General features: G+C 46.0%; 1 protein-coding gene, 4 non-coding genes and 1 pseudogene across 9 annotated transcripts; all 6 read left to right on the top strand.

The window, feature by feature from the left end:
- Positions 1-1,226: 1,226 nt before the first annotated feature.
- Positions 1,227-1,298, top strand: TRNAC-GCA (transfer RNA cysteine (anticodon GCA)). Its single transcript has one exon. It is a non-coding gene; the product is annotated as a tRNA-Cys (tRNA).
- A 1,742-nt stretch (positions 1,299-3,040) lies between these two features.
- On the top strand, positions 3,041-38,945 carry LOC141148421 (uncharacterized). Of its 5 annotated transcripts, none has more exons than XM_073635915.1 (4): positions 3,041-3,385; positions 33,320-33,601; positions 36,329-36,395; positions 38,425-38,945. In XM_073635915.1, exons 1-4 carry the CDS (start codon positions 3,370-3,372, stop codon positions 38,678-38,680), a joined length of 621 nt encoding a protein of 206 aa, XP_073492016.1. In that variant the 5' UTR covers positions 3,041-3,369; the 3' UTR covers positions 38,681-38,945. The 5 variants fall into 5 exon arrangements, with proteins under 5 accessions (XP_073492016.1, XP_073492018.1, XP_073492020.1 ...); XM_073635917.1 differs by having other exon boundaries at positions 3,047-3,304; positions 33,324-33,601; XM_073635919.1 differs by having other exon boundaries at positions 3,047-3,385; positions 33,324-33,601.
- On the top strand, positions 4,366-4,437 carry TRNAC-GCA (transfer RNA cysteine (anticodon GCA)). The gene has a single exon. It is a non-coding gene; the product is annotated as a tRNA-Cys (tRNA).
- Positions 6,118-6,189, top strand: TRNAC-GCA (transfer RNA cysteine (anticodon GCA)). The gene has a single exon. It is a non-coding gene; the product is annotated as a tRNA-Cys (tRNA).
- On the top strand, positions 15,928-15,999 carry TRNAC-GCA (transfer RNA cysteine (anticodon GCA)). Its single transcript has one exon. It is a non-coding gene; the product is annotated as a tRNA-Cys (tRNA).
- A 38,810-nt stretch (positions 38,946-77,755) lies between the features above and the next one.
- LOC141147957 (putative methyltransferase DDB_G0268948) lies at positions 77,756-119,519 on the top strand (annotated as a pseudogene).
- The last annotated feature ends 24,660 nt before the right edge of the window (positions 119,520-144,179 follow it).

The raw sequence follows: 144,179 nt of genomic DNA, 5'->3' as shown, positions 1-144,179 counted from the left end.
TACAGTGGTCGCAGCAGTCGCACTTGCGACTGGGCCCTGCCGTTCTGCCTCCTTGGGGGGGCCCCAAGATCCGGCATCTACCCTGCACCTCTGGCTGTCTGTTTTAGTATGCAGTGGGGGGAGGTGGTGATTGGCAGCTCTATGGTGCCGGCGAGCCGCGGGATCTCCCTGGAGCTTGTAGTTCTCTCTCCAAATGTATACAGTGGAGAGGGGAGGGGCCTCTGACCCGGCATGTATCGGCTTCACTCTTCGGTGAGTTGCTATGCTTCTACACTCTTGATGATACATGCCAGGGTAAGAGGCCCTTCCTCTCTCCACTGTATACACTGGGGAAGAGAACTACAAGCCCCAGGGAAATCCCGTGGCTTCTAGACACAATACAGCTGCCGATGGCCGCCTCCCACCTCCCGGGGGGGGGGGGCAGCTGTTTGGGGACCCTGATGTATACAGGGGCTCTCTGGGGACTCTGATGTAAGGGGGGGGGGCTCTCTGGGGACCCTGATGTAAGGGGGGGCTCTCTGGGGACCCTGATGTAGGGGCTCTCTGGAGACCCTTATGTAAGGGGGGCCCTCTGGGGACCCTGATGTAAGGGGGGGCTCTCTGGGGACCCTGATGTAGGGGCTCTTTGGGGACCCTGATGTAAGGGGGCCCTCTGGGGACCCTGATGTAAGGGGGGCCCTCAGAGGACCCTGATGTAGGGGCTCTCTGTGGACCCTGATGTAAGGGGGACCCTCTAGGGACCCTGATGTAAGAGGGGGCTCTCTGGGGACCCTGATATAAGGAAGGGGTCCCCCCTCTAGGGACCATGATGTAAGGAAGTGGCCCTCTGGGGATCCTGATGTCAGGAGGGGCTCTTTGGGGACCCTGATGTAAGGGGGAGGCTCTCTGGGGACCATGATGTAAGGGGGAGGCTCTCTGGGGACCATGATGTAAGGGGGAGGCTCTCTGGGGACCATGATGTAAGGGAGGGGCTCTCTGTGGACCCTGATGTAAGGGGGGGCACTCTAGGGACCCTGATGTAAAGGGGAGGCTTTTTGGGGACCCTGATGTAAGGAGGTTATGGGTATATGGGGTATCTCAGCCAATGGGCAGGGTTTTTCTTGAATCCCTTGGCCTGCTGGGAGAACCTATATATTTGGGTGAGGTCAGGTGATCTATGTCATATGCCCCGGGCATATGTCAGCAGACTGCAGGTCCACTTTACTGCAGGGACACTTTAAGCAAAAGGGGGTATAGCTCAGTGGTAGAGCATTCGACTGCAGATCGCGAGGTCCCTGGTTCAAATCCGGGTGCCCCCTTGAGTATTTTGTGTATCTGAATGTGAAGGTTTCTCTGCTGTAATTTTAAAAAGGAACTTAGGGGCATTGGGTCAGGAGGGCGTCTACCTGGGTGCCCCCACTGCAAGCTGCCTGCGCCGGGGGCACCCGACAGGAAGGAGGAGGGTGGGGAACCGAGAAGAGGAGGATCAGGGCTGCTCTGTGTAAATCCATTGCACAGAGCAGATAAGTAGATCATTTTTGTTATTTTTTTTTTAAATTCCTTTAGAGCAATGTTTCTCAACCGGGGTTCCGCGAAAAGTCCCCAGGGGTTCCGCCGCAATTCAACATTCAATGTTGTTACCATTGTTCCCAATGCGTGCTGACTGTGAGTACTGTCACTGCACATTGATACCCGATGCCTTCTCTGTAGTTCCGTTGATCTGTTGAGAAGTGCCCCCCCATCGAATAGTGCCCGGTATGTACTGCGCATACATCGTACGGAACAGCACAACAGCTGATTTGCCGATCAGCTGGCCTGATGTAACCAGGGCGCATGCGCACATCGTAGGAGGCGTCTCTCGATGGGAGATACCACTTCACGGACACAATTTAAACCTATACAAACAGTGGAGGGAGACTGTCGTTCTCAGATTGTGCATTGCTGCTGCTGGAGGATCGGCTTGTGGCTGTGCTGAAGAGCTGGTTTTGTCTGTGTTTCAACCAGTGGCGGCTGGTGAAGTTTTAGGATGGGGGGTGCCAGACCCCACCCTTCCTTTTTAACCCCTCCCACTTGGTGAAAATGGGCGTGGTTTCAGAGAAATAGTGGGCGTGGCTCTAAGGTGGTGTGGTTGGCGTCTGAGATGAACGAGGGATGGAGGGAGAGGGAGAGAGGGATGGAGGGACGGAAGCTACTCGGCGCTTCGGAAAGCGCCACAAAGCGGGATAAACGCGGGATAATCTGCCCGCAAATGAAGCGCCGCGTCTGCAATCTCCTGATTGCATAGACGTGGCGCTTCCCATAGTGCACTGTGTCCAGCGTCACACCATGTCCGGCGTACAAACACAGTGCACTTAAGGACATTTTTTTTGTATTTTTTTTTAAAGGGCCAGTTTAAAAATTTTTTTTTTTTTTTTTACAATTTTTTTTTTTACTGCCCCCTATGGACGGGCCACCACTGGTTGCAACCCGCCCTTTCACACAGGCAAAACCATCCGTTCAACACAGCAAACCCGCCCTGCAACTCAGACAAAACCGAACCATCAGCACACTGTAAAGCCGCCTGCAACAGCGAGACGCAATCTGAGAACTACGGTCTCCCCCCGCTGTTTGTATAGGTTTCAATTGTGGCCGTGAAATGGTATCTCCCATCAAAAGACGCCTCCTACGATGTGCCCTTGCGCCCTGGTTACGTCAGGCCAGCTGATTGTCAAATCAGCCGAAGTGCGGCTCCGTCCTGCGCATGCGCGGGCACCAGGGGCGGACTGATAACTCATGGGGCCCCCGGGCAATAGGAGATTATGGGGCCCCCAGGCAATCAGAGATTATGGGGCCACACAGTATACACACACACACACAGTATACAATCACACAGTATACACATACATGTACACACAGTATACACAGACAGATGTAAAAAAAAAACACAGATTTATACATACTGCCCCTGGTTTTACTGAGGCTGGCAAACCTGATGGGGCCCCCTAGTGGCCCAGGGCTCTCGGGCAGTGCCCGAGTGGCTCAATGGTCAGTCCGCCCCTGGCGGGCACTATTCGATGGGGGGGGGGGCACTTCTCGACAGAACACCGGCTCAGAGAACTCAGAAGGCGGGGGGGTCAAGAGGAATGCAGAAAGTCAGAGCAGGAGTTCTGAAATGTCAGAGCATGGAGCCAAGAATCAGACTGTGGAGGCAGGGAGCTGGGTAGGGAACTGAGATTGCGCTCCCTTCTCCATGGTTTGCAGAATGGGAACCGAGGTTAAAAGACGGAGGAGGCGGGGAGCACAGAGAGGGAGCCAAGAATGGAGGCAGGAAGAACCAGATCGGAAGGTGAGATCCTGTCTGTACGGTAGCAGTGTTGCACACTGTGGAGGGGGGGCAGAGAAAAGGAGCACATGGCTGGATTGGAATGTGAGTTCTTGTGTACAGAAAGGATAAATGTAGACTGTGGGGCGGGGGCAGAGAACAGAGAACAGGAGGTGACGTCCTATGTGTATATATAGCAGCACTGAATGTAGACTGCAGAGAACAGGAGCACACAGGTGGTTCAGCCCTATATGTAGCAGGAGGCATAGGCGTGCGCAGGGGGTGTGCCGGGTGTTCCCGGGCACACCCTGATCTACCGGTGCCACGCAGATTCCCCGGCTGCTATTTCACCAAAGTCCCCCAATGCCGCTCCTAAAACGATTGTAAGAAGTAATAAAAAAAACTACTGACACCAACTTCTGACCTACTAAAAAGTCCACTGCTCTACTGACGCCATCCACTGCCCTACTAACACCGTCCATGTTTTAATACATTTGGGGTGCACACCCTAATGCAATAGGCTGCGGCTGCACACACCTATGGCAGGAGGTGAGATTATAATAGCTTTATGTTATGCCATAATTGTACATAATGCTATTATAGCCTCCTGCTACATATAGGGCTGATCCAGCTGTGTGTCCCCCCCACTCTCTGCTCCCCCTTCTGCAGTGGCAGGGACCTTCTTGAAAAAAAAAAAAAGTGGTCTCCAACTCAAATCTGGGTGCCCCCTTGAAGATTTCGGATGCTCTTATATCGAAATGTAAAAATTGTAACCTTTCTCTGAAGTATGGTTTAAGCAGGAAAAAAAATAGCAGAGAGGAGACATTGCGGAGCTTGTGGAAACGTTGTGCTGATGTATTTGGACACAGATCCCCAGTTGAAAGGTGGTTGTCCCCTGGAAGACTTTGGAGGGCATTGTACCAAAATGAAAAATACTGCATCAGTTTGCTAAAGTATATTTTAAGGGGGAAAAAAAATGCATAAACATTAAAACCAATGGCTAAATGGTTTAATTTTGTTGTAGACTAGTGGACTGTGGAGTGAAATGATCCCCAAAAAAATGTCAGTCAGATGTTTCTAGCAGAGGGGGTATAGCTCAGTGGTAGAGTATTCGACTGCAGATCGGGAGGTCCCTGGTTCAAATCCGGGTGCCCACTGGTAGATTTTAGATTCCCTTGTATCTAAATGTAGACATTTCTCTGCATGCAATATGCTTTAAGCAAAAAAAAAAAAAAAAAAAAAAAAACAGAATTACAAAATTACAAAAACAAATACTTCAAAGGAGACAGAAGCCTCAGAACAGATTCAGAGAAGCCTCAGGACACAACACCCGATATATGCAGTCACTCTGATGTGAACACCTGATGTAAGGGGGAACCATTATAGGGACACCTTATATAAGGGGATACTGTGAGTGGGCACCTGATTAAAGGGGGGTACTCTGGTGGGGTCAATTGATCTATCTAAGAGCTCTCTGATGGGGACATCTGATGTAATGGGGTACTCTGATTGGGCAACTGACCTAAGTACTCTGATGGGGACACCTTATGTAAGGTAGCTTTATTTTCTTTTACTTTAAATGTGGATGGCCTATTGGCCTACTGTTAAATTTTATTAAAGAGAGATTTGGACCTCGGCTGGAAGAAATTTTTAGCGACTGGACCTCCTTGAATTTTAATTAATTACCCCTGCTCCAAAGTACATATATATATATATATATATATATATATATATATATATATATATATATATATATATATATATATACACAGGGCTTTTTTTTCTCAAACAATAGGTGCAGGAACTCCCCCTTTTTGAGTCACCCCTTTTCTCCATCCCTACCCACCTCTGAGCACCATCTCTTGGTTCCACCCCCTACCCACCTCCCAGTACCGCCCCTTTTAGAAAATACAGAACCAAGTATCATTTTGTGGTGCTAAGTAATTTGTATGAAATTTGGTAATGGTATCAAGAAAAGCAGTAAAATAGATCCCCTGCAGCCAGCAACAATAGATCCAATAGATATAGATATATATCCAATAGAACAATAGATCCAATAGAACAATAGATATATATATATATATATAAACAAATAACAGCACAGGGGTGACATGGCAGAGCCAATGTAATTGTGTCTGCTTTGAGTTGCAAACGTTTCTATACTGAAGCATTTGCATTAATGAGTCTGAGCAGGTTCAGGTTTGAATGCAGATTAAGAAGTCCCCGGTTTAAACCTTGTTGCCCCCCTGGAAGACTTTGGACTGCATTGTACTAAAATGAACATTCTGCATCATTTTGCCAAAGTACATTTAAAGGGGTTGTAAACTTTCGTGTTTTTTTCACCTTGATGCATCCTATGCATTAAGGTGAAAAAACACCTGGCAGTCACCGGCCCCCCCAGCCCACCCCCGTTTTACTTACCTGAGCCCCTTCATCTCCTCGGCGAGGGACGTGCTGTCCCTCTCTCCACGGGGTCCCGGCTCTTGATTGGATAGATTGATAGCAGCGCAGCCATTGGCTGCCGCTGCTGTTAATCAAATCCAATGTCGCGGGTTCCCCCCCCCCCCCCCGGGCCGAGTCCAGCGTTCGTGTATATTGACGTAAATGCTGGACTCGGGAGTGCGCCCACAAAGTAACCCCCTCAGGAGAGCGCTTCTCCTAGGGGGTTATCTGATGTGGGGAGGAGCCACTGGGGGGACCCCAGAAGAGGATGTTCGGGGCCACTCTGTGCAAAATGAGTGGAGGTAAGTATGATCTGTTTGTTATTTTAAAAAAATAAAAAGCGATCCTTTACAATCACCTTAAAGGGGGAAAAATGCACAAATATAATATATACTGGGGGTATAGCTCAGTGGTAGAGCATTCGATTGCAGATCGAGAGGTCCCTGGTTCAAATCCGGGTGCCCCCTTCAAGATTTTAGAAACCCTTGTATCTAAATGTAGAAGTTTGACAGTAGTAGATTTTAGAGTGGTGTTCCGCCCCCCCCTAAAAAAAAAATTAAAAGCCAGCAGTTACACATACTGCAGCCACTGACTTTTAACAATAGGACACTTACCTGTCCTGGAGTCCAGCGATGTCGGCACCGCAGCTCATGCTTCCATCAGCTGTCGGGTGTGGCCGCCGCCATTGCGTGTAAGGGAACCCAGCAGTGTAGCCTTATGGCTTCACGCCGGGAACCCTACTGCGCATGCGGGGGCTGCGCTCCTCTCTCCTACTGGCCCGGCGACAGGGAGAGGAGGGAGCCCCGCGGTGATGTCACGGGCCGCGGCTTGGACTCCCGGAAGTGGGAACAGGTCAGGATACCTGGGTATCCTGTCCCCCCCCCCGAAAGGTGCCAATTGTGGGGTGAGGAGACAAATGAGCGGAAGTTCCACTTTTTGGGTGGAGCTCTGCTTTAAGCAGAAAAAAAACACAAACAGAAATAGTTGAAGGGAGACATTGGGGGTTATTTATGAAAAGGCAAATCCACTTTGCACCACCAGTGCACTTTGAAGTGAAGTCACTGTAAATCTGAGGGGAAGCTCTGCTGATTTTATCATCCAATCAGGTGCAAGCTAAAATGCTGTTTTATATTTTCCTTGCATGTCTCCCTCAGATCTACAGCGACTGCACTTCCAAGTGCACTTGTAGTGCAAAGTGGATTTGTCTTTAGTAAATAACCCCCTTTGCCCAGCATTTAAATGCAAATACAGATCTGCTTTGAGTTGAAGAGTAGGAAGTAGGAAGCCTCTGGACAAAACGGAGAGATTGTGACTTGAAGAAAGTCCCTAAGCTGAATCCTCAGGACACAATTGAGAAGAGTCTGTAGCTCAAAAATATCTTTAACCCGTTTGCTGCCAGAGCTGTTTTTGCATTTTTTGCACACCTGTTAAAATGCACATTTTTGGATCTGGAGATAAGTTACCCCCCCCCCCCCCCAAACATTGTGGGTTTTCTGAAAGCAAAAAAAAATGCAGATCACGAGGTCCCCATTCCAAATCTTGGTGCCCCTGGAACACGTTGGATACCTTTGTATCTAAATGGAAGGGTTTCTCTGCAGAATCATTTCATTAACCACTTCAGCCCCGGAAGGATTTACCCCCTTCCTGACCAGAGCACTTTTTACAATTTGGCACTGTGTCCCTTTAACTGCTAATTGCGCGGTCATGCAATGCTGTACCCAAACGAAATTTGCGTCCTTTTCTTCCCACAAATAGAGCTTTCTTTTGATGGTATTTGATCACCTCTGCCGTTTTTATTTGTTGCGCTATACACGGAAAAAGACCGAAAATTTTGAAAAAAAATGATATTTTCTAATTTTTGTTCTAAAAAAAATCCAATAAACTCAATTTTAGTCATACATTTAGGCCAAAATGTATTCGGCCACATGTCTTTGGTAAAAAAAATGTCAATAAGTGTATATTTATTGGTTTGCGCAAAAGTTATAGCGCCTACAAACTAGGGTACATTTTCTGGAATTTACACAGCCTTTAGTTTATGACTGCCTATGTCGTTTCTTGAGGTGCTAAAATGGCAGGGCAGTACAAACCCCCCCCCCCCAAATGACCCCATTTTGGAAAGTAGACGCCCCAAGGAAATTGCTGAGAGGCATGTTGAGCCCATTGAATATTCATTTTTTTGTCCCAAGTGATTGAATAATGACAAAAAAAAATAAAAAATAAAAAGTTACAAAAAGTTGTCACTAAATGATATATTGCTCACAGAGGCCATGGGCCTATGTGGAATTGCACCCCAAAATACATTTAGCTGCTTCTCCTGAGTATGGGGATACCACATGTGTGGGATTTTTTGGGAGCCTAGCCGCGTACGGGGCCCCGAAACCAAGCACCGCCTTCAGGATTTCTAAGGGCGTACATTTTTGATTTTACTCCTCACTACCTATTACAGTTTTGAAGGCCATAAAATGCCCAGATGGCACAACCCCCCCCAAATGACCCCATTTTGGAAAGTAGACACCCCAAGCTATTTGCTTTGAGGCATGTTGAGTCCATGGAATATTTTATATTTTGACACAAGTTGCGGGAAAGTGACACATTTTTAAACATTTTTTTTTTGCACAAAGTTGTCACTAAATGATATATTGCTCACACAGGCCATGGGCATATGTGGAATTGCACTCCAAAATACATTCTGCTGCTTCTCCTGAGTATGGGGATACCACATGTGTGGGACTTTTTGGGAGCCTAGCCGCATACAGGACCCCGAAAACCAAGCACCGCCTTCAGGATTTCTAAGGGCGTAAATTTTTGATTTCACTCTTCACTGCCTATCACAGTTTCGGAGGCCATGGAATGCCCAGGTGGCACAAACCCCCCCCCCCCCAAATGACCCCATTTTGGAAAGTAGACACCCCAAGCTATTTGCTGAGAGGCATGGTGAGTATTTTGCAGCTCTCATTTGTTTTTGAAAATAAAGAAAGACAAGAAAAAATTTTTTTTTTTCTTTTTTCAATTTTCAAAACTTTGTGACAAAAAGTGAGGTCTGCAAAATACTCACTATACCTCTCATCAAATAGCTTGGGATGTCTACTTTCCAAAATGGGGTCATTTGGGGTTTTTTTTTGCCACCTGGGCATTCCATGGCCTCCGAAACTGTGATAGGCAGTGAAGAGTGAAATCAAAAATTTACGCCCTTAGAAAGCCTGAAGGCGGTGCTTGGTTTTCGGGGTCCCGTGCGCGGCTAGGCTCCCAAAAAGTCTCACACATGTGGTATCCCCGTACTCAGGAGAAGCAACAGAATGTATTTTGGGGTGTAATTTCACATATTCCCATGGCATGTTTGAGCAATAAATCATTTAGTGACAACTTTGTGCAAAAAAAAAAAAAAAAATTGTCCCTTTCCCGCAACTTGTGTCACAATATAAAATATTCCATGGACTCGACATGCCTCTCAGCAAATAGCTTGGGGTGTCTACTTTCCAAAATGGGGTCATTTGGGGGGGGTTTGAACTGTCCTGGCATTTTATGCACAACATTTAGAAGCTTATGTCACACATCACCCACTCTTCTAACCACTTGAAGACAAAGCCCTTTCTGACACTTTTTGATTACATGAAAAAATTATTTTTTTTTGCAAGAGAATTACTTTGAACCCCCACACATTATATATTTTTTTTAAGTCAAATGCTCTACAGATTAAAATGGGGGGTGTTTAATTTTTTTTCACACAGTATTTGCGCAGCGATTTTTCAAACGCATTTTTTGGGGAAAAAACACACTTTTTTAAATTTTAATGCACTAAAACACACTATATTGCCCAAATGTTTGATGAAATAAAAAAGATGATTTTAGGCCGAGTACATGGATACCAAACATGACATGCTTTACAATTGCACACAAACGTGCAGTGGCGACAAACTAAATACATTTTTAAAAGCCTTTAAAAGCCTTTACAGGTTACCACTTTAGATTTACAGAGGAGGTCTACTGCTAAAATTACTGCCCTCGATCTGACCTTCGTGGTGATACCTCACATGCATGGTGCAATTGCTGTTTACATTTGATGCCAGACTGACGCTTGCGTTCGCCTTAGCGCAAGAGCAGGGGGGACAGGGGTGCTTTTTTTTTTTTTTTTTTTTTTTTTTATTATTTTTTTGCTTTTTTATCTTATTTTTAAACTGTTCCTTTCATTTTTTTTTTTAAAATCATTTTTATTGTTATCTCAGGGAATGTAAATATTCCCTATGATAGCAATAGGTAGTGACAGGTACTCTTTTTTGAAAAAATTGGGGTCTATTAGACCCTAGATCTCTCCTCTGCCCTCAAAGCATCTGACCACACCAAGATCGGTGTGATAAAATGCTTTCCCAATTTCCCAATGGCGCTGTTTACATCCGGCGAAATCTAAGTCACAAAATGCTCTTAGCTTCTGGTTTCTTAGGTCATAGAGATGTTTGGAGCCACTCTGGTCTCTGATCAGCTCTATGGTCAGCTGGCTGAATCACCGGCTGCATTCTCAGATTCCCTGTTGAGAAAGGAGAGCCAGAGAAAAACACGGAAGATGGTGGGGGGGGGGGGCCATTCCCTCCCACTGCTTGTAAAAGCAGTCTAGAGGCTAATTAGCCGCTAGGATTGCTTTTACATAAAAGCCGACCGCTGGCTGAAAAGAATGATACCAAGATGATACCTAAACCTGCAGGCATCATTCTGGTATAACCACTCAAAGTCGTGAATGGCGTACCTGAAGACAAAAAATGGTTAACAATAAAGCACAGTAAATGGTAAATTATAAAAAATTGCATACCTGAAAAGCAAACATGATAAAACATAATAACAATAAAACATTGCAGAATAGAATACAGTAAAAAAGAGCAGAACAATAGAGAGAGAATAGAGAGAGAGAGAACAATAAAATGACAACTATTTTTTTTAATTTTATATTTTTGTATGTGTTTTTTTTTTTTACACTTTTTTTTGTAACTGTAACTTTTATAACTGTAACCGGTTCCAGGTTCGGGTCTCTCAAATTGCGATGGCATCTTGGGAGACCCTGTGAAAGTGTGCCTAGTCTGTGCAATGCTGTACCCTACGCTAATACTCAACTAGTGTATGGTAGCGTCCAAAACATTCACCAATGCAAAGACCAGGATTGTCAGGACAGGAGGGACAATAATAGAGGGTGTCACGCCTATATCTGCACTTGCTGCAGACACAACATCATTTTTGGGGGGTTTGTTGGGTAGGGGTACTCGGGAGGACATAAAGAAAATGCCTCTCATGCAGCCGACTGCATTTGGTTGGGGATGTGAATGGGGGAAGTACGGGCGCTGCAGAAGCGGTGGGTTCCCAATTATTAGGATTGGCGAATGCAGCAGGAAGGGCATTATGGGCACGACGGGCCTGTGTTTGTCTTTTTGGTGACAGCGGGACACTACTTGTGCTTGCCACCTCACCAGCTTGAACTGCACTTATGGGACTCGCCACGTCACCAAGTGTTACTGCAGTGCTGGTTTGACTACGACCGGAGTGTACTAGGCCGCTGGTGCTTGCCAGTTCACCAAAACGCTACCAAAAAAACTGTTAGCGATCGCAGGGATCAGGCCTGACTCTGCGAACGCTGCAGTTATGTGTTTAGTGTTTTGTAAGTGACAGTGATCGATCGATACTGCACTTGGGTGGGCTGGGCTGGGCCGGGCGGAGGGGCAAAATGCAGGTGCTAGCAGGTATCTGGGCTGATCCCGCTAACACTGTGTTTTTGGGAACCCTAAACTGCTGGGGACACTAGTATAGATCTGATCGGATCAGATATTGATCCGTTCAGATACTATACCACTAAGGGAGGCGTATGCTACATGCGTGAGTGTTAGCAGTACTGGCGCTAATCTGACGCTGCCTGGGGCAACGCATATCACCGCCGGGCGATCGGGGGGCTAAACCTTTATTCGGTAATAAACGGCGGGTGCCCTGACACTATAAAAAATAAACGAACTAACCAGCGTCACCCGTAACGGTTATACGGTGATCAGTGGTGAAAGGGTTAACTAGGGGGCAATCAAGGGGTTAAAACATTTATTCGGTAGTATATGGGGGTCCCTGTCACTATAAAACGCTGACGGCGAACCTAAATATTTACCTCCCTAACTAGCGTCACCAGTGACACTAATACAGCGATCAGAAAAATGATCGCTTAGTGACACTGGTGACAGGGGGTGATCAAGGGGTTAAATCTTTATTAGGGGGGGTTAGGGGGGTACCCTAGACCTAAAGGGGGCTAACAGTAACTGTCCTAACACTGTAACTGTCACAAACTGACACCAATGCAGTAATCAGAAAAAAAAAAATACTGCTTGGTGTCAGTGTGACAGGGAGGGGGGAGGGGTGATCGGGGGGGCGATCGGGGGGGGGGAGTCGGGGGTGTAATGTGTGCCTGGCACGTTCTACTGTATGTGTGTGTAGTGTTTTGTGCACTCACTCAGATGTCTTCTCTCCTCGGCGCTGGAACGGAAACTGCCGAGCCGAGGAGAGATGACATCACATCCTCTGCCTGTGTGTACTACACACAGGCAGGGGAGGATTCCCATTGGCTGGGAGCGATCGCGAGGGGGGGGCCACGATCGGATGGCCTCCCCCTCGCCTCTCAACACTCCCAGACAAATGCCGACCGCCGCTGGCACCGGGGGGGGGGTCCGATCGGACCCCCCGCCCGCGGGAGGCAGATCACGTATGGGTACGTGATTCTGCCTGCCCGTGCCATTCTGCTGACGTATATCGTCGTTAGGCGGTCGGCAAGTGGTTAACCACTTGCCACCCAGGCCAATTCTCTCCGACATGTAAAAATCATAATTTTTTTGCTAGAAAATTACCTAGAACCCCACAACATTATATATGTTTTTTTTAGCAAAGACCCTAGAGAATAAAATGGCGGTTGTTGCAACTTTTTCGAACGCGTTTTTTTTTTGGGAAAGAAACAGTTTTGTGCTTTAAAAAAAAACAAAACAGTAAAGTTAGCCCAATGTTTTTGCATGTTGTGAAAGATGAAGTTACGCCGAGTAAATAGATACCTAACATGTCACGCTTCAAAATTGCACATGCTCGTGGAATGGCGCCAAAGTTCGGTACTTAAAAATCCCCATAGGCGACGCTTGAAATTTTTTTACTGGTTACATGTTTTGAGTTACAGAGGAGGTCTAGGGACAAAATTATTGTTCTTGCTCCAATGTTCGCGTCAAAACCTCACATGTATGGTTTGAACACCATTTTCATATGTGGGCGGGACTTACGTATGCTTTCACTTCTGCGTGCGAGCACACGGGGACAGGGGCGCTTTAAAATTTTTTTTTTTTTTTATTGTTAATTATACTTTCTTTTTTTTTTTATTTTGACACTTTTTTGAAAAAAAATTTTTTTGATCACTTTTATTTCTATTACAAGGAATGTAAACATCCCCTGTAATAGGAATATGGCATGACAGGTCCTCTTTACAGTGAGATATGGGGTCAATAAGACCTCACATATCACCTCTAGGCTGGGAAGCCTGAAATAAAAAAAAAAAAAAAAACGATCACGGCTTCCCAGCTGAAGCGGTGCCGTTTTTTTTAATGCAGAGGCCGGGCGTGACATCATAACACCGGGCTAGGCCTCCGACGATCATAGAGACTCCGGCGACCATCTGGTCCACCAGAAATCTCTATGATCAACATCCGGGGCTGGCGGATCCGTTCTCCAACTCACCGATCATAGCGGTGAGTCGGTAGAAGCACTGGAGGGTGGCGGGAAGGGGGGGGGTGTCCCCTCTCGCCTCCTGTAAGAGCGATCAAGCGGTGGAACAGCCGCTATGATCATTCTTATGGTGTAGGGAATCGTCGGCTGAAAACGGCAATATCTGAATGATGTCTGTAGCTACAGGCATCATTCAGATATCCCCGAACAAAGTCCATCACGTCATATGACGGCAGGCGGGAGTGAGGCGGTAAAAAAAAAACTGAAAATTGTATCAAATTTGTCAAGTTTGTCACATATTCAAGGTAGGCAGTGGCGGCTGGTGCTAAACTTTTTTTGGGGGGGCGGCAAACAAACCCCCCCCCCCCAGGTGCGCACTCAACCCTCCATGGCACAGTCCCTCCTGCACACAACCTCTCTGCAGCTTCCTCAGCTTCTCCTCCTGGCCAACCCGATCCCCCTCCTGTCCTGATTGGCCAAGAGGAGAAGCTGGAAGACGATAGCAAATATTGATTCGCCAGAAGTGCGCCCCGAGCCCAACCTGTTTGAAGCCAATTAGAGCCTCCGGCTTTAATCACGTGGCTTGAAAAAAAGAATGAGGAGTCCGGCGCCCTCGCATGCAAACTAGGGGGGCGGCTCCCCTGCGCCCCTAATGGACTGGCCGCTCCTGGTGGTAGGGGTTGGAATCAGACGCCACTGTTGTCACAGAGCCATGTTTTGGGCCTGAAGATTAGGTAAACCCCCAACCGTGGAGGATATAATAGTAGTCATTGCCATTTTCTTATGCCATACAATGGAGGCACAACTGTTTATTAAACTCAAATTTTTAATATACACTAAATTGTATGTGTATTGGTGCATACACATGCAATATATTATCTAATTTTTTTTGGTAAAAGAGACAAGAATGCAATAATAAATACCAAACATGTCAAGCCGTAACCACCTGCGGACCACCCAATTGTAAAAATACTGCCAGCAGGGCAGCCGCTCTGCATCGGATCATGTACATGAACATGATCTGGCATTTCCGGGTAGGGGGCGCGCGCATGCCCCTGCCGCCCGATCTGTGCTGTCATTCGGTACAGCACAAGTCGGTAAGCAGGTCCCAGCCAATGATTTATGGCTGGGACCTGCTGATCGGCTTAGCGAATCACAGCACAGAGCCCTGTGTTTACTAACAATAAACAAACAACACAGGGCTTTCTGTACACGGAGCAGAGATGTGGCTGTTTTTCCTGCCTGCAAAGCAGGCATATCCAATCTACCACCTCCCGTCCGCGCTATAGGCGAAAGACGGCTGCAGTGCGGATCTAATTTGTCGGGAGGGCGTCCATAGACGTCCTCCTGTGCTCGAGCGGCCTGCGCGCCCCCTGCAGGGCATGCGCAGCGCGCTCTGTGATCCTCGAGTCTATGAGACTCGGCTGATCACAGATCGGAGTAAGGGGTCGATCCCGACCCCTTACCACGTGATCAGCTGTCAGCCAATGACAGCTGATCATGTGATGTAAACAGAGCCGGTAATCAGCTATTTTTTCTCCTCACGCTGATCACTGGCGGCTGTGAGAGGGACATCAGTCCTGATCGTGGAGAGCCTCTGCAGAGGCTTCTGTGCCACCTACCAGTGCCCACCAGCTCCACCTACTAGTGCCCACAGTACCACCCATCAGTGCCCACAGTGCCACCTATAAATGTCACCAATCAGTGCCTCATCACCAGTGCTGCCTATCAATACAACCTATCAGTGCCCATCAGTGACATCTATCAGTGCCACCCATCAGTTCCACTTATCAGGGCCCATCAGTGACGTCTTATCTATGCCTATCAGTGTCGCCTTATCTGTGCCCATCAGTGCAGCCCATTAGTGCCCATCAGTGCAAAATTATACGTTTGCAAAATTTTATAACAAACTATGAAACATGTTTTTGTTTTTTGTTTTCAAAAATTTCTGCCCTTTTTTGTTTGTTTAGCAAAAAATAAAAACCCAAGTGGTGATTAAATACCACCAAAAGAAAGCTCTATTTGTGTGAAAAAAAATGATAACAATTTCATTTGGGTACAGTGCTGCATGACCGCGTGATTGTCATTCAAAGTGTGACAGCGCTGAAAGCTAAAATTTGGTCTGGGCAGGAGGGGGGTTTAGGTGCCCGGTAAGCAAGAGGTTAAAAGATGTAAAAAAATCAAATTTCTTCATCAATTTAGGCCAATATGTATTCTGCTACATATTTTTGGCCCAAAAAAATAGCAATAAGTGTCTATTGATTGATTTGCGCAAACAATATAGCGTTTACAAACTATGCGATATTTTTTATTTATTTTTTTATCTTTACTAGTAATGGCGGCGATCAGTGACTTATAGCGGGACTGCGATATTTCGGTGGACAATTCAGACAGCTAACTGACACTTTTTTGGGGGACCAGTGCCACTAATACAGTGATCAGCACTAAAAAATATGCACTGTCACTGTACCAATGACACTGGCAGGTAAGGGGGTATAGCTCAGTGGTAGAGCATTCGACTGCAGATCGAGAGGTCCCTGGTTCAAATCCGGGTGCCCCCTTCAAGATTTTAGACTTTTTTTTTCTAATATAAATGTACAGAATGGAGACCCCCTTCCATCTAAGGTTAAAATCCGGGTGCCCCCTTGTGACGTTTGGATGCTTTTGTCTCTAAATGTATAATAAATGATAACATTTCCTCTCACTACATACTCCCAGCATAGTAACAGAGCTGCCAAAGGCAGCTCTTGGTCCTTACTAATGATTGGGAGTGGGCAGGACCAGCTTTCAAACATGTGACCACTGTGACAGCCAATCACAGCAGTCATGTGATCGGCTAAACCTTCCTGTTCCCCTGCCTGCAGACCTTGTTAAAGAGGAAGTAAACTTGTTTTCCTGGCTGTTACCTATAAGTAGTGTAAATATCGCCTAAACTTGCACCGTTTAAGAGATATTTACATTACATGCAGCTAGGGTCGCCACTTTTTCTTCAAGCCAAACCCGAACACTTTAGCGGCGCACAGAAATTTTTTTTTTCCTATACATTGTAGGATTGTAACAGACCTAGGAGTTCTCAGGGCACTCCAAAGAGAATAGTAATGTGGCACGCATAGTGCCCCCTCACCTTTCTATCAGCCCCTGTTCTGAGCCACATTCCTGTCTGAATTTTGTGTCTGGGTTTCAGGTGGACTGAAACCTGGACACATAATTCAAAATCCGGACTGTCCGGGTGGACAGGTGGCAACCCTACATGCAGCCAGTGACATGACTGGCACATGCACTCTGAAGGAACGGCCACCTGTGCCATTCTTGTCACCTATCAGTGCCACCTACCAGTGCCCATCAGTGCCGCCTCATCAGTGCCTATGAATACCCATCTGTGCTGCCTCATCAGTGCCCATCAGTGCTGCCTATCAGTGCCACCTACCAGTGCCCATCACTGCCATCTATCAGTGCCCATCAGTGCTGCTTATCAATGCAGCCTCATCAGTGCCCACCAGCGTCGCCTCATCAATGCCTATCAATGCCCATCTGTGCCACCTCATCAGTGCCGCCTATCGGTGCCCATCAGTGCCGCCTATCGGTGCCCATCAGTGCCGCCTCATCAGTGCCTATGAATACCCATCTGTGCTGCCTCATCAGTGCCCATCAGTGCTGCCTTTCAGTGCCACCTACCAGTGCCCATCACTGCCATCTATCAGTGCCCATTAGTGCTGCTTATCAGTGCCCACCAGTGTCGCCTCATCAATGCCTATCAATTCCCATCTGTGCCGCCTCATCAGTGCCCATCAGTGCTGCCTATCAGTGCCGCCTACCAGTACCCATCACTGCCATCTATCAGTGCCCATCAGTGCTGCTTATCAATGCAGCCTCATTCAGTGCCCACCAGTGTCGCCTCATCAATGCCTATCAATGCCCATCTGTGCCGCCTCATCAGTGCCACCTATCGGCGCCCATCAGTGAAGGAGAAAACAGACCTGTTTGCAACATTTTATAACAAACTATGAAAACGTTTTTTTGTCTTTTTAATTCTCGGTCTTTATTCATTTATTTAGCAAAAAATAAAAAACCCAGCGGTGATCAAATACCACCAAAAGAAAGCTCTATTTGTGTGAAAAGAGATAATAAAAATGTCATTTGGGTACAGTGTCGTATGACCGCGTGATTGTCATGCAAAGTGCGACAGCGCTGAATGCTGAACATTGGCCTGGGCAGGAGGGGGGGGGTATAAGTGCCCGGTAGACAAGGGGTTAAGGATACAAACTAGAACAGAGTATATTCTTTTAAACCAGAGTTCAGTGTCACTTCAACTTGTAGAGAACATCATGTATAGAATTTTCTGATGATTTGTGATCCTAAAGATCCTCCTCCAGTCCTCCAGACCAGTGTTTCTCAACTCCAGTCCTCAAGGCGCCCCAACAGGTCATGTTTTCAGGATTTCCCTTAGATGAAACAGCTGTGGTAATTACTAAGGTAGTGAAATTGATCAAATCACCTGTGCAAAATAATGGAAAGCCTGAAAACATGACCTGTTGGGGCGCCTTGAGGACTGGAGTTGAGAAACACTGCTCCAGACTATTGTTGGTTGTCAGGCAGTGAAATAGTTAACCTTCCCTTCTCTCCGCCCCCTTCCCATGACTCCATGGTTTTCAGTTTGGAAACAACTTCCTGTTCTTGCACAATATCTGTCCTTATGTGACCCATGGCTGGTAGATATACAATGACTATTACTGAATGATTGTGCATTTTATAGGCTGAATTATTCTGGGAGAGATCAGACAATTCTGCTCTGTAATGTCATGCGGGAAAAAAAAAAAAAGGTATAGCGCAAATCGCCGTCATTGTACGTCGGTACTTTGGCGCTAAATACCGGGGTTATGGCAGCAGCTAGCTGGTATTTTCAACAAGCGAGCGGCTGCCTTTCAGATAAAAGTGGTCTCCGTGGCTCCATAACATTGAATAGCGGAAGCGACATCAAACGTCACTTCCGCCCAATGGTTTTAAAGGGGACATTTTTTCATTTATTTTTTTCAAATGACATTTATTTATTGCAATTAAGTGTAAAAAAAAAAGACATTTCATTATATTTTATTGCATTTTAGTGTAAAAAAAAGACATTTCATTATATTTTATTGCATTTTAGTGTAAAAAAAAGACATTTCATTATATTTTATTGCATTTTAGTGTAAAAAAAAGAAATTTCATTATATTTTATTGCATTTTAGTGTAAAAAAATACTTTTCCTGTCGCATCATGGCAGCATACACGTTGGGTTGTGACTCCGCCCCCACAACCTGATAGGACCACATAGCTATAAATTAGTGAGTAGACACCCGTCCCAGTATTCTCTTATTTTTCCTCACCTGTCAGGACCACACGGATCAGCACCCCCTTACTGCTTCGCCCCAGCCAGGTTCTAGCCTCTCCTGGGTGGAAGTCCTTCTTGTACAGCCTCTAAACGAGCTAAATGGAAGGAGCCCCACTCTGGTGAACTCAGGGGCACTCTCTCTTCTCACTCAGCTGTCTGACCACGATATAAGCCTTAAACAGGCTTCATGTGCAGCAGCCCACATAAAGCCTTAAACAGGCTTGCTGGAGGAATGGCCAGGGAATCTTCGGTTTGGCCTCATGAAATAAGCCTTAAACAGGCTTAGTTGTGTGCAGCGGTCTCCCCCCCCCACCTCCTCCCCCTCCTTTTTCCCGTCATACCAGTGGTTTCTGCCTGTCTGCTGGACTCTGTTGTCCTCCAGTGGGTGCCGAGCGTCCTCGGCGTTCTCGCACATGCGCGGTGCGTCTTTCGGTGCTACTGCGCATGCGCGAGCGTCCGATGGCGGCGATTTTAAAAGCCCAGCATCAGCTGTGATTGCTGCTGATGGATGACTGCACTGAGACAGTTTGTTTTTCCCTGTAAAACGCTCTACTAAGGTATGTGGCTGCCCTTTATTCAGCTATTAGCCTAGGAACCTTGCTCCCTCTGCATAGCTCTTCTTGTTTTTACCTGCAGGTTTCCAGTCCACTCCCTCTCTATGGAGACCGCTGCCCCAGTAGATCACCGCCAGCCTAATAGGTAAGGGGGGGGGGAAGACAAGGGTAAGTAGTGAAGATTGAAAAAGAGAGCACTACTAATGCTGCCTAAATTGGTCAGCCCTACCAGGTCCTCAAGAACGTCTGCTTCAAGACAAAGAGAGTCCTCGCACAGGAGAAGTCGCTCCAGACACAGACGGAGCCATTCCTACCATAGGAGAAGCCGCTCGAGAGGAAGCCGCAGAAGAAGCCACTCTAGGTCGCATTCTAGACATGGTCGATCCCGCCATAGAAGGTCGTCTTCACGCAGACATCGTTCCCCTGCACGCCATTCCCGTCCTGCGGGGAACGCATGCTGGATTTGCGGCGCGACGGCTCTCCTGGATAAAATGGCCTGCCAAAAATGCCTGGAGGAGGCCACAAGAGAAAGAGCCTCGGAGACCGGAGATTCCGCTGGGGCCTTAGCCCCCCAGGCCTCGATACCAGACGTGGATTTCTCCACCACTACCTCTCCAGCCCGGGCCAGCACATCAAGGGAGCAAGACTCTCTGTCTGATAATGAGGGTCTGGAGGTATCGGCCGGATTCGATTTCTGTCTGATAGAGCCGTTTGTCAAATCGGTTAAAGAGGGGATAGGATGGGAGGAACCCCAGGAAGCTCAACCGAAGCAAAGGAACTATTTTCCTCAACTTAAAAAGGATCCAGAAGCTTTACCGTTCATAGACGAACTGGAGGACCTAATTAAAGAAGAATGGCAAAGGCCAGAAAAAAAGTCTAGTCTGAATAACTTCTAAAACTATACCCACTCAAGGAGCCTAAAGTGAACCCTCTGGTGTCTCCTCCGGTAGTAGACGCATCTTTGATGCGCCTAGCCAGGCATGTTACCCTCCCGTTAGAAGACGCGGTAACATTTAGGGATGTGCTCGACAGGAAGATCGACACGGCACTCAAGCGGGCTTACCTGTCGGCAGGAGGCACCTGCAAGCCTGCGATAGCACTCGCAGCAGTAGGAAGAGCCATCTCGAGTTGGTCTACAAGCACAGAGAAGCTTGTATTGGAGGGTGCAGACCAAGAAAAAATAGTGAAAGCGTTGCAAGAGCTAAGCTTGGCAGGTGACTTCGTGGCAGAGGCTTCGGTCGACACCATCAGGTCTGCGTCAAAATCTATGCTGGCCTCAGTAACGGCCAGAAGAGCATTATGGCTGAAACCCTGGACGGCAGACCCAGCCTCCAAGTCTAATTGGTGCCGTATCCCGTTCGACGGAGAACATCTCTTCGGAACAAAATTGGACACAACCATCTCCAAGGTAACTGGTGGCAAGTCTGGGCTCATCCCATCGGACAGGAGGCCCAAGCAGCAGAGACCTCCTCCCTTTAAGCGAAACCTCCCAGAGAGGTATAGGGACGCGAAAGCGTACAGACCGGGGAAGGAGTACCGAAGGAGCTGGAAGAACCCTCAACCCTCCTTTATGAAATTCCAGAAGCCTAAGACTCCTGCTTCCAGTGACCAGTAGCCTTTTTGAAGGTGCGCCCGTCCGGCCAGCGGTAGTGGGAGCAAGACTCTCCAGTTTCAAGCTGGTCTGGGCGGAGACCATAAGGGATACCTGGACCCTGGCCACTGTCAGTTTCGGCCACAGGTGGTCCTTCAAAAACCGACCCCCAAGGGATCAATTCTGTCCAACCCATATCCTCCATCCTCTGTCCCCATATTCCTCCATCTCGGGAAAAAAGGTTGTCTCTACTGAACTACATTCAAGATCTTCTCCAAAAACGAGCAATAATAGAGGTCCCACCAGCACAACGAGGCAGGGCATTCTATTCTCCACTATTCCTCGTCAAGAAGAAGTCAGGGGACTTTCGACCGGTTCTAGACCTAAAGAACCTCAACAAGTCCATCAGTGTGGAGTCATTCAGGATGGAGAGCTTGCAGTCTATCCTCCAGGCCATAAATCTGGGAGACTGGATGCTCTCCATAGATCTCCAGGACGCCTACCTGCACATTCCAATCCACGTGGCATTCCAGAAATTCCTGCGATTCTCGGTGGGTCAGGGGCACTTCCAGTTTCAAAGCCTTCCTTTCGGGATCTCAACAGCCCCCAGAACGTTCACAAAGGTCCTACTACCAGCAATAGCTTATTTGAGGGAGAAAGGTCTAAGGGTCCACCATTACCTGGACGATATCCTCCTCCTCTCAAGCAGCCAGGAATCACTCGTGCAGCATCGCAAGATCCTAGTTTCCACCCTAATGAATCTGGGATGGATAATAAACTGGCAAAAGAGCAACATCCAACCTACCCAAAGGATGGTCTTCCTGGGGGCTGAACTAGACACCCGAGCAAATACAGTGGAACTGCCAGGGGAGAAGTTGTCCCTACTAATTCAGAAGGTAAAGGATGCTATCCCGGCACCATGCCTGCCAGCCAGAGCATACCTCAGCCTCCTGGGTTCCCTATCAGCAACCATTCCAATGGTCAGATGTGCGCAATGGAACACCAGATCCCTGCAAGCCTCCTTCTTGCGCCAGTGGGACGGCTGGTCCATGTCCCAATTGATTCACATCTCGGAGGAAGCCAGTCTATCTCTACAGTGGTGGACACACCCTTACAACCTCAGGAGATGCAAGCAGATAGTCATTCCCCACCAGGAGGTGGTAACTTCGGATGCCAGTCTGGAGGGATGGGGGGCACATTACCTACACTATGCTGCTCAGGGCCGCTGGCACTTCAAAACCAAGGATGTGGTCTCAAACGTTCTAGAGATGAAGGCAGCCTTCCAAGCCCTCTTGGCATTCAGCTCACTTCTGAGAGGGAAACAAGTTCTCATTCAGATGGACAACTGGGTGGCTGTAGCCTACATCAACAGTCAGGGGGGTACCAGAAGCATCTCCATGATGCAGGAGGTTGGTCCGGTGATGCATTGGGCCCAACTGAATCTGCGGGATCTGAGGGCGGCCTATATTCCGGGTGTTCAGAATCTTCTGGCAGATTCTCTCAGCAGAACATTTGTTTCCAACAACGAGTGGTGTCTAAACCCCCAAGCATTTGCCCTCATATGCCAGACATGGGGTCAACCGGACATAGACCTCGCAGCAATGCCAGCGAACACGAAATGTCAGAGGTTTCTGTCAAGGAACTCCTTCCCCTCAGCGGAGGGAACGGATTGTCTCCAGCACTCCTGGAACTTTCGCCTGGGCTACATTTCCCCTCTGACTCCTCTTATAGCCAAGTTCCTTCTGAGACTCAAATATTCAACGGCTCTAGTACTGGCTGTGATTCCCTTCTGGCCATGGAGGCCTTGGTTCACCACCCTCCTGCAGCTGAGAACAGCGGATCCCCTTCCACTCCCGGTGACAACGGATCTACTAACCCAAGGCCAGTTGCTCCATCCGAATCCGGAGAAATTACACCTAACGGCCTGGAGATTGAAAGGTCTAGGTTCCTAGACCAAGGCTGCTCTCAAAAGGTAGTCGATACCCTGCTTCAGGCTAGAAAATTCTCCACAAATAACACCTACGGAAGAATATGGGGAAAGTTCTCTTCCTTTGCCCAGGAACAAGGTTGGGACCCTTCTTCCCCATCAGCAGTGCAAGTGCTCGAGTTCCTCCAGTCAGGTCTGGACAAAGGCCTTAGGTCCAGCACCCTAAAGGTCCAAGTTTCTGCCATTTCCGCTTTGACGGGAGTTAAATGGGCACTTAATCCTTTGGTGGTTCAATTTCAAAGAGCCTGTCTGAAGCTAAGGCCCCCTAGAAAGCCTTCATTCCCGACATGGGATCTATCAACCGTCCTAGAGGTCTTACCCGGAGAGCCATTCTTCCCACTTGAAGACATCTCCCTTTGGGACCTGACACTAAAGGTATAATTTCTAACTGCCATCACATCGGCGAAGAGGGTCTCAGAAATGCAAGCCTTGGTAATCAAGGAACCGTATCTGATGGTTTACCCAGACAGGCTAACCCTGAAGCCTTCAGATAGATTCATCCCCAAAGTCTCCTCTTCATTTCACTTTAACCAGGAGATTGACCTTCCGGCTTTAGTCACGGATCAGGGCGTTCCCCATCCTCTGGATGTTAAGGGAAACATTCTGCAATACCTCTCTATAACCAAGCCATTCAGGAAATGCGGCAGCAGTTGAATTTGGGAGGGCCGTTATACAGGCCAACTCTTCTGTTTCTTGTCAATAAATTTATTTTGCATTCCCACCCAGTTTGGCGAGTTACTCCCCAACGTGTATGCTGCCATGATGCGCCAGGAAAACGGAAAATTGTATACTCACCTTTCCGTAATTTTCCTTTCCTGTCGCATCTTCATGGCAGCATACAATCACCCACCCTTCTAAGGTGACATGTGTGTATATATATATATATATATATATATATACAGAGAATACTGGGACGGGTGTCTACTCACTAATTTATAGCTATGTGGTCCTATCAGGTTGTGGGGGTGGAGTCACAACCCAACGTGTATGCTGCCATGAAGATGCGACAGGAAAGGAAAATTACGGAAAGGTGAGTATACAATTTTCCGTTTTCATTATATTTTATTGCATTTTAGTGTAAAAAAAGACATTTCATTATGTTTTTTGGAAATTTAGTGTAAAAAAAAAAGACATTTCATTACATTTTATTGCATTTTAGTGTAAAAAAAAAGACATTTCCGTATATTTTATTGCATTTTAGTGTAAAAAAAAGACATTATATTTTATTGCATTTAAGTGTAACAAAAAGACATTTCATTATATTTTAGTGCATTTTAGTGTAAATACGAGATCTGAGGTCTTTTTGACCCCAGACCTCATATTTAAGAGGTCCTGTCATGCTTTTTTTCTATTACAAGGGATGTTTACATTCCATGTAATAGGAATAAAAGTGACCCACATTTTTTTTTTTAAAGCAGTGTACAAATAAAAAGTCAAATAAATAGAGGCTCGGTCCTAAAGTGGTTAAACCTTTCAGCCTCAATAATGAATTGCATGAACACCTGACATGCAGTTCCTTTTTTTTTTTGGTATGTAATCTGCCGGTGTTTCATCATATTTGGCGACCCGTCAGATTTTGTAACGGAATCGACGTTCCGACTACGCCATCTTGGTACACCCCGCACTCGTCCACAGTAAATATACAGTGAGAAGGCGGCAAGCGGACATCTTGTTACACCCACCAGAGTTTTGCATTTCACACTTATTTTTAACAATAAACTCAGCTTATATAGTGAAATACAGTATTTAAAAATCCGTCTGACTGTTTTTATGTTGAATTTTAAAAGCAGCGTCAAGCCTGCTGATCTCACAGGGTTTGCTAATCTGACAGAACATCGCTGCTTTGAAAAATCAACATAAAAACAGTCTTACAGAGTTAAAAAATAATGAATATCACTATATAAGCTCAGTTTACTGTAAAAAATACGTGTGAAATGCCAGACTCCGGTGGGTGTAATAAGATGTCCGCTTGCCGCCTTCTCACTGTATCCATACTGTGGACGAGTGCGAGGTGTAGCAAGATGGTGGCATCAAAACGTCACTTCCGTTACAAAATCTGACAGGTCGCCTAATCTGACGAAACACCAGCATCCTGGTGGATCAAACTGCAACAAATGTAATCAATGCTAATTCTCAGACGTTGTATTAACCTGAAGAAGCTAAAAGATATAAAAGAGAAGTATGGCTGGACCTCGCTCCAGCCAGAGTGGCCGAATATGTTCTCTCCTACTCAGAACTTTGCTTTCCAGGCTGCGGGGAAATGGGCACCCACTTTCATACATGGTGGTCTTCAGGGCCGTCTTTAACGCAGGGCAAATGGGGCTTGTGCCCTGGGCCCTGTTTTTGCTGTGGGACCCAATGCAGCTGCCCCCCTTGAGCCCGCGCTACCCGCGGCCGCGATGATGGTACTGCAGAGTGCATGGGGGACACTGGATTCAGCGCTGTAATCCCAAACCAGCAGAGAAGGGCCGGGGCCGGGAGATCCACTGACACTCTGACCCCGCCCCATGCAGCCTGTATGCCCGGGAGGGAATGGCTGTAGTAGGAGCTGAAATCTGAGTGGGTGCCCCACCCCCGGACTTCTGAAAGTGCATGGTGAGCTCGGCTGGCCAGGTATGTCCTTCCCCCCAGTCAGTCAGTTAGCAGTAATGATGTGCAGTAACCTCTAGCAACCAATCAGTGAGCGGTAATGATGTGATATAACTTCTACCAACCAATCAACGAGTGGTAATGATGTGCTGTAACCTCTAGCAACCATTCAGAAAGTGGTAATGATGTGCTGCAATCTATAGCAACCAATCAGTGAGCAGTAATAATGTGCAGTAACCTCTAGCAACCAATCAGCAAGCAGAAATAATGTGTTGTAACCTCTAGCAACTAGTCAGTGAGTGATTAGGATAGGCTGTAACCTCAGGCAACCAATTGCAATCGCTGCTTGATCTGATGCAGCAAACTGATTTTGAGTCTACTCGCTTTTTTTTTGAATGTCTTAGAATGGGGTTGGGGGGGCCAAGAAAATATTTGCCCAGGGTCCAATCAATATTAAAGAGGGCCCTGGTGGTCTTGCCCCATGGTAAGCCAATTTTGGACTGATATTCCAGGTCCTTTCAACCCCGATCCACTTGTAGCATTGCTAAATCACCAAACATTACAAAATCTCAATTCAAACTACAGGCGGTCCCCGAGTTACATACAGTGCCTTGAAAAAGTATTCCTACCCTGTGAAATTTTCTACATTTTGTCATGTTACAACAAAAATCGTAAATGTATTTTATTGGGATTTTATGTGATAGACCAACACAAAGTGGCACATAATTGTGAAGTGTGAAGGAAAATGATAAATGGTTTTCAACATTTTTTACAAATAAATATGGGAGTGTGGCGTGCATTTGTAATCAGCCCCCCTGAGTCAATACTTTGTAGAACCCCCTTTCTCTGTAATTACAGCTGAAAGTCTTTTTGGGGATGTCTCTACCAGCTTTGCACATCTAGAGAGGGACATTTTTGCCCATTCTTCTCTGCAAAATATCTCAAGCTCTGTCAGATTGGATGGAGAGCGTCTGTGAACAGCAATTTTCAAGTCTTGCCACAGATTCTAAATTAGATTTAGGTCTGGACTTTGACTGGGCCATTCTAACACATGAATATGCTTTGATCTAAACCATTCCATTGTAGCTCTGGCTGTATGTTTAGGGTCGTTGTCCTGCTGGAAGGTGAACCTCCGCCCCAGTCTCAAGTCTGTTAAAGACTCTAATGCACTGTACACACAACTGGTTTTGCTGTCGGAATAAACTCTGAAGGTTCTTCCGACGGAGTTCCGACGGAATTCCGCTCAAGCTGCCTTGCATACAATCGGTCACACCAAGTTCCGACCGTCCAATACGCGGTGACGTACAACACGTACGATGGGACTAGAAAAAGGAAGTTCAATAGCCAGTAGCCAATAGCTTCTGTCTCGTACTTGCTTCAGAGCATGCGTCGTTTTTGGTGCGTCGGAACAGCATACAGACGAGCGGTTTTCCCGATAGGAATTTGTTCCGTTGGAAAAAAAATTATAGAACATGTTCTCTATCTAAGTCCGTCTGAATTTTCGACAGAAAAAGTCAGATGGGGCATACACACGGTCGGAATATACAATGGAAAGCTCCCATTGAGCTCTTTCTGTCGGAAATTCCTCTAGTGTGTACGCGGCATAACAGGTTTTCTTCTATGACTGCCCTGTATTTGGCTCCATCCATCTTCCCATCAACTCTGACCAGCTTTCCTGTCCCTGCTGAAGAAAAGCATCCCCACAACATGATGCTGCCACCACCATGTTTCACGGTGGGGATGGTGTGTTCAGGGTGATGTGCAGTGTTAGTTTTCTGCCACACATAGCATTTTGCTTTTAGAAAAAAAAGTTCAGTTTTGGTCTCATCTGACCAGAGCACCTTCTTCTACATGTTTGCTGTGTCCCCCACATGGCTTCTCGCAAACTGCAAACAGGACTTCTTATGTCTTTCTTCTTGTCACTCTTCTATAAAGGGCAGATTTGTGGAGAGCACGACTAATAGTTGTCCTGTGGACAGATTCTCCCACCTGAGCTGTGGATCTCTGCAGCTCCTCCAGAGTTACCATTGGCCTCTTGGCTGCTGCTCTGATGAATGCTCTCCTTGCCCCGCCTGTCACTTTAGGTGGACGGCCAAGTCTTGGTAGGTTTGCATTCCTGATGATGCAAACCTTTCCATTTTCGAATGATGGATTGAACAGTGCTCCATGAGATGTTCAAAGCTTTGGATATGTTTTATAACCTAACCCAGGTTTAAACTTCTCCACAGCTTTATCCCTGACCTGTCTGGTGTATTCCTTGGCCTTCATGATGCTGTTTGTTTACTAAGGTTCTCTAACAAACCTCCGAGGGCTTCGCAGAACAGCTGTATTTATACTGAGATTAAATTACACACAGGTGGACTCTATTTACTAATTAGGTGATTTCTGAAGGCAATTGGTTCCACTAGATTTTAGTTAGAGGTATCAGAGTAAAGGGGGCCTAATACAAAAGTATGCCACACTTTTTACATATTTATTTGTAAAAAATGTTGAAAACCATTTATCATTTTCCTTCTACGTCACAATTACAATAATTCCCAATAAAATACATTTCATTGGGTATGAATACTTTTTTAAGGCACTGTACATCCAACTCCTATTTACAAACGGAAGGAAGCAACAGGAAGTGAGAGGATATCTACCTTTAGGAAGGGAAATTCACTCTTGTAAGACTCACTCCCTAGGACACACTTAACCCCTTTACCGCCCCCTAGTGGTTAACCCCTTCGCTGCCAGTGTCATTTACACAGGAATCAATGCATATTTATAGCACTGATCACTGTATAAATGACATTGGTCCCAAAATAGTGTCCGATGTGTCTGCCATAACGTCGCAGTACCGATAAAAATCGCAGATCGCCGCTATTACTAAAAAAAAACATTTATAATAAAAATGCCATAAAACTATCCTCTATTTTTTGCACACTATAAATTTTGTGCAAACCAATCAATAAACGCTTATTGCGATATTTTTTTCCCCAAAATATGTAGAAGAATACGTATCGGCCTAAACTGAGGAAAAAAAATGTTTTTTTTAATTTTTTTGAGGGATATTTATTATAGCAAAAAGTAATATATTGCTTTTTTTTCAAAATTGTTGCTCTTTTCCTGTTTATAGCGCAAAAAATAAAAATCGCAGAGGTGATCAAATACCACCAAAAGAAAGCTCTTTTTGTGGGGAAAAAAGGACGTCAATTTTGTGTGGGTACAGCGTCGCGTGACCGCGCAATTGTCAGTTAAAGCGACGCAGTGCTGAATCGCGACAAGTGTTCTGGTTAGGAAGGGGGTAAAATCTTCCGGGGCTGAAGTGGTTAACTTTGCTATATAATTTTCTTTTTAGGCCCTCCAGGTGGGTTAAGTCATAATGTGCTAGTATGCACAGCATATTAGTACATCATGACAGACTTACCTGTCAAACGGGGCCCTCCAGTACTGCGATCTTCCTTCCGGGTTTTTTGCCTTCGGCTGTTTGATAGGCTGGGTCACGATGACATCACACCTGCACATGCGCACGATTCTAACCGTGATTCCAAAACACGGGATGCATTTGTGATGCCATTACTTCTTAATTGCACCCCAATTGCGCTGCAATCGCGGCGAATTGCAATGCTTGTCGCTCAAAAAGGAGCAGGAGCTTCTTTTGGGCGACAGCGTCGCACGTTGTGATTTTCCACGACTGCAGAGCGTTTTTATCGTGGTACAATTGGGGTGCCATTAAGAAGTAATAGCATCGCAAATGCGTCCCACTTTTTGCCGCGAATTGCAGCACTTCTGCTCATGATTCAAATCGCCTAGGTGTGAATGGATTCTGAGTTATCATGGGGACAAAGGTGTCTCCACTGAAGCTTTATCACCGATCCTTGTTTCCAAAACATTTCAAAATCCAAAGGTCACGGGGAAAGAAAGTGAGGTAAAAATCTTCTGACCAGGGACACAGACAGCGAAAACAAACATTACAGGGGTGCTAAACCTTCCCTATGCTATCCAAAAAAATTAAAAAAAAACTTTTTTTTTGGGCTGGAGTTACACTTAAAAAAATGTACCTGTTCCGACTTACATACAAATTCAACTTAAGAACAAACCTACAGAATCGATCTTGTGTGTAACCCAGGGACCGCCTGTACTACAACAGAAAACTACAGTGGGCAAACAAACCATAGCCAAAGCATAACATAACAAACCATAGCCAAAGCATAACATAACAAACCATAGCCAAAGCATAACATAACAAACCATAGCCAAAGCATAACATAACAAACCATAGCCAAAGCATGACATAACAAACCATAGCCAAAGCATGACATAACAAACCATAGCCAAAGCATAACGTAACAAACCGTAGCCAAAGCATAACATAACAAACCATAGCCGAAGCATAACATAAGCCTCGGTTCACACCAGAGGCGGCACGACTTGCAGGTCGCCTCACCGAGGCGACCTGCACACGACTGCCGGGGCGACTTGCAAGACGACTTCTGTATAGAAGTCTATGCAAGTCGCCACCAAAGTAGTACAGGAACCTTTCTTCTAAGTCGGAGCGACTTGCGTCGCTCCGATTAGAACGGTTCCATTGTACAGAACGGGAGGCGACTTGTCAGGCGGCTAGGTCGCCTGACAAGTCGCCCCCGTGTGAACCGAGCCTAACAAGCCATAGCCGAAGCATAACATAACAAACCATAGCCGAAGCATAACATAACAAACCATAGCCGAAGCATAACATAACAAACCATAGCCAAAGCGTAACCCCCCCTCGCTTAATCTGGTAGTGACTAAAAACGGAGCAATGGTTGATGTTAGACTTGGAACCCTACTACGTGATAGGATCATTAAATATACTAAGACCTGACAACCACGGGTGGACCATTACCTCCCTCCATATCACACTGTTGCTACCAAGCTGCCTCCAACACACTTACCGCCACTACACCGGTTATATGCACCATGCCCGGCTGACCCTTGGGATCCCTTACCCCATTCTTGAACCCCTCCCTCCCCTATCCCCTCTTTCTCTCCCACTCGCCTTTATCATTTTTCCTCTGCTTAACTGTAGGCACTATGGGTTGCCATCCTAGCCATTTAACCACTTGAGCTCCAGAAGGTTTTATCCCCCTTCATGACCCGGGGCATTTTTTGTTATTCAGCACTGCGCTACTTTAACCAGTAATTGCGCGGTCATGCAAAGCTGTACCCAAACTAAATTTGTATATATTTTTTTCACACATGTTAATGGGGACAAGGGCCTTTTCCCCACAACCCTGCGTGGTTTTTGCCGGGGTCTGTGGACGGGGGGCTTATCAGAATCTGGAAACTCCCTTTAAAAGGAGGCCCCCAAATTCCGCCCCCCATTTCCGATGTGAATGAGTATGGGATACATAGTACCCCTACCTATTCTTCAAAAAAAAAGTGAGTGAAGACACTACACAAGTTTTTGACTATTCCTCTATTAAAAAATAAAAAACAATGTCCCCCGATGTAGATTTATAATCAATCGTGACGCCCGCCACAACTCCGGACCGGAAAAAAACCCCAAAAACCTAAAGTCTCGTCAAAGCTAAGGGGCAGGAGCCTTTGACGAGACTGGAGTTTTTTTTTTTTCGGGTCCGGCGGTGCGTGATTGACGTTGGATCTACATTGGAGGACATTTTTTTTAATTTTTAATAAAAGAATTGTCAAAAACTTGTGTTGTGTCTTTATTCACTTTTTACACTTTTTGGGTGATTGGATAGGGGTACTGTATACCCATTCACATGGGGGGGGGGGCAGAATTTGGGGGCCCCCTTGTTAAAGGGGGCTTCCAGATTCCAATAAGCCCCCACCGCCCGCAGATCCCCACAACCACCGCCTAGGGTTGTGGGGAAGAGGCCCTTGTACCCATCAACATGGGAACATGGTGCTTTGGGGCGGGGGGGGCATGTAGTCTGGTATGCTTCAGGAGGAGGGCGGGGGGCGTTAGCTTGTCCCCCCCCCCCTTTCCTGGCCTGTAGGCTGCATGCTCAGATAAGGGTCTGGTATGGATTGTGAGGGGGACCCACACTGTTTTTTTTTTTTTTGGCGTGAGGTATCCATACCAGACCCGAAGGACCTGGTATGGATTGGGGGGGACCCCATGCTGTTTTTTTTCAGAATTTTCTATGGCTGGTATTCTTTTGTTTACAGTCATCTGTCAGCTTGGAAATGAATCATCGATTGATAAGGATGCAGGGGCCAGCTTCCCGGCCTGCTCCTTAACAACCAACTATTCTTCACACAGAATTTGAATCATTCAGAAAATTTGAAATTCGTTAGGAAGCGAATGTACAAAATGAAATTTAACAAATTTCAACTAAATTCGTTACTACTTCATTCAAAAATTAATCCAAACTTATATTCGGACTGAAACAAATTGCACATGTCTAGAGGCACTTCACTGGGTACATGTGAGGGTTACAACCACTTTAACCCCCTCAAGTGCCCTTTTTCTCCCCTGATGCAGTAACTCTGAGATCAAAATCCAATCGCTTACTCCTGTGATGGTGGAGGTGAACAATAACCGCTGGGAGTGTCATAGCAACGTCCTAGTAACAAGGCAGGACAGAATGATATAATCACTTAGGCCTGATTCACACCTATGCAGGTTGCAGCTTGCATATTCCAGGTGCATTTTGCCGTTTTCAATACATATTTTAGATCCATTTAAGTCTATGGAACCAAAAACCAGAAAAATGTCCCTAGCCCTTTCCATAAAATGCATAGATGTGAACGTGACCCATAGGAAACCATGTTAAATGGACTGTAGTGTGTTTCTGCAAAACTGAAAACGCACTAAAAAAAATGCATTGGTGTGAACCAGGCCTTATGCCGCGTACACGCGGTCGGATTTTCCGACGGGAAATGCTCGATGGGAGCTTGTTGTTGGAAATTCCGACTGTGTGTAGGCTCCATCGGACGTTTCCGACAAACAAAATTTGACATCTGGATCTCAAATTTTCCGACAACAAAATCCGTTGTCGGAAATCCCGATCGCGTGTACACAATTCTGACGCACAAAATTCCACGCATGCTCGGAGTCAAGCAGAAGAGCCTCACTGGCTATTGAACTTCATTTTTCTCGGCTCGTTGTACGTATTGTCCGTCATCACCAAGTTTGAGCCAACATCCGTCAGAAAAAAAACATGGATTTTGTTGCCGGAATGTGCGATCATGTGTACGGGGCATTAGAGTGGAATGATTTTCTGTTGTGTCTGTGAAGGGTTTTAAAGTCATTGCCGTGTTCTGGAGAAGCTTTGGTCATCTATGGTTGCCTCTATAGATGAGCTCAGGCCTCCTCCAAACTCTTCTCTACCTGAACTCCGGACTTGTTCCCTTTTTTCACTCCAATGAGCTGTGGACCGGGCCATCCCCAGCTCGCAGGCTGTTTTATTTATTTAAGCTGCCAGTGGGAATGACCCAACACACCGCTTACTGGAGTAAGAAAGAACGTGAGTTTGGGATTCGGGTAGATATGAGTTTGGAGGACCCACAAACTCATCTCTAGTTACCTCTTTCTGGGGGATGGGTGTGTGTGGACTTTGGAAAAGATATATGTTTTTAAATTGCTTTTTTTTTTTTTTTTTTATTGTATACATTTTCATTTGTATCTTGTTTCTACAATCTACCCTCAAATAAAAAGGAATTCATCCTCAAGAGTGATTCGGCAATCTGTTAACTGCACTCGGCAAAGTAACCTACCCATTGGGCAAGCTATGGAAGAGAAGTATTTTTTACCCCAAATGTAAAAGAAATGTTCATATAATTATGTTTGTTCTTTCGACAGGCAGAATACATTTTGTTGATCGCCACATGGCAGATCTGATAAGCAAGATTTACTTGGTGGATCCCATTCTGGACGGTCTTCTCCATCACCAGTTAATAACATACGAAGAGTACGACATTGTGCGCAGCAAACCAATATCCCAGGAGAAGATGAGGCAGATCTTCCGATATACCAGAGGCTGGAGCATGGGCTCCAAGGACATATTATATAATATATTAAAGAAAGAAAATGGACCGCTTATCAAAACCCTGGAAAGCTCAGAGGGATTACCACAAAGTCACAGTAAGTTGCTTTAGTAGTTAGGTAGTTTTTTTTTTTTTTTTTTTTTTTTAATATTATGACTAGAAACAAAACTGCTTTCTAATGCCTCGTAAACACGATCGGACTTTCCGCCAACAAAACCGTGGAATTTTGTCCGAAGGGCGTTGGCTCCAACTTGTCTTGCACACACACACGGCCACACAAATGTTGGCCAACAATTACGAACGTAGTGACCTACTAGACGTACTACGTGCTTTTTCTGCTCTTTGGCGCCACCCTTTGGGCTCCTTCTGCTAATTTCTTGTTAGTAGAAGTTTAGTGAGTGTTGATTCGCGCTTTTCTTTTTGCGTTTTTCATTTAGCGCTTTTCAGTTCGCGCTTTTCATTCCGTGCTTTTCAGTTCGTTTCTGAACGGGCGTTCGTCAAACAACCAGACATGTTGAGGAATCGGAGGAGATAACGTGTTATTTATTATTGGCCTTGGAGTTATTGCTTTGACCTTTTTTTTTTTTTTGGTTGAATAATAATGATTTGATTTGGTATATTTTCTATATTTTTAGATGCATAGAATGCACTTTTTGGTTAAGTTCTATTGGCAGATAGCATGTTTTAATTTTTTTTTTTAGCGCATAATAAAAAAATTGTGGAGAATAATACTTGGCTTTGTGTTTTACTTCAAATGACAGTTTGGGAGTAGGCAGTTACATTTAAAAAAACACAATGTAAAATTAACAAGGCACACCAACATAGTTATATCTTTGATCTTATAGTAAACTTCGACTACGCTTTTTTTTTTTTTTCCCCCTACACCTGTAAGGGAAAAGGCATAATGAGCTAGTATGCACCGCATACTAGCTCATTATGAGATACTTACCTTAGAAGGAGGCGCCGGCATCTCACCCGGTCCACGCTGAGGGAGCTGACATTTCCCCTCGGCGTGCCTTCCAGGTACCGCGGCTCCGGCGCTGTGAGTGGCCGCAGCCGCAATGTCGTCATTACCGTGCTTGCGCACAGGAGACTTTTTTTCCGGCAAAGTCCGGCGGCTGCCGGGCTTTCAGCTGAGAATCCCCTGTGGGCATGCGCCGCTGCAGTCAGCGGCTCATTGCGAGGGGAATATCTCCTAAACCGTACAGGTTTAGGAGATATTTTTTTTACCTACAGGTCAGCCTTATTATTGGCTGACCTGTAGGTAAAAGTTTAAAAAATGGGTATACAACCGCTTTGAAAACTACCGGATAATGGTGCTGTGGTAACTTGCCCAACAAAAAAAACAAAATAAAACCATAATAATATTATTATTGATATCACTAGAAAAAAAAAAAAGCCGCGTCACGAATGTTAATTCTCCATTACGGACGCTAGTTTACAAGGCCGACCGCTTCTGCTTCTGAGCATGCATGTTTGTACTTGACTTGTGTACACACGCTCGGAAAATCTGACAACACACATTTGTCCGTGGAAAATTTGAGAACCTGCTAGCCAACATTTGTAGGCGGAGAGTCCGACAACAATTGTCTGATGGAGCGTACACACGGTCGGATTTACCGACAACAGCCTCTCATCGAACATTTCCCATCGAAAAGTCCGATCGTGTGTACGGGCCTTTAGGGTTGTCCTCGAATAACGGTGGTGTGTGTGTGTGTGTGTGTGTGTATATATATATATATTTATATATATATATATATATATATATATATATTATACACACACACACACACACACACACATATATATATATATATATATATATATATATATAGTGACTCGTGGTGGGTGGAGGTATGATATACACACTCACCAGCCGCTTTATTAGCTACACCTGTTCAATTGCTTGGTAACACAAATTGCTAATCAGCCAATCACATAGCAGCAACTCAATGCATTTAGGCATCTAGGCGTGGTGAATATGACTTCCTGAGGTTTAAACTGAGCATCAGAATGGGGAAGAAAGGGGATTTAAGTGACTTTGAACGTAGCATGGTTGTTGGTGCCAGATGGGCTGCTCTGAGTATTTCCAAAACACTGCTCGATTACTTCTGCCTTACTTCCTGGTCAGACTAGAGGTCATGACACAGGAAGGAGTTGACCAGCTGACCTCATTAGCACACACACCCTGCATCATCCACCCTCAGCTGGTCAACTCCTTCCTGTGTCATGACCTAAAGTCTGACCAGGAAGTAAGGCAGAAGTAATGGATAAGTGTTTTGAAACATCTAAGACAGTGTGGTAAGCATGTGTAGAATAAATGGAAAACTGTTTAATTTTTCCAAAAGAAGTACATTAATGCTGTATTGGTACATAGGGGGGCTGGAATTTAGAGAAAAAAAAAGGTGAATAAAGGTGAACTTAGCCTTTAAGGACTGCCTACTATCAATCCTAGAAGCACCCCTTGCATCTACAGACTGCCCAGAAGGCACCTAAAATTTATGCATTACCGAAATCTTTTAAAAATTAGGTGCATAGGAAGGAGGAATTGGGGGGGGGGGGGATTTAAACGCAGTTGACCTTTCACGCTATAAGGGGCCATATTAGGTGTGCTGAGAGCTGTAACTGGTGAAATAAAATGGTCACCTTAACATTTTTAGTTGTCAGGAGTGGAAATAATCCTCTGGAGACACTTGTTTCATTGACCATTGTATAATCCCCCACTTTGTTGTCTTCATTATAAATATAAATGTATCTTCTGCCCCAGAGAAGAAGCGTGTGGGACGCTATGTAAAGAAGATCTTTTTTTTTTTTTCTCTCTCAGGAGTTGTTCCAAATGTTCCGGAAACAAGACCACCGAGGAGGCCGGTGCAGCGTGCCGAAGATGAAGGGTAACTATGTCCCTCTTTGACTCATAACCAGCAAAGTCCATTGAAAGCAGAAGTTTAACCACTTCAGCCCTGGAAGGTTTACCCCCCCTTCCTGTAAAATCCTATCTGCAGCGTCCCGCTGAATAGTACGAGGAGCCGCGCATGCGCCCAGACCAGCCGGCGCTGCGTGACGTCAATTCTGACCGCCATAGGCGGTGGTGACAATTGGATCGTCTCCCCGGGCGGTTGCTATGACAACATGTTTTGGAGGCGCGGCCTCCTTTTTCAGGTCCTATTGCGGCCAGGATTGACGTCACGCAGCGCCGGCTGGTCCGGGCGCATGTGCGGCTCCTCGCAGTCCTTACGCGGTTAAAGAAGAATTTCACTCTCTTCATGAAGAGTGACTGTTTTAGTCCTTATGCTGCTAACATTAGTAAATACATAGGAAGGTGTATTATATTTACTTGTTTTAAACTTTTTTTTTTTTCTCTTTACATTCCTTCCGTTACTTCCTGGTTTCTGGCCTAGGCCAAAATGATGTCATACATCCCAGAAGCCTTTAGGAGGGGAGGAGGGGTGTTCTCTGAAAAGCAGACCCTCTTGCCTGCATGCCAGGAAGTAAATGCTACACAAATCATCTGCCCTTACTCAAGATGGCCACAGCCAAAAATGCTAGGGAGGGGGTGTTTTTCAAAATGATTTCTCAGCAAAATAAAGCATGGAGACGTGGATGGATGGGGGAGTTTTCTTTGAATATTAAAAAGGAATTAAATAGTGTGTTTTGGTTTGTGGTGCTCAGTGTAGTTCCGCTTTAAGACCCCTTTCACACTGGAGACGTTTTTCAGGTGCTTTAGCACTAAAAATAGCGCCTGTAAAGCGCCTGAAAAATGCCTTATCTGCAGTTCCAGTGTGAACGCCCGAGTGCTCTCACACTGGGACGGTGTGCTTGCAGGACGTTAGAAAGTCCAGCATCTTTGGGGCGGTTTGCGACCGCTGTATACACCGCTCCTGCCCATTGGAATGCATGGGCAGTGCTGCCGAAGCACCTGCAAAGCGATTCGGCAGCGGCGGTACACAGACGCTTTTAACCCCTTCCAGGGGGTTAAACGCTCCCCGCTCCCTATCGAATAGCGGCGCTATAACAACGGCAAAGCGCCGCTAAAACTAGCGGCGCTTTACCGCTACCGCCCCAGTGTGAAAGGGCTCTAAAAGAGGAAGGGTAGAGCTGGTGTTTGTTTACTATTACATTTTTTACACCTGTAGTCACACCTCCCAACATTTTGAGATGGGAATGAAGGACACCTACCAGAAAACGTATGTAGTCATAGGACACACCCCTTGCCACGCCCCTTAAAGGAGAATTGTACAAAAAAATAAATGATTGGTCCAACCCACAAGTGCTTTTTTTTTTACCACTACTGTTCCTTTATATTGGCTTTTAGAATTTACAAATGCAGCAAATCAGAAATTAGAAATCAGATGAAAGGTTTAGCGCTGGAAAACACTTTTTGATTGATAAATAGTGTATTTTATATACAGCTATAAAGATCAGACCAAAATGAGGGACAAATGAGGAGGAATGAGGGATAGAGGGACATTGCTCCAAATCAGGGACAGTCCCTTGAAATGAGGGACAGGTGGGAGCTATTCCTTTAGTTGTGCTTATGACTAAGGACTTATAGGCTGAAACGCGTCAACTGTTCTTATTTGCATTTGGTCACTGTGGCTTGTCAATAAATATTATACTTCTTAAGAGCAATCACCGGAGTGCGGATCGTCTTTTCCTCAGTTGCTGTTGTTGGTCCACAGTGATCACAAGGTACAGAGCCACTCTCATTGGCTCTGTGATCTGTGTTGTCTAATGACAGTGTGATCACAGGCATTCTGAGCACCGTGCATGCACACTGTACACAAGGATGTTTTAAAAGGGAAGCTCCCAACTGGCCATTCATTAGAATTTCAGACCATGGTGGTGGGGTAGAATGCATTAGTTGTAAATACAGAAAAATAATGTGAAATTCACCTTTTTGTTTCTGTTGTCATTCCCCAGGGCGGCCGCCAGTAACATGACCGATGCCCTGACCTGCTGCGTGTGCATGGAACTCTATACGGATCCGGTGTCTCTGCCATGTGGTCATAGCTACTGTATGGGTTGTATCACCAGGACGTGGCAGAACCAGCATCCAGGGGTGGCCTCCTGTCCTCTGTGCGCAAGGACCTACCCCAACAGGCCGGAGCTGAACAAGAACTGGGGTCTGTGTCAGTTAGTGGAGGCCTATAGAGCTCAGCCCGGCCAGCACTCCTAATACATGAAGTCCGGGGGGGGGTTCTATAGGTGAACAGACCCCCCTGTAGGCCGAAATAGACATCAGATACAGTAAAGCCCATCTCCGGGGGGGACAACAATACTCCCCCACTTTTCAGGCTTGAAGTGCTTCTACTGATTAAGTGCCCTTTTACCTTAATGCATTCTAACACTATGTGTCTAACTATTTAAGGTCTCCTTAGATATTATCAGACGATATAAATGAATGCAAAGTGTTGAAAAGTAAAAGTGAGAATAATGTGCGAGGTTTTAGTGTTTTCTTCATTATTCTCTGTAAATGCAGAAGGCGGATAGGTTCTGGATTTCAGTGAACATATACTATATTACCAAAAGTATTGGGACACCTGCCTTTACATGAACTTTAATGACATCCCAGTCTTAGTCTGTAGGGTTCAATATTGAGTTGGCCCACCCTTTGCAGCTATAACAGCTTCAACTCTTCTGGGAAGGCTGTCCACAAGGTTTAGGAGTGTGTCTATGGGAATGTTTGACCATTCTTCCAGAGGCACATTTGTGAGGTCAGGCACTTATGTTGGACAAGAAGGCCTGGCTCTCAGTCTCCGCTCTAATTCATCCCAAAGGTGTTCTATCGGGTTGAGGTCAGGACTCTGTGCAGGCCAGATAAGTTCCTCCACCCCAAACACGCTCATCCATGTCTTTATGGACCTTGCTTTGTGCACTGGTCCAAATAATTTGGTGGAGAGGTGATTATGATGTGGGGTTGTTTTTCAGGGGTCGGGTTTGGCCCCTTAGTTCCAGTGAAGGGAACTCTTAAGGCGTCAGCATACCAAGACATTCTGGACAATTTCATGCTCCCAACTTTGTGGGAACAGTTTGGGGATGGCCCCTCCCTGTTCCAACATGACTGCACACCAGTACACAAAGCTAGGTCCATAAAGACATGGATGAGCGAGTTTGGGGTGGAGGGTTTTGAGATGGGAATGAGAGACACCTACTAGCAAACGGATGTAGGCATAGGACACGCCCTCTGTCACGCCCCCTTAAAGGGGAAATAACAAAAAAAAAGGTTAATTAAATCCACAAGGACTTTTTTTTACCACTACTATTCCTTTATATTGGCTTTTAAAATTGAAAAATGCAGCAATTTCGAATTTGGATCAAAGGTTTAGCACTGGGAAACACGTTTTGAAAGATAAAAAGTGCATTTTATTTACAACTATATAGATCAGACCAAAATGAGGGACAAATGAGGATGAAAGAGGGACAGAGGGACATTGCTCCAAATCAGAAACAGTTGGGAGCTATGGAGGAACTTGACTGGCCTGCACAGAGTCCTGTCCTCAACCTGATAGAACACCTTTGAGATGAATTAGAGCGGAGACTGTGAGCCAGGCCTTCTCGTCCAACATCAGTGCCTGACCTCACAAATGCTCTTCTGGAAAAATGGTCAAACATTCCCATAGACACACTCCTAAACATTGTGGACAGCCTTCCCAGAAGAGTTGAAGCTGTTATAGCTGCAAAGGGTGGGCCAACTCAATATTGAACCCTACGGACTAAGACTGGGATACCATTAAAGTTGATGTGTGTGTAAAGGCAGTCGTCCCAATACTTTTGGTAATATAGTGTATCAGACACATTGAATAAAGTGAGAATTTTGTGCTCTCTATAAATATATGTCACATATCATAAAAAAATATATCATCCGTCATCAACAATAAACCAAAGAAGAAATTGATCTCAATCCACAGTGTATAAAATCAAACCATCAGGTAAACATGTACATCCAAGAATTGAAGCCTATCTCCGTGTCTAATGTCCATTTAAGGCTCGGAATATATGCAAATTTTATGTGTTTTGAACCACATCCGATTCGCATGACCCGTGAACTATATAAACTTTCAATGGAGGCGATTCACATATGTGCGGCCCATTTTTAAAAAGAGTCCTGTACGTTTTTCAGTCCAGTTCAGGTGCGATTTTAAGTAAAAATTCACAAACTATTTCACTGCTTCCCGTCCGCCGTATTGAATGACAGTTGGGCGGGACTGCTCTTGTTCTGGGGGGGACATCATATATCCTCCCACTCTTGCCACGCATGCGGCACCCCCGTGCATGGTGAAGACGACTTGCCGAAGTTCAAACTGATCATCAGAATGGGGAAGAAAGGGGATTTAGGTGACTGTGAACGTGGCGTGGTTGTTGGTGCCAGACGGGCTGGTCTGAGTATTTCAAAAACTGCTGATCTCCTGGGATTCTTGCACACAATCATCTCTCGGGTTTACAGAGAATGGTCCGAAAAAAAGGAAGATATCCAGTGAGCGGCAGTTCTGTGGAGGAAAATGCCTTGTTGATGTCAGAGGAGAATGGGCAGACTGGTTCTAGATGATAGAAAGACAACAGAAACTCAAATAACCACTCGTTACACCCAAGGTATGCAGAATACCATCTCTGAATGAACAACACATCGAACCTTGAAGCTGATGGGCAACAGCAGTAGAAGACCACATCGGGTGCCACTCCTGTCAGCTAAGAGCAGGTAACTGAGGCTACGATTTGCACAGGATCACCAGAATTGTACAATAGAAGATTGGAAAAACGTTGTCTGGTCTGATGAGTCTCGATTTCAGCTCCGACATTCAGATGGTCGGGTCAGAATTTGGTGTAAACAACATGAAAGCATGGATCCATCCCGCCTTGTATCACCAGTTCAGGCTGGTGGTGGGGGGTGTAATGGTGTGGGGGATATTTTCTTGGCACACTTTGGGCCCCTTAGTACCAATTGAGCATCATTTAAACACCACAACCTACCTGAGTATTGTTGCTGCCCATGTCCATCCCTTTATGACTACAGTGTACTCATCTTCTGATGGCTCCTTCCAGCAGGATAATGTCAACATGTCACAAAGCTCCAATCATCTCACCACTGGGCAATGAGGTCCCTGTACTCCAATGGTCTAAACACTCACCATATCTCATCCAATAAAGCCTTTGGGATGTGGTGGAATGGGAGATTCCCATCATGGATGTGCAGCCGACAAATCTGCAGAAACTGTGATGCTATCATGTCACTATGGAGCAAAATCTCCGAGAAATGTTTCCAACACCTTGTTGGATCTAAAGAAGAAAGAGACCTCCATCACGTCAAATGTAGAGTGTGGTGGTCCCATCCCTGGTGTGATAGAACAAGGAAAAATATCCCCCCTCAATGGGACTTTGACAGGCCACCAACTCTTATGATAAAAATAGTATGTTTTTAGTGGTATACAATAAAAAGACATAAAAGCGTCTACACAATACACAAGTACATTCCATGAAGAAACAAAACAAAAGATATACAAATATGAATCATCATATCATATGTACTTTCCTAAGGGAGGTGTACCCTAATTCCCGACGCGTTTCCAGTATTCTGATACCTTCATCAGGGGGTTTGAGAGTTGACAATGTTGAGAATGTGTTACAAATGTATGAATTCCAATGGGATGATTCTATGTTCAAACAGCACTAAAGATGATTAAATCAAGTAAAGTATTCCATGGAGGCCAGACTATAGTGGTGGAAGAGATGTAAGTGTACTGTATTTCCAGCATCGATGTGTGTTAGGCAAAGCTGCTATGGACAGGTGAACATTAGAGCTTTCAGTATTGACTACATAACGGGCGATGTTCACCTGTCCATAGCAGCTTTGCCTAACACACATCGATACTGGAAGTACAGTACACTTACATCTCTTCCATCACTATGGTCTGGTGTCCATGGAATACTTTACTTGATTTAATCATCTTTAGTGCTGTTTGAACATAGAATCATCCCATTGGAATTCATACATTTGTAAAATATTCTCAACATTGTCAACTCTCAAAGCCCTGATGAAGGTATCAGAATATTGGAAACGCGTCGGGAATTAGGGTACACAACCCTTAGGAAAGTACATATGATATGATGATTCATATTTGTATATCTTTTGTTTTGTTTCTTCATGGAATGTACTTTTGTATTGTGTAGACGCTTTTACGTCTTTTTATTGTATACTATTAAAAACATACTATTTTTATCATAAGAGTTGGTGGTCTGTAAAAGTCCCATTGAGGGGGGATATTTTTTCTTGTCCTTGTTGGATCTATGCCACGAAGAATGAAGGCCAAAGGGGGTCCAACCCGATACTAGCAAGGTGTGGCCGGTGAGTGTATATGTCTAAGGGTGTTGTAAAGAGATTAATCAAGCACTGTAGACCTTAATTCATAATAAGGTCAATACCCTCTGGTGAGTTCTTAGTGAACACTGGTGTATGGGACTGAGATATTAGGAGGAATTCATACACAGTGGTAGTTAAAGATAGATTATCACAGAAGATACAAAGTTACACATTTAGAGATTTTTCTCTTTATTTGGACTTTGTGCTACATTGTCACAGTTGATAATGTGTTTTTTTTGGGTGTATACATGGGCCGAATATTGGACGTTATCAGTTGGTTCAATAGAAACCAGCGGACATTCAGCCTGTGTACGGCAGCTGGTCCAACAGAAGCCGGCCGAACGTCTGGCTTCTGTCAAAGGGACATGACCAAAAAAGATCTGCATCCAATCAGCGCTCTACGTCCCCCTGTCAGAACACAAAAGCTCAGTGGGGAGATTGCTGTACTAACATCGGATTGTTAGTACATGATCTCCTCCCGAGCGCTTCAGTTTTCTTTTTGTTAAGCCCGCTGAGTTGGATGAGAAAAAAAAATACACAGTGTGCACCAGGCTTTACTTCATGCTTTGATTTTATACAGATCGGATTGTTGCCTGATTGTACATCTGACATGTTAAAAAAAGAATTCTGATATGATAAAATACTGATCGGTGGAGTCTCTGAATTCAGATATGAAAAAATACTGATCGGCGGGGTCTCCAGCCATGTCTTGCAGGGTTCAGTGCTGGTTTTCCAAATCCTTTCTTCATCGCGGTTTAGAAGCCAATATCAGAACATTTTTTAGCCAAAGTTCAACCTCCGGTTCACTGGAGGACATCCCCATGATCTGAAGGAATCTGAAACAGAAGTCTGAGACTATTCACAAAGTTAATACTCTGAACTTATCCAAACTTAACACTTGTTCTACTCGAAACAGGTAGTTTTTTGGGGGTGGGTTCCAGTGGGGTTAAAGGCTTAGTCCATCTTTTGAACCATGATTATATTCCATTCATATTTAGGGTGTAACATGAAGTATTGATGCATACCCTGTCCCCACAACCCACATCACAAGGTGTATCCTGGGAAGTCCTGTTTTTTAATTTAATTTTATTTAGGGGGTTGGCATGGCTCTGCTCACACAGCTGCATCATTAGTGTCCAGGAATGATGGCGGAAAGTCACTACGTCCCTCTGCCACCATGGTAGAGCATCCCGGCAGCAAGGCTGTGGCATCACCGCAATTCAATTCTACTCTAGCTGCACTTCCTCCAGTCCCATAACACAAGGTCTGGACCTTACAAGACCCTGTGCATTGACCAGCCTCAAGTCTGTACAGAGGTATGGAGCTTGGAAGACCCTGCGCATTGACCAACCCCAAGTCTGTACAGAGGTATGGACCCTTTTTCCCAAAATAATGATAAAAAAGTTGCTTTAAAAGTGTTAGCTGGATTTGGGCTTTAATTTGTTGTTTATTTAAAGACTATTTAAAGCTTCACGTCCTTCTAAGATCACTCTGTCCTCAGGGCGTTGATGCTACTGCACAATTTTTACCTTTATTGTCCTGGGTTCCCTGCTTCTATTTCCTGTCCTGTTCCCCCTAATTTCTCACCTTTCCTCTTCTGTTCTTATCATTTCCTTTGCTTTCTCAGGCTCAGTCCTAAGATAGATCTGGAACGTGGACAAGGTCTGAATAAAACCCAGGAACCCATGCTAATGGCATTTAGATAATGGTCACCAAGGTTTCTATCCTGTAAAGGCAAATAGTACTGTGATTTACGAAGAGGTTAAAGAAAAAAAGCAATCTTTACATTCCTATTCCCCATACCACACATATAAGGTATCGCTGTAAATGTCGGAGTGAGAGCAATAATTGTGGACCATAATCCACGTTTAAAGTGTTACTAAACCAGTAAAATCTGCTGTATATGCAGAATAGCATGCTTGTTATACTCACTGTGAAACTTAAGGGGTTAATCCTCTGTGTTGTGTAAAAAGGCTGTTTAATCCTGTATGCACAGATCCTCCCGCTCCTGCAGGGCCTCCTGCAAGTCACGGTACTGCTGCACATGCTCAGTTTGATCTCTAATGCTGGAGAGAACATTTCCTTGTTGATTAGAGCTAGACAGGTCACATGGTATTGACATCACACATGTGGGCGTGTATACAGATCCTAAATGACAGCCCAGTCCCTCCCTCCTCTTCCATGCCCAGTAACTAAAAAAGAACACAGTAGGTGGGATGTCACATCTTCCCATAACAGCATGAGGACACAGGCTATGGTGGAAATCCCCTCCTACCTGAACACTCAGCACTCGGGCAGACTCTGCAGTTTATCATGTGACCGTGGTATACAGATCAACCAAAAAGGTATATAGTGCCAGTAATTTTATGTAAAAAGAAGATTTATAAGCTGTGGTAGCTGTGTGCACTGTGGGGAGGGCAGAAGAACTATTTTCATATTGCTAGGTTTAGTAACACTTTGTGAAACGTTATAATAAACCGCGCTCCCTACTAATTAGTGAAAACATAGCAACATACAATTTTGTGCAATATCATAATCGACCACTAGATGTCACTAATAGCTTGCGATGTGTTAATTAACATAAATAAACGTGCAATCTAGTGCGATCTCATCAAGATTGTGTACTCTAAAGTGCATACAAATACATGTAACTGACCTTGGATACCTCCAGTGGGTTTTAAGATTTAAAAGTGCAATGTCCAAACAATCCTATAACTCCTATAAAAGTGCAATGTCCAAAGGACTTCCATCATTAGTGTATAAAGTAGTGTTGATCCAGCAATTAGATGACTCTAGATCAGAGATATGCAATTAGTGGACCTCCAGCTGCTGCAAAACTACAAGTCCCATCATGCCTCTGCCTCTGGATGTCATGCTTGTGGCTGTCAGAGTCTTGCTATGCCTCATGGGACTTGTAGTTCTGCAACAGCTGGAGGTCGGCTAATTGCATATCCCTGGTCTAGATGTTCCTCCACCAACACCTGTCACACACCCTACTCACCAGATCTCCATGACTCCCATTACAGGAGTCACATACAGCAGATATTCTCCCAATGGTCGTTTGTAACGATTCAGCAAAGGAGGCTCCAACATCAAACTGGATCAAGTCACCAGATCTCCGGTCTCAGGTGCGGCATTGGAAGAAAGAAACAGCCTCCCATAGTGAAATCTGTAGAGTTTATTGTAAAATGTAGCGCTAAAAGTAGCACTTTGCGTCCCCGCATCCACCTTCATTGTTTTAACTTGTATTCGTCCAAGTGCTACATTTTACAATAAACTCTACAGATTTCACTATGGGAGGCTGTTTCTTTCTTCCAATGCCGCACCTGCCACCAGAGATCTGGTGACTTGATCCAGTTTGATGTTGGAGCTTCCTTTGCTGAATCGTTACAAACAACTATTGGGAGAGTATCTGCTGTATGTGACTCCTGTAATGGGAGTCATGTAGATCTGGTGAGTAGGCCGTGTGACAGGTGTTGGTGGAGGAACATCTAGAGCAGTAGTTCTCAACTCCTGTCCTCGGGACCCACTAACAGGCCAGATTTTAAGGGGATGATTTACTAAAGGCAAATAGACTGCACACTTTGCAAAGTTCAGTTGCTCCAGAGCTTAGTAAATGAGGTAAAGCTTCAGTTTGCAAAGAATACCCAATCACGTGCAAAGAAAAAAAAAACCAGCATTTTCGCTTGCACGTGATTGGATGATGGAAGTCAGCAGAGCTTCTGCTTATTTAGTAAGCTGTGGAGCAACTGCACTTGCAGAGTGCGACTTGTGATAGACTCACCCAGGACAGAGGCTTTTGGAGGGGCCTTAACCACTTCAATACTGAGCACTTTTTCACCTTCCTGCCCAGGCCGATTTTCAGCTTTCAGCGCTGTCACTTTTTAAATGACAATTGCGCGGTCATGCTACACTGCACCCAAACTAAATTTTTATCATTTTGTTTCCACAAATAGAGCTTTCTTTTGGTGGTATTTGATCACCTCTGCGTTTTATAATTTTTGCTAAACGAATAAAAAAAGACTGAAAATTTTGAAAAGAAAAAAATTTTTTCTTTGTTTTTGTTATAAAATGTTGTAAATAAGTAAGTTTTCTCCTTCACTGATGGGCACTGATAAGCTGCACTGATGGGCACTGATACGGCAGCACCAATGAGGTGGCACCAATGAGATGGCACTGATGAGGTGGCACTGATGGGCACTGACAATGGGCACTGATAGGTGGCACTGATATGAGGCACTGATTGACATTGATAGGCGGCACTAATGGGCACTCATAGGTGGCACTGGTTGGCACTGATAGGTGACACTGATGGACACTGAAAGGCTGCACTGATGGGTACTTATGGGTGGCACTGATAGATGGCACTGATGGGCACTGAAAGGCGGCATTGATGGGCACTAATGGCTGGCACTGATAGATTTCACTGATAGGCATCACTGGTGGCACTGGCAGGCATTTTTCATTGGCACTGATTAACATTTCCCTGGTGGACTAGGGTGGCATACCTGGTGGTCCAGTGTGGTGGCCATCCCTGGTGGTCCTGGTGGTCCTGGGCTTGTGATGTATTCCAGTTATCTTGCCAACCTGGCCTGTTAGTGGGTCCTGAGGACAGGAGTTGGGAACCACTGATCTAGAGTCATCTTATTTCTGGATCAACACTACTTTATACACTACGGAAATCACTTGATGGAAGTCCTTTGGACATTGCACTTTTATATCATTTCTAGGATTGTTTGGACATTGCACTTTTATATCATTTCTAGGATTGTTTGGACATTGCACTTTTAAATCTTGAAACCCACTGGAGGTATCCAGGGTCAGTTACATGTATTTGTATGCACTTTAGAGTACACAATCTTAATGAGATCGCACTAGATTGCATGTTTATTTATGTTAATTAACACATCGCAAGCTACTAGTGACATCTAGTGGTCGATTATGATATTGCACAAAATTGTATGTTGCTATATGTTTTCACTTATTAGTAGGGAGCGCGGTTTATTATAATTTTCACATTCAAAGGTATCACCCTTACAACAAGCAGCCCCTAAAACCAAATTAATATCATAACATTCTTTGCGCAGGTAAGGGAACTATATATATATATTTTCACCTTCAACTTCATTTACTAACACTTTTAACTCCAAACTGATAACCTGTAAAGGCTTTTAAAGCATCACCTATGGACAATTTTAGGTACTGCAGCTTGTCCCCATTACAGAGGTGTGTACAATTTTAAATTTAGACATGTTTGGTATCTATTTACTTGACACAAGTTCATCTTTAATATTTTACAAAACAATTGGGTATTGTATTGTGTTTGTGTGCACTAAAATGCATTTATTTATCCTTCAAATTTGCATTTGCTGCACAAAAAATGCAACAGCTAGGCCTTCTCCAGGACCTCTGCTTTTAGAAAAGATATAATGTTTGGGGGTTTTAAGTAATTTTCTAGCAAAAAAAAATGCAGAATTGCCCTAGATAGCAAGCATTTAAAGGGCAAGAGGTCACAACATGTCAGATGATTGATATATAAATGTAGTCAGACCTTCTCTTGTCATACACACTACTAGATTTTCGTCAGATTTTTATCTTCAGATTTACCAAAACCATGTAGTGCGAGGGCCTGCCTGATTGCATACAAATTGAAACTCAAAGGTTTGACCTCATATTATATGGTTTTGGTAAATCTGAAGACACAGAAAATCTAATAGTGTGTATGGGGCTTAAGGGATGGCTTCATATATTTCCTTGTATCCAGTGTTGACATGATGATACTTCTCATGCTGGTATGGGGCCAGGTTATTTTCCACCTGGAAAAAAAATGAAATCTTTGTCTTTACACATGGAGACAAATGGAGGTATTTTTTTTTCAGTAAATAATTATTTCATGATTGACCTGCATTAAAAGGACGGTCCACATTAAAACCCAATTGAATTTTCAGTTTAAACCAGCTGAATAAATTCTGGGTGAATAAACACAAATCCAAAGAATTACACAAATACAGTTCTACTTCTAACCAATTCCCCATACTGAAATTTATTAGTGGCTTTTTATTTAAAAAAATAATAATAGGGGGGCCCCATGGCAATAGTGTGAACCCAGCCTTAAAGTAGTGCAGTGCTAAATAGCAAACACTGGCCTGGTCATAGAGGGGGTAAAACCTTCGGGAAGTCAAGTGGTTAAACATGGACTGTTTCCATTAAAAAGAAAATGCATGGAGTTGTTAGGATTTAGGCATTACTGTGTCTATATATTCACAATTATTAGATTAAATAATCCACGCTGTGTAGAGTAGTCTACAGTATTTGGGGTCAACACTGGACTCATAGCTAGTGAATAAAAAGTAATCATTTACGAGTACCATCTGATTAAAAGAGAAGTATGGGCAAATCTTTTTTTGGCCACACTTATCTTGAGAATGACAAAAGTGCACTTACTTTTGTCCTTCTGTGACCCAGAGTCAGCTGACTGTGGGCTATTGCAGAGCCACTCCAGGTATTGGAACATCGCCGCCACCAGTCCCTACTCATGCCTTAGGAATTGGCGCCACCTCCTATTCATGCTCTAGGAATCACCGCTGCCACCCCTAATTCATGCTCTAGGAATCGCCGCTGCCACACCCTATTCATGATCTAACCGTCGCCGCTGCTACCCCCTATTCATGCCTTAGGAATTGCCGCCACCACCCCCTATTCATGCACTAGGAATCGCTGCCGCCACCCCCTATTCATGTTCTAGCCATCGCCGCTGCCACCCCCTATTCATGCTCTAGCCATCGCCGCCGCCACCTTCTATTCATGCTCTAGCCATCGCCGCCACCACCCCCTATTCATGCTCTAGCCATCGCCGCCGCCATCGCCGCTGCCATCCCCTATTCATGCTATAGTCATCGCCGCTGCCACCCCTTATTCATGCTCTAGTCATCGCTGCTGCCAGCCCCTATTCATGCTCTAGTCATTGCCGCTGCCACCCCCTATTCATGCTCTAGCCATCGCTGCTGCCACCCCCATTCATGCTCTAGCCATCGCCGCCGCCACCCCCTATTCATGCTCTAGCCATCGCTGCCGCCGCCACCTCCTATTCATGCTCTAGCCAACGCCGCCGCCACCCCCTATTTATGCTCTAGCCACCGCCGCCGCTACGACCTATTCATGCTCTTGCCATCTCAGCCACCACCCCCTATTCATGCTCTAGCCATCGCCGCCGCCACCCCCTATTCATGCTCTTGCCATCACCGCCGCCACCCCCTATTCATGCTCTAGCCATCGTCGCCGCCACCCTCTATTCATGCTCTAGCCATCGCCGCCGCTACGACCTATTCATGCTCTTGCCATCTCCGCCACCACCCCCTATTCATGCTCTAGCCATCGCCGCCGCCACCACCCCCTATTTATGCTCTAGCCATCGCCGCCGCTATGACCTATTCATGCTCTTGCCATCTCCGCCACCACCCCCTATTCATGCTCTAGCCATCGCTGCCGCCACCCCCTATTCATGCTCTAGCCATCACCGCCGCCACCCCCTATTCATGCTCTAGCCATCGCCGCAGCTGCCACCCCCTATTCATACTCTAGCCATCGCCGCCACCACCCCCTATTCATGCTCTAACCATCGCCGCTGCCCCCCCTATTCATGCTCTAGCCATCGCCGCCGCCACCCCCTATTTATGCTCTAGCCATCGCCGCTGCCACCCCCTATTCATGATCTAACTGTCGCCGCTGCCACCCCCTTTTCATGCCTTAGGGATCGCCGCCACCACCCCCTATTCATGCTTTAGGAATCGCTGCCGCCACCCCCTATTCATGTTCTAGCCATCGCCGCTGCCACCCCCTATTCATGCTCTAGCCATCGCCGCTGCCATCTTCTATTCATGCTCTAGCCATCGCCACTGCCACCTTCTATTCATGCTCTAGCCATCGCCGCTGCCACCCCCTATTCATGCTCTAGCCATCGCCGCCGCCTCCCCCTATTCATGCTCTAGCCATCGCCGCCGCCTCCCCCTATTTATGCTCTAGCCATCGCTGCTGCCACCCCCTATTCCTGCTCTAGCCATCGCTGCTGCCACCCCCATTCATGCTCTAGCCATCGCCGCCGCCACCCCCTATTCATGCTCTAGCCATCGCCGCCGCCGCCACCTCCTATTCATGCTCTAGCCAACGCCGCCGCCACCCCCTATTTATGCTCTAGCCACCGCCGCCACTACGACCTATTCATGCTCTAGCCATCGCCGCCGCCACCCCCTATTTATGCTCTAGGAATCGCCGCCACCACCCCCTATTCATGATCTAACCATCGCCACTGCCACCCCCTATTCATGCTCTAGGAATCGCTGCCGCCACCCCCTATTCATGTTCTAGCCATCGCCGCTGCCACCCCCTATTCATGCTCTAGCCATCGCCGCTGCCACCTTCTATTCATGCTCTAGCCATCGCCGCTGCCACTTTTTATTCATGCTCTAGCCATCGCCGCCACCACCCCCTATTCATGCTCTAGCCATCGCCGCCGCCATCGCCGCTGCCAACCCCTATTCATGCTCTAGTCATCGCCGCTGCCACCCCTTATTCATGCTCTAGTCATCGCTGCTTCCACCCCCTATTCATGCTCTAGTCATTGCCGCTGCCACCCCCTATTCATGCTCTAGCCATCGCTGCTGCCACCCCCATTCATGCTCTAGCCATCACCGCCGCCACCCCCTATTCATGCTCTAGCCATCGCCGCCACCTCCTATTCATGCTCTAGCCAACGCCGCCGCCACCCCCTATTTATGCTCTAGCCACCGCCGTCGCTACGACCTATTCATGCTCTTGCCATCTCCGCCACCACCCCCTATTCATGCTCTAGCCATCGCCGCCGCCACCCCCTATTCATGCTCTAGCCATCGCCGCCGCCACCCCCTATTCATGCTCTAGCCATCGTCGCCGCCACCCTCTATTCATGCTCTAGCCATCGCCGCCGCTACGACCTATTCATGCTCTTGCCATCTCCGCCACCACCCCCTATTCATGCTCTAGCCATCACTGCCGCCACCCCCTATTCATGCTCTAGCCATCACCGCCGCCACCCCTTATTCATGCTCTAGCCATCGCCGCCGCTGCCCCCCCTATTCATGCTCTAGTCATCGCCGCCGCCACCCCCTATTCATGCTCTAGCCATCGCCGCCGCCACCCCCTATTCATGATCTAACCGTCGCCTCTGCCACCCCCTATTCATGCCTTAGGAATCGCCGCCACCACCCCCTATTCATGCTTTAGGAATCGCTGCCGCCACCCCCTATTCATGTTCTATCCATTGCCGCTGCCACCCCCTATTCATGCTCTAGCCATCGCCGCTGCCACCTTCTATTCATGCTCTAGCCATCGCCGCTGCCACCTTCTATTCATGCTCTAGCCATCGCCGCTGCCACCTTCTATTCATGCTCTAGCCATCGCTGCTGCCACCCCCTATTCATGTTCTAGCCATCGCCGCCGCCACCCCCTATTCATGCCTTAGGAATCGCCGCCACCACCCCCTATTCATGCTCTAGGAATCGCTGCTGCCACCCCCTATTCATGTTCTAGCCATCGCTGCTGCCACCCCCTATTCATGCTCTAGCCATCGCCGCTGCCACCTTCTATTCATGCTCTAGCCATCGCCGCTGCCACCTTTTATTCATGCTCTAGCCATCGCCGCCACCACCCCCTATTCATGCTCTAGCCATCGCCGCCGCCATCGCCGCTGACATCCCCTATTCATGCTCTAGTCATCGCCGCTGCCACCCCTTATTCATGCTCTAGTCATCGCTGCTTCCACCCCCTATTCATGCTCTAGTCATTGCCGCTGCCACCCCCTATTCATGCTCTAGCCATCGCTGCTGCCACCCCCATTCATGCTCTAGCCATCGCCGCCGCCACCCCCTATTCATGCTCTAGCCATCGCCGCCGCCGCCACCTCCTATTCATGCTCTAGCCAACGCCGCCGCCACCCCCTATTTATGCTCTAGCCACCACCGCCGCTACGACCTATTCATGCTCTTGCCATCTCCGCCACCACCCCCTATTCATGCTCTAGCCATCGCCGCCGCCACCCCCTATTCATGCTCTAGCCATCACCGCCGCCACCCCCTATTCATGCTCTAGCCATCGTCGCCGCCACCCTCTATTCATGCTCTAGCCATCGTCGCCGCCACCCTCTATTCATGCTCTAGCCATCGCCGCCGCTACGACCTATTCATGCTCTTGCCATCTCCGCCACCACCCCCTATTCATGCTCTAGCCATCGCCGCCGCCACCCCCTATTTATGCTCTAGCCATCGCCGCCGCTATGACCTATTCATGCTCTTGCCATCTCCGCCACCACCCCCTATTCATGCTCTAGCCATCACTGCCGCAACCCCCTATTCATGCTCTAGCCATCACCGCCGCCACCCCCTATTCATGCTCTAGCCATCGCCGCCGCTGCCACCCCCTATTCATACTCTAGCCATCGCCGCCACCACCCCCTATTCATGCTCTAACCATCGCCGCTGCCCCCCCTATTCATGCTCTAGTCATCGCCGCCGCCACCCCCTATTCATGCTCTAGCCATCGCCGCCGCCACCCCCTATTCATGATCTAACCGTCGCCGCTGCCACCCCCTATTCATGCCTTAGGAATCGCCGCCACCACCCCCTATTCATGCTTTAGGAATCGCTGCCGCCACCCCCTATTCATGTTCTATCCATTGCCGCTGCCACCCCCTATTCATGCTCTAGCCATCGCCGCTGCCACCTTCTATTCATGCTCTAGCCATCGCCGCTGCCACCTTCTATTCATGCTCTAGCCATCGCCGCTGCCACCTTCTATTCATGCTCTAGCCATCGCCGCTGCCACCCCCTATTCATGTTCTAGCCATCGCCGCCGCCACTCCCTATTCATGCTCTAGCCATCGCCGCCACCTCCCCCTATTCATGCTCTAGCCATCGCTGCCGCCTCCCCCTATTTATGCTCTAGCCATCGCTGCTGCCACCCCCTATTCATGCTCTAGCCATCGCTGCTGCCACCCCCTATTCATGCTCTAGCCATCGCTGCTGCCACCCCCTATTCATGCTCTAGCCATCGCCGCCGCCACCCCCTATTCATGCTCTAGCCATCGCCGCCACCACCCCCTATTCATGCTCTAGCCATCGCCGCCACCACCCCCTATTCATGCTCTAGCCATCGCCGCTGCCCCCCCTATTCATGCTCTAGCCATCGCCACCGCCACCCCCTATTCATGCTCTAGCCATCGCCGCTGCTCCCCCTATTCATGCTCTAGCCAATCGGCGCTGCCACCCCCTATTCATGCTCTGGCCATCGTCGCTGCCACCCCCTATTCCTGCTCTAGCCATCGCCGCCGCCGCCACCTCCTATTCATGCTCTAGCCAACGCCGCCACCACCCCCTATTCATGCTCTAGCCATCACTGCCGCCACCCCCTATTCATGCTCTAGCCATCACCGCCGCCACCCCCTATTCATGCTCTAGCCATCCCCGCCGCTGCCACCCCCTATTCATACTCTAGCCATCGCCGCCACCACCCCCTATTCATGCTCTAACCATCGCCGCTGCCCCCCCATTCATGCTCTAGCCATCGCCGCCGCCACCCCCTATTCATGCTCTAGCCATCGTCGCCGCCACCCCCTATTCATGATCCAACCGTCGCCGCTGCCTCCCTCTATTCATGCCTTAGGAATCGCCGCCACCACCCCCTATTCATGCTTTAGGAATCGCTGCCGCCACCCCCTATTCATGTTCTATCCATCACCGCTGACACCCCCCATTCATGCTCTAGCCATCGCCGCTGCCACCTTCTATTCATGCTCTAGCCATCGCCGCTGCCACCTTCTATTCATGCTCTAGCCATCGCCGCTGCAACCTTCTATTCATGCTCTAGCCATCGCCGCTGCCACCCCCTATTCATGCTCTAGCCATCGCCGCCGCCACCCCCTATTCATGCTCTAGCCATCGCCGCCGCCTCCCCCTATTCATGCTCTAGCCATCGCCGCCGCCTCCCCCTATTTATGCTCTAGCCATCGCTGCTGCCACCCCCTATTCATGCTCTAGCCATCGCTGCTGCCACCCCCTATTCATGCTCTAGCCATCGCTGCTGCCTCCCCCTATTCATGCTCTAGCCATTGCCGCCACCACCCCCTATTCATGCTCTAGCCATCGCCGCTGCCCCCCCTATTCATGCTCTAGCCATCGCCGCTGCCACCCCCTATTCATGCTCTAGCCATCGTCACTGCCACCCCCTATTCATGCTCTAGCCATCGCCGCTGCCCCCCCTATTCATGCTCTAGCCATCGCCGCTGCCACCCCCTATTCATGCTCTAGCCATCGTCACTGCCACCCCCTATTCATGCTCTAGCCATCGCCGCCGCCACCCCCTATTCATGCTCTAGCCATCGCCGCCGCCACCCCCTATTCATGCTCTAGCCATCGCCGCCGCCACCCCCTATTCATGCTCTAGCCATCGCCGCCGCCACCCCCTATTCATGCTCTAGCCATCCCCGCCGCCACCCCCTATTCATGCTCTAGCTATCGCCGCCGCCACCCCCTATTCATGCTCTAGCTATTGCCGCCGCCACTCCCTATTCATGCTCTAGCCATCGCCGCCGCTGCCACCCCCTATTCATGCTCTAGCCATCACCGCCGCCACCCCCTATTCATGCTCTAGCCATCGCCGCCACCACCCCTATTCATGCATCTGGCCCCTTTCAGGATGCTGAGCGCCTGAATTACAGCGGCGGGGGTGTTTTTTTGAAGCACCTGATTAGAGCCAGAGGCTCTAATAGGCTTCAATATATGGTGGGCTTGTGGCGGAGAGCATTGCGCTATGAGCCCACCTAGATGTTACAACAGCGCATGAATAATCACTGTTGCAACACTGATCCTTCTCCCAGCCAATCGGGAAACGGATCTTATACCCATCACCCGATTGGCTGAAAGGACAGGCAATCCTATTGGATGCCTAGGAGTAGGGGAGGAGACGTACGGCGAAAGCGAGAAGGAGGGAGGAGGAGAAGACACAGGAGCCGCTACCCAATGCCCCTATCCCCGCCGCTCCTTGCTTGATGTCCGCCGCTGCCCGATGACTAGATGGGGTAAGTGGACTGACCAGCAGACAGTGAGTGGGGGGTGAAGGGATTTTGTTTGCCGCCCCCCTAAACAAAAAACCACGAGCTGCCACTGCATGGAAGGATCCAGATAATATTGTCGGGATCCACCCATTTGCCTGATTGGTAGCTGGCTCCACCTCTCAGCCCACAGCTGAGATTCAGAGCCAGCAGCTCCCGCCCCCTCTCCAGTGAGCACTGGAAGAGATCAGGAGTGCATTACACTCAGAATTCAGGGTTCAAGAGTGTGTTATACTCAGATTGCAGGGATCAGGAATGGCAATGCTTAGAATGCAGGGTTCGGGAATGCGTTACGCTCGGAATGCAGGGATCAGAAGGCAGTACGCTCAGAATGCAAAGATCAGGAGTGCGTTACACTGAGAATGCAGGGTTCAGGAGTGTATTATGCTCAGACTGCAGGGTTCAGGAGTGTATTATGCTCAGACTGCAGGGATCAGGAGTGTATTATGCTCAGACTGCAGGGTTCAGGAGTGTATTATGCTCAGACTGCAGGGATCAGGAGTGTGTTGCACTGAGAATGCAGGGATTGGGGGCGGGGGGGTAATGTGAAGTGTGGTACAAGACACTGCCATGGAGGTGCCCCTGCCCATAACAGTGTCCACTGCCCCTTCACATCACCCCCCACACACACAAAGTAGTGTCCCCCCTCTCCCCTCCCCTCCCCCTCCCATAGCATTCTATCTGTGAACACATGAGATCCAGAGGCAGCACAGTTCTGGACAGGGGTGGGAGCAGGAGCTGACCAAGTGACTTTTTATATTAACAAGCTGGTGATTGGTTGCTTAGGACCTAGCAAGCAATCATGCTAGAAAGCACCTTTCCAGCGAGACAAACGCACATGAATATTAACCACTTTCCACCCAGCCAATGTAGATAAACAGCCAGTTGAATGCTCTCTCGTTCCAGTAGTACATAACCATACATCCTCCTAGAAGCGTGTGCAGCAGTGCAATCTGTGATCACTGTATTCAGTCGAACACGGCGGATCACCCGTCACAGTACTGGACCACTGTGAGCCCAGTACAGTACTAAACAAGGCTGTCATTTATAATGCCTTGCTTACTACTGCGTATCTGTGATACGGTACCAGGGCCGATTACAGAGACATGTACTAGGTAATAGCTGTGTCCAATCGCAGCATCACAGTAGTAAACAAAGGTTTAATGAATAAAACTTTGAACAGTGTTACTGATTTCTAATACAGTAATCCTCCACAGTAATAAGCAGAGTGTAAAAATAAAAAATCCCTGATCACCCCACAAAGAAGTACAGTGTCACTGTGATGACACTGTACTGCTCTGGTGACAATATCTTAAAAAAAAAAAAAAAAAAAATGTAAATTATATATTTATTTGTACACATTGTCTTCAGAGCAAGTGCAGTGTCACTAAGGTGACATTGTACCACTGTCGCTGTGATCACGTACAATGGCTGGCTGCTCTGACATCGCTGTTATCTCTGATCACCACCACAGTAGTAAGTTATCAGATCAGTGCTGCCAGTCAGTTTCTCTAATCACCGTTGCACCAGTCAGTGCCCCTAATCACCGTCACCCACTCAGTGTCCCTAATGACCACCACCCACTCACAGTGTCCCTAATCACCGCACCACCAGTCAGTGTCCCTAAGCAATGGAGCCCACTCACAGCATCCCTAATCACTGTTACACCAGTCATATTGTCCCTGATCACCGCCACACCAGTTACCATGTCCCTGATCACCGTCACACCAGTGATATTATCCCTGGTCACTGCTACACCAGTCATATTTGTCCCTAAACATAGCTAAATGGAGTATAGGAGCTAATAAGTTGGACTTTGGAGGCACACGAGTAGTTAGACTTTAAAGGATAAAAATAATTTTTTTTATTAAGTTTAAATTACAAAATTGAAGATAAATACTATGACTATTACATTGTCCATATGAGAGTATTGTATATTTAATATATCCTACCCTGCATGCAATTTAAACCCTACTTATTGTACATGTAATCCAACATTCAAACAATGAGAAATAGAAAACTTCCCAAATTAAAGTTGCATTTTTATGAATGTAGGAAGGAGAGTTGAGGGTTAGATTGCAGATCCAGGTAGGTTTTCTCTTATTCGCTCGACATGTTGCGCGTCTGAGTAACGCTTCTTCAGGAGCTAAGAATAGCTCTGCTGAATACATGTAAAATATATAACAATAAGTACATATACAATATAGACAAAAACATATTTTAGAATATGGTACCATACATTTAATAGGAAATAAAATATGTTCCGACCAACTATAATGATCACATGGGAGAGCCCACAGCTAAACCAGTTACAGTGTCTCTGATTACTGCCAAACCAGTCAGTGTTGCCAACCTACCAGATTGAAATTTACTGACACGACACCCAAAATTTACTGGCACAGCCAAGTTTTTACTGGAATTTTCAAAAATTAGTTTTAAGTGCAAATTTCAGTATTTAGGCTACAAACAAATACAATATGCAGTTAGCAATGTGGTTTAAGGCAAAAACATATTTCCTATTTTATTTTCGAAATAGTAAGTAAGTAAGTAGCTCAGGGACAGGACTCAGGAGGGCATGAAATTTGAATTGGCGGCACATGCGCATAAAATCGACTCTCACGGTGACACAGACAGCAGTGTGCGGCAGCACAGAAGATGACGTCCCTCGAACATGACATATCCCCTCCTCAGTCACAGTGACAATCTCCCTCCACGCCAGGTGGTCCCTTCAGTCCAACTCAAGTCCAAACAGCACCGACAGTCCCACTCCTGGCTTACTTTCCTCCCATTCTGTAGGCCCGCACCCAAGGCTCCGGTTGTTCCGCTCAGTTCTCTTGCACCATGACATCACTCGACACTGTCAGGCACTGCCTTCACCACATCCGCCCACCTGCCAGTGCCACCCGAACGCACTGCAGCAATCGATGAATGGTCTCCAACAGCTCCGGATCGAAAACGCTGCATGCGCATTTTCGAGCCGAGCTTTATAGCCATATTTTTACTGACAACCTTTTCCTGTCACTGACATTTACTGGCAGGAGAAAAAGTGCCCATTTTTTACTGACTGCCAGTAAAAATACTGACACATCCCACTGACTATGTTCCTGCGAGACACAAGGTCTGTGAAGATGACATTTCCAGGGGTAGCCACATACCAGTAGGCTAGGCTTGCTTGGCTTATAGGAACTGGGACTGCTATAGGTGATGTTACACTAAGCTATATTCCCTGACCACTCGTGTTGAGGTGGTCATTACAGTACAATGATTTTCACACAATTGGTTGATTTGTATGATATGCAACATACAATCTCCAGTACATAATCAGCCCAGACAGTGAAAGTCTCACACATGTAGTATCCCATACTCAGGAGGAGTAGTAGCATGTGTCTTGGGGTGGAATTTCCATGCTGCATGTGAGAAATATCTTAATAAATTGCCAAATTTCTGTAAAAAATAAATTTACATTTTCTTTCCACACTTTCCCATAAATTGTGGCAATAAAATGAAGTCTTCAAAGGACTCAGTATGCCTCTCAAAAAATACCTTGGGGTGTTTACTCTCTAAATTGTGCTCATTTTATGGGCGTTTCCATTGTCTTTGAGTTCCAGGGCATCAAAAAATGTGATAGGGAGTCAGGAAATTATCATTACCTGAAGGTGCTTCTTGGAATTTGGGCCTCTCTATGTGGTCAGGCTGTGAAAAAGTCTCACACATGTGGAATCTCCATACTCAGGAGGAGTAGCAAAATGTGTTTTGGGTGTAATTCTAAGTACACCTATGATGTGTGTTGGGAATATCTTATTGAGTGAGAACTTTGTATAAAAAAAAAAAAAAAAAAACATTTTCTTTCCTACATTTCCCAAAAACTTGTGGCAAAAAATGATATTTTTAAAAGACTCACTATGCCTTTCAGAAAATACCTTGGAGTGTTCACTTTCCAAAATAGTCATTTGTGGGTGTTTTCACTGTCTTGGTGGTCCAGGGCCTCCAAAAATGTGATAGGTAGTCAGGAAATTAGATGTGAAATGTAAGCCTACCGAGGGCGTGTTTTTGGGGGTCACATGACTTTTTAAAAAAAAAAAGATGCTGGTTGTTAAGGAGCTGGCACCCACTGGTGTCCTTAACAACCAGCCAATCACTCGTTTGAAGGTGGAACCAGCCAATCACTGGTTGTTAAAGATGACGGCGGGTCCACTAATCACTGGTTGTTAAGGACGTTGGTGGGTGCCGGCTACTTAGCAACCAGTGAATAGCAGAGCCAGCACCCGCTGGCATCCTTAATAATCAGCTATTCACTGCATATTCTTTGCATTAAATTTAAAAGCAATGCATTTAAAATGCACTATGCAGTGTGAACTTAATAAAGTGATGAGTACAGAGCCAGAAAACAGAAATAGATTTTTTTTTTGTTTATAGCCAGGACACAGCTGTGTCTGCCCACTGGTGGATACAAGCAGCTGAAACTCACAAAGGAAGAAAACACAATAGTGCTCTCCGTACTAAAGTATTTATTGCTAGAAATTAAATACACTCACTTGTATACAGATCACAGAAACATAGAAGAGCGATGGTGGAAAAAAGACAAAGTGGTCCATTGAGTCTGCCTCATTTTTTAAACATATATATATATAGATATATATGTTTTGGAGGTTTTTTTATTTGGCTGATTATAGATTCATGTTTGTCCCAAACATGTTTGAATCAAACAAGATTACAGTCACGGGGTTGCCTCCTAAGGGCAGCGTGGCATATCATCAAATAACTTCTGCAGGAGCTCCGCTATGCAACGATCTCCTCCAGGCAGTAAGCTTGTTAGCCAGAGGAGATCGATGTACAGGAGTTATTTGATGACATGTAGCACTGTCCTCATGAGGCCACCCCATGACTGAAAGCTTGTTTGATCTACTTAGTGAGTGTATTTACATTTTAGCAATAAAAACGTTACTTTAGAGAGCCCTGTGTTGTTTCTTCCATAGGTTATGATCCTGGAGTCGGAGAAGCTTGCATCCACCAGTGGGAAGACAGCCGTATCCTTTTCACCTAAAGGTCATATTATAAAGGTGAGGGAATGCCCATAAGAGTTTGCTTTGGCTTTAGCATGATGACTTTCATTTATGTTTAACTGGACAATGTACAGTGGGGACGGAAAGTATTCAGACCCCCTTAAATTTTTCACTCTTTGTTTTATTGCAGCCATTTGCTAAAATCATTTAAGTTCATTTTTTTCCTCATTAATGTACACACAGCACCCCATATTGACAGAAAAACACAGAATTGTTGACATTTTTGCAGATTTATTAGATTTATTAAAAAAGGAAAACTGAAATATCACATGGTCCTAAGTATTCAGACCCTGTGCTCAGTATTTAGTAGAAGCACCTTTTTGATCTAATACAGCCATGAGTCTTTTTGGGAAAGATGCAACAAGTTTTTCACACCTGGATTTGGGGATCCTCTGCCATTCCTCCTTGCAGATCCTCTCCAGTTCTGTCAGGTTGGAGGGTAAACGTTGGTGGACAGCCATTTTTAGGTCTCTCCAGAGATGCTCAATTGGGTTTAAGTTCGGGCTTTGGCTGGGCCATTCAAGAACAGTCACGGATTTGTTGTGAAGCCACTCCTTCGTTATTTTAGCTGTGTGCTTAGGGTCATTGTCTTGTTGGAAGGTAAACCTTCGGCCCAGTCTGAGGTCCTGAGCACTCTGGAGAAGGTTTTTGTCCAGGATATCCCTGTACTTGGCCGCATTCATCTTTCCCTTGATTGCAACCAGTTGTCCTGTCCCAGCAGATGAAAAACACCCCCACAACATGATGCTGCCACCACCATGCTTCACTGTTGGGATTGCATGAGCAGTGCCTGGTTTTCTCCACACATACCGCTTAGAATTAAGGCCAAAAAGTTCTATCTTGGTCCCATCAGACCAGAGAATCTTATTTCTCACCATCTTGGAGTCCTTCGGGTGTTTTTTTAGCAAACTCCATGCGGGCTGTCATGTGTCTTGCACTGAGGAGAGGCTTCCGTTGGGCCACTCTGCCATAAAGCCCCGACTGGTGGAGGGCTGCAGTGATGGTTGACTTTCTACAACTTTCTCCCATCTCCCGACTGCATCTCTGGAGCTCAGCCACAGTGATCTTTGGGTTCTTCTTTACCTCTCTCACCAAGGCTTTTCCCCCCTGATAGTTCAGTTTGGCCAGACGGCCATCTCTAGGAAGGGTTCTGGTCGACCCAAACATCTCCCATATAAGGATTATGGAGGCCACTGTGCTCTTAGGAACCTTAAGTGCAGCAGAAATTTTTTTGTAACCTTGGCCAGATCTGCGCCTTGCCACAATTCTGTCTCTGAGCTCTTCAGGCAGTTCCTTTGACCTCATGATTCTCATTTGCTCTGACATGCACTGTGAGCTGTAAGGTCTTATATAGACAGGTGTGTGGCTTTCCTAATCAAGTCCAATCAGTATAATCAAACACAGCTGGACTCAAATTAAGGTGTAGAACCATCTCAAGGATGATCAGAAGAAATGGACAGCACCTGAGTTTTATATATGAGTGTCATAGCAAAGTGTCTGAATACTTAGGACCATGGTATATTTCAGTTTTTCTTTTTTAATAAATCTGCAAAAATGTCAACAATTGGGGTGCTGTGTGTACATTAATGAGGAAAAAAATGAACTTATATGATTTTAGCAAATGGCTGCAATATAACAAAGAGTGAAAAATTTAAGGGGGTCTGAATACTTTCCGTCCCCACTGTACATCGTTTTGTTGAACTTTTTTTTAATGGTGCAGCATTCCTCTTACATGTCCCAATGATAATTGTACATTAATGGGTTCAGACCACCGATCTGTGGTAAATGATAATGGTATTTGGCAAAGGCAATGCCGGGTCTCTCATAGTCTCATCAATGTTCACCAAAGATATATAAGCGGAAGAAGGACAGAGGTCTGCCAAAGTCAAGATTAATAATAATAAAACATTTAATAAGTATTTGTTGTACCTCCGACTGATACAGTGAGTGAGCTCTGAATACAGCCATCGCCAAGTAAGTTCACATTTGTTTGTCTGATTCTAATTTCCATTTCCTATAGAAATGTATGTAAGCCATAAGCATGTACTTCTAATTTTGGATGGAGTTGGAGAGAATTTAAACTAGTGTCTGGTGATGGGTTGTCCCTGGGTCAGGAAGTATGGGGAAATCTTTCTAATAGAGCCCTAGGAAGTAGTAAAAGCATAACAGGGGTTCTCATCTGCACTTCCCAGATACACCTGCTGTGCCCCTTATGAGGGGTTCCCACCATCCCTGTGCTGAGTTCTGGGTCTGTACACCTACTGTGCCCATTATAAGGGGTTAATTTTGTTTATTGAAAAATCTTTCAAATAACAACTTATATACAATAAAACCATAATAAATAAATAAAACAGATTTACAAAATAATTGAATATGATTATACAAAACAAGAACATAATAAATGGTACAAACCAAATTGCGCACAACACAATCCCTACGGGAGAGTCAGACTAAGGAACATCACCGTCACCATGCATGAAGCCTTTTATCAAAAATATATTTCATCTTGAAAATCTAGGGGAGTGAATCAAGAATACAAAGAAAAGCCGTACACCCCGAGATCAACAGGCAGCAGCTACAGAGTCCTGATATTCCTCCACGCCCTTATCCAGGCCTCCTGCCACCACCTGTCTTTCTCAAGACCCCGAATCTTCCCAACCTCACCCAGAATGTCCTGCACCACCACTTCCACAGGGAGGATTTTACTCCGTAAGGATACCTGACACCGTGCACTCCACGTGAAATAATGGACTACTAGACTAACTAAAAAAAGTGTTTCCAAATCATAATCCCAATGAGTCTGGAATGCCCCATACACCTACTCTGCATAACTCATATGGGGGAGGAAGGGTATACTCAGAGCCCTCCCCACCCTCTTGTACACCTCTATATTAAAAGGGCATTGAAGTAGAAAGTGATCCATGGACTCCACCACTCCTCCACACTCCACTCTCGGGCAGCCCCGATCACTTATGGAAAGAAACTTCAAGTTGCCCTTCACATATAGTTTTCCATGAAAGGCAAGCCAAGCCTGATCCCTAAACTTCATTGGGATTCTCCCCAAATTAATCAATCGCAAACCCACACCCAAAACCAGGCTTGGGCAATCCCTCAAGGCCAGTGGCTCGCAAAAAGCAGAGCTCATGATCCGCTTCTCAAGAAGTTTCCTTGGAAGAGATCTGACTTCTCCTGCTGTTACTTGCCACTGCCGAAGCATTTTCAAACACGGGGCAACATAAGCCGGGAGCTGTTCATGCTTGACCCTCAGGCTTTCACTGGCCCACCATTTTCCCAGTCTCGCAGAAAGGGCCTAAACCAGGACTGGAAAATACCAACCCACCCAGGCGGTCTCTCTGCCAACATGTTACCAAGATTATACTTCACAAACAAAAAGACTACAGGGTTGACCATCCCTAGACCACCCTCCCACCTAGGAAGGTAAGTCACATTCCTTTTGACAAGGTTTATTTTGTTCCCCCATAACAGCTGGAAGAAACAACTATAGATCCTGGTATAGAGAGAAACTGGCAAAATGCAAACAAAACTGACATACAGAAAAATCGGAATCAGGTAAGTCTTGATCAGATCAACCTTTTCCCTCAAGGAAAGCTGCCAACCTTTCCAGCTTGCCACCTTGGCATCGGCATTCTCCAGCCTGTTCACCCAATTTGCATGACGATAGTCACCTGGGCCAAATTCAATGCCTAGAACTCGAATTTTTTGTTGGGGATCCGGGAGAACAAAGCTCTCACCTTCCATGCCCATTCAGAAAGCTTCACACTTGTCCTGGTTGACCTTTGAACCTGATGCCTCTGCATACTGCCCTATCACTGAGACCACCTCCTGCGCCTCCCCAGTCCCAGAGATAAAAACAGAAACATCATCAGCATAGGCCACAACCTCCAAAGGAGGCTCACCAGCGATGCCCAAAGGTACCCCACACAAAAGTCCACTCTCTAGCCTTCTAATGAAGGGGTCGATTGCAAACACATATAGCAGAGGACTAAATGGACACCCCTGATGCACACCCGAGCCGACCGCAAAGGGCTGCCCGACCCAACCATTAACCAGAGGAAAGCTTTCAGCCCCTTTGTACAAAATCTTGAGCCAATCAATGAAACCCCCCTCCAGGCTATATTTGTCAAGAAGGAGCCACAAGTACTCATGATTAACCCGATCAAAGGCCTTAGCCTGATCCAATGTCAGCAAAAATTTACCCCAACCAGCAGCCCTACAATGCTCCAAGGCCTCCCGGACAACTAACACCGCTGAGAAAGTGCTTCTACCTTGGACCGAACAGTGCTGGTGGCGGGATAACAAATTGCCTGCAACTGGTGATAATCGCCAGAAGAAAATCTTTGCCAGTATCTTTCTATCGACATTAAGAAGGCTAATGGGGGGCCAATTCCCAATCATCGAAGGATCTTTACCCTTTGACAGAAGGATCACTGCAGACTGCCTCATGGAGGGAGGGAGAGAACCCTCATTCAAACAGCCATTAAAAACCTCCGCAAGGTAGGGAGCCAGCATTGTCTTAAAACATTTATAGAACGCGGCTGTCAAACCATCTGGCCCTGGCGTTTTCTTGATGACTAGTTTATCAATAGCCTGGATTACCTCATCTGCAGTGATTTCATCTGTCAAATTCATCAAAGGAACATTACTTTCTAGTCCTGGTGTAGAGTCCAAAAAACCCAATATCCTTGTCCAATCAAAGTTCCTTCCTCCCAGGAGATCGGCATAGTATGACCTGACAACCTCCAGGATCCCTGACCTAGACTTCGTCAGAGAGCCTGTACTGTCCCTCAGGCCAGTGACCGTCTTAACTGCTACGCTCTGTTTACGGTTCTGGTAAGGGTCAGGGGGTTCCCACCATCCCAGTCATCTCATGGAGTCCAACACAAAACATCTGTTTCCTCTGAAGTCTTCCAGCTTCCAGCACACACGTTGCTCCTTTTTCTCCCCCCCAAAAAAACTGTCCTTTTTGTCTGACCACATGCTTGTTTAAAAGTCCTAATCCCTTCCTTCATAGTCCCTGCACATCATATCCTGTAAAGAGCATCCTCTGCTGAGCTCATAAACTAGTCTGACTGGATCATATCAATAGGGGAGGCTTAGCTGCTAAAACAGCACATGGCCTTAAAATCCAACAATGAAATATCTATGCTAATAAATCACCCAAAAATATCCATAGACTTGCTGACCAATAGGGACATTCTGGAGCATTTGCTTAGAACTCAGAAATAAAAAGATTACATGGGACTTTATATGTACCTCCTTTGGTATAATGTAAACAAAAACAAACTCTTTATATATAAAAATATAACTTTTTATTTAGAAATATCACAAACATTAAAAGAGAAGATAAATAAAAACATCAACATAAGTTAGCTATCCAGAATAGTGCGTTTGACACTGTTGATAATATATTGTATTATCATATGATATGATGTGATATGATAATACAATATATTATGATATAATAATACAATAACAAAACCAACAAAAGAGGGCGCTTCCCTGGATGTTATTAAACAAAAATGAATAGCGGTAATACCAGCCAACCAGCTGTCCCTTTAAGGGTTAACAACACCACTAAAATAGCAAAAAACAGAAAAGCAGGCGCTTTGATTGCTAACTATGCGTATACGGTACTTAAATCAATGTACAAACAAGTAGTAAAGAAAAAGAAAAAGGAGTGACCCCATTGAACCAAACCGGATTATATCATGTATATGCCTTCATCCCCATATATATATATTTGGGACTTTAAATGAGGCATGTATAAATGCATAATGAAATGAAAAATAACTAGTTGTAAATGGGCTACATGTCCTGGTTCCTATTGGGAACACCATGTAACCATAGAATTACAAGTATAAATTAATTAATAACTCCAATCAATTAAATACAATTAATAAATGTAATATACAGTATGATGTATGTTGTATCATATAATTAATATTTAATACATGATTTCCTCGAAAAAGGAACATAATAAATAGTAGTAATAATAATAATCATAATCATATTGACATATTTAACATTAATAATTAATAAACATGATTGGTACAGACAAATGCAGATAATACATTTAAATAAATACAAATCCAATAATTATAATTGTCATAATAGATGTAGACATGCGATAAAATTAACAGAATTCATAACTTTAATTTTAAAACAAGCTTGGCTTGGCATCCTTGAGTCAAAACTTGACGCGTTTCATGGCGTTAACAGCCAATCATCAGGAGTAGGATGCATAGACTTTGGCTAAAGGGTGAGATGGAAAGATAAATAAATACATCAAATCTAAAAGGGTGTGCCATATACTCAACAAGAGGGAACTGAGACTTTATTTGTTACCTATAGTGAAACCCATATATGTACAAATGGCCCAGCAATTGCCCAAGATGAAAGGGGACAGTGGCTCTGAGAGAGCCATCTCGCCCGGGGTTGAGGTGGGGGCGAGCCCCCCCTCCCCCTAGGAACCCATAGGGAACCACAGAAGATGCCATGGACCAGAGCAGCCGAGAGACGGGCCAGGCAACCACGACACACCGCCAGAGAAGAGGCAGGCCCATGGGACACATCAGGTTCTGGGAGAAAAGGTAAAAAGAGGGGGGGGGAAAGGTAAGAATAAAGTGTAAAAAATAGGAGGGATGTGAAGTGGAATGTGTAAAAATACTGAAAAATAAATGATGGGGAGTGTTGCAACTGAAACAAATAATTAAGTAAATGAACAGTGATGTGCATACAATAAAAAGGTATAAGTGCATCTGCATATGATAGTTGCACTTAAATTTCTGATAGATGTTGATAGAGGTTCCATACACGGTTTATCTACATCTCAGGTGACCCAAGGATTTTCACCTACTCATACTCACTAGCACCTGTTTATCCCACTCATACATTTATATCCACACAGACATTTTCCTTTAGCCATACCTTTATTATTGCAATGCATTGGTTTTCACCTTCGACAAACATGTTCATTCTTATTTATTCTTTTTTGTCAACATCTATCAGAAATTTAAGTGCAACTATCATATGCAGATGCACTTATAACTTTTTATTGTATACACATCACTGTTCATTTACTTAATTATTTGTTTCAGTTGCCACACTCCCCATCATTTATTTTTCATTCAGTATTTTTACACATTCCACTTCACATCCCTCCTATTTTTTCCCTCCTATTTTTTACACTTTATTCTTACCCCCCCCCTCTTTTTACCTTTTCTCCCAGAACCTGATGTGTCCCATGGGCCTGCCTCTTCTCTGGCGGTGTGTCATGGTTGCCTGGCCCATCTCTCGGCTGCTCTGGTCTATGGCTCCTTCTGTGGTTCCCTATGGGTTCCTGGGGGGGGGGGGGGGGCTTGCCCCCGCCTCAACCCTGGGCGAGATGGCTCTCTCAGGGCCACCGTCCCCTTTCATCTTGGGCAATTGCTGGGCCATTTGTACATATATGGGTTTCACTATAGGTAACGTATAAAGTCTCAGTTCCCTCTTGTTGAGTATACGGCACACCCTTTTAGATTTGATTTATTTATTTATCTTTCCATCTCACCCTTTATCCAAAGTCTATGCATCCTACTCCTGATGATTGGCTGTTAACGGCATGAAACGCGTCGAGTTTTGACTCAAGGGTGCCAAGCCAAGCTTGTTTTAAAATGAAAGTTATGAAATCTGTTAATTTTATTGAATGTCTACATCTATTATGACAATTATATATTATTGGATTTGTATTTAATTAATTTATTATCTGCATTTGTCTGTACCAATCATGTTTATTAATTATTAATATTAAATATGTCAATATGATTATGATTATTATTACTACTATTTATATTAGTACAAAAATAAAATAAGTGATAATAAAAATAATCCCACAAAAGAAAACTAAAGCAGTTACCAAAAATAAAAAAAAATCAAATTAATGATATTTTTTACATAAATAAAATAATTTGTGCTAAAATAGTGATGATAAAGAAAACATCATATCATAAATAAGTGCAACACAAAGATAATTGATCCACCAAAGAAGGCAAAAATTTGTGATAAATAGTGAAAACAACTAAAATAAAACACTAAATGACATCCAAGCACTATTTACCACCATAAATAATGAAAGAATGAGTGTATATAAAGTCCCATCATAAGCGGTGCAAAAATTGAATTTGAAAGAATAAATAGTCCATGAACATGGTAGAGATGCTAATCCAGAAAATGTGGTAAAGATAGGTCCAATCTCCCAAATGCTTAGCACACCTGAGTGAGTAATGAGGCTCCTTACCGACTCAGATGACCACCCAGGTGGTCTCACCAGGCACAGGGAATATAAAGGTCTCCCAAGAACCTATAGCGGCATCGGTAGTAATAGTAATGGCTAGATCTGTGATAAAAAAGATCCAGTCAGTAGAGCATATACCAGATTTGGATAAAAGATTTAAAATGTCCCAGCATCTCCACAGGCTTCCCGCTGTTCATTTGCTTCCTATCGGTCTCGGAAAGTAAAACGTAGTGACGTCAGTGTCACAGGCCCTGCCCTACGCGTTTCGTCAGGATAGGACGTTGTCTGGGGGTTGGCCAAAGTGATGCTGCCACTACGCTTAGGGTATAAATAGTACGGCAGCGCCATCTTAGATACTGGCCGCAACATGTAAAAGATAGGAAGCAAGAATGGGCGCCGCCATATTAGCAACTAGCTGCCCAAACAAATAGGTATGACTTAACATAGGAAGCCAGATGTATAAAGAAGAAAGTGGGAAGGAAAATTACCGCCATCTAGTGGCAAAAAGTTATACTGAACCAATGGATGGCAAATGTAACACACAGGAAGACAAATGGAACGTCACATGATATACATAACATTCTCATAATTATAAATAAATAGAACGGGGACAATAAAAACTATCTAAATAATAAAATAACAAAAGACAATAACCTTGAATCAAATCAAATGAAATTATAACTACTGAAAATTTAATAAAAAATATTTTATTATATTAAAAGATAAATAATAATTGTTAAGAGTTATTAATAAAAGAATTAATGTCCCAATCAACGTTGAGGCCAAAGGGCACATAACTTTTCATATCGAAGATCCATCTTGTTTCAAGCCTGGAAATAGCTCTAACTTTATTAATGCCTCTCCAATGAGATTGAAGTTTGGCCAGAGCTACAAAGAGGGTTCCTTTGATTTTTTTTTCATGATATTTAGCATAATGTCTGGATAAATTGTGTTGGCTAAAACCACGTCTAATATTGCCCACATGCTCAGACAGACGCACATCAAGGGCCCGTTTAGTGCGTCCTATGTATTGTTTGGAGCATGGGCACTGTATCATATACACTACGTACTCAGTAGAGCACGTAATGAATGACTCAATACTGTAAACTTTATTAGTTTGAGTTGATTGGAAGTTTTCACATCTACGTCCTCTAAACGCATTAATCTGACAGATGTCATACCTTCTACAAGGATGAAAACCATTCATGGGTGGAAAAAAGGATATAGTTTTAGGAGGATCTACAACATTTGGAGCGATCCAAGAAATTACCCCCCAAACCAAAAATAATTATGGCTTGTGGCAAAAGCCAAAAGTTTCAGGATAAAGTCCCCCTGTATTGGTGGCAGGGGATAATCCTGCTCAAGATAGAACTTAGCTGCCTCAAAACCATGCAACGTTAGCCCTTTGGGGGTTTTTTTATACATTATTACTACTATTTATTATGTTTCATGGAAATCATGTATTATATATTAATTATATGATACAACATACATCATACTGTATATTACATTTATTAATTGTATTTAATTGATTGGAGTTATTCATTAATTTATACTTATAATTCTACGGTTACATGGTGTTCCCAATAGGAACCAGGACATGTAGCCCATTTACAACTAGTTAGTTTTCATTTCATTATGCATTTATACATGCCCAATGTACAAACAAGTGAATGCCTAGTTGCTCAATATACGTATACAATACTTCACTCACTATACGTATGTCATAATGCCATTACTCATAAACTATAAAACCATAGGCTAAAACAGTCCATATGTGATAAAATATGTAAACATGGCAAGTTGCTAGGAGAAAGTCCCAATCACCACTTCATTCATTCATTCGTGTGTAACTTACACCCCTTTAACACTGGGGCGTTTTTCAGGCGCTTTTTGGCTAAAAATAGCGCTAGTAAAGCACCTAAAATAACACCTCCCCTGCAGTCCCAGTGTGAGAGCCGAGTACTTTCACACTGGGGCGCTGCGCTGGCAGGATGTTGAAGTCCTGCAAGCAGCATCTTTGGGGCGGTGAAGAAGCGGTGTATACACCGCTCCTCCACAGCTCCTGCCCATTGAAATGAATGGGCACTGCTGCCGAAGCGCCTGCAAATCGCCTCGGCAGCAGTGCTACACGGGCAAATTTAACCCTTTATGCGGCCGCTAGCGGGAGTTAAAAGTGCCCCACTAACTGCTGAATTGCGCCGCTAAAATGACAGTAAAGCGCCGCTAAAACTAGCAGCGTTTTACTGTCAACGCCTGCCCGCTCCAGTGTGGAAGCAGTCTAATTGTAATAACCAGGGCTGCTGTTAGAAATCACGGGGCCCATACAGCCTACCGGACAGGGCCCCCTTCCCCTGGCCGAAAGTGACTGAGGACATGAATGAATAGGAAGCCCTCCGAGGCTTCCTGCTCATTCACAAACTAAAGCATAGTAACGAATGGATACAGGAATGATTGGTACCAATCGCTCACTGTGTTCATTCAGGAATGGAAGGAGCCAGTAAATGAAATATTTACCGGCCCCTTCCCCCGCTCTCCATCCTGAAACATCCCCCTGTGTGCCAGCAGGAGAGGAGGGAAGTGGGGAGGAAGGGGAACACAGGGGGGCCATGTGCTAGAACCAGTCGCCCTGCAGTGCAGCTGGAGGGAGAAAGAAGAGGAGAAGCTGGCAGCTCTGCAAGGGGAGGCAGAAGAGGTTTGGTGTCTGCAATAAGACAGTATGGGAGAAAGAAAAATCACCGCTCCACGGAGGTCAATCAGGAACCTCTCCTCCAAACCGGAAGCCTCACGTGCCGGTGTCTTGTCAAATAGAGTCCCCTATCATATAGTGTCCTCCCTGTACTGCGCAGGCGCAGTACGGAGGACAAACGAGACGCCGAAAGTCTCCGAAGTTTAACAGCTGATCATCAGCTGTACACGGCGCCTGCGCTGTTATTCTCACCCTATGTCCAGGATCATTCCCTACTATCCAAGTGGACATAGAGTGAGAATATATAGTTGCCGAGCGCAGCGAGGCCGTGCCCGAAGCGTGGCGAGCGAAGCGAGCCCGCGAGGGGCCCTCTTACACAGCCATCGCTAAGAACTGCCGAAGCGCCGTGTACAGCTGATGGTCAGCTGATCAACTTCGGACATTTTCGGCATCTCCTTCTGCTCCGTACTGCGCAAGCGCTGCGCCTGCGCAGTACGGAGCGGACACTATCCAATAGGAGGACACTATATGGCAGAACACCGGCAATGCTAGTAACGATAAATGTGAGAAAAGTCCTGGACAGCCGCACTCAAAATGATAATCGCCTTTATTGATAAAAACAACAAAAGTACATGCCACAGCAAGAAGTACAGGAAAGCAGACGCGTTTCACACTATAGTTAGTGCTTAATCATAGCTATGATTAAGCACTAACTATAGTATGAAACACGCCAGATTTCCTGTACTTCTTGCTGTGGCATGCACTTTTGTTGCTTTTATCAATAAAGGCGATTATCATTTTGGGTGCGGCTGTCCAGGACTTTTCTCACATTTATTATTAATAAGACAGTACGGCCGGACCACCTGCTCAGCAGGTCCCTGGGCCCCCCTTTTAAACTGATGGGGGTCTGGGCCCAGTATAGGAGAGCTGAGTGTACTGCCTTATCAGGTAATGACTACCTCTTAGTGCAATGATAAGTGTTCTCTCCACACCCCAGGTGAAATGTGCGCTTATCAGATATAAATGGCGGACAAAGCAGCCTAATCTGTGATATTCATCTCCTCTCCACTGAAGTCCTCTGGTCTGCCCCACTGGAGACCTTTATGGAATAGCTTCTCATATCATTGTACATGAAGTAAAACAATCCAAGGAGTAGATCATTGTGGAGTATATTTATTAAAAAACAGTCATGATATACAGTGAAATAATGTAAAATAATATCTGTGAGACACCAACACATACAGCTCTACTCAATCGGTTGCAATAGCATGTTGCTTGTGGCCACCGATCTGCTGTGCATTCCAGATGGGCTGAAGCTGAGCGATTGTCTAACCAGGTATGGCGATGTGGCTCAGTTTACTTTAAATGCATTTCACGTGTAAAGCGTCCTCAGGATGCTCAGCCGGTGCCATTTTGTTGGAGCCTTTTATAGCTTCTCTTGGGCTCTTTTCACATCTAGGCAATTTTTGGACAATTTTCTGCTCTAAGCCTCAGCTCTTAAAACGCCCAACAAGAAAGATCCTGTTCATTTCAATGGCCCCTGTTCACATCTGAGCGTTCTGTCACCTAAAGCAAAATGCCCATCGCTCAAAAAAGTACAGGAGATTACAGGTGTTTTTGGCAGATTACAGGTGTTTTTCATTCTTTTACATTGGTGACCTTTTGACCTGTACAAAATCGCAGTAAAAATTTGTGACTTTCTACCTGAAAAAAATACGCTCAGGTGTGAACGGAGCATAAGAAGTCAATTGGATCAATTTAAATTTACTTCTCAATGAAAAGCTAGAACCAAATATTTTATGTAAGCCGGCTGTATATGTTGCTGTAAAATTGCCACATACATGTTCAATATATAAACAAATCATTATATAAAAACACATCATTAAATATCCCAAATACAACAGGTAAAGACGCTTGTAAAAAAACTTTTTATACAGTATCTCACAAAAGTGAGTACACCCCTCACATTTTTGTATATATTTTATTATATCTTTTCATGTGACAACACTGAAGAAATGACACTTTGCTACAATGTAAAGTAGTGAGTGTACAGCTTGTATAACAGTGTAAATTTGCTGTCCCCTCAAAATAACTCAACACACAGCCATTAATGTCTAAGCCGCTGGTAACAAAAGTCAGTACACCCCTAAGTGAAAATGTCCAAATTGGGCCCAAAGTGTCAATATTTTGTGTGGCCACCATTATATTCCAGCACTGCCTTAACTCTCCTGGGCATGGAGTTCACCAGAGCTTCACAGGTTACCACTGGAGTCCTCTTCCGCTCCTCCATGACGACATCACGGAGCTGGTGGATGTTAGAGACCTTGCGCTCCTCCACCTTCCGTTTGAGGATGCCCCACAGATGCTCAATAGGGTTTAGGTCTGGAGACATGCTTGGCCAGTCCATCACCTTTACCCTCAGCTTCTTTAGCAAGGCAGTGATCGTCTTGGAGGTGTTTGGGGTCGGTATCATGTTGGAATACTGCCCTGCGGCCCAGTCTCCGAAGGGAGGGGATCATGCTCTGCTTCAGTATGTCACAGTACATGTTGGCATTCATGGTTCCCTCAATGAACTGTAGCTCCCAAGTGCTGGCAGGACCCATGCAGCCCCAGACCATGACACTCCCACCACCATGCTTGTCTTTGTACTCCTCACCTGGTTTCCGCCACACACACCTGACACCATCTGAACCAAATAAGTTTATCTTGGTCTCATCAGAGCACAGGACATGGTTCCAATAATCCATGTCCTTAGTCTGCTTGTCTTCAGAAAACTGTTTGCGGGCTTTCGTGTGCATCATCTTTAGAAGAGGCTTCCTTCTGGGACGACAGCCATGCAGACCAATTTGATGCAGTGTGCGGCGTATGGTCTGAGCACTGACAGGCTGACCCCCCCCCACCCCTTCAACCTCTGCAGCAATGCTGGCAGCATTCATATGTCTATTTCCCAAAGACAACTTTTGGATATGACGCTGAGCACGTGCGCTCAACTTCTTTGGTCGACCATGGCGAGACCTGTTCTGAGTGGAACCTGCTCTGGTAAACCGCTGTATGGTCTTGGCCACCGTGCTGCAGCTCAGTTTCAGGGTCTTGGCAATCGTCTTATAGCCTAGGCCATCTTTATGTAGAGCAACAATTCTTTTTTTTAGATCCTCAGAGAGTTCTTTGCCATGAGGTGCCATGTTGAGCTTCCAGTGACCAGTATGAGAGAGTGAGAGCGATAACACCAAATTTAACACACCTGCTCCTCATTCACACCTGAGACCTTGTAACACTAATGAGTCACATGACACCGGGGAGAGAAAATGGCTAATTGGGCTCAATTTGGACATTTTCACTTAGGGGTGTACTCATTATTGTTGCCAGCGGTTTAGACATTAATGGCTGTGTGTTGAGTTATTTTGAGGGGACAGCAAGTTTACACTGTTATACAAGCTGTACACTCACTACTTTACATTGTAGCAAAGTGTCATTTCTTCAGTGTTGTCACATGAAAAGATAGAAGAAAATATTTACAAAAAATGTGAGGGGTGTACTTACTTTTGTGAGATACTGTATATTAAATACTACCTCATAATGTAATGATTTTAGTTTAAAATGATTGTAATGTGTCATTTTTTTCTATTAAATAACAAACATGTTATACTTACCTGCTCTGGGCAGTGGGTTTGCACAGAGCAGCCCCGATCCTCCTCTTCTCAAGTCCCTGCCCCCCTCAACCTGTTGAGTGCCCCCCACAGCAAGCAGCTTGCTATAGGGGCACCGAGCTGCAGCTCCTTGTATCCATTCAGACACAGAGCTGCGGTTCGGCCCGTCCTCTCTCTCACTGTCCTGATTGGCTGAGTTTAATTGACAGCAGCGGGAGCCAATGGCGCCACTGCTGTGTCTTAGCCAATCAGGAGGGAGAGTCCCGGATGGCCGAGGCACTCAGGGACATTGCTGAATAGAGATGAGGCTCAGGTAAGTATGAGGGGGGCTGAGGGGGAGGGGCTGCTGAACACAAAAGGTTTTTTATCTTAAAGCGGGGGGTCCACCTAGCTATCGTTTTTTTTTTTTTGAGTTCATTCACAAACTTTTCTTCTCAGCATTACATACTCACATATTGTGTGTAATATGTCCGCCTGTGTCAGATTTCGTCGGAAAGAATAACTTATATTATTCACTGCAGGCGGTTTCCATCTTCATTGTGGGCATTTGAAGCCCACAAGCATTTATTTCCTGGATGTGGTGAATGCTGTGCTCCCAGCATTCACCACTCGTTCCCGCACATGCTCAGTGGCATCCTGGGAAGCCTGAGACTAGCTCCCAGGAGTCTGGGAGAGGCTAGAAACACGCCTACTCCCACGGGAGGAGAACCAGGAAGTGCAAAGAAGAATAGAAAAATAAAAGGTAATTACGGCGATTTAAATTTTTTTAAACGGCATGTCAGCATCTAGGCAAGGAAGAGAATACATACAGATATTGTTCAAAATTTGGGTGGAACCCCGCTTTAATGCATAGAATACATTAATATATATATTAAAAAAAAAAAAAAACCTTCTGCCTTTACAATCCCTTTTAATATAGCCTCCCTATTTTCATTATTATTAATTATGTTATGTGCCCCTACTTTGTTTGAAAAATATGAATTTATATATTATTTAGTAAATAGTGGCTATCAGTGGAACTTGGTGCCATCTAGTGTATACTGTGAAATCATACAACTGATTAAAAACAATACAATTAATACAATGTACTGTTTAATAACCATTGGCTCATGTTTTTTCATGTATATTGCATGAATATGTCTATTGTTACATTCTTCCATAATAGGATCTAAGACCCTGATGAAGAGGGATCTGCCCGCAAAACGTGTTGGCCTGAATAAACAGATCTTGACACCAGAAAGCGCACTATTCTAGATGGCTAACTTATGTGGATCATTTTAATAATCTTCTCTTTTAATGTTTGTAATATTTTTAAATAAAATGATATATTTGTATATATAGTTTGTTTTTATACCCAAGGAGGTACATATAAAGTCCCATGTAATCCCTTTATTTCTGCATCCAATGCTTTAGGGATGGAATCTCCTAAGGGCTAAGATTATAGAACACCTTACCCCCATATACAAAAATCTGTTTAGAACTTCAGCTTTCTACGACTCGCAGTCTAATGCCCCGTACACACGGTCGGACATTCCGACAACAAAATCCATGGATTTTTTTCCGACAGATGTTGGCTCAAACTTGTCTTGCATACACACGGTCACACAAAGTTGTCGGAAAATCCGATCGTTCTGAACGCGGTGACGTAAAACACGTACGTCGGGACTATAAACGGGGCAGTAGCCAATAGCTTTCATCTCTTTATTTATTCCGAGCATGCGTGGCACTTTGTCCGTCGGATTTGTGTACACACAATCGGAATTTCCGACAACGGATTTTGTTGTCAGAAAATTTTCTATCCTGCTCTCAAACTTTGTGTGTCGGAAAATCCGATGGAAAATGTGTGATGGAGCCTACACACGGTCGGAATTTCCGACAACAAGGTCCTAAAATTGTTGAAGTTTGGTACAGGTCCACTTTGAAGAGAGACAGTTTTATCTTTCCCATACAGGATAAAGTGACAGTGTATCTGCAAAGGAACCCCCCCTCCCCCCCAGGTCTCTATTATATATGTATGTATTTTTTTATAAAATAAATATTTTTTTCTTCTGTTTTATCATTATAGGTGGTAATCTGAGTCCAAAATGGCGACACAGCTGTTTGAAGGAAAGGAGCATGCCTCGTATTATCAGAAATTCAGGTTTGAGCCAACGCAAGAAATAATAGACCTTATCTTCAGTAATGTGGATGAAAAGGTGAGTGACACCTTCTGTCCGGTATAGGCCACTTGTAAAATTTAAGAGAATGACTTTGCTTAGGTGAGCAGAGCCACTCGAGTTATTTATTTAGTTTTTTCTTTTAAATTGTGGGTCTTTTTATGTTTGTAGCGCAAAAAATAAAATACCACCGAAAGAAAGCTCTATTTGTGGGGGGAACAAAAAGGACATCAATTTTATTTATGTACAGCGCTGCACGACTGCGCAATTGTCAGTTGAAGTAACGCAGTGTCATATCACAAAAAATGGCCTGGTCATGAAGGGGGGTAAAGCTGCTGATGCTGAAGTGGTTAACACCGATCAAAGCAGGAAAAAAGGTGGTTTGTTTTTAGCTTTGTTACTTCTTTGTGTGGATTGCACACAAAAAATTATGTGTGCAAGACAGCAGCACCAAAAGAAAGCCTTTGTTTATATGTATTAGTTTATTGTCGTAACCACTTCCCCTCCCCCACACCCGTTCACCCTCCCTATGGAGCAGAGCAATTTCGACATTTCTGCTATGGACCTGATTATTTGGCAATAAATTTGTCATTACTTAAAGACGAACTGTAGTCTGCTCACATAATTTGTCATAAAATCATCTTTGCCATTCTGAAGCTTCCCTCCAACCACTTTGCATATTTTATATATACTGTGATTCTGTACTTGCCAAATATGCAGCAGAAATCTCCCTCCACTGAGTGGCTGCATCCATTTCAACTGTGGGCAGCTGAAGCTGCTGCCTGTTCACTTCCTGGATTTACACAGACACGCACCTCCAGCTGCAGCTCTCATTGGCCCTCTTATGACTCATCTCCCCTCCTTCCCGAGAATGAGAGAGAGAGCTGTACATGATGTCATAAGCCTAGGCTAATGACCAGACAAGAAACAGGAAATGGGCTGTATAAGATATTTACTGGCAGAAACAAAAAACGGAAAATTGTACCATACCGTAATTTTACTTTCCTGGTGCCTATCAATGGCAGCATACCTGTGATAGAGCTCTGCCTCGACTCCTCCCTCAGGACTAGTGAATAGCATAAATTAAAGCCATAATCCCCCAACATTCTCTATAATATAGAATACCGAGGGTGGGAGCGTATGCTGCCATGGATAGGCACCAGGAAAGGAAAATTACGGTAAGTATGATACAATTTTCCGTTTTCCTGGTGCCTCCATGGCAGCATACCTGTGATAAATAACTAGCTGACATGGGTGGGATAATGCTTAATAAGTATTTAATCGGTGTAGCAATCACTCTCGGTGGAGCTGCTGGTTTAAGCGGGTTTGTTACCTTCACTCTCCTTCCCTCTGTTTCACCGTCACCGGGTCTAGGGTTCCGTTGAGTTTACCTCTGGACGAGACACGCACCAACACCTGAGTACGTTTTCAATGCTTTATTAAACCATCAACGAAGTAAGTAGCAGGAAAGAGGCAGAAGGAAAACTGCAGAGAACAACTCAAATACCTTTTTTAGTAAGATTCTTGACAAATGTCTTTCGGGGTTGGATATTTCAATAGAATGCACTCCCTTGGTGGGACACACTCCTTGCACACCTGGATAGGCCTCTCTCACTTGCCTAGCAGCCAGTACGCAGCACGAACAAAAGTCTCTGCCACAGACTTGCTTGAAATAAACCCATACGATCCTCTGCCACAGGATGTATTTTTTTTTGCGGTGAATTGTCAGACACAGTACTTGGACCACTATGCTGTAGAACTACTTTAGGATACGTCCTCCAACCGAGTCACCAGGCCCCTCTCCAGACCAGCACTCTGCATGATCCTTCCATGACGAGTCCTCCCCTGGGATCTCCTCGGTTGTCCAGCTTCTTCACTCTGGATAGACAGCTCAGGACCATTCCTCGGCCGCTGTGGTAGGACTCAGACAAGCTTCTGAGCCCACCCCTGTGCCGCAGCAACGTGGGCCTCTGGAACGGAGGACCACGAGATAGCTCTCTAATGCATACCTGTCGACCAGGAGGTCCAGCAGGTGGCTGTAAAACGAACCCCAAAATATGGCGTCTGTCCCATAAATACCCTCGCCCAGAATGCAACTCGGAGGACCACCTCCACCGAGTTGTCTCTGGGACAGAAGAGCATCCATACGCTTAGACACATTGCCTTTCCAACACTAGCCAGCGGTAACAACGACACCCACGGCTCAGTATGGAAACACACGCAACGTCAGCCAAGCTGGAACAGAGGCAAATCTAACCTTCCTAACGAACAAGTTAAATATTTACCTATTAGATGGTAGATCGCAAATCTACCAGCGCTACATCAGAAAAGGACATTGCAGCCTGAACTGCTCTCCTTCCGAACTCAATGGTTGTGAGAGCTCCTGGATCAATATGGTAGTGTCTGAGAAAAGTATGGCGAGAAGACCAGGTGGCGGCCCTGCAAACCATCTCCAACGAAGCATTAACCCTTGCTGCCCAGGAAGCTGAGACTGCCCTTGTAGAATGAGCATTTATTCGGGATGGAGGTTCCATATTCTTCACCCTGTAGGCCTTCTGGATCAGTTTTACAACCCTAGATGCCAAAGTTCTGATGGAAGCTTCTTTGCCTCTGTATTTACTGAACGGTACAATGAAAAGTCTCTCAGAGTTTCTGAAGGGTCTTCTAGGTGGCTTCTAGGTAAGCTCTGAGCACTCTGGAGATGTCCAGCTTGTGACAAGACTCTGAATATGCGTCTGTAAAAACTGGCAGCGCCCAGGGTTTCAACAGGTGGCTTGTAGTAGTGACCTTAGGTGTGAACCCCCGAAGGGGACTAAGTTCCACTCTGTCGCGGAAGAAGGAGATATGGTCGTCACCTATCCCTAAAGAGTGAAGTTCTGAAATTCTTCTGCCAGATGTAATGGCTAGCAGGAAAGCCGTTTTCATTGTTAGGTTCCATATTGATACTTGCTCCACTGGAGCAAAGGGATGGTCAGATAGAACTTCAAGGACTAGGGACAAATCCCACTTAGGAAATGATTGTCTGACAGGTGGGCGAATCTTTAATACTCCCCTGAGGAAAGTGACCACCAAAGGATCCTCCACCTATCTCCTATTTGTTGCTGCAGAAATTGCTGCTACCTGCACTTTGAGGGAGCTTGGGCCAAGCCCCAGATCAAGACCTGTCTGAAGAAAACCCAAAATATTGGACGTAGAGGGAAGGATTGGATCAAGGCCATTCCCAGCAGCAAATGACAAGAACTTGTCCCAGATTCTTGAATATATAACATTGGTCGCAGGTTTTCTGGCTTTTAGAAGGGTTGATATGACCCCTGGGGAACACCCTAAACACTCAAACCTTCGCCTCTCAACTTCCAAATTCGAAAATCCAACTTCTGAGGGTTTGGATCCTGATTGGGGCGCTCACACTGAGGCGCATGGCTAGAGGAAACCAGGGTCTCTTTGGCCAATATGGAAGTACTGCCACCATCTAGACTGACTCTCTGAGGAGCCTCAGAAGGGATTTGAATAATAATGGTCGGGGAGGAAAGGCATACGCCGTGGTGAACCTCCAAAGGCATGACAGGGCATCCACTGCCTCGGCTTTGGGTGTGCGGCAGGCGAGAGAAGAATCTGGCAAGTTTGGCATTCTCCGGCGTGGCAAACAGGTCTACTTGAGGGGGATCCCACAGGCTGGCGATCTGATGGAAGTCATGGAGATGAAGGACCCAGTCGTTGTTCAGGAAGTTTCTTGACAGTGAGTCTGCTTCCATGTTCAACTTGCCTGGAAGATACATTGCCCTGAGGTCCAGGAAGTTCTTCTCTGCCCAGAGCATAATCGGTTCTACCTCTCTGAGGAGTGATCTCCTGCGGGTGCCTCTCTGCTTCTGCAGATATGCGTCAGCTGCACTGTTGGCCAGGTGTAGTATTCTCTGACCTCTGATTTGAGATGTCAATGAAGTCAATGCCAAGAATGCTGCCTTCATCTCCAAGATGTTGGATAACCACTCCCTGGGTGGAACATGACCATCTTCCCTGTATCTTGGTTTCTAGGCTCCCCAGCCTTGCCACTTGCGTCAGATGTAATCGTGATCCAGGAGAGGGAGCCCAGATGACGAGGCTTGGAGAGGTTCTCTGGAACTGTCCACCAGTGAAGACTCCTGCGCATTACTCCCGTCAGCAGGATCCTTTGAAAGAGTAGTGGTTTCTTCCACTGTGCTAAGAAACCCTTCTGAAAATACCTCAAGTGCCAATGAGCCCAAGGAATCAGGGGTATGCAGGAGGACATCGTGCCAATGAGGCTCAGGCATTGTGAAGCCGTCAGAAATGGGCTCCGGATAACCTTGAACATTCTCTGGATGATGGTCTTCGCCTTCAGAGGAGGTAATGACACTGTCCCCTCGTGAGTGTCGAACATTGCACCCAGATAGATCATCTGCTGAGTCAGTGTTAGTTGACTATTTCAGAGTTTATCAGCCATCCTAGTTCTTTTGGGGACTGTAGAAGGATCTCCCAGTGATGTACCAACTGATCTGGACTGCTTGCTAGCAGGAGGATGTCATCTAAATAGTGGTATATCCTCAAGCCCTTCTCCCGCAAGGGGGCCTGAGCGGATATTATTATCTTGGTGAATACCCTGGGAGAGGTGCATAAACCAAAAGGCAGGGCTTGAAACTGTAGGCGGGTCTGTCCCACTGCAAATCTTAGGTACTTTTGGAATGCAGATAGAATTGGAACATGTAGGTAAGCATCCTGCAGATTGACTGAGATCATCCAATCCATTGCTGGACTGCTTGAATAATTGTTTGCAAGGAATCCATTTTGAAGCTTTCGGGGCGGATGTATCGGTTGAGCCTCTTCAGATCTATCACAGGCCTCCACCCCCACCTGTCCTCTTTGGTACCAGAAATAGGGTGTAGTAGAAGCCTGCAAAGTGTTGTCAGAGCACTTCGCAGGCTTCTTCGCAGGGAACCAGCACAGCCACCCCCTGAAGCTGGAGTGATGTTATGAAATGATTTAGAGCTTGAACCTTCAACGAAGAGGATGGAATTTCTGTTCTTTTAAAAGATGTGAAAGGTGGAGGATGAGAAAAATTCCAAAAGTGTCCCCACTGGATTGTTGACAGAACCCAGGGGTCCAGGAAATGGGCGGCCCAAACTGGAACAAATTACCTTAGCCTGGCTCCTACCGGGAGTGTCTGGGTTTAATTGGCATCAAAAGGGCTGCTTCTGCTCCTGTGAAGCCATAATGGCCATATTCTTCCTGTTTAAAAAGGATGCCTGAGTGCCCTTCCAAGGCCTTCTGTATCTCTAAAGTGCCTTGACTGTCTGAAATCCCTTGGGTTTGATTGGCGGAACCTAGAAGAACTGCCTCTGGGCCTTCGCATCCTTCTGTCTTGGGGAAGCATGCTGGATTTCTGTCCTGTCACCCTGGAGATTTATCTAGCTTGTCTCCGAATAGTGCTTTCCCATCTAATGGAATCTTGCACCAGTTCTGCTTGGAAGCAAGATCTGCCGTCCAGGGCTTCAGCCACAAGGCTCTCTTCGCCATCACTGAATGCAGCATAGATCTAGATGAGCACCTAATGGTGTCAATGGCCACTTCTCCGACAAAGTCTGCTGATAATCTAAGCTCTTCTAAGCCCTTAACATCCTGACGTAAGGCCGTCTCGATATTGTCTGTCCAGGCCCTGATGGGGTTAGACACGGAAGTGAGGGCAATGGCTGGTTTACAAACTGCTCCTGCGGCTAAGTAGCTCCTCTTAAGATCTAGATCGATCCGCCTATCTAGAGGGTCTTTGAAAGAAGCGGAATCTTCCATTGGAAGGGTGATATTCTTCGCAAAGCGTACAACTGCTGTGTCTACTACATAGAGCTTAGTGACTGCGTTTTGGACTCCAGTAAAGGGTAAAGCTTATTGAACCGGCTCAAAGAAAGTTTTCTATCAGTCTTTGATCACTCATTCTGAATAACTTCACTAATCTCGCCCATAAGAGGGAAGAGAATCTGCTTCCTTTTGAGGAATGGGAAGTAACTCTTGGATTTCTGAGGTGGTTCTTCTGCATTCTCCCAGGCGATTGCAGTCTTGACTGCTTGGATGAACGGTTGGACCAAGGAATAACTGAACTGAGAAGGTTTTGACTCTTCTGAAGAGTCCCCTGAGAGGTCTTCAGGTGGTTAATTGCCAACTGGTCGGCCTGACGGAGGCAGAGGGGTACTGACTGCTGAGGGACCGGGAACATCAGGCTCCGTCTCCTGTACCTGGGATGTCTGTGGGACTGACTGAGCGGGGACCAAAGCCGCTAGCTCAGAGAATGAGTCTTTCATCCATTTTAGGAGATCCACAACCTGCTGACTTTCCAGCTCGCGGTTGGCTGAATAGTCTCTAAAGCAGTCTTTACAAACCAGCTTGTCTGGTAGTGGCGTAGCCCCACATGTCCAGAACTTCTTCCTTGCATAAGCTCTAGGAGAGGGTGACCGAGATAGTCCTCTGGATATTGACCTTTCTGACCTATGGTGTGAAGAATAGGGCCTATGATGTGAAGAATGAGACCTGCGGTCTGGGCTGTCATCATCACGCTGTCTTGAAGATTTTCTGGTGCTCTTGGAGTGGGCAGGGCTACGATGCAAGAAATCCATGTTAGATTTAGGTAGCATACTTTTTTTTTTTAAATACTTACGTACAGTTGGTCTCATACCTGATGGTAGTAGGAGGATCTTTGTTACGAAATAAATTACTTATTACACAGTTGGGCAGAAGGATCAGCTGCGGAAATATAGCCCCCTCTCCTCATTGGCTCACTGACATTGATTGACAGCAGCAGGAGCCAATGGTGCCAATCAGGAGGGAGAGTCCCAGCCAGCTGAGTCTCTTGTGCAGCGGTGGATTTGCACAGAGCAGCCTGCTCTGTGCAAAGTCCCTGGCTGGAGCTCCTGGCCCCTCCCACCTGTTGAGTGCCCCCCACAGCAAGCAGCTTGCTATGGGGGCACCGAGCTGCAGCACCTTGTATCCATTCAGACAAGGAGCTGCGGTTCAGCCCGTCCCCTCTCTCTCTCTCCTGATTGGCTAACTGAGTTTGCTAGACAGCTGAATCTCTTGTGCAACCTCACTGGATCAAGATAGGGCTAAGGTAAGTATTAGGAGGACTCCTGCACACAGAAGGTTTTTTTATCTTAATGCATAGAAAGCACTAGATAAAAAAAAAAACCTTCTGACTTTAGAACCACTTTAATAAAATAGAAACAAAAAAAATCAGAAGGAAAATAGTTGAAGAGAGAAGGAGACTAAGGAGTTAATTAGAGCTGATTAGAGTAAACTAAGGGTCAATAAAGCACATTTTATTTAAAAAAACAACAACTTTTTTTTACCTGTCAGGTTGCTTTAACTGACATCCACAGATCGAAGTTTCATCCCTTTAATGAATGAACAGAATGATGCAAAAGTAACTTTGTATCTTTGTATATTCACATCTGAGCAGTGTTTGTTAAACACCCTGGCGGTATGTACCTCCCTGGCGGTATGATTATTTCGGATTTTAGGTGCTGAAAGCGGTACAATTATTTTGCATGGAAATTTGGCGTTTTATATTGTAGGCCTGTAAATCTTAACAATAACACACTTAACCACTTGCAGACCACCTAACGACGATATACGTCGGCAGAATGTCACGGGCAGGCAGAATCACGTACCTGTACGTGATCTGCCTCCCGCGGGAGGGGGGTCCGATCGGACCCCCCCCCGGTGCCAGCGGCGGTCGGCATTTGTCTGGGAGCGTTGAGAGGCGAGGGGGAGGCCATCCGATCGTGGCCCCCCCCTCGCGATCGCTCCCAGCCAATGGGAATCCTCCCCTGCCTGTGTGTAGTACACACAGGCAGAGGATGTGATGTCATCTCTCCTCGGCTCGGCAGTTTCCGTTCCGGCGCCGAGGAGAGAAGACATGTGAGTGAGTGCACAAACACTACACACACACACAGTAGAACATGCCAGGCATACTTTACACCCCCGATCCCCCCCCGATCGCCCCTCCTCCCTTCCTGTCACACTGACACCAAGCAGTATTTTTTTTTTTTTTTTTCTGATTACTGCATGGTGTCAGTTTGTGACAGTTACTGTGTTAGGGCAGTTAGTGTTAGCCCCCTGTAGGTCTAGGGTACCCCCCTAACCCCCCCTAATAAAGTTTTAACCCCTTGATCACCCCCTGTCGCCAGTGTCACTAAGCGATCATTTTTCTGATCGCTGTATTAGTGTCGCTGGTGACGCTAGTTAGGGAGGTAAATATTGAGGTTCGCGTTCAGCGTTTTTTAGCGTCAGGGACCCCCATATACTATCTAATAAATGTTTTAACCCCTTGATTGCCCCCTAGTTAACCCTTTCACCACTGATCACCGTATAACCGTTACGGTTGACGCTGGTTAGTTCGTTTATTTTTTATAGTGTCAGGGCATCCGCCGTTTATTACCGAATAAAGGTTTAGCCCCCTGATCGCCCGGCGGTGATATGCGTCGCCCCAGGCAGCGTCAGATTAGCGCCAGTACCGCTAACACCCACGCACGCAGCATACGCCTCCCTTAGTGGTGTAGTATCTGAACGGATCAATATCTGATCCGATCAGATCTATACTAGCGTCCCCAGCAGTTTAGGGTTCCCAAAAACGCAGTGTTAGCGGGATCAGCCCAGATACCTGCTAGCACCTGCGTTTTGACCCTCCGCCCGGCCCAGCCCAGCCCACCCAAGTGCAGTATCGATCGATCACTGTCACTTACAAAACACTAAACGCATAACTGCAGCGTTCGCAGAGTCAGGCCTGATCCCTGCGATCGCTAACAGTTTTTTTGGTAGCGTTTTGGTGAACTGGCAAGCGCCAGCGGCCTAGTACACCCCGGTCGTAGTCAAACCACCACTGCAGTAACACTTGGTGACGTGGCGAGTCCCATAAGTGCAGTTCAAGCTGGTGAGGTGGCAAGCACAAGTAGTGTCCCGCTGCCACCAAAAAGACAAACACAGGCCCGTCGTGCCCATAATGCCCTTCCTGCTGCATTCGCCAATCCTAATTGGGAACCCACCACTTCTGCAGCGCCCATACTTCCCCCATTCACATCCCCAACCAAATGCAGTCGGCTGCATGAGAGGCATTTTCTTTATGTCCTCCCGAGTACCCCTACCCAACGAACCCCCCCAAAAAAGATGTTGTGTCTGCAGCAAGCACTGATATAGGCGTGACGCCCACTATTATTGTCCCTCTTGTCCTGACAATCCTGGTCTTTGCATTGGTGAATGTTTTGAACGCTACCATACACTAGTTGAGTATTAGCGTAGGGTAGAGCATTCCACAGACTAGGCACACTTTCAAAGGGGCTCCCAAGATGCCATCGCATTTTGAGAGACCCGAACCTGGAACCGGTTACCGTTATAAAAGTTACAGTTACAAAAAAAAGTGTAAAAAAAAAACAAAAAACACAAACAAAAATATAAAATAAAAAAAAATAGTTGTCGTTTTATTGTTCTCTCTCTCTCTCTCTATTCTCTCTATTGTTCTGCTCTTTTTTACTGTATTCTATTCTGCAATGTTTATTGTTATTATGTTTTATCATGCTTGCTTTTCTGGTATGCAATTTTTTATACTTTATACGGTCTACTGTGTTTTATTGTTAACCATTTTTTTGTCTTCAGGTACGCCATTCACGACTTTGAATGGTTATACCAGAATGATGCCTGCAGGTTTAGGTATCATCTTGGTATCATTCTTTTCAGCCAGCGGTCGGCTTTCATGTAAAAGCAATCCTAGCAGCTAATTAGCCGCTAGACTGCTTTTACAAGCAGTGGGAGGGAATGACCCCCCCCCACCGTCTTCCGTGTTTTTCTCTGGTTCTCCTGTCTCAACAGGGAACCTGAGAATGCAGCCGGTGATTCAGCCAGCTGACCATAGAGCTGATCAGAGACCAGAGTGGCTCCAAACATCTCTATGGCCTAAGAAACCGGAAGCTACGAGCATTTTATGACTTAGATTTCGCCGGATGTAAACAGCGCCATTGGGAAATTGGGGAAGCATTTTATCACACCGATCTTGGTGTGGTCAGATGCTTTGAGGGCAGAGGAGAAATCTAGGGTCTAATAGACCCCAATTTTTTCAAAAAAGAGTACCTGTTACTACCTATTGCTATGATAGGGGATATTTACATTCCCTGAGATAACAATAAAAATGATTTAAAAAAAAAAAAAATGAAAGGAACAAAATAAGATAAAAAAGCAAAAAAATAATAAAGAAAAAAAAAAAAAAAAAAAAAGCACCCCTGTCCCCCCTGCTCTCGCGCTAAGGCGAACGCAAGCGTCGGTCTGGCGTCAAATGTAAACAGCAATTGCACCATGCATGTGAGGTATCACCACGAAGGTCAGATCGAGTGCAGTAATTTTAGCAGTAGACCTCCTCTGTAAATCTAAAGTGGTAACCTGTAAAGGCTTGTAAAGGCTTTTAAAAATGTATTTAGTTTGTCGCCACTGCACGTTTGTGCGTAATTTTAAAGCATGTCATGTTTGGTATCCATGTACTCGGCCTAAGATCATATTTTTTATTTCATCAAACATTTGGGCAATATAGTGTGTTTTAGTGCATTAAAATTTTAAAAAGTGTGTTTTTTCCCCTAAAAATGCGTTTGAAAAATCGCTGCGCAAATACTGTGTGAAAAAAATAAATGAAACACCCACCATTTTAATCTGTAGGGCATTTGCTTTAAAAACAATATATAATGTTAGCTGTGTGAAGTTGGCACCCCATGTTTGTAAAACCTGATTAAAAATATACCATTCGTTTGTGCCGCGTTTGTGCTGATTTGTGCCGCAAAAATGAGCGTTTGTGCCGGTTCGGTTTCTGAGATATTAAACATTCAATTTAATGCAAGCCCCGCCCACTTTGCACCCCATGTCTTTGAATTTTAAAAACAAACGCGCCATTCGTTTGTGCCACGTTTGTGCTGGTTTGTGCCGCAAAAATAAACGTTTGTGCCGCTTTGGTTGCGGAGATATTGTGCGTTATAGTTGCTGTAACCCCACCCATTTTGCACCCCATGTTCCTGAATTTTAAAAACAAACGTGCCATTCGTTTGTGCCGCGTTTGTGCTGGTTTGTGCCGCAAAAATAAACGTTTGTGCCGCTTTGATTGCGGAGATATTGTGCGTTATAGTTGCTGTAACCCCGCCCATTTTGCACCCCATGTTCCTGAATTTTAAAAACAAACGTGCCATTCATTTGTGCCGCGTTTGTGCTGGTTTGTGCCGCAAAAATAAACGTTTGTGCCGCTTTGGTTACGGAGATATTGTGCGTTATAGTTGCTGTAACCCCGCCCATTTTGCACCCCATGTTCCTGAATTTAAAAAAAAAACGCGCCATTCGTTTGTGCCGCGTTTGTGCTGGTTTGTGCCACAAAAATAAACGTTTGTGCCGCTTTGGTTGTGGAGATATTGTGCGTTATAGTTGCTGTAACCCCGCCCATTTTGCACCCCATGTTCCTGAATTTTAAAAACAAACGCGCCATTCGTTTGTGCCGCTTTTGTGCTGGTTTGTGCCGCAAAAATAAACGTTTGTGCCGCTTTGGTTGCGGAGATATTGTGCGTTATAGTTGCTGTAACCCCGCCCATTTTGCACCCCATGTTCCTGAATTTTAAAAACAAACACGCCATTCGTTTGTGCTGCGTTTGTGCTGGTTTGTGCCGCAAAAATAAATGTTTGTGCCTCTTTGGTTGCGGAGATATTGTGCGTTATAGTTGCTGTAATCCCGCCCACATTGCACCCCATGTTCCTGAATTTTAAAAACAAACGCGCCATTCATTTGTGCCGCGTTTGTGCTGGTTTGTGCCGCAAAAATAAACATTTGTGCCGCTTTGGTTGCGGAGATATTGTGCGTTATAGTTGCTGTAACCCCGCCCATTTTGCACCCCATGTTCCTGAATTTTAAAAACAAACACGCCATTCGTTTGTGCTGCGTTTGTGCTGGTTTGTGCCGCAAAAATAAATGTTTGTGCCTCTTTGGTTGCGGAGATATTGTGCGTTATAGTTGCTGTAATCCCGCCCACATTGCACCCCATGTTCCTGAATTTTAAAAACAAACGCGCCATTCGTTTGTGCCGCGTTTGTGCTGGTTTGTGCCGCAAAAATAAACGTTTGTGCCGCTTTGATTGCGGAGATATTGTGCGTTATAGTTGCTGTAACCCCGCCCATTTTGCACCCCATGTTCCTGAATTTTAAAAACAAATGCGCCATTCGTTTGTGCCGCGTTTGTGCTGGTTTGTGCCGCAAAAATAAATGTTTGTGCCTCTTTGGCTGCGGAGATATTGTGCGTTATAGTTGCTGTAATCCCGCCCACATTGCACCCCATGTTCCTGAATTTTAAAAACAAACGCGCCATTCGTTTGTGCCGCGTTTGTGCTGGTTTGTGCCGCAAAAATAAACGTTTGTGCCGCTTTGGTTGCAGAGATATTGTGCGTTATAGTTGCTGTAACCCCGCCCATTTTGCACCCCATGTTCCTGAATTTTAAAAACAAATGCACCATTTGTTTGTGCCGGGTTTGTGCTGGTTTGTGCCGCAAAAATAAACGTTTGTGCCGCTTTGGTTGCGGAGATATTGTGCGTTATAGTTGCTGCAACCCCACCCAATTTGCACCCCATGTCCCTGAATTTTAAAAACAAACGTGCCATTCGTTTGTGCCGCGTTTGTGCTGGTTTGTGCCGCAAAAATAAACGTTTGTGCCGCTTTGGTTGCGAAGATATAGTGCGTTATAGTTGCTGCAACCCCGCCCACATTGCACCCTATCTTCCTGAATTTTAAAAACAAACGCGCCATTTGTTTGTGCCGCGTTTGTGCTGGTTTGTGCCGCAAAAATAAACGTTTGTGCCGCTTTGGTTGCGGAGATATTGTGCGTTATATGTTGTCAAACCACATTGACTTTACACCTTGTTATTAAAGCTTACATACAGAACCTAAACTCAGCTTGGGTTTCCTTAATGTAAAGCTCCTCCCACTGTACTGGCACTGCACTTCATATTGTACCCTGAAAAAGGCACCTCTGCCGGGTTAGCCCCTCATATCAAAATTTTAGAAAAAATCTTATGCAGTTTGTTAGATCTTTGTTAGATCAGGTTAGATCAACCGTTGTTTGCATTATATCTCACACAGAAGAAGCGATATTAACAGTTATTTGCTGGGGGGGCTAACCCGTCATCAGCCCCCCTTATCAAAAAATTGACCAAACAGTTAGCTATTTTGGAAGCAATTTGTTAGATCCGGTATGATCAAGTGTTTTTAACGTTAGATCTCACATAATTAGAGACTTATTAAGTGATTAATGTGGGGGGGCTGGCCCTCCCTTATCAAATTTTCGCCCCAAAAATCATTCAAGCTAATAGATATTGGTTAGATCCGGTAAGATCAAGTGGTTTTAACGTTAGATCTCACATCATTTCAGAGATATTCCACATCAAAATAGAGATATTAGGTGGTACATATGGACGGGCTGGCCCCCCCTTATATTCAGCGCAATGAAAATCACACCCAACTTTTGCTGCGGCACAAAAACTTTTCCTCAGCTGCAGGGGCCCAACTTATGATCCTGCACACAAGCCCTCTGCTTTCAGAAAATGCCCCTGACCTGAGCTCATCATTGCACATCCATTCCAGATGCTCGTATGTGACATCACATACATCCCATACATCACATACATCCCACACATCCCATACATCACATACAAGCACGTGGTCTGGATGTGAGCGGTGGATCAGCTGGATGAGTGTGCCAGGACAAGTAGATGTGTCTCATCTCTGCTTCCTTTTACCACTCTGCATATCACACATATCATAGATGAGAAGAGGGTACAGTGGTGGGAAAAATGAGCAGGAGGGGTTTAGATGTGGGACAGAAGAACAGGAGGGTACAGCCGTGGGGCAAATGTGCAGGGGGGTTCAGTTTTGGTGCAGATGAGAAGGAGGTTCAGTGGTGGGACAGAAAAGCAGGTTGGGTAGAACAGTGGGGCAAATGTGAAAGGAGGTGTATTGGTGGGACAGATGAGCAGGAGGTTACAGTGGTGGGGCAAGAGAACAGGGGGAACATAGGTGGGGCAGAAGAGCAGGGGGTACAGAGGTGAAACAGATGTGCAGGAGGTACATTAGTAAGGCAGATGAAAAAGCGGGTTACAGTGGTAGGGCAGATGAGAAGGTGATTCAGTAGTAGACAGAAGAACATGGGAATATGGCGGTGGAGCAAATGTGCAGAGAGGTACAGTGGTGGGGCAGATGAGAAAAATGGTACATTGATGGGGTAGATGAGCAGAGGGGTTACAGTGGTGGGGCAGAAGAGCAAGGGGGTACAGTGGTGGTGCAGATGTGCAGAAGGTGCAGTGGTGGGAGGGATGCGAAGGGGGTTCAGCAGTGGGACAGAAAAGCAGGGGGTACAGTGATGGGGCAGATGAGCGGGGGAGGGGTTTAGTGTTGGGCCAGATGACAAGGGGGTTACAGTGGTGGGAAAATGAGCAGGAGGGGTTCAGTGTTGGGGCAGATGAGAAGGGGGTTTAGCGGTGGGACAGAAGAGCAGGGGGGTACAGCGGTGGGGCAGATGTGAAAGGAGGTGCATTGGTGGACAGATGAGCAGGGGGTTACAGTGGTTGGGCAGAAGAGCAGGGAGAACAGAGGTGAGACAGATGTGCAGGAGGTACAGTGATGGGGCAGAAGAGAAAGGGGGTTACAGTGGTGGGGCAGATGAGAAAGGGGGTTACAGAGGTGGGGCAGATGAGAAAGTGGGTTACAGAGGTGGGGCAGATGAGAAAGGGGGTTACAGAGGTGGGGCAGATGAGAAAGGGGGTTACAGTGGTGGGGCAGATGAGAAAGGGGGTTACAGAGGTGGGGCAGATGAGAAAGGGGGTACATTAGTGGTACAGATGAGCAGGGGGTTACAGCGGTGGGGCAGAAGAGCAGGGGGAACAGAGGTGAGACAGATGTGCAGGAGGTACAGTGATGGGGCAGAAGAGAAAGGGGGTTACAGAGGTGGGGCAGATGAGAAAGGGGGTTACAGAGGTGAGGCAGATGAGAAAGGGGGTTACAGTGGTGGGGCAGATGAGAAAGGGGGTTACAGAGGTGGGGCAGATGAGAAAGGGGGTTACAGTGGTGGGGCAGATGAGAAAGGGGGTTACAGAGGTGGGGAAGATGAGCAGGGGGAACAGAGGTGGGACAGATGTGCGGGAGGTACAGTGGTGGGGCAGATGAGAAAGGGGTTTACAGTGGTGGGGCAGATGAGAAAGGGGGTTAGAGAGGTGGGACAGATGAGAAAGGGGGTTACAGTGGTGGGGCAGATGAGCAGATAAGTTCAGTGTTAGGACAGATGAGAAGATGGTTCAGCAGTGAGACAGAAGAGCATGGGGGTACGGTGGTGGGGCAGATGTGCAGGGGGTTACAGTGGTGGGGCAGATGTGCAGGGGGGTACAGTGGTGGGGCAGATTTTCAGGTGATACAGTGATCTGAGGTGTGAAGGTGTATGAATTGGGGTTGATCTGAGGCGTGAGAGTGCAGGATGTTAATTTCTCACTGCTAAAGTAGTTTACAGCATTTACTTTATAAAAAATCCTTTTCGTGATTGAGATTGTGAAGTTGACTTTTTTTGTTATAAAATCGGTACGCTCAATTTCTTTGAAAACATTTTTCGGCACACTGCTCAAAAGGCTGCTTACCTCCTGGCCTATCAGTTTTTATTAAAGATGGAAAATGGGCTGTGGAGCAAGACCCGCTGTCGCCCAAAACTATTTTCTCATTTTCAATAATCAAAGAAGGTAAGGAAAAAAGGATGGAAAAGGTAAAAGGATAGAAGGGGGGGGAGGTAAGGCTGGGGGGGGGGTGAAATGGCGTTGGTTCAGGATAACTATGATGAATGGGCTCCGGAACTTTTCTGTGACATTAAGTCCCAAGAAGGGCAGTACCCTCTGCGGAGACGACAATCTGGTTCCATAGTCCCCAAGTGTTAGAGTATTTTTCCTGTTGGTGTTGTGCAGTGAGTACTCGATCTTCCATCTCATTTGGAATGGAGTTTTTATAGAGTTTGGCTCAGATGGAGGAGACATGTAGCAGGAAAAAGCTGGATCACCAGGAACCTTGTATTCCGTAAATTTTTGCGTGGTTTATCTGTCTCCCAGAAGTGGATCAATTTAGGGCACGACCAAAATATGTGAAGTCGTGTTCCTCCATCCCCCTGGCATCTCCAACATTGGTCAGTAGTTGCAGGGTGAGGTACCACCTTGTTAACAGTTTATAGTTGGTCTCTTTAATTTTTGTACAAACCGATGATTTCAACGAAAATCTGAGGACATGTTGTATCTGAGCAGATGTTAATGTACGCCCCAGCTTACTTTCCCATTTGTTCAAGAACGGTAAGTGTGGTTGTTCAGCCGGACAGTTCAAGAGGGCGTATGTTTTGGATAGAGCCTGTGGAAGGGAACCCTCTTTGGAACAGTATGCTTCAAAGGACGTCAGGGGACGATTAAATCCCTGTGAATTAGGCAAAGTATTGAGAAAGTGTTGTAATTGTAGTGCTGTCCACAAGGAAAGTTTGAAGGGCTCATTAGCACTACTGTGGAAGGCCATTGGCCTCCCGTTAGGAAGTGGGATGCCTGGACCCTACCTGTTTGGCTTAGGGTCCGAAACATTTGCGGTTCCAGACCAGGGAGGAACCACGGTTTTTCTATGATAGGGAGCAATGGGGAATCAGGGAAGAAAGCCGGTTCTGTGTGCTGACCTGGGAGCATATGCGGAGTGTCGTACCCAATATGGGGTGTAACTTCAGCACAGGTGGTAGTTGGTCATAGCACCACAGAGCCCCTGGCAGCAGAATGTCAGTCTGGGCCTGTTCCAGTTGTGCCCACAATTTAGAGCAGCGATGCCAAAATTTATTAATTTTAAGCTACTGCCACGGGGGCCTAACTTCTCATATAAAATAACGAACTGTTATGTATTTATCATAGATTAAATAAAACATCTCACTGATCAAACTGCAACAAGCTTTTATCCCTACTTACATTGCGATTATTACTGATTTCTGCCATGTGCATGCTAGGTTTAATGCAATAATAACTTCATCTAACAATTAACTACTAACTTGGATGTTGTTATTGGCAAAGAATATGAAATCTCTGAAATGATGTGAGATCTTACGTTAAAACCTCTTGATCTTACCGGATCTAACGAATATCTATTAGCCCGAATGATTTTTGGCCCGAAAATTTGATAAGGGGGGGCCAGCCCCCCTCATTAATCACTTAATAAGTCTCTAATAATGTGAGAACTAACGTTAAAAACACTTGATCATACCGGATCTAACAAATTGCTTCCAAAATAGCTAACTGTTTGGTCAATTTTTTGATAAGGGGGGGCTGATGACGGGTTAGCCCCCCCAGCAAATAACTGTTAATATCGCTTCTTCTGTGTGAGATCTAACGCAGACAACGGTTGATCTAACCTGATCTAACAAAGATCTAACAAACTGCATAAGATTTTTTCAAAAATTTTGATATGAGGGGCTAACCCGGCAGAGGTGCCTTTTTCAGGGTACAATATGAAGTGCAGTGCCAGTACAGTGGGAGGAGCTTTACATTAAGGAAACCCAATCTGAGTTTAGGTTCTGTATGTAAGCTTTAATAACAAGGTGTAAAGTCAATGTGGTTTGACAACATATAACGCACAATATCTCCGCAACCAAAGCTGCACAAATGTTTATTTTTGCGGCACAAACCAGCACAAACCCGGCACAAACAAATGGCGCGTTTGTTTTTAAAATTCAGGAACATGGGGTGCAATGTGGGCGGGGTTGCTGCAACTATAACGCACAATATCTCAGCAACCAAAGCGGCACAAACGTTTATTTTTGCGGCACAAACCAGCACAAACGTGGCACAAACGAATGGCGCGTTTGTTTTTAAAATTCAGGAACATGGGGTGCAATGTGGGCGGGGTTGCTGCAACTATAACGCACAATATCTCTGCAACCAAAGCGGCACAAACGTTTATTTTTGCGGCACAAACCAGCACAAACGCGGCACAAACGAATGGCGCGTTTGTTTTTAAAATTCAGGAACATGGGGTGCAAAATGGGCGGGGTTACAGCAACTATAACGCATAATATCTCCGCAACCAAAGCGGCACAAACGTTTATTTTTGCGGCACAAACCAGCACAAACGCGGCACAAACGAATGGCACGTTTGTTTTTAAAATTCAAGAACATGGGGTGCAAAATGGGCGGGGTTACAGCAACTATAACGCACAATATCTCCGCAACCAAAGCGGAACAAACATTTATTTTTGCGGCACAAACCAGCACAAACACAGCACAAACAAATGGCGCATTTGTTTTTAAAATTCAGGAACATGGGGTGCAAAATGGGCGGGGTTACAGCAACTATAACGCACAATATCTCCGCAACCAAAGCGGCACAAACGTTTATTTTTGCGGCACAAACCAGCACAAACGCGGCACAAATGAATGGCACCTTTGTTTTTAAAATTCAGAAACATGGGGTGCAAAATGGGCGGGGTTACAGCAACTATAACGCACAATATCTCCGCAACCAAAGCGGCACAAACGTTTATTTTTGCGGCACAAACCAGCACAAACGCGGCACAAACGAATGGTGCATTTGTTTTTAAAATTCAGGAACATGGGGTGCAAAATGGGCGGAGTTAAAGCAACTATAACGCACAATATCTCCGCAACCAAAGTGGCACAAACGTTTATTTTTGCGGCACAAACCAGCACAAACGCGGCACAAACGAATGGCGCGTTTGTTTTTAAAATTCAGGAACATGGGGTGCAAAATGGGCGGGGTTACAGCAACTATAACGCACAATATCTCCGCAACCAAAGCGGCACAAACGTTTATTTTTGCGGCACAAACCAGCACAAACGCGGCACAAACGAATGGCACGTTTGTTTTTAAAATTCAAGAACATGGGGTGCAAAATGGGCGGGGTTACAGCAACTATAACGCACAATATCTCCGCAACCAAAGCGGAACAAACATTTATTTTTGCGGCACAAACCAGCACAAACACAGCACAAACAAATGGCGCGTTTGTTTTTAAAATTCAGGAACATGGGGTGCAAAATGGGCGGGGTTACAGCAACTATAACGCACAATATCTCCGCAACCAAAGCGGCACAAACGTTTATTTTTGCGGCACAAACCAGCACAAACGCGGCACAAATGAATGGTGCATTTGTTTTTAAAATTCAGGAACATGGGGTGCAAAATGGGCGGGGTTACAGCAACTATAACGCACAATATCTCCGCAACCAAAGCGGCACAAACGTTTATTTTTGCAGCACAAACCAGCACAAACGCGGCACAAACAAATGGCACGTTTGTTTTTAAAATTCAGGAACATGGGGTGCAAAATGGGCGGGGTTACAGCAACTATAACGCACAATATCTCCGCAACCAAAGCGGCACAAACATTTATTTTTGCGGCACAAACCAGCACAAACGCGGCACAAACGAATGGCGCGTTTGTTTTTAAAATTCAGGAACATGGGGTGCAAAATGGGCGGGGTTACAGCAACTATAACGCACAATATCTCCGCAACCAAAGCGGCACAAACGTTTATTTTTGCGGCACAAACCAGCACAAACGTGGCACAAACGAATGGCGCGTTTGTTTTTAAAATTCAGGGACATGGGGTGCAAAGTGGGCGGGGCTTGCATTAAATTGAATGTTTAATATCTCAGAAACCGAACCGGCACAAACGCTCATTTTTGCGGCACAAATCAGCACAAACGCGGCACAAACGAATGGTATATTTTTATTCACGTTTTACAAACATGGGGTGCCAACTTCACACAGCTTATAATGTTTGGGGGTTCAAAGTAATTTTCTTGCAAAAAAAAAAAAATTTTTCATGTAATCAAAAAGTGTCAGAAAGGGCTTTGTCTTCAAGTGGTTAGAAGAGTGGGTGATGTGTGACATAAGCTTCTAAATGTTGTGCATAAAATGCCAGGACAGTTCAAACCCCCCCAAATGACCCCATTTTGGAAAGTAGACACCCCAAGCTATTTGCTGAGAGACATGTCGAGTCCATGGAATATTTTATATTGTGAGTTGCGGGAAAGAGACAATTTTTTTTTTTGCACAAAGTTGTCACTAAATGATATATTGCTCAAACATGCCATGGGAATATGTGAAATTACACCCCAAAATACATTCTGTTGCTTCTCCTGAGTATGGGGATACCACATGTGTGGGACTTTTTGGAAGCCTAGCCCCCGAAAACCAAGCACCGCCTTCAGGCTTTCTAAGGCCGTAAATTTTTGATTTCACTCTTCACTGCCTATCACAGTTTCGGAGGCCATGGAATGCCCAGGTGGCAAAACCCCCCCCCAAAATGACCCCATTTTGGAAAGTAGACAACCCAAGCTATTTGCTGAGAGGTATAGTGAGTATTTTGCAGACCTCACTTTTTGTCACAAAATTTTGAAAATTGAAAAAAGAAAAAAAAAAATTTTTCTTGTCTTTCTTCTTTTTTCAAAAACAAATGAGAGCTGCAAAATACTCACCATGCCTCTCAGCAAATAGCTTGGGGTGTCTACTTTCCAAAATGGGGTCATTTGGGGGGGTTTTGTGCCACCTGGGCATTCCATGGCCTCCGAAACTGTGATAGGCAGTGAAGAGTGAAATCAAAAATTTACACCCTTAGAAATCCTGAAGGCGGTGATTGGTTTTCGGGGCCCCGTACGCGGCTAGGCTCCCAAAAAGTCCCACACAAGTGGTATCCCCATACTCAGGAGAAGTAGCTAAATGTATTTTGGGGTGCAATTCCACATATGCCCATGGCCTGTGTGAGCAATATATCATTTAGTGACAACTTTGTGCAAAAAAAAAAAAAGTGTCACTTTCCCGCAACTTGTGTCAAAATATAAAACATTCCATGGACTCAACATGCCTCTCAGCAAATAGCTTGGGGTGTCTATTTTCCAAAATGGGGTCATTTGGGGGGGTTTTATGCCATCTGGGCATTTTATGGCCTTCAAAACTGTGATAGGTAGTGAGGAGTAAAATCAAAAATGTACGCCCTTAGAAATCCTGAAGGCGGTGATTGGTTTTCGGAGCCCCGTACGCAGCTAGGCTCCCAAAAAGTCCCACACATGTGTTATCCCCATACTCAGGAGAAGCAGCTAAATGTATTTTGGGGTGCAATTCCACATATGCCCATGGCCTGTGTGAGCAAAATATCATTTAGTGACAACTTTTTGTAATTTTTTTTTTTTTTTTTTGTCATTATTCAATCACTTGGAACAAAAAAAATGAATATTCAATGGACTCAACATGCCTCTCAGCAATTTGGGGTGTCTACTTTCCAAAATGGGGTCATTTGGTGGGGTTTTGTACTGCCCTGCCATTTTAGCACCTCAAGAAACGACATAGGCAGTCATAAATTAAGGGCTGTGTAAATTCCAGAAAATGTACCCTAGTTTGTAGGCGCTATAACTTTTGCGCAAACCAATAAATATACACTTATTGACATTTTTTTTACCAAAGACATGTGGCCGAATACATTTTGGACTAAATGTATGACTAAAATTGAGTTTATTGGATTTTTTTTAGAACAAAAAGTAGAAAATATAATTTTTTTTCAAAATTTTTGGTCTTTTTATGTGTATAGCGCAAAAAATAAAAACGGCGAGGTGATCAAATACCATCAAAAGAAAGCTCTATTTGTGGGAAGAAAAGCAAATTTCGTTTGGGTACAGCATTGCATGACCGCGCAATTAGCAGTTAAAGCGATGCAGTGCCAAATTGTAAAAAGTGCTCTGGTCAGGAAGGGGGTAAATCCTTCCGGGGCTGAAGTGGTTAAATCTGTCCACCAAGAGTCTAGTAGATATCCCGGGTATGATGAGGTTTGAAACACAAAAACATAAATTATAATATAATAAATAAATATAAATAATGAAAAAAAATAATAATATAATAATAATAAAATAAATTTCCCCATGATTCACTATCGCTCAATTCTGCAAGTGTTCTAATTTACTATCGCTGTTTTCTAGCTGATCTAAATCCACTTTTGACATAAAGGGACACTTTTTGTTGCTATGGACAATCTCCAGTTTCCAGGCAGAAAGAACAGTATATATCATATAAAACTGCATGCAGCGCATTGGACAAAGCACTGGGGACAAAAGGGATGTGAAATTATTTCATACAGTACTGTTTTCTGTAAGATTACAGTACTATATGCGTTATGATTTTTACATTTTTTGAATTTGCCGCCAGGTTCCGCCCCCGTGCGTCGCGCCGCTTGCAGGGAATGGAGCCTGGCACGGAGAGGCTTCGGAGGAGACAGAGCTCACGGACACTGCGGGGGATATCGCAGGATCCTGGGGACAAGGTAAGTAACACCGCACCAGGATCCTGCAATGTAATCCCGAGTGTGGCTCGGGGTTACCGCTAATGGGACTGAAATTTAACCCCGAGCCACACTCAGGATTACCGTCAGGGAGGCTACCACTGATTCACACTGCTTTTTGTCAGCTAGAGCTGCTGACACCTTCTCTGAGTATACTGTAATGCTGGCTTTGATCAATCAAAGCCAACATTTGCTATATACTGGGGGAATTGGGGTAGCAGAAGCAGGGCAGAGAGACTGGATGTGCTACACACACCCTGTGTACAATGATGACATGTGTCCCCTCACCCAAGTGTGTAGCACGGCCAAGATACTTACCAGTCCCTGGAGTCCCTCACTTTCCTCCCACAGCCAGTTTTCACAGTTGCAGGACCCTGGTGCCACCAACTTGACGTTGTGAACCGACTGTGACTTCCTCAGGAACTCCCACTCCCCACTGCGCATGTGAGAGATTGTGCAGCGCTTTAAAACTGGTCCCGCGGCCTCCTGGGACGTGTGATGCCAAGTTACATAGTTTTCGCCTACGCCTGTCAGTAAATGGCACCCGCTCCCAGAAAAAAAAAAGAAAGAAACACCATTTCTGTCAGAGTAGGGAGTGAAGAGGAGGATGAGAAGAACTTTCACTTTCAAGTGAAGGTCCACTTTAAGTAAGGACAAGGTTAAAGTTATCGGTGACAATAGCAAGAAATGAATAAAAATGTGTTGTAATTGTTTTCAACCAAATTAAAACTATATCATATCATTGTTATGACATTATAAATGTAACCCCTTCCCACCCAGCTTTGGCATCCCTTTAAATGGGTCTTTATGCCGTGATTGGCTCTCAGTGGACACATGATTGGAAGCCTGTCCCACCAGCTTCCGATTGAGACTAGATACGGAGAGCTGGCTATTCTGTGGCTATGACTGTGCTGGGGGCATGCAGTGAGCATGTTCTCGGCACAGAAATCTTGGCTTTTCATGGACTCCTATGTGCAGTGTGAGGGCTTTAAAGCCCACCCTCTTTGCAGCCACACATATGCATGATGTGGGAAGCAAGAGGTTAAACTGAAAACAACATCAGTGTCCTTGTGATGTAATTTGAATATGTTTTTGTCTTCCTAGTTTACCAAATCATATGGATTTGCTGTGGACGTTGGCTGTGGAACGGGGCAGAACACAAGAATTCTCTCTCAGTACATCAAGAAAGTTCTCGGAATCGACATCAGTGAGGCTCAGATAGAGGAGGCCAAGAAAGCCTCGGGGTCACCCAATGTCACATACAGGTGGGGACATTCTAAACATGTTTCATTAGTTATGTTTAGGGGAGGACCAGGAACCTTTTGGCCTGGGGGGAGCATACCCAACCAAGTAGCCCCTTTCCTGATATAGACAGACCTTTTTGGGCTAAAGAAAGTTTACTATGCAAAGTGTGCCATAGTCCTGCAGTAACTGGTGGGTATTCCTAAAGGACATTGTTGAGGGATGTTGGGGTGATTGGTGGGTATTCCTAAATTATATTGTTGGGGAATGGGGAGGTGCATGCTGTTTTCTTTTGTTTGTTTGCTTACATTTGTAAAAAAAAAAAAAAATAAACGTGGCCCTTCTAGTGTGTAATAAACACAGTTCACCACTAGGGAGGAAGTTTACCCGTACAGCTACTGTACATGTGACATTGTTGGTGGTTTACTGGCAGCCTCATTGGCCTGGTACACATTCATTTAGGGGTGGCCCATGTATAGTGGGCACACGGGCACGGCCCCCCTAATCCCTGCCACCACCTCCTGGTCCATGCGCCGGCCCCTTTCAGGATGCTGGACGCATGGACTCTTATGGCAACATGGGCACGTGAGGCTCTAATAGGCTTCTAAAAAGGGTGGGCTCGGGGCGCAGAGAGTGCGCCCTGATCCCACCCTGTTGTGTGACCATAGCAAATAAATTTTCACTATTTTTGCACCACAGTGCCTCCCTGCCAATCAGGAGGCAGGTCAGTGAGACCTGATTCCCGATTGGCCAAAGAGCCGGGCATCCTGTTGGATGCCCAGCACTTTGGCTGAAGAGAGACATAGGGGAGAAAGCTGGAGCATCGGACTCCTCAGCCGCTGCTGACACAGGAGGAGAGGACCCAACAGCCCGGAATGGAGGAGGAGATGCATGTGATCCAGGAGCCATTGCCTGCCCATGCCCCAGCTTGCTGCCATCATCCCGATAGTTTTAGAGCTGGTCTGATGGTGGGCGAGCACGGGGGGGGGGTCACAGTGGCTGCATATGTTGGGCACAGGCTGCATATGATGGGCAGAAGCTGCCTATGATGGGCACAGGCTGCATATGATGGGCACATGCTGCATATGATGAGCACAGAGGCTGCATATGATGAGCACAGAAGCTGCATAAGATGGGCACAGAAGCTGCATAAGATGGGCACAGAAGCTGCATAAGATGGGCCAGAAATTGCATATGACGGCACAGAGGCTGCATATGATGGGCAGAAGCTGCATATGACGGGCACAGGCTGCATATGATGGGCACATGCTGCATATAATGGGCACAGAAGCTGAATAAGATGGGCACAGAGGCTGCATATGATGGGCACAGACTGCATATGATTTGCACAGTGGCTGCATATGATGGCCACAGAAGCTGCATATGATGGGCACAGAGGTTGCATATGATAGGGAGGGGCTGCATATGATGGAAACAGAGGCTGCATATGATGGGCACAGAAGCTGCATATGATGGGCACAGACTGCATATGAGTTGCACAGTGGCTGCATATGATTGCCACAGAACCTGCATATGATGAGCACAGAGGTTGCATATGATAGGGAGGGGCTGCATATGATGGGAACAGAGGCTGCATAAGATGGGCACAGGCTGCATATGATGGGAAGAAGCTGCATATGATGTGCATAGAGGTTCCATATGTTGGGCACAGGCTGCATAAGATGGGCACAGAAGCTGCATATGATGGGCACAGGCTGCATATGATGGGCACAGAGGCTGCATATGATGGGCACAGGCTGCATATGATGGGCACAGAGGCTGCATATGGCAGGCACAGGCTGCATATGATGGGCAGAAGCTGCATATGACGGGCACCAGCTGCATATCACGGGCACAGACTGCATAAGATGGGCACAGAGGCTGCATATGATGGGCACAGAGGCTGTATGATGGGCACAGGCTGCATATGGCAGGCACAGAGGTTGCAATTGATGGCACAGTGGCTGCATTTTATGGGGCACAGTGACTGCATATGATGGGCACAGTGACGCTGCGATTGATGTTTTTTTTTTTTCAGAATTTTTCAGTTTGCTTGCGCCCCCCCAAAAAATTTTGAGCACCAGCCGCCACTGCATTCATTCTAATGTAAACAGGGTGAATGTGACTGGAGCATGTCAGTGAAGGATTTATTGGGTGATTTTTCTGTGAATTCTTTATAAACAGACCAACCCCTTTGTTTCATCTGGGAAGAGATGAGACAGAAAAGTCAGAAGCACAGAGCCCAGGGTTGAACTTTCAATCCAACCAAATGGTGTCACTAAAAGTCTAACCTGTCATTTTCTGCAGTGTCTGTCCAGCTGAAGAGATGCCGGTTGGTGACGCTTCTGTCGATCTACTAACAGCGTGCGCTTCTGCCCATTGGTTTAACATTGAGAAGTTTCTAAAAGAGGTAAAAACAAACAAGTCTTCTTGTTTCATTGTTTCTGACTGCTGCACCTTGTAAAATGTGCTGTACATTACATACACCTGACTGCTGAATTCTGTACACTGTGGGTTTGATTTACTGAAGGCAAATCCACTTTGCACTAGAAGTGCACTTGGAGGTGCAGTCGCTGTAGATCTGAGGGGAAGATCTGCAATGAGGGGAAGCTCTGCTGATTTTATCATCCAATCATGTCCAAGCAAGAATACTGCTTTTTATTTTCCTTGCATGTCCCCCTCAGATCTACAGCGATTGTACTTCCAAGTGCACTTGTAGTGCAAAGTGGATTTGCCTTTAGTAAATAAACCCCATAGTGTACATTATGATTTAACTTACATAGCCTAAACTGCTATATGTATTCTGTCCTGCATATTGCATACAGTGGATCACTGCAATCTGTGCTATATATTACATACACCAAACATCTGCACTCTATACCCTGGGCTATACATTATATTCCCCAAATCACTGGACTCTATATGCTAGAATATACAGTTTTATTTTATATTTGTTTAATAAAATCAGTTTTTTATCAGTGAAGGGGCACACTTTTGCTGATATATTAATGTAGATGTCATCATTTCAGGTCGATCGGATCTTAAAGCCAGGAGGTTGTCTTGCTTTCTTCACCTACTTTGCCAATCTGGAAATTCACTACAAGGACCGCTCAGAACAGATGACTGAGGTCTTTTTGGATGTCAGTACTAAATATCTTGTCCCTTGTCTTACATACTGCCTCGTCTGAGATATCGCTGTTGTATTTGTGAGTGATAAGTAAGCCTGCAGGGATATGCAATTAGCGGACCTCCAGCTGTTGCAAAACTACAGTACAAGTTCCATCAAGCCTCTGGGTGTCATGCTTGTGGCTGTCAGAGTCTTGCTATGCCTCATGGGACTTGTAGTTCTGCAACAGCTGGAGGTCCGCTAATTGCATATCCCTGCTTTACTGCATATACAGACTGATTTTACTGTTCTGGGTTTAGTAACACTTTGAATAAACTGATAGTTGTGCATATATAGACACATTAGGGTCAATTTATTAAAGGCAAACTGCGCAGTTTGCAAGTGCAGTTGCTTCAGAGCTTAGTAAATGAGGGGAAGCTCTGCTGACTTATATCATCCAATCATGTGCAAGCAAAAACTTTTTTTTTTCCTTGCATGTGATTGGGTATTCTTTGCAAAGTAAAGCTTCACCTCATTTACTAAACTCTGGAGCAACTGCACTTGCAATGTGCACAGCCTGTTTGCCTTTAGTAAATCAACCCCATTAGTGCTTAAAACCCATCTCCAAAAATAGAAAGGAGCCCAGTCAGGGCTGGACTGGCACAAAAATTTGGCCCTGGACTTCATCCAGACCGGCCCACTTTAATTGAATAAAATGCTGCCCCCCCAAAGAAAAACCACGCCCACCAAAAGGCCCTCACATCCATTTTTGTATATCATGAGGGGGTGAGAGAGAGGTAGGAGTTTGAGAGAGGGGTGGGTTGAGGGAAAGGGGGTAAGAGGGGGCGGGTGAGAGAGAGGGGGTGAGAGAGAGGAGGGGCTGCAATCTCACAGCCCCCCCTCTGTCTCTCAGCCCCCTCTCTCTGACTCACCCCCTTTCCCTCAACCACCCCCCTCTCTCACTGTGCCCCAAGCCCACCCAGTTGTGTGACAATAGCGAATTAATATTCGCTATTGTCTTCCTGATTCTCCTCCCAGCCAATCAGTGAGCTGGTCCTGAGACCCGATTGGCTGAGAGGAGAAGGGATCATATTGGCTGCTGAGGAGGAGGAGACACAGGGGAAGCCGCCGAATAGGAGACGCCAAGCAGGAGACTCCGAGGAGGAGACGTCGAGCAGGAAACACCGAGGAGGAGACGCCGAGCAGGAGATGCCAAGGAGGAGACTCCGAGGAGGAGATGCCAAGGAGGAGACTCCGAAGAGGAGATGCCGAGGAGGGGGCGCCGAGTAGGAGACGCCGAGCAGGAGACACAGAGGAGGAGACACCGAGGAGGAGATGCCGAGCAGGAGACACAGAGGAGGAGACACCGAGGAGGAGACGCCGAGCAGGAGACACCGAAGAGGAGACACCAAGGAGAAGACGCCAAGGAGGAGACGCTGAGTAGGAGACACCGAGGAGGAGATACCGAGCAGGAGAGGCCAAGCAGGAGACACCGAGCAGGAGACGCCGAGCAGGAGACACCGAGAAGGAGACACCGAGCAGGAGACGCCAAGCAGGAGATGCCAAGCAGGAGACGCCAAGCAGGAGATGCCAAGCAGGAGACGCCAAGGAGGAGACACCAAGGAGGAGACACCGAGCAGGAGACGCCAAGCAGGAGACGCCAAGCAGGAGACGCCGAGCAGGAGACACCGAGGAGGAGATGCTGAGCAAGAGATGCTGAGCAGGAGACACCGAGTAGGAGACACAGGCCCATGACCTAGATGGGGTGAGTGTGGAGTTTGACAATCATATAGGGGCCGGGGGTTTGACAGACCGACCGGGGGGGCGAGTGGTTTGTTTGCTGTCCCCCCCAAATGGAGTACCAGCCACCACTGGTCAAAGCCACGGCTTTCCAATCAGCAGGGCGCATTAGCTTTACTGATTGCAGAGCTGGGGGTCTGACTTAACTGGGGCCAAGTTGGACCTTGGGAGAGAGACCACTGCTTACACACAGAGAGCAAAGGTTCATCTTTTCAGCTGCTGGCAGGGGACAGGCTTCTCTATTCAGACTGTGACTGCTTTCTAAAGAAAAGCAAGTGTTATGCCCCGTACACACGGTCGGACTTTGTTCGGACATTCCGACAACAAAATCCTAGGATTTTTTCCGACAGATGTTGGCTCAAACTTGTCTTGCATACACACGATCACACAAAGTTGTCGGAAAATCCGATCGTTCTAAACGCGGTGACGTAAAACACGTACGTCGGGACTATAAACGGGGCAGTGGCCAATAGCTTTTATCTCTTTATTTATTCTGAGCATGCGTGGCACTTTGTCTGTTGGATTTGTGCACACACGATCGAAATTTCCGACAATGGATTTTGTTGTCGGAAAATATTATATCCTGCTCTCAAACTTTGTGTGTCGGAAAATACGAGGGAAAATGTGTGATGGAGCCTACACACGGTCGGAATTTCCGACAACAAGGTCCTATCACACATAAGACTTTGCACACCTTTTATTTGGATACACCCGGGAGATATTTAGCCAGTTTAAACTGGAGGTTTAGTTGGGTTTTAATGTGGACCCTCCTTTTAAATGCAAATCAATCATGAAATAATTATTTATTGAAAAATATATCCATTTGTCTCCAGTATAAAGACAAAAATTGCACTTATTTTCAGGTGATGAATATTCTGGCCCCATATCAGAGTGAGAAGATTAACAATATGAAGACTGCATACAAGGAAATATATGAAGACATCCCTTACCCCGACAAAAGAAGGTCTACTTTTATATATCAATCATCTGATATGTGGTAACCTCTGGTCACCGTCTCCCCAGCCCTTTAAGGGGTTCTGAATGTTGGGAATTTACTGCCTAATCTTTTTAGAAATAGCTTTAAGGGTTAATTTTAATATCTTCTTTTAAGGAATAGAACAATATAATCTGATGATTTACAGCTTTCTTTTGCTATTTATTTTAAAATAATAATTTTACAAACAAACATATAACTGTGTGCGCAATGCACTGCATGTATAGAACTCTCAATTTTTTATTTTTTATTTTGAAAAACTTTTATTTTCTTAATAAACACATAGACAATACAGACGTACAACAGCACAGCCACCATCTGGCTATTAACAGGGTAGGGACCTGCGCAGGGGTCACACGGTATCCTTACATTATCAAAAACCATTAAAATATTTGCAACTACAGTAGTATATCAACATCAAGGGGCCCTCCTGGCTCTTGCTCCAAGGGTGGGCTGAAAATGTGCTGGCTCACCTAAATTATCCTGCTATCAAGGATTGGTCTATTAGGATGTCAAGGAGAGCCATCATACATCAGAGAGGTCACCTATTCTGCTGTAGCAGTACAGGGTTCCGCGAACCACTTACTCCAGACTCTGTCGTATTTTCTCGGACAGCCTCTATGTATATAAGTGTCCTTGTAGAGGGGTATCATATTGTTAACAAGTATTTTCCATAGACCTATAGAGGAAGGAGTATTTTGCTTCCAGCATAGTACAATGGATTTCCTGGCATAGAACAGCAGGAGACCCAACAAGGTTCTCTCAGCCACCCTGGGCACCAAGTCCTCCACCAGCCCCAGCAGGCATATTCATAGGGATGGGATGATAGAGATACTTAGTAGATCATTCACCTCTGTAAGAATTTGTGACCAGAAACCTGTAATTACCGGGTAGGACCAGAAGATGTGGATAAAGTCCCCAGGGGCATGGTCACAACGCCAGCATTCTGGGGAGAGAGAAGACCTCATCTTGTGCACCCAAGCGGGAGTAAGATATGCCCTATGGACAATCTTGTATTGAACGAAGCGGTCTCTCAAGGAAACCAATATTTTAAATGGGAAGTCCCAAACATCTCCCCAGTCCTCAGAGTCCATCTCTGGAACGTCCCGGCCCCATTGCTGATGAAGCCTGGACAAGAACTTTAATCTTCCATTTCATTTCTCTCTAATAGAAAGTCTACAGATCCAGCACTGCTTCTTCCTCCACTATCTGACAAGACACACCCTGTCACCTTTTATACAGATTACTGATCCAGCACTGCTTCCTCCTCTACTATCTGACAAGACATACATATAATTGAAAAGATAAAAGGGCTTGGAACACTCAACAAGCTCATGCTGAAGCTCACCTTCCTCAGGACATTTTGACAAGCTTGTACCTTATTGAAATGTCAAAATACACTTTATCACTGAGTGATCCCCTTCCAAGCTTCGGGAGTGTCATCTTATGTTTTTGGATCATATGTATTTTATGTTCTGTTGAGCATCCAGGTCTGTTTTCTCTTGGATATGTCTGCAGCAACAACCACTGGATTATACACCAGCACTTTATGTACAGCATTCTGAGCCAGCACTTCTTCCTCTTATCAAGCAAGATGCCTAGCAAATAAGCAGAAACTATGGTCTGTAAACAGTAGAAATATGCTTAAAAGTTACTTAACTCTTGTTACTCTGTGTTCATGATCTCCGTTGACAACTAGGACTAGGTATCTTCTTCTTCAATGGCTTCTGGCTGGTTACAGATTTTTCCTCTTTGGTCTTAAGGCATGACAAGAGTCTTGTCCAGCTTATCCCTGACAACCATTTTATGTCAGGTTGTTTACCATAACAACTGAATAACAGAAAAACATCTCTGTAGCTTTCAATTATAGAGGCACTCTCAAATTCTACCTCAAGATGGCACTCTGGTATCATACATGCCGTAGATTTATCTATAGAGACAATAGACTGCTGAAACTGTCAACTGAAGTGCAACAATGGTATCCAAGTTCCCACTGTTTGAGGACAGCCTGTGTACTTCTTACCAAGGCATTAGTTTGAGAAGCATCCACTCAAACCCAACCTGATTTCTGTTAAAACTAATCTGATGGAGACAACCATTAATTTAATATATATATATATATATATATATATATATATATATATATATATATATATTTCCTCATTAATGTACACACAGCACCCCATATTGACAGAAAAACACAGAATTGTTGACATTTTTGCAGATTTATTACAAAAGAAAAAACGAAATATCACATGGTCCTAAGTATTCACACCCTTTGCTGTGACACTCATATTTTTAACTCAGGTGCTGTCCATTTCTTCTGATCATCCTTGAGATGGTTCTACACCTTCATTTGAGTCCAGCTGTGTTTGATTATACTGATTGGACTTGATTAGGAAAGCCACACACCTGTCTATATAAGACCTTACAGCTCACAGTGCATGTCAGAGCAAATGAGAATCATGAGGTCAAAGGAACTGCCTGAAGAGCTCAGAGACAGAATTGTGGCAAGGCACAGATCTGGCCAAGGTTACAAAAAAAATTCTGCTGCATTTAAGGTTCCTAAGAGCACAGCAGCCTCTATAATTCTTAAATAGAAGACGTTTGGGATGACCAGAACCCTTCCTAGAGCTGGCCGTCCACCCAAACTGAGCTATCAGGGGAGAAGAGCTTTCGTGAGAGAGGTAAAGAAGAACCCAAAGATCACTGTGGCTGAGCTCCAGAGATGCAGTCGGGAGATGGGAGAAAGTTTCTAGAAAGTCAACCATCACTGCAGCCCTCCACCGTCGGAGCTTTATGGCAGAGTGGCCCAACGGAAGCCTCTCCTCAGTGCAAGACACATGAAAGCCTGCATAGAGTTTGCTAAAAAACACCTGAAGGACTCCAAGATGGTGAGAAATAAGATTCTTTGGTCTGATGAGACCACGATAGAACTTTTTGGCCTTAATTCTAAGCGGTATGTGTGGAGAAAACCAGGCACTGCTCGTCATCTGTCCAATACTGTCCCAAAAGTGAACCATGGTGGTGGCAGCATAATGCTGTGGGGGTGTTTTTCGGCTGCAGGGACAGGACGACTGGTTGTAATCAAGGGAAAGATGAATGCGGCCAAGTACAGGGATATCCTGGATGAAAACCTTCTCCAGAGTGCTCAGGACCTCAGACTGGGCCGAAGGTTTACCTTCCAACAAGACAATGACCCTAAGCACACAGCTAAAATAACGAAGGAGTGGCTTCACAACAACTCTGTGACTGTTCTTGAATGGCACAGCCAGAGCCCTGACTTAAACCCAATTGAGCATATCTGGAGAGACCTAAAAATGGTTGTCCACCAACGTTTACCATCCAACCTGACAGAACTGGAAAGGATCTGCAAGGAGGAATGGCAGAGGATCCCCAAATCCAGGCGTGAAAAACTTGTTGCATCTTTCCTAAAAAGACTCATGGCTGTATTAGATCAAAAGGGTGCTTCTACTAAATACTGAGCAAAGGGTCTGAATACTTAGGACCATGTGATGTTTTATTTTTTATTTTTTAATAAATCTGCAAAGATGTCAACAATCCTGTGTTTTTCTGTCAATATGGGGTGCTGTGTGTACATTAATGAGGAAAAAAATGGGCTTAAATGATTTTAGCAAATGGCTGCAATATAACAAAGAGTGAAAAATTTAAGGGGGTCCGAATACTTTCCGTCCCCACTGTATATATTTGTATCAAATGCAACACAGGGCGACAAACAAATCTGGCTCCCTCACTAAGCCCAAACACCCCCACCCTGCCCTGCCCCCTGCCATTGCTTGATTGTCCGCTTAATTGCTCGCTTGCCCATTCCGCCTGCCGGCCTTGCACTTACCCCATCTAGGTTGCAGCTTCAGCGGCTTCCCCACTGCATCACCTGCCGAGTCCCAGCAGTCGCTTCTCCTACCGGCCAATCGGGTCTCAGGACCCACTTCCTGATTGCCTGGGAGGAGAAGCAGGAAGACATTAGCGAATATTCATTTGCTAATGTCACACAACTAGGTGGGCTCGGAGTGCAAAGCTCTGTGCCCCAAGCCCACCCTTTTTGAAGGCAATTAGAGCCTCAGGCTCTAATCATGTGCTTCAAAAAAAAATTGAAATCCATGCGTCCAGCACCCTGCATGGAGATTAGGGACCAGGCGCATGGATTAGGGGGGCGGCACCCCTGCACCCCTTATGAGCCACCCTCACTGCTGCCTAGGCATACACAGCCTAATTCTTCTCTGACCTGATGTCCCTACTATTTGACTGGGGTAGATCGTGAGATTCCCACATCTGGGATCTCATTTTTAATTTGAAGCCCAACTCCAGGAAACTTAAAAATGATCCCTTGCAGTAGGGCTACTCCCATATTAGGGTTAGTTGCTCGTTTAGGTCTAGGGAACAACAAAAAGAAGATTTATATACTCAATCCTTCATGCTGCCAGGCCTGTCCTCATGGTCTTCTACATCACACTCCAGCATTCTAAGGTCCTGACATTATCAAGACTGATATTGGATCCATAGCCTTACATTGGGTGTGATGATGACAAGGGACAGCCCACTACCAGAGCATAGGGGAGTGCCATCTGCCAGGGGAGTGGAGGATCAGGTAAGGAGAAATGCTGTTACTCTCCCCAAGAATAAGTGAGCAGTCAACGTTGCAGTGCAGTGCAGGCTCAGCCCCACTGCAAGGGAGGATTTTCACATTTCCCGCAGTTGGGCTTTAATGTATTACTAACATACAATATACTTTCTATGTGCTGCAGAAGCTGCAATTAGTCATCAGACTTGTATGTATTGGTATTATCTGTATTATTCATCCTTGTTTATGTCACTCGTACAGCACCACAGCATAGGATCCCACTACATAAATAACTGATAATAGAAATGTAAAGATTGCATTTGTTTTCTACAACCTATTCATTAATTCACATTGCTATTTGCCTTTGCAGGATTGAAAACATTCGGACCAAGATCCGAGTGCCATTGTCAAGTCTGATGGGTCTTTTTCTTACCCTCTCCGCGTTCCAGATCTATCTTAAGACTGAGCCTGAAAAAGCAAAGGAAGTGCTAAGAACAGCAGAGGAAAGGTGAGAATGCAGAAGAATGGGACAGGGAACAGAGGACAAGAAAGGTATGAATTGTGCAGCAGTGTTGTCACCCTGAGGACAGAGTGATCATAGAAGGACATGAAGATTTAAAAAGTCTTTAATATAGGCATGCGCACAGGGTGTGCCGGACCTAATCACCTTGTGCATCAGGGCTCCATCCCAGTGCACACATTCTCCAGGCACACGGCTCCATCCCAGTGCACACATTCTCCAGGCACACTGGTAATTAGATAAAAACAGAGGGCACACTGGCCTAGTGCATTATCCAATGACAATATTTGTGAAGATAAAATATAAAATATACAGTATCTCACAAAAGTGAGTTTTTTTGTAAATATTTTATTATATCTTTTCATGTGACAACACTGAAGAAATGACACTTCGCTACAATGTAAAGTAGCGAGTGTACAGCTTGTATAACAGTGTAAATTTGCTGTCCCCTCAAAATAACTCAGCACACAGCCATTAATGTCTAAACCGCTGGCAAAAAAAGTGAGTACACCCCTAAGTGAAAATGTCAAATTGGGCCCAAAGTGTCAATATTTTGTGCAGCCACCATTATTTCCTGTCGCATCATGGCAGCATACACGTTGGGTTGTGACTCCGCCTCCACAACCTGATAGGACCACATAGCTATAAATTAGAGAGTAGACACCTGCCCCAGTATTCTCTTATTTTTCCTCACCTGTCAGGACGCACGGATCAGCACCCCCTTACCGCTTCGCCCCAGCCAGGTTCTAGCCTCTCCTGGGTGGAAGTCCTTCTTGTACAGCCTCTAAACGAGCTAAATGGAAGGAGCCTCACTCTGGTGGTCTCAGGGGCACTCATCTCAACCTAAAACTGTTTGCCAGAAGACAAGCCTTAAACAGGCTTCAAGTGCAACAGCCCGCAAAAGCCTTAAACAGGCTTGCTGGAGGATTGGCCAGGGAACCATCTGTATGGCCTCAAGAAAGTAAGCCTTAAACAGGCTTCATTGTGTGCAGCGGTCTCCATTCTCCCCCCCCTCTCCCTCCCCCCCTCTCTGACATACCGTGGGTGTTCTGCTGGGCTCTGTGGTCCATGCAGTGCTGTGGGGGACCGCCGAGCATTCTCGGCGTCCTCGCGAATGCGCAGTACGGCTCTTTGGGCGCTTCTAAGCTATTTGCCAGTCTCCAAGATGGCGCCGGGCACCTCGCGGCGCTACTGCGCATGCGCGGGCGTCCGACGCCAATGGCGGCAGATTTAAAAGCCACAGCATTGCTGTGGAGGCTGCTGATGGTTGCTGCACACTACAGACGCCTGTTCTGCGATCCATAGCAAAGGAAAACGCTCTACAAAGGTGGGTTCTTCCCCCCCCCCTCCTGTCCAGGCTGGGTCAGTTTCTACATTGCTGCTTGTTTTTTCCTTGCAGGTTTCCAACCTACTCACCATGGAGACCGCTGCCCCAGCAGATCACCGCCAGCCTATTAGGTAAGGGGGGGAAGAAGTGGGTAAGTAGCGAAGATTGAAAAAGAGAGCACTTCTAACGCTACCTAAATTGGTCAGCCCTACCAGGTCCTCAGGAACGTCTGCGTCAAGACATAGAGAGTCCTCACGCAGGAGAAGTCGCTCCAGACATAGACGGAGCCGCTCCTACCATAGGAGAAGTCGCTCAAGAGGAAGCCGCAGAAGAAGCCGCTCCAGATCACGTTCTCGGCATGGTCGATCCCGCCACAGGAGGTCGTCCTCACGTAGGCACCGCTCCCCTGCACGCCATTCCCGTCCCGCCGGGAACGCATGCTGGATCTGTGGTACAGCGGCTCTTCCGGATAAGCTGGTTTGTCAGAGATGCCTAGAAGAGGCCACAAGAGAGAGAGCCTCAGAAGTCGGGGACTCAGCCCCTCAGGCCTCAATACCAGATGTGGATCTCTCCACCATTACCTCTCCAGCCCAGGCCAGCACATCAAAGGAGCAAGACTCCCTATCTGATAATGAAGGCCTGGAGGTGTCGGCCGGATTCAACTTTGGCCTTATAGAACCGTTTGTTAAATCGGTCAAGGAGGCAATAGGATGGGAGGAACCCCCGGGAAGTCCAGCCAAAGCAGAGAAAATATTTTCCTCAGCTTAAAAAGGAACCAGAAACCTTTCCGTTCATCGATGAGCTGGAAGATTTATTCAAAGAAGAGTGGCAGAGACCAGAGAAGAAATCTAGTCTGAACAACAGACTCCAGAAGCTGTACCCACTCAAGGAGCCTAAGGTGAACCCTCTGGTATCCCCTCCGGTAGTGGACGCATCTTTAATGCGCCTCGCCAGGCATGTTACCCTCCCGCTAGAAGATGCGGTTACGTTTAGAGACGTTCTTGACCGAAAGATCGACACGGATCTCAAGCGTGCTTACCTTTCGGCCGGAGGTGCATGCAGGCCTGCGATAGCACTCGCGGCAGTAGGAAGGGCCATCTCGAGTTGGTCGTCAAACACGGAAAAGCTGGTATTAGAGGGGGCAGACCAAGAGAAAATTGTGAAGGCATCACAAGAGTTAAGCTTGGCTGGTGATTTCGTGGCTGAGGCCTCAGTTGACACTATCAGGTCTGCCTCAAAGTCTATGTTGGCCTCAGTGATGGCCAGAAGAGCTTTGTGGCTGAAGCCCTGGACGGCGGATCCGGCATCCAAGTCTAATTGGTGCCGTATTCCGTTTGACGGTGAGCACCTTTTCGGAACAAAGTTGGATACGGCCATCTCCAAGGTAACTGGTGGAAAATCCGGGCTCATTCCCTCAGATAGGAGGCCCAAACAGAGACCCCCTCCTTTTAAGCGGAATCTCCCAGAAAGGTATAGAGACGCGAAAGCGTACATACCAGGGAAGGAGCACCGAAGGAACTGGAAGAACCCTCAAACTTCTTTTATGAAATTCCAAAAGCCTAAGGCTTCCGCTCCCAGTGACCAGAAGCCTTTTTGAAGGTGCGCCCGTCCGGCCAGCAGCAGTAGGAGCAAGGCTTTCCAGTTTCAGGCTGGTCTGGACGGAAACCATACACGATACCTGGACCCTGGTCACCGTCAGTTTCGGCCACAGATGGGCCTTCAAAAATCAACCCCCAAGAGATCATTTCCGCCCAACCCGTATTCCTCCTCCCGGGGAGAAAAGGTTATCCCTTCTAACTTATGTCCTAGAGCTGCTTCAAAAACGAGCGGTAGCAGAGGTCCCGCCAACACAATGAGGCAGAGGTTTCTATTCCCCACTATTCCTCATCAAAAAGAAGTCAGGGGACTTTCGGCCGGTTCTAGACCTGAAGAAACTCAACAGATCCATCAAAGTGGAGTCGTTCAGGATGGAAAGCCTGCAGTCTATCCTCCAGGCCATAAACTTGGGAGACTGGATGCTCTCCGTAGATCTCCAGGATGCCTACCTACACATACCAATTCACGTGGCATTCCAAAAGTTCCTGCGGTTCTCGGTGGGCCAGGAACATTTTCAATTTCGAAGCCTCCCTTTCGGGATCTCTATGGCACCCAGAACATTTACAAAGGTTCTGCTTCCAGTAATAGCCTCTTTGAGGGAGAAAGGTCTAAGGGTCCATCATTACCTGGACAACATTCTTCTCCTCTCAAACAGCCAGGAATCACTCGTGCAACATCGCGAGATCTTAGTTTCCACCCTAACAAGTCTGGGCTGGATAATCAACTGGCAGAAGAGCAACATCCAGCCTACCCAGAGGATGGTCTTCCTGGGAGCCGAGCTAGACACCCGGGCCAACACGGTAGAACTGCCAAGGGAGAAGTTGTCCCTACTAATTCAGAAAGCGAAAGATGTGGTTCCAGCATCATACTTACCGGCCAGAGCATACCTCAGCCTGCTGGGGTCCTTATCAGCAACCATTCCAATGGTCAGATGGGCGCAATGGAATACCAGACCTCTGCAAGCCTCCTTCCTGTGCCAGTGGGACGGATGGTCCATGTCCCAATCGATTCGCATCTCAGAAGAAGCCAGATTATCTCTACGGTGGTGGACTCACCCCGGCAACCTCAGCAGATGCAAACAGATAGTCATTCTCCATCAGGAGGTAGTAACTTCGGACGCCAGTCTGGAAGGATGGGGGGCACACTGCCTACATTATGCAGCTCAGGGCCGCTGGCACTTCAAAACCAGGGATGTTGTGTCAAACGTCCTAGAGATGAAAGCAGCCTCCCAAGCCCTCTTGGCATTCAGCTCTCTTCTGAGAGGGAAACAGGTCCTCATCCAAATGGACAACCGAGTGGCTGTGGCCTACATCAACAGGCAGGGGGGTACCAAGAGCATCTCCATGATGCGGGAAGTTGGTCCGGTGATGCGATGGGCTCAACTGAACCTGCAGGACCTGAAGGCGGCCTATATTCCGGGAATTCAGAACAAACTGGCAGACTCTCTCAGCAGGACATTCGTTTCCAACAATGAGTGGTGTCTAAGCCCGCAGGCCTTCGCCCTCATATGCCAGACATGGGGTCATCCAGACATAGACCTCGCAGCAACACCAGAGAACAGGAAATGTGAAAGGTTTCTGTCGAGGAACCCCTTCCCCTCAGCGGAGGGAACAGATTGTCTCCAGCATACCTGGAACTTTCGCCTAGGTTACATTTTTCCACCAACCCAACTGATAGCCAAGTTCCTTCTGAGGCTCAAACACTCAGCAGCTCTAGTCCTGGCCGTGATTCCCTTCTGGCCACGGAGGCCTTGGTTCACCACCCTCCTGCAACTGAGCACAGCGGATCCAATTCCTCTTCCGGTGACAACGGATCTACTAACCCAGGGCCAGCTACTACATCCGAATCCAGAGAGATTGCACCTAGCGGCCTGGAGACTGAAAGGTCTAGGTTCCTAGATCAAGGCTGTTCGCATAGGGTAGTCGAAACCCTGCTTTTAGCCAGGAAATCTTCCACGAATAACACCTACGAGAGAGTCTGGGGGAAGTTCTCTTCCTTTGCTCAGGAACAAGGTTGGGACCCGTCTTCCCCATCAGCAATACAAGTGCTTGAGTTTCTACAGTCAGGCCTAGACAAAGGCCTTAGATCTAGCACCCTGAAAGTCCAAGTCTCTGCCATCTCTGCTCTGACAGGGGTTAGATGGGCACTTAACCCTCTTGTAGTTCAATTCCAGAAAGCATGCCTGAAGATAAGGCCTCCCAGGAAGCCTTCATTCCCAACATGGGACCTATCAACTGTCCTAGAAATTCTATCCGGTGAACCATTTTTCCCTCTTGAAGATACCTCCCTTTGGGACCTGACTCTAAAAGTATCATTCCTAATTGCCATCACTTCAGCGAAAAGGGTCTCGGAAATGCAAGCTTTACTGATCAAGGAACCATACCTGATGGTTTACCCAGACAGGCTAACCCTGAAACCTTCAGACAAATTTATCCCAAAGGTTTCCTCTGCATTCCACTTTAACCAGGAAATTGACCTCCCGGCTTTGAGCACAGATCAGGGCGTTCCTCATCCCCTGGATGTTAGGGGCAACATTCTGCATTACCTCTCGGTGACCAAGTCTTTCAGGAGATGCGAGAACCTTTTAGTCATCCCACATGGGTTCAGGAAGGGCCAGGCAGCTTCTGCCCGTACCATCGCCTCATGGCTCGTGAAAGCTATCAAAAAGACCTACTCCTTAAGCACCTTGCAAATCCCGGAAGACCTTAGAGCGCATTCCACCAGGGCAATGGCTACTTCATGGGCAGCTTACTGTAAAGTTTCAGCGGAAACCATTTGTAGAGCGGCCACTTGGTCTTCAAGAAACACCTTCATTTCCCATTATAAAATAGACGCTGCACGCTTAGCAGCAGTTGAATTTGGGAGGGCCGTCATACAGGCCAATTCTTCTGTTCCTTGTCAATAAATTTGATTTTTTTTGCACTCCCACCCAGTTTGGCGAGTTACTCCCCAATGTGTATGCTGCCATGATGCAACAGGAAAACGGAAAATTGTATACTCACCTTTCCGTAATTTTCCTTTCCTGTCGCATCTTCATGGCAGCATACAATCACCCACCCTCTGAGGTGACATGTGTATATAGTTACAGAGAATACTGGGGCAGGTGTCTACTCTCTAATTTATAGCTATGTGGTTCTATCAGGTTGTGGAGGCGGAGTCACAACCCAACGTGTATGCTGCCATGAAGATGCGACAGGAAAGGAAAATTACGGAAAGGTGAGTATACAATTTTCCGTTTTTCCAGCACTGCCTTAACCCTCTTGGGCATGGAGTTCACCAGAGTTTCACAGGTTGCCCCTGGAGTCCTTTTATACTCCTCCGTGATGACATCACGGAGCTGGTGGATGTTAGAGACCTTGCGCTCCTCCACCTTCCGTTTGAGGATGGCCCACAGATCCTCAATAAGGTTTAGGTCTGGAGATATGCTTGGCCAGTCCATCACCTTTACCCTTAGCTTCTTTAGCAAAGCAGTGGTCATTTTGGGAGGTATGTTTGGGGGACCAAATCCAGCGGACAATTCGATCGTGTGTGGGCTTCCCTGGACTTTCAGCGGACTTTTCCAGCTGCAAATCTGACAGACTTTAGATTTGAAACATGCTTCAAATCTTTACGTCGTAACTCCGCCGGACCCAGAAATCCACTCGTCTGTATGCTAGTCCGACGGACAAAAACCCACGCTAGGGCAGCTATTGGCTACTGGCTATCAACTTCCTTATTTTAGTCCGGTGTATGTCATCACGTACGAATCCGTCGGACTTTTGTGTGATTGTGTGTAGGCAAGTCCGGTTGTTAGAAAGTCTGCCGCAAGTCCGCCAAAAGTCCGTCGAAAGTCTGTCGGACTTTTGTAGCCGAAAAGTCTGGCCGTGTGTATGCGGCATTAGCCTTTAACCCCACTGAAAGCCACCAAAAAAATGTTTTGAGTGGAGTTTTGAACTATTCAATGTTTGGTAATGCTCTCAGACTATACTGTACATGAATCCTCTTTCAGGTTCCTTCGGATCATGGGAACGTCCTCCACTGAAACTGAGGTTGAAGTTTGGCTACAAAACCTCCTGCTGTTGGCTTCTAAACCGCAGTGAAGCATTGATTTGGAAAACCGACACTAAACCCTGCAAGACATGGCTGGAGACCCTGCTGATCAGTATATGACCATGTCAAAAGTTTTAGTATGTCAGATGTACAAGCAGAAAACTCAAGAGCAATCCTCTCTGTATAAAATCAAACCATGAACAATGAGACAAAATATCTGTGACAATGTAGCAAAAAGCCCAAATAAAGAAAAAAATCTCTAAATATATAACTTTGTATCTTTTGTGATCATTTATCTCCAACTATCATTGTGTATGAATCCCTCCTAATAGCTCAGTTCCATACACGAGTACTCAAAAAGATCTCACCAGGGTATTGACCTTATTATGAATTAAGGTCTACAGTGCTTGATTAAAAGGGAAGTAAAGTTTTTTTTTAGGAATCACACTTACCTCCTGTCCCCCGACGCCTCTGCTCTGATAACTGAGCGATCGAACACTGCATCGTTTGATTTTCAGAGCTCCCCAAGCAGAGAGCTGTAGACGGTCAGTCATTGGAGCGCTGGGCTGTGGAGGGGGTGTTCGGCTTGGGATTTTAGCGGCTCACTGAGGGGCTGAGCCGGGTGTCGGTCCAGGCACCTGGTAGATCTAGAGCTTATACCAGGAACGTGTGTGATGGGAATATGAATTATTATTTATTGTTGTGATGGGCGGTGCCTGGACCGACTTCTGTGACGTCAGCAGAGAGCGGACTTCAGCCTGCTCTCTGCTGAAAACGGGTTACAGGAGTGCAAAACTAACTGCACTCTTGTGATCCATAGGAGAAGTCCAGCCAAACGAGCTTTGGCTGGACTTCTCCTTCAACCTCTTTAGGCAACATGGCAGGTGGGACTTAAGAACCTCTGCATATATGCATTGCTATGTTGTTCTGGGGGGGCGCTCCATCAGCACCACTAGAACTGTGCAGGGGCGGCCCATCCATTAAGGGCACACGGACACTGCCCCCCCGTCCATTGCCGCCTCCCCTATCCATGCGTCTGGTCTCTTTCAGGACACCGGCGCATGGATTCCAATGTGGAGGGGCTGTTCTTTTGAAGCACCGATTAGAGCCAGAGGCTCTAATAGGCTTCAATATAGGGTGGGCTCGGGTTGCAGAGCGTGCACTCCAAGCCCACGCAGGTGTGATACAACAGCGAATCAATATTCGCTGTTGTAACACTGATCCTCCTCCAATCAGGAAGCGGGTTTTGACACTGATCACCAGATTGGCTGAAAGGACAGGCGCCAGGCTGAAAGGGGAGGAGCTATAAAAGTTGCCATGGGGGACATGGAGCAGAGCCTCTGCACCATGCTGCCCGCTACCCACCATGACTGACCGGCAAACAGCGGGGGGTTGGTGCCACTCGGGGTGGATGGGTGGTTGCCCCCCCAAAACCACCACCCACAACTGGAACTGTGACTGAACTGTCACTGACTGCTCATGATCAACTACCAACAATAGGGAGCTGGTAGTCCCTGGGAAACTACATGTCCCACAAGTCAAAGCTCCTCCCACCAGCTTTGTTCTCCCCAGGATCCACAGCAGTTCAATTTTCTCTTCCTCTCTGTGTTCCCAGGTAGTGGGTGGGGCTTACTCAGGCTATACTCACAGCCCTGCAATAGTAGTCCACTCACACACACACACAGCTGCTTCAAAGGGGGAGGGGTGCAGGGCAACAGCAGTGATATTAGTGTAGCACACCCCTAAGGAGCCGCTGGTAAATTTGGTCCTATTTCTCCTTTTAGGTGCACACAGAATTTTCTTCACTGGCTCAGAAAACAGTCTAGGGAATCTTTTTAGGGTTTTTTATTGGAACAATGAACTTGAATAGGGGTAGGGAGCATGGGATGCCCCAATAAAGTACAAACTGTACAAATTTGAGGAGTCCCCAATTTCTGGCTACACTTCACAAACTGAATGTCCCACAGGATTCCTAATGCTTCTGGTGACTTCTGATGATCATCGGTTTCCTCCTGCCGATATCCACCAGGCTCTTCCTAGTAAGGGAAATGTAGACTCACATCACCATAGGACAATTGGACTCTTTTCCATCAACTTCCTTCTGGTTCTCTCCAATGAGCTGACCCAACTTGATCCCTGGACACAGATCTGCAAATAGGCAAAACCAGCTGAGCATAGCTGGAACCTTGTAGCAAAAGTCCAGATATTTGAGATGAACAAGATAGTTACCACCGCTCTAGGTGACCGGGTTCAAGCTTCCCGTCCTCCGCTGTGTGGATGATTGTGAGAGCCCCAGGTGCCGGCAATTGCTATTCCAATGGTATGTGTGTGATGGAAAAATCTGGACAGCCGCACTCCGGATTGGAAAAGTAAAAAATAAAATCCTCTTTATTGAAAAAGTAATAACATGATTAAAATCCGTACATGGCTTTGTTGGGATAATGCAGCATAACCGCTAACGCGTTTCACGCTCCCATAGAGCGCTTACTCATAGCTGGTTTGTACAAGAGTGATCACGACTTATATACACATAATTTGTCTACCACAAATAATCAATATGTAGTCATGTGGTAGACAAATTATGTGTATATAAGTCGTGATCACTCTTGTACAAACCAGCTATGAGTAAGCGCTCTATGGGAGCGTGAAACGCGTTAGCGGTTATGCTGCATTATCCCAACAAAGCCATGTACGGATTTTAATCATGTTATTACTTTTTCAATAAAGAGGATTTTATTTTTTACTTTTCCAATCCGGAGTGCGGCTGTCCAGATTTTTCCATCACACACATAGCTGGAACCTTGGTGTCTTCCTCAAAGCTTCATCAAGGATTTTGCCACAGGGGGTAGAGCCCCAGCTCTCCTGGATGGCTGTACTGCCTTATTGCTGACACTGAACCTCTTGTGGCTCCCCCTACAGTGCTGCCAGCTTCTCCTACCTCCCTCCCTCCTTCTCTCCCTCCAGCTGTACTGCCAAAGGATCAGTTCTAGTATCTGCACCTCCACTCTGATCACGCCACCCCCCCCCCTGCTGTCCCTGCTGTTCTGCCTTCCTGTATGTCCCCTTCCACCTACTGTCTGGCCCCCTCTGTGTGCCGTTTACCCTGCAGCGCTGCCGGCTTCCCAACCTTTACTCACCTGCTAGCTCTGCTGAGGGACACACAGGGGGATAAGTTTCAGGATGTAGAGCAGGGGGGGGGGATATATTGTCATATTTACTGGCTCCTTCCTTTCCTAATTCCAGTGTAGCTGAGGTTACAGCGAAAGGAACTTAGAAATCTGTCTGTTTAGATCCCTACTATTTCACCAAAGTCCCCCAAACAGGGCAATAAAAAATGTAAAACAAAATTTAATTCTAAAAAATAAGTAAAAAATGTAATTTTAAAAAATATTTAAAAAAAGGACTTTTTCACATGTGCAGTTAGCACGACTCAAACATCGTGTGTTTGGCCGTTCATCAAATTACGAACGTTATGGGCCGTTCGCACCAAATTCGAGTGGAGCGTCACGGCCCATAATTCACTGTGGCATCGCAGTGCATTGCTGGCTGATGATTGGCCAAGCATGCACTATGACCCGTATGCTTGGCCAATCACAGCGCCGTGTGTACAGAGAGCCATAATTGGCCAATTATGGCTCAGGGGGTTTAGTACACGCCCCACACTATATAAGGCCGCATGCGTGGCGGCCTTGTGTAGTGTGTTGCGGTGGAGAGAGAGAGATAGACAGAGAGACAGTGTCATTTGATTTAAGTTAGATAGAGTAGGCAGGTCGAGTCAGTTAGCTGCACTTACAGTGTATTGTGTATATATGCATCCCAGGTGTTTTATATATATATATATATATACATATACACACATACACACAGTGGGGCAAAAAAGTATTTAGTCAGCCACCAATTGTGCAAGTTCTCCCACTTAAAAAGATGAGAGAGGCCTGTAATTGTCATCATCAACTATGAGAGACAAAATGTGGAAACAAATCCAGACAATTGATTGATCTGATTTTTGAAAGAATTTATTTGCAAATTATGGTGGAAAATAAGTATTTGGTCAATATCAAAAGTTCATCTCAATACTTTGTTTTATATTCTTTGTTGGTAATGACAGAGGTCAGACGCTTTCTGTAAGTCTTCACAAGGTTGTCACACACTGTTGCTGGTATGATGTTTTGGGGCTGTCGCTGGGCAACACAGACTTTCAACTCCCTCCAAAGGTTTTCTATGGGGTTGAGACCTGGAGACTGGCTAGGCCACTCCAGGACCTTAAAATGCTTCTTACGAAGCCACTCCTTCGTTGCCCGGGTGGTGTGTTTGGGATCATTGTCATGCTGAAAGACCCAGCCATGTTTCATCTTTACTGCCCTTGCTGATGGGAGGAGGTTTGCACTCAAAATCTCACGATACATGGCCCCATATCATTCTTTAATGTATACGGATCAGTCGTCCTGTTCCCTTTGCAGAGAAACAGCCCCAAAGCATGATGTTGCCACCCCCATGCTTCACAGTAGGTATGGTGTTCTTTGGTTGCAACTCAGCATTCTCTCTCCTCCAAACATGACGAGATGTGTTTCTACCAAACAGTTCTACTTTGGTTTCATCTGACCATATGACATTCTCCCAATTCTCTTCTGGATCATCCAAATGCTCTCTAGCAAACCTCAGATGGGCCTGGACATGTACTGGCTTTAGCAGGGGAACACGTCTGGCACTGCAGGATCTGAGTCCCTGGCAGCGTAGTGTGTTACTGATGGTAGCCTTTGTTACGTTGGTCCCAGCTCTCTGCAGGTCATTCACTAGGTCCCCCCGTGTGGTCCTGGGATTTTTGCTCGCCGTTCTTGTGATCATTTTGACCCCACGGGGTGAGATCTTACGTGGAGCCCCAGATCGAGGGAGATTATCAGTGGTCTTGTATGTCTTTCATTTTCTAATTATTGCTCCCTCAGTTGATTTCTTCACACCAAGCTGCTTGCCTATTGCAGATTCAGTCTTCCCAGCCTGGTGCAGGTCTACAATTTTGTTTCTGGTATCCTCTGACAGCTCTTTAGTCTTCATCATAGTGAAGTTTGGAGTGTGACCGTTTGAGGTTGTGGACAGGTGTCTTTTATACTGATAACAAGTTCAAACAGATGCCATTAATACAGGTAATGAGTGGAGGACAGAGGAACCTCTTAAAGAAGAAGATACAGGTCTGTGAGAGCCAGAAATCTTGATTTATTGTAGGTGACCAAATACTTATTTTCCACCATAATTTGCAAATAACGTCTTTAAAAAATCAGACAATGTGATTGTCTGGATTTGTTTCCACATTTTGTGTCTCATAATTGAGGTATACCTATGATGACAATTACAGGCCTCTCTCATCTTTTTAAGTGGGAGAACTTGCACAATTGGTGGCTGACAAAAATACTTTTTTGCCCCACTGTATATACACTGTATTCAGTTTAGCTAGATCCGTTCCTATTATTCTCTTCCTAATATACTGACATGCAGGCAGGTGTTTTTACAGTATTTCCAGTTAGTGTACTGTGTACCCTGCACAGTTGCACCTACAGTATAGCTACCTGAAGACAAGTGCTTGTGTGCTTCTTCTGATCCTATTAATAGCACACGCAGGCTCTTGAAGTATTTCCAGTTAGTGTACCCTGCACAGTTGCACCTACAGTATAGCTACCTGAAGGCAGGTGCTTGTGTGCTTCTTCTGATCCTATTAATAGCACAGGTAGGCTCTTGAAGTATTTCCAGTTAGTGTACTGTTTACCCTGCACAGTTGCACCTACAGTATAGCTACCTGAAGACAGGTGCTTGTGTGCTACTTCTGATTCTATTAGTGTACTGTACTGTAGTGTACTGTAGTGTACTGTGTCCTCTGCACATTGTGCACCTAAAGCTACCTGAAGACAATTGCTGTTGTTCTGCTCCTATTAATACCACAGGCAGGCAGCTATAGTATTTAGAGTTAGTGTACTGTGTCCTCTGCACAGTGTGCACCTAAAGCTACCTGAAGAAAATTGGTGGTGTTCTTCTGATCCTATTAATACCACAGGCAGGCAGCTACAGTATTTACAGTTAGTGTACTGTGCCCTCTGCACAGTGTGCACCTAAAGCTACCTAAAGACAATTGGTGGTGTTCTTCTGATCCTATTAATACCACAGGCAAGCAGCTACAGTATTTACAGTTAGTGTACTGTGTCCTCAGCACAGTGTGCACCTAAAGCTACCTGAAGACAATTGCTGTTGTCCTGCTCCTATTAATACCACAGGCAGGCAGTTGATTCTGCTAGCTGCAGTATCAGTATATATATACATCCCAACTTTGTGCAGCTACATCTCACTGTAGACCATTAGTATGTCTGGAAGGCCAACAAGGAGAGGCAGACAGTCCCAAGCCAATCAAAGAGGGCAAGCAGGCTCTGTGTCTAGAGGCAACAGTGCTGGTCGTGGAGACGGTGCATCCTCATCAGCACGTGGCCGTGGGACACGCTTGTCCTTTTTTCCGGGAGCCGCAACATGCCGAAGACATGGTAGAGTGGATGACCAAGCCGTCCTCATCCTCCTCATCATAGGTGTGCACAGCCTATTGCATTAGGGTGTGCACCTCAAAGCTCAAACACATACTGTATGTGTGTGCATGTGTATATATACAGACGGCGTCAGTAGGGCACAGACTGGTGTCAGTAGTGTTTATTTTTATTAAAAATTTTTTTACTATTTTTTTTTTTATTCTTTACAAATTCTTTAGGATCCCCGTGTGTTCAGGGTGATGTTCCATGTTAGTTTTCCACCACACATAGCGTTTTGCTTTTAGGCCAAAAAGTTCAATTTTGGTCTCATCTGACCAGAGCACCTTCTTCCACATGTTTGCTGTGTCCCCCACATGGCTTCTCGCAAACTGCAAACAGAACTTCTTATGTCTTTATTTCAACAATGTCTTTCTTCTTGACACTCTTCCATAAAGGTCAGATTTGTGGAGAGCACGACTAATAGTTGTCCTGTGGACAGATTCTCCCACCTGAGCTGTGGATCTCTGTAGCTCCTCCAGAGTTACCATGGACCTCTTGGCTGCTTCTCTAAAGAATGCTCTCCTTGCCCGGCCTGTCAGTTTAGGTGGACGGTCATGTCTTGGAAGGGGGCTTTGGTGAAATATCAGGGGTTTAAACTAGGGGAATCTATGCTACACAGGGTAATTAGGGTGTGCCCAGGCACACCTGGAGCACCCTGTGCACACGCCGATGCTCCTCATCCTCTCTTACCCAGGCTCAGAGTACTTTGTCTAGCAAAGCAGCTGCCAACGCTGCCTCTTCCCTCGGCTCAATGGCATCAGTCATTCCTTCCCTAGCCCCACCATGTCCTCCTGAGGAGTCCCCCGATCTGTTTGACCACAGTGTTGGGTACATGCTCCAGGAGGAGCACATGGAGGAGGAGGAGGAGGAGGCACATCACCAACGAGGCAGGATGCCCTCCAGGGGCCAGCTTAAGGGCAGCACACCGACTGCATCAAACCGCAGAGCTCTGCATGTGCAGGGCGCAACTGTCTCTGCGCGTTATTCCAAAAGTTCCTTGGTGTGGGCCTTTTTTGAGACGAGTGCATCAGATCCCACCACTGCTATTTGCAACATATATCTCAAGCGTATCTCGTGTGGTCAAAACATCACCCGCTTGGGCACCACATGCTTGACCAGACATATGTCGACCTGCCATGCAGTTCGTTGGCAAGCGTACCTAAACGACCCACACCAAAGAACAAAGAGGATCTCTCTTTGCTCCTCATCAGCTGGGATCTCCAACCCCACAATACCTTCAGTCCTCTCTGAGACCTGTACTGAGAGAAATGAAGGTGTAGAATTAGGTGTGTCACAGCCAAGTACTTGCGGGCAATCTGCTATCGGTACACCGACGTCAGATTGTACCAAGCAAATTTCCCTGCCCCAGCTGCTGCAAAGCCGAAAGAAGTTCGCTCCCAGCCATCCACATGCCCAGCAGTTGAATGCTAGCTTGGCTAAATTGCTAGCACTTCAACTGCTGGCTTTTCAGTTGGTAGACTTTGCCCCCTTCCGTGAATAAGTGGAATGTGCGGTTCCTCAGTGGCAGGTTCCCAAATGTCCATGCCTCGCTGGACAGGGCGGTAAGGTGCATATTACCGCTGACTCATGGTCCAGCAGCCATGGACAGGGACGTTACCAATCTTTCCCCGCGCACTGGGTGACTCTTCTGGCAGCTGGGAAGGATGCAGGACGGGGTGCAGTAGTGTTGGAGGTTTTTCCGCCACCACGCCTCAAAAATTCTACTAGTGGTGATTCTGCCACACCTCTCTCCTCCACCCCCTCCTCCACCCCCTCCTCTTCTTCTTCCTCCATGGCCTCTTCCTGTGCTGATTTGTCCTTGGAACCAGCGGTGCTCCGTAGGCGTTCAAGGGGCTACGCAAGCAAAAAGATGCCATGCGGTGCTTGAGCTGGTGTGCTTGGGGGACAGGAGCCACACTGGGGCAGATATGCTGTCAGCTCTGTAGGGGCAGGTTCAGAGGTGGTTGACGCCATGCCAGCTTAAGGCAGGTATGGTGGTTTGCGACAATGCCACCAACCTCCTCTCCACCCTCCGACAGGGACAACTGACCCATGTGCCCTATTTGGCTCACGTCCTTAACTTGGTGGTGCAGCGGTTCTCGGGCAGGTACCCAGGCTTACAGGATGTCCTGAGGCAGGCCAGGAAAGTCTGTGTGCATTTCCGCAGGTCATATAATGCCAAAGGAATAAAGGAATTTAACCTGCCCAAGAAACGCCTAATCTGTGACATGCCCACCAGGTGGAAATCAACGTTGGCCATTCTGCAGCGGCTGCACATGCAGCAGAGGGCCATCAATGAGTACCTATACGACTATGGCACCAGGACAGGGTCAGGGGACCTTGTTTTTTTTTCCCCACGCCATTGGGCTATGATTAGGGATGCATACACTGTCACCATTTGAGGAGGCCACGATGAATGGTGAGCAGTGACAGTGCATGCATCAGTGACACTGTACCTCTTGTCCACCTGTTGGAGCACACGCTGCGTGGAATAATGGACAGGGCACTTGAGGCAGAACAGAGGGAGGAAGAGGAGGACTTCCTTACCTCTCAAGGCCCCCTTTATCCACACAGGAAGAGGAGGAGGAGGATTGTGTCATCATGGAGGTGGAGCCTGGCACTCAGCATCAGCAGCAGTCTTCAAGGGATAATTTACAGTTCCAAGAAACCCATGGACTTGTACGTGGCTGGGAGGAGGGGGCTGCAGATCATGTCGCCCTTAGTGACCCAGAGGACTCCAGACCGAATGCCTCAGCAAACCTACGCTGTATGGCCTCCCTGATCCTGCAAAGCCTGCGGAAGGATCCTTGTATTCGTCGTATCAAGGAGAGGGATCATTATTGGCTGGCAACCCTCCTTGATCCACAGTACAAGGGTAATGCCGTTGCAGAGGGAGCAGAGGATGAAACGTCTTCAGGCCTTACAGAAAAGTCTGTGCAACGCGTTCCCAGAGACTGGGAGGTTACAAACTCCTGTTCCTGGACAATGTGTTGCTGTGGCTTCGGTCAGTCAAAGAAGGAGCGGTGGAGAAGGTGGCCATCTGACCGATGCGTTCAGACATTTTTTTAGTCCACAGCCCCAAGGTATGATCGGTTCCAGCAACCATCGCCAGCGTCTGTTTTACATGGTGCAGGAATACCTAGGGGCAAGATCTGACTTGGACACCTTTCCCACCGAAAATCCTCTGGGTTACTGGGTATTGAGGATGAATCACTGGCCAGAGCTTGCACAGTATGCAATTGAGCTACTGGCCTGTCCTGCATCCAGCGTTCTTTCGGAACACACATTCAGTGCTGCTGGAGGCTTTGTAACCGATCACAGGGTGCGTCTGTCCACCGACTCGGTCGATCGACTGACCTTCATAAAAATGAATCAGTCTTGGATCACCACCAGCTACCAAGCACCTGATGCTGATGTACCCGAATAATTTTTTTTGAAATGTCAGATGCTGATGCTGAGTGACTATCCTGTTATGCTGAGTGATTATCCTCTTCCTCCTGAATGATCATGCTGATAGCTTGTAAGAACATTTTTGGTTCTGGGTGCCGCCACCAGTGGCTAAGGCCTACTTTTTCAGCCCCTATTTAACAGGGGCGTGTAATTACAATTTTTGATGCAATATTTTGCAGGAGGGTTCGTTGCTGCGCTCAACTAAAGTATCTGTGTGGGGTTGCAGTGTTGTGGCACCAGCACCAGTGCCTAAGGCCCAATTTTTCAGCCCCTCTTTAACAGGGGCATGTAATTACAATTTGTGATGCAATACTTTGCAGCAGGGCTCGTTCCTGCACTCTCCAAATAGAGTATCTGTGAGGGGTTGCAGTTTTATGGCACCAGCACCAGTGCCTAAAGCCCAATTATTCACCCCCTGTTTAACAGGGGCGTGTAATTACAATTTTTGATGCAATACTTTGCAGCAGGGCTCGTTCCTGCGCTCCAACTATAGCATCTGTGAGGGGTTGCAGTGTTGTGGCACCAGTGCCTAAGGCCCAATTTTTCTGCCCGTGTTCAACAGGGACATGTAATTACAATTCTTGATATAATATTTCACAGCAGGGCCCGTTCCAGCGTCCACCAAGTGTAACTGTGAAGACTTATGCCCCGTACACACGGTCGGACATTGATCGGACATTCCGACAACAAAATTCTAGGATTTTTTCCGATGGATGTTGGCTCACACTTGTTTTGCGTACACACGGTCGCACAAAGTTGTCGGAATTTCCGATCGCCAAGAATGCAGTGACGTCAACCATGTACGACGAGACTAGAAAAGGCTAGTTCAGAACTAAGCGCGGCACCCTTTGGGCTCCTTTTGCTAATCTCGTGTTAGTAAAAGTTTGGTGAGAGACGATTCGCGCTTTTTCAGACTCGTGGTTTTCAGATCGTTTTCTGTTGTTCAGTTTGTGCTTGTGTGTTTGTATCTGCTCTTCAGTGCGTGCAGCAAGCTACGCGTGACTTTGATTAGTCATTGTGTTCTTGTTCGTTCGTTACTGTTTTTCAGGTCGCTCTTCACAGGCCTTGCTGTTCTTCAGTGCGTTCTGTTTCTTCGTTCTGAGCAGTCGACCGTTTTCTAGCCATGTTGCGTATATGTACTCCTCGTAGAGTTCGTGCTGTGCGGGGGCTTGGTGTTAGGGTCCTGACCTTTACACAAGTCCAGTCCATGAACAGGGTGGGGAGGAGTTCATGGACCAAGAATTGGTTGCTTCAGCGTGACCAGTTCTGTCATATGCCTTTGCTCTGTGAGATTCGTGAGAATAATCCTGATGATTTCAGGAACTTTCTCAAGATGACGGACCCCGTATTTCACCGTTTGTTGGCTTCGCTGACCCCCTATATCAGCAGGCAGGATACCTGCATGAGGCAATCCATCACTCCGGAGCAGAGGCTCGTCGCCACCCTGCGGTACTTGGCGACGGGGAGAAGTCTGCAGGACTTGAAGTTCTCGACAGGCATCTCCCCCCAGGCTCTGAGGATCATTATCCCAGGGCCCTGTTCAGCCATCATCCAGGTCCTGCAGAAGGAGTATATTAAGGTAAGATTTATCCTTTAATATCACATTTTATTGTATATAATGTTTGCTAATGTATTGTATTTCTTTCCTCATTCCCTAATTACCATGATTGTAATATGCTGTGAATGTCCCCTTTGTCCTCATGTATGCTGGATTTTTATTTTTGTTGACCTTCATACATATTTGCCTTCACTTACCTCCCCAGCATGCTCTCCTGCCCCTATATTCACCTCATGTAATCACGTTACAATGTATTTTATCAGCTCCATAGCAGTGCTTTACCCCAAACACCCCCTAAAATGTTTTTAAATGTGATTTGTGCTTTAAATTCTGTCAGAGTGCCAGAGGCTTTTTTGGGGGGGTCCCCAAATCATTTGGAACCCTCCCTCCCCCAACTGCTAAGTCAGTTGATACCAATTCTCTATCTATCCTCAATCATCTATCTGCTGACTTTGCCAAACCCATACACACTATACCCATCTCTTTTGTGATCAGATGTATGGATGAATTCCACAAAGCATGTAGTGCAAGGGCCTGCCTGTATACTTTCAAATAGTAGTTTCAAGTATTTGTATCCTATTATTATCTTGCTAGGTAATAGCAGAATGTCCAAATGTGCCCAAATGTGTACAATGTGTATTTATATCTTTGTATTATGACACTTCTTACCTGTCCAGTGGGCTGCCAATAGTGTAACTAAGGAGGGGCTGTTCAAAGTAATACACATTATTTAGGCATTCATCTCTCAATGAAGTGGAAAGGGTTACCTGTCCAAGAGCTCCCCCCCTATAATGTTAGAAATGGCCCATGAGAGGGGGGGAGGAGGAATCTGATAGGTGTACCTTATACTTTGGTCTTAAAAAATTTCCATTAATAAATGTTATCTTGATGTTGGCCAAGAAGTTTTGTGTCTAATCTGCTTTCCTTGTTTATGTGCAAAAAGACTATTTTTTTTTTGTTTTCCTCAACAGTTCCCTGGAATGGCAGACTGTGGCTTCCCACTTTGCCCAGCGGTGGGACTTTCCTAACTGCGGAGGGGCAATTGATGGGAAACACGTTCACATCATCCCACCACCCAACTCGGGGTCGTACTATTATAATTATAAAGGGTTCAATAGTATTGTGATGTTGGCGGTGGTGTCAGCTAATTACGAGTTCCTGTATGTGGACGTGGGGAAGAATGGCTGGATGTCCGATGGTGGAGTCATCGCCCAGACGGAGTTCTACAGGCATCTCCAGAATAGCAGCTTGGACTTGCCACCTCCAGAAGACAATGTGGAAGGACTCCCATTCGTCTTCGTTGCAGATGAAGCATTTGCGCTGGGGGACCATCTTAAGCGGCCATTCCCGATGAGGACCCTCACCCCGGACCAGAGGGTTTTTAATTACCAGCTGGCCAGAGCCAGAAAAGTGGTGGAGAACACTTTTGGAATCATGGCCAGCCGGTTCCGCCTATTTCTTACACCCATACATATGGCGGAGTATAAACTGAATCATATTATCCTGGCATGCTGTGTTCTACATAACTTTTTATGTCAACATTCTGCCAACTATGCTGGCTCAGTTGGACCTGAGGCCGGAATTATAAATGAAACAACCCTGACGGCGCTTGAAATTATGTTCTTATTTTTTTAATAACATCATTGATGTTTTTCGTGATGTTTTCCAAGGCAACATTACACCCCATGATCTCCCCAATCAGGATCTGGGCACTTTCCGAGGTGAAAGGATCTGGAACCACAACATCACGATCACCTAAAAAAGAGAAACCAAAAAAAAACATGTATTATAAATATGCTGGCATCCATCTCTTACCTGAGCCTGTGGTCGCAGACACTCACCTGTTGTGGTGACTAGTTCCACCACGTCTTCTTCCTCCTGCTCTTCTTGTGTTGGGGGTATTTCCCCTTCTTCCAGAGGTGGGGGATCTCTGGTCTCCTCGGATGAGGGGTGTCCTCCGAGTCTTTTCTCCCCTATGTGAAACAAAAAAGGTATACTTAGCACACAGATATTTGATGGCAGAACTATAAATATGAAACATTGCTTGAAAGTGGAGTACAATTGTCTATTTTGGAAGAGTTCCAAGATGTAGAATTTTTATTGTCCTTTGTCAAGCTTCAATACTTTACCTGTCTTGTACAAGCTTCACAGATGGAGACCCCCCTATAGTATACACTGGAGCACCTGTGTGGGCCCCCTAATAAAAAGAGTGTTCTTGTGTCCCACACTAGTGCTCCAGTGTCCAGATGTGAAAACTGCTGCTGAGTGTCCTCTCCTTACACAGAATCTAGTTTGCATTTCATTCTAGTAACAAACACATCTACACAACCAAATTAGTTTCATACAAGTAGCCCCTAAAAAATGTGGTCAAATGCATATGGCAAAAACAATGGTATTTTATAATCCGAAAGAAAAATGTTTGATACGAACGAATAATGTGCCCATGAACATGAAAGTTGCCATTTTAAACTGTACAACAGTTCCTAAAAGCACATGGAGCAGCACAGACGTAATAAACACAAAAAGAATAGGAACACTGGACAACTACTTACTTTTTTGCAGCACTCTCTGGATCTTTCTGTACTGCTCGTGTTCTCTTAACTTCAGGTCCGACCACCACTTCCTGAGCTGATCTTTCGATCGTCGTACCCCGAAATTCCGGTGCAGACTCCTGACCACTTTCGCCATTATCTTGGCCTTTCTGACATTGGGGTTGGGGTAAGGTCCATACTTTCCATCATAGTCGGCCTTCTTCAGGAAGTCCACCATCTCCAACATCTCCCCAAAGGACATATTTGAGGCCTTAAATCTTCTCCTTCTTGATCCAGACGTTTCTGGATCCGGGCTTTCCTCCTCTTCCTCCTCCTTGCTGTAATTAGCACGCACCTGCTGTGTCTCCGCCATGTGCTCTTCCCCCACTGCGCCGAACGAAAATGGGCGGGGAATAGACTAGAAAGAACGTCAGGGGCGGGCGGAGTTACACGCATACGCAGTGTCTATAAAGTGTAACACGCGTGCGTAGTACGTACGATCTGTGAGCGGAGGAAGGAGTATCGGAGGCGCTGATCGTGAAAACGAAGGTAAGATCTAAACTTGGGCCTATACCGCTTCTAAATTGAGGCCTATATTGTAACAAGATTAGGAGAGTTTTGCCTGACATTAGGGTTTGTCTTGTGTTGTGTCTTGCAGAGAAAATGGATGGCTTCAACAACCACAATTTCTTCCCCCTGTTCATAAACAAATACAGAGGCTGCCCTGTCTGTGGCAGGTGAGACATCCTCATTATAATAATAAACAAAAGAGGCAGGCAGCGCTGGAGAAACTGCTGGAGTTGGTGACGCCGGTGGTCCCCACAGCAACCATCCCCTATTTAAAAACCAAAATTGGTGGCCTGAGGAGCACTTATCTTAGGGAGCGCAAGAAGGTCACAGATTCTCAGAGGTCCAGAGCTGGAGCAGATGACATTTATATCCCCAGGCTGTGGTACTATGAGAGACTGCGATTTCTGTCAGACCACACTGAAGTCAGGGAATCCCTCTCTACTCTTCCTTCCATGCTTCCTTCCACCCCAGCTGAGGCTTCTGATGTCCAACCTGGGCCTTCCAGCCAGGAAGAAGTGGAGGAGCCCAGCTTGAGTCAGGTATAGCATTCTTCTACAGATTTCTGGTCAATAAATAAATGATGTTTACTAGATGTCATTATTGATCACTAATTGCTGATTGAAAAAAGTGTTTTACATATCAATAGACAGTAGTGGGCCCAAAAAATTGGGACAGGAATGAAAAATGCTGGGCTCAGAAGGATAGTCTGTTATATTTGTTAACATTCAATTTGCAACGGTCAGGAGGTGAAAATTGTGTGTGATTGATGAATAAAAAACTAAAACTATGTCCCTTTTTCATACACAGGAAGACCTCAGCCAGGAGGAGGCTGTGGAATGTGGCAGCCAGGAGGAGGCGGGGATTAGTGGCAGCCAGGAGGAGGCGGGGCTAAGTGTCAGCCAGGAGAAGCCTGGGACCAGTCGCAGCCTGACCTAATCGCAGGTTCCTCCCCTCCGCCTTCCATACAAAAGAGCGAGGAAGGCGACTCATATGCAGGATTCAGCGCTCAGGCTCATTCAGGAGGCTTCTGTGTCCCTCAGAGCCTTATCCACTCCTGAAGAGGCCTTTGCCTGCATGGCTGCCACCAAACTGAAGTGCATGCAGGAGGGCCAAAGCCTCATGTGTGAGCAACTTATTTATAAAGTCCTAACTAAGGGGGTGAGTGGCGAAATCACACCCAAGACCGACGTGATTGAGTTGGACCATCCTCCTCCTCTTCCTCCTGCTGCCACAACTCCACCACCAGAGCCACAGCATGGAAGGAAGCGTGGAAGGAAGACCAGAGAGTGATGGCCCTGGGTTCAGTCTGGTCTGGCCAAAGATGCAGTCTCTTGTATGACCACAGCCTGGGGACACAGATGTCATCTGCTGCTTTCCGGATCTCTGGAACTTCTGGACCAGACTGCACTCCCTTTTAGATAAGGGCTCCTCAGGCCACCAATTTTGCTTGAAAATAGTTGATGTGTGCCCTGGGGGCCAAAGTCTTCACCCATTTCAGCTGTTTCTCCAGCGTTGCCTCCCTCTTTGTTTAGTTGTGAGCCCTTAATAAAGGAATTTTTTGTTCAATTATACTTGCCTATGTGTGTTTTCCTTCAAAAAGGACAGTTTGTTTGTGAGGATTCAGGTACATTTCAAAATACAATGTGAAATTAACAAGGGACACCAACACCAAACAATCTCTTTGTCATGAGAGGGTTTACCCGTTGGTGGCGCTATCGGTCTCTTGGATCGCAGTACCAGTGTCCATCAGCAGGTGTCTTCCAACACCTAGGACCTGCAGTAAGAGGTCTTTCCTGCTGGTGGCACTGTTGCATCCTTGGGCCGTAGTACCGGTGTCAACCAGCGGGTGCACTCTGGCAGTGTGGAGCAAACAACACACACTGCGCTCAGCTGTGACATGAGGTCAATCACCACAGCCTTATAAATACCCGGCAAGCCCTCATAGGCTTGCCTTGGTATCTCTCTCTCTCTCTCTCCCTGCGTTCTGACCTTGCTGCCTGTTTGACCTTGAGCCTGCATCTGCCTTGTCCTGATCTGATCCTATCCCTATCCTGAGGCCCTCCTAGTCCTGTCCCTTCTGTTCCTGGCTACCTTGGATCCCTGCCCTGAACCCCATCCATCCATCCTCTCCTTGTCCTGTTCAGTTTCCCGTCCTTACCCTTCTGCTGACTTCCCTGTGTATGACCTTGGCTTGGCTTTGTTTACGATTACGGTATCTCCATTTACCTATATATATTGTTGTTTGTAGTGGGTTGTTGTGTGGGTTTTGCACTGTTTATATTCCTTTCACTTATCACTTGTTAATAAACACCATCATTTCACTTACATGTGTTTCTGGTCTCCTCTGTGCAGTCCACACAGTCTGGTCTACTAGTCTCCTGACAGTATACCAAGGCCATCCCTGACCAGACGTGGCTGCACTGAGAAACCGTCCTGTTACGGTGGGCGCGCAAAATGGACTTTGATGAAATTGTCTATTATTCTCTGCTGGCGGCAGAGGATAATGAATATTGTTGTCAGACTCTTAAAGATTGGACCCGAGACCAACTGCTGGAAACGATACAAACAGCCCATTTACTTGTAGATCGAGGTCATATGTTATTTGAGGATGTTCAGCCTTTGATCCAATTATGTACAAAGTCAGCCTTGTCATGCATTCCCGAAGGTAGTGACGATTTCTCCCCTCCTTTCAGTTGTGACCAGGTTGAATCCCTGGTATGGTTGTTAGAGGATGATCCGGCTTCCTTTGATGAACATTATTCCGCTTGTTCCCAGCAGGTGTTATCCGATTGCATTTATTCAGTACAATCTTTGGTTAGTCAGGCTGTGTGTAAATCAGCGTTTGTTCAACCCTTGCTGCAGGCATGGTCAGATCTCCTGTCTTTAGCTAAACCACAATATTCCAGCCCTGCCATTAATCATCTGCCTTCCAAAAAATCTATCTCCCCGTCACCTATGGCAACCTCAGCTACAACCCAGTTTAATCAGCTCCCTACCAAATACTACCACCCAGTCTCCAAGTGTCGCACCTATCCTGCCTTCAATTCACCTGTCTCTTCTCCTCCACCTGTAACAGTCCCACAAAACCCCTCTCTAGCTACAGTTCCTTGGTCTTCCTTCTGCCCAGCTACTTTCTTTTCTTACAGCCCTGCACCTACATACAAAACTGCACGGGCTAAACCAAAAAAGAAACAAAAATTCTTCCCGACCCACACCATCTTGCCAGTAACCCAACCTGCTCCCACTTTACAGTCTGATGCGCCTGCCTCCCAGTCTGTTGTCCCAATGCCTGCCTTCCAGCTCGATGTCCCTGCCTTCCAGCCGGATGTCTTGAAGCTGGCCTTCCAGCCTGAAGTCCCGGTGCCTGCTTTTCAGCCTGTGCCCGCTCTCCAGTCTGATGTTCCAACTTTCCAGTCTGATGTTCCAACTTTCCAGTCTGACGTTCCAGCTTTCCAGTCTGACGTTCCAGCTTTCCAGTCTGACGTTCCAGCTTTCCAGTCTGATGTTCCAGCTTTCCAGTCTGATGTCCCAACTTTCCAGTCTGATGTTCCAGCCTTCCAGTCTGATGTTCCAGCTTTGCAGTCTGATGTTCCAGCTTTGCAGCCTGATGTTCCAGCTTTGCAGTCTGATGTTCCAGCTTTGCAGTCTGATGTTCCAGCTTTGCAGTCTGATGTTCCAGCTTTGCAGCCTGATGTTCCAGCTTTCCAGTCTGATGTTCAAGCTTTGCAGCCTGATGTTCCAGCTTTCCAATCTGATGTTCCAGCTTTCCAGTCTGATGTTCCAGCTTTCCAGTCTGATGTTCCAGCTTTCCAGTCTGATGTTCCAGCTTTCCAGTCTGATGTTCCAGCTTTCCAGTCTGATGTTCCAGCTTTCCAGCCTGATGTCCGGGTGTCTGCCCTCCAGCCTGATGTCCGGGTGTCTGCCCTCCAGCCTGATGTCCGGGTGTCTGCCCTCCAGCCTGATGTCCGGGTGTCTGCCCTCCAGCCTGATGTCCGGGTGTCTGCCCTCCAGCCTGATGTCCGGGTGTCTGCCCTCCAGCCTGATGTCCGGGTGTCTGCCCTCCAGCCTGATGTCTGGGTGTCTGCCCTCCAGCCTGATGTCCGGGTGTCTGCCCTCCAGCCTGATGTCTGGGTGTCTGCCCTCCAGCCTGATATCCGGGTGTCTGCCCTCCAGCCTGATGTCCGGGTGTCTGCCGCCCAGCTCAAGTGGTTCCTGTCATCTGCCGCCCAGCTCAAGTGGTTCCTGTCGTCTGCCGCCCAGCTCAAGTGGTTCCTGTCGTCTGCTGCCCAGCTCAAGTGGTTGCTGTCGTCTGCTGCCCAGCTCAAGTGGTTGCTGTCGTCTGCTGCCCAGCTCAAGTGGTTGCTGTCGTCTGCTGCCCAGCTCAAGTGGTTTCTGTCATCTGCTGCCCAGCTCAAGTGGTTCCTGTCGTCTGCTGCCCAGCTCAAGTGGTTCCTGTCGTCTGCTGCCCAGCTCAAGTGGTTCCTGTCGTCTGCTGCCCAGCTCAAGGGGTTCCTGTCTGCTGCCCAGCTCAAGGGGTTCCTGTCTGCTGCCCAGCTCAAGTGGTTCCTGTCTGCTGCCCAGCTCAAGTGGTTCCTGTCTGCTGCCCAGCTCAAGTGGTTCCTGTCTGCTGCCCAGCTCAAGTGGTTCCTGTCTGCTGCCCAGCTCAAGTGGTTCCTGTCCGCTGCCCAGCCCAATGACTCTGACATGCCAGCCGTCTGCTCGGATGTGCCCTCATCTGTTCGGTTGGAGGCCATGAACTTTGGACAGATGCACCTTGTTGGAGCATCCGGAGGCCGCTCCTTTAGGGGGGGTACTGTAAGAGAGGGTTTACCCGTTGGTGGCGCTATCGGTCTCTTGGATCGCAGTACCAGTGTCCATCAGCAGGTGTCTTCCAACACCTAGGACCTGCAGTAAGAGGTCTTTCCTGCTGGTGGCACTGTTGCATCCTTGGGCCGTAGTACCGGTGTCAACCAGCGGGTGCACTCTGGCAGTGTGGAGCAAACAACACACACTGCGCTCAGCTGTGACATGAGGTCAATCACCACAGCCTTATAAATACCCGGCAAGCCCTCATAGGCTTGCCTTGGTATCTCTCTCTCCCTGCGTTCTGACCTTGCTGCCTGTTTGACCTTGAGCCTGCATCTGCCTTGTCCTGATCTGATCCTATCCCTATCCTGAGGCCCTCCTAGTCCTGTCCCTTCTGTTCCTGGCTACCTTGGATCCCTGCCCTGAACCCCATCCATCCATCCTCTCCTTGTCCTGTTCAGTTTCCCGTCCTTACCCTTCTGCTGACTTCCCTGTGTATGACCTTGGCTTGGCTTTGTTTACGATTACGGTATCTCCATTTACCTATATATATTGTTGTTTGTAGTGGGTTGTTGTGTGGGTTTTGCACTGTTTATATTCCTTTCACTTATCACTTGTTAATAAACACCATCATTTCACTTACATGTGTTTCTGGTCTCCTCTGTGCAGTCCACACAGTCTGGTCTACTAGTCTCCTGACACTCTTACAGATTAAATAATATAAGATATCAATGGTGTTGTGGTAACTTGACACACAAAACACACACAAAAATATTATAGAGTAAAACACAACAAAAACAACAATAAAAACACAGCCTTGAAAAAAAAAGAAACCCCCAAAAAATACAAAACCAGCCTGGAATAAAACCAAAAAAAATTAAAAACAAACCAAAACAAATTTGGTCAGATGTGACAAATCTAAATATATTGAGGGAATCCTGATAAATAATAAAGAAAGAAGTTTGTGAGAAGTCTGTGTGAATATGAGCAGCAAAACTACTCCATTCTTCTCACATTATAAAGAAGAAGAGAGTGCGCTGTATTAAACTATTTTTGACATTGCAGCGTGGCAAAAGTGCTGTATCCATTCCGAACACTAATTTTACCCGACCGAGCTCTTCTGTCTCGGAATTTCTTCTGAGCATGCGTGGCACTTTGTGCGTCGGAACAGGCCACACACGGTCAGAATTGACGCGATCGGATTTTGTTGTCGGAAAATTTTATAGCCTGCTCTCAAACTTTGTGTGTCGGAAAATCCGCTGGAAAATGTCCGATGGAGCCCACACACGGTCGGAATGTCCGACAACACGCTCCGATCACACATTTTCCATCGGAAAATCCGACCGTGTGTACGGGGCATTACAGTGTTGTGGCACCAGCACCAGCACCACCAAAGGTCCAATTTTTCTACCCCTGTTCAACAATGACATGTAATTACAATTCTTTTTTTTCTTTTAAAGATATTTTTATTGATTTTACAAACCGGTTGTACAAAACAAGCACAACAAACAACCACTTAATATGCTCGGTCAGTCACTGGTAAACAGCATCAATATGTAGCTCATATAAACAAAGACAGATATTGATGCATCAGCTAATATTTCCGCACAACTACACATACAAGCAATTCGTCTGTATATAACAGTATTAATAATCTGCATAAATTATATGCTATTCTGGCGCGACCTGTAAATGCCCTAACTATGTATATCTTACAAGGTGAGGGTCAGAGGGCTAGCAAGCCACCTACCCCAAATTTTATGGAATGTTTTTGTGCGTTTCCTTAGTTCAAAGGTAAGTCTATACAGTGGTATAACATCATTAATTAATTTTAGCCATAGGGATTTCAAGGGTGTTGATATACCCTTCCATGACAGCAGAATGGTCTTTCTAACATAAAAGTAGAGGATACGTAGTAATCTTTTTGCCTGTGCTGATAGTTGTAAATCTCCAAAGATCCCCAACAGTCCATTTTTTGGGTGGATGATATTGGGGAGGCCTAGAGCAGAGGAAATGAAAGAGCCTACTTCCACCCAAAAGTCCTGAACCACTGGGCAGGTCCAGAAGCAGTGCATGAAATCAGCACTCCCTTCGCAACCATGGAAGCACTCAGCGGAGGACTTCAGCCCCATTTTGTGTAATCTGGCCAGAGTAAGGTGAGAGTGGTGAAAAAATTTAATCTGTATAACTCTATCCCTGGATGAGATGACCGTGGCTTTATATGTGTCTCTGAATTCAGTCCAGTCCTCCTCAGTAAATGAAATGTCCATGGATGTCCATTCTTCCTGTGCTTTACTAAATCGGGGGTTAACGTCTGTCGTTAGGGCCGCATAGTAGGTAGAAATAAGCTTATTAGGGTCTGGTTGTCTTAGTAGTCTCTCTAGTGGGGGTAAGTTAATAGGATTCTTTAAGGAGCCAAACTGAGCTCGTATAGCATGCCTAAGTTGGTAATACTGGAACAAATAAGAGCGTGGTAGGTGAAAGTCTAGTCTCAGTTGTTGAAAAGTTTTAAAACCTTGGGCATCATACAAATGACATAAGTATTTTATTCCCTTGGAGTACCATCGCTTAGTATGGGGCAATGAGTATAGTTCCTGCAGAGTAGGGTTGAACCACAGGGGGTTATTTGAGGATGTGGACCAGTAATGTCTAGAAATTTTTGTAACGATATATCGAAAAAGTAAGAGGGAAGTGGCTAGCATAGAGGTGCCTGGTCGATTTGGGACCTTATCTCTATAAACAATGTTATGTAGAGTTTCCATAGAAGAAGCAATGGCTCCCTCAGTGGTAGTACATGCATTTGCCGAGACCGGGCATAGCCAATCATGCACATGCACTAGTTGTGATGCTAAGTAATAAAGAAAAAAATTTGGAAATGCCAACCCTGCCATGTGTGATGGCAGTCTTAACGTCTCCAGTGCCACCCTGGGGGTCCCCCCACTCCACATGAACATTGTACAAATCGTATCTATTCGTTTAAAAATAGATTTGGGGATTTTGCAAGGGGAGTTAGCCAGCACGTATAGCAGTTTCGGTAGATAGATCATTTTAAGTAAACTTGCTCTTCCCATAAGATCCAGGGGCAGGTCCATCCACTGTCTAGTTTGTTCCTGTAATCGACTCAATATGGGGTCTAAGTTGTTAGTAATGTAGGCGGATAGAGGCGATTGTACCAAGACCCCAAGATATCGAAATGAGGATACTACCTGTAAATTGGAGTTTGGGTGGATCTGGAAGATTGCTGCAGAATCCAGAGGGAACAGGCTGGATTTGTCCCAGTTCACCCGGAATCCAGAGAAATCTCCAAATCTATTGATCTCGGCCAAAAGCGACTGAAGTGATGCGTTAGTATCTGCCAGATACACCAAGGTGTTGTCTGCATAGAGCGAAATATGCTCCTCAATGGTAGCAATAGGCAGGCCTTTGATGGAAGGGGATGTACGAATTTGTGCCGCCAACGGTTCCATAGCCAAGGCGAACAGAAGCGGGGACAGTGGGCATCCCTGCCTCGTGCCCCTTGTAATAGAGAATGATTCCGTGATTGAGGAATTAACTCGCACTCGGGCTCGGGGGGATGTATAAAGTAGTCTAATCCATGCCACCATGCGAGGACTGAAACCATACACCTGCAACACCTGAAAAAGATATGGCCATTCCACGCTATCAAATGCTTTACATGTGTCCAGAGACACAATGGCACGTGTACGGGAACACTCATGGGGGTATTGCAGGTTGTATAATTACAATTCTTGATCTAATATTTCACAGAAGGGCCCGTTCCTGTGGCCACCAAGAGTAACTGTGAGGGCTTACAGTGTTTTGGCAACATCAACACCTAAGGCCCCAATTTCTGCAGAGTATATAGGGTAGGACCCTACTTTCAAACATCCAACTTACAAACGACTCCTACTTGCAAACGGAAGGAGACAACAGGAAGTGAGATGAAATCTACCCCATAGGAAGTGAAATTCTCTCCTGTAAGAGTTAATATGGGAAAAACGTGTCTCCTCTCCGCTGATGCTTTATCACCAATCCTTGTTTCACTAAAAACCCCAAATTTTCAAAAAACCTTTGTCATTGGGACAGAAAGTGAGGTGAAATCTTCTGAAGAGGAGCACAGACAGCAAAACAAATGTCACAGGGGTGATAACCCTTCCCTATGTTTTCCAAAAAGCTTAGAAATAGATTTTTTGGCTGGAGCTACACTTTAAAAATGTACCAGATCAAAATTACAAACAGATTCTACTTAACTACAAACCTACAGTCCCTGTCTTGTTTGCACTGCCTGTATACTGCTGTTTAGAGTATATAGGGCCTGGGGGCCCCACACCTTTCCTTTTTTAAAATTTGGGTGCGGGGTTCCGCTTAATATCCACACAAGACCCAAAGGGCCTGGTAATGGACTGGGGGGGATACCCATGCCGTTTGTCTCACTGATTTTCATCCATATTGCTGGGACCCGACATTACATTAAAGCCGCAAGCAGTTTTAAATGACTTTTATTCCTTTAAAAATGACATTTTGTGCAGGGACTGTTCTAAGCACGGGAAACACGTGCCACTTTACAGGCATACTATAGACACCCCCCGGGAACGATATTTAAAGGAATATTTCACTTTTTTTCACTTTAAGCATCATTAAATCACTGCTCCCGAAAAAACGTCCGTTTTTAAAACTTTTCTTTGCATTGATACATGTCCCCTGGGGCAGGACCCAGGTCCCCAAACCCTTTTTAGGACAATAACATGCATATTAGCCTTTAAAATTAGCACTTTTGATTTTGAACGTTCGAGTCCCATAGACTTTAATGGGGTTCTAAAATTCACGCAAACTTTCGGTCCGTTCGTAGGTTCTGGTGCAAACCAAACCGGGGAGTGTTCGGCTCATCCCTACTCAGGAGGAGTAGCAAAATGTGTTTTGGGTGTAATTCTATGATGTGTGTTGGGAATATCTTATTATTTGAGAACTTTGTATAAAAAAAAAAAAAAAAAAAAAATGTATTTTCTTTCCTACATTTTCCAAAAACTTGTGGCAAAAAATGACATTTTTAAATGACTCACTATGCCTTTCAGAAAATACCTTGGAGTGTTCGCTTTCCAAAATAGTCATTTGTGGGTGTTTTCACTGTCCTGGTGCTCCTAAAATATAATAGGTAGTCGGGGAAATTAGATGTGAAATGTAAGCCTACTGATGGTGTGTTTTTGGGGGACACAAGACTTTTTTTAAAAAAAAAAGATGCTGATTGTTAAGGAGCTGGCACCC

Source organism: Aquarana catesbeiana, linkage group LG06 (genome assembly GCF_042186555.1).
Source record: "Aquarana catesbeiana isolate 2022-GZ linkage group LG06, ASM4218655v1, whole genome shotgun sequence".
NCBI classification, from domain to species: Eukaryota; Metazoa; Chordata; class Amphibia; order Anura; family Ranidae; genus Aquarana; species Aquarana catesbeiana.
The sequence above is the reverse complement of the archived record's forward strand: the minus strand, read 5'-3'. Positions and strand labels throughout refer to the sequence as shown.

What these genes read in the sequence shown, in the direction of transcription:
- LOC141148421 (XM_073635914.1), top strand. Translation starts at nt 3,277, where the DNA reads ATGGAGGCAGGAAGAACCAGATCGGAAG. An exon ending in AGGAAGAACCAGATCGGAAG is followed by an intron (nt 3,305 to 33,319) that starts GTGAGATCCTGT and finishes TTCTTTCGACAG; the next exon opens with GCAGAATACATTTTGTTGAT. An exon ending in GGGATTACCACAAAGTCACA is followed by an intron (nt 33,602 to 36,328) that starts GTAAGTTGCTTT and finishes TTTCTCTCTCAG; the next exon opens with GAGTTGTTCCAAATGTTCCG.